Genomic DNA, 121,913 nt, shown 5'->3' with positions numbered 1-121,913 from the left:
GTCCCATGTTTCCTCTTATATTTAATCTGCTGTGGAACATTAAACAGTTGAGGGATGTTTGGGTAGAAAGGTGGCTAATACAACATTGTTGTATGCAGATGGTAGCATAGGTCCAGCTAATCATTATCCATGTTCTCTATCAGAATTTGTAAATACTATTGTTTCATGAACTATTTATAGGTTTACAAACGGTTGGAGAACTAGTATAGGCAAGTGGTGACGGTCATGGACCAGGAACAGAGAAACGAGTTCTAGTCCTGCCTAGCATGGAAGCTGGCAGGGTGACTTTGGGACAGTCCTGCTCTCTCAGCCCTACGAAGAAGACACCAAACCACTTCCAAAAATGTTGCCAAGAAAACAGGGATTCATTCATGTGGTCATCAAGAATCAAGGCTGACTCAAATAAGAGAGCAGTTTGGTATAGTGACCGGGAGACCATGAATTCTAGTCCTGGCCCAAGCACAAAGCCAGCTGGGTGACCTTGGGCCAGTCACTTTCTCTCAGCCCTGGGAAGGAGGCCATCGCAAACCACTTCTGAAAAACCTTGCCAAGAAAACTGCAGGGACTTATCCAGGCAGTCACCAAGAGTAAAAAAATTGACTTGAAGGTGCACCCCCCCCTTCAGTCATTGTCAATTATCTCTGTCAAAATAAGTGGATATTATAAAACAATTCAATAAACTATTTGATTATTCAGTTAGTTGGAATAAGGATAATATACTTCCAGTTGGATCTAAGGTATGTTTGGGTATCTGTAAATATTGGGTTTTTAATTTTCAATGTTTTTAGCTATCTTGGGATCAGTTAATATTTCAAACTCAGATTAATATCAATATAAAGCAAACAGTTCAAACACCTCTCTTTTCCGAGTTTAAGCATATTCATGTTGTTGGTTGAGAACCTGAATGATCTGCAGTGAACGCCAGATTGCATGATACAACGAGGAATATAAATCTGACAATTAATGGATCAAAGATCAAGATAGTTGCTTTTTTCATAGGGAAAATTGAGCAAATGATTGCAAATTATATACAAATGGCAAAACGCTGGAGCAAAAAGATGAATTTGTAGAACTTGGGAGAATTTTTACCAAAACTGGGAAAGCGGATGTAGAAATGTTAAGGTGCTCGTGGACAGCATGTGTGCGCGGTGGTGAACATTTCTCGAAAAAAGTAAAAATAGCTGTGTGTGTCCTGCCACTTAGTCTTGCAAAGGCTGCTGACGAAGTGCATGTGCCAAAACGAGGAGGTGCCCAAATGGGCGCTGAAGGAAGATGGATTGAATATATAAATGACTGACCAGTATGAAAGAAGTACATGGGTTTGGTTGTATAAAGAATGGCAGAGGACTAAACTGCAAAGCAAGCATGCAAAGAGAAAGTGAGGGGTAGGCAAAGAGGGCGTTGAGATGCTCAAAGAGAAAGGTGAGAACTTTCCAAGAAAAAGACTCTGTATTTCCTTTTCCTACCTCCTGCTTTTAATGTCTTACTCCTTTTGCACTCTGCATAAGAATGGGAATTAATGTACGCCACCCACAGCAGGTTTCCTGGCATCCTGCAGATAGATAGGGCTTCTCCTTCACATTGGCTAAGGCCGGGGAGAACATCTGCTCGAAACATCTGTAGGCCACCAGACTGTTTATAGCTATAGTACTAACATTCAGACCTTGGTTATTGCTAGCCGATAATGTTCAATGTCGACATTTACCAAATTTAAGGCATTACGGGTACCCCAAGGAGCCCTCCCCAAACTCTTCCTCCCCACCGTTTTGCAGTCAACAAGAGCTTGCAAGAGCAGGCAAAACATCCATACTCCGGCTGAGTGTGAATTAAGAAATTACAGTAGCTGTATCTTCGACTGCAGCAGCTTCTGTAATTGACAAACCTGAATTTATTATATAACTATTAAAAGCAATTAGGTCCCTAGAGATTGTGGTGTTCCTCCCCAGCTGCCAGTTCTGACCCATCATGAGAAACCCAAATTCCTACAGCCCAGGATTAAAATTCTGCAGTTCTGAGCTGGGGATTGGGGAGTTTACAAGAAACAGCTTTCCTACAGGCCAGTTTGAGAGATAAGCTACAGCTGATGCTCCCTTCCACCGAAAACTCTGTTTTCTCTGCCATTTTTATCTCCCCGCAAAAAACCTGTGCAGGCAAAGACTGAATAGCTGCACACTCCTTTTTATCCATCTGCCAGTTTTAAAACAATCTAGATCCCAATCATCTCAGTTTGTCAAAAATTGCTTTATTCTGAATCAACCGTCTGGAGAACCTGCACGTAATAAAGGAGATACGTGCACCAACATCAGTCCATCACATGTGCCACACCAGAGATCATGATCCTGCTTCGGGTACCACTAAAGGGCACCATCCACCCATGTTGCCTTTCTCCTCTTGGCTTAACTGAGAAGCCCAGAAATTGCTGGTGGTTTCTAAATTGTAGTTTGATGGCCATCCCCACTTGCAATGCTTGGCAGAAGTAATTCCAGATGTAATCAAAAGAATTTTAAGAACATCCTTATTTATGATCGTGATTAGAATCAGTGAAGGCACCCGTGGATTTCACTCCGGCCGATGGTTTTGTGGAGGGACGCAGCAGAAAAATCTTCACATCACCTTGTTGCAGATGGTTCCCAGCTCATCAATTTCACACTGTACTTCATCTCCTCTCTGTTGGGACAACAGGATTACAACAGCCTCCCCCTTGGTGGGCTGCAAGAACAGCTAGTGCGCTCCCAGGAAGCAGCAGATTTCAAACAGAAACTTCACCTGCCTCAACTCTCTCCCCAAATGTGCTAGACTTCAGAACGCAAACTTCAAAGGCCATCCAGTGTGTCCTAAACACACAGTCTAAGGCCCTGCTGAAGTTTGTCCTGAAAAACAACAGCCCGTTTGGGCTACGTTTCCTGGTTAAGAACAGCCAATACGGGGGCGCCTGTCTGCCCTCCCAAAACGAGGCTGTATCAATATAGACGTTACATGCAAGGGAGGGTAAAGCGATTGGAAAATCAAAGATATTTCAGCTGCATTCCTAAGCACGTTTTTCAGAATGGCCTGCAGCCTGCAGGACTTGGATTATGGAGCCTGGAAGGACAATTGATGTGCTGGCTTGGGCTGAGAAAAGAACAGTGGGCTACTGATGTTGCATACTAGAGAGGAAAAAAAATATACAATGAGCCCAGAAGTGACTACAGGTAGTCCTCGACTTACAACCATTCATTTAACAACAGTTCAAAGTTGCGACGGCCTTGGGGAAAGTGCTTTACGACCTGTACTTGCACTTACGACTGTCGTACCACCCCAGCAGTCATGTGATTGCAATTCAGGCGCTTGGCAACCAGCTCACATTTAGGACCAGTTGCAGCATCCTGCGGTCACGTGATTGCAATTTGCGACTGCTTGCCGGTTTCCGGCAATAAAACATCCACTGGGAAGCTGGATTCGCTTATGATCATGGTGATTCGCTTAACAACTGTCGTAAAAATGGTCATAAAATCGGGTCCAGTCACATGGTGACTCGACTTATGACCACCACGACTTACGACAGAAATTCCAGTCCCAACTGTGGTTGAAAGTTGAGAACTACCTGTGTACTCAAAATCATCCCAAGAAGGTCAGAAGACCAGAACCTGTGATGAACTAGGAACAGCAGTCACCTTGAGGAAAGTGGGGGGCTTCCGGAAAACTCCAACCCCTGGTGGTGTCCCAGTGAGGAAGACATCTCCTGGGTACAGTGTGACAAACCTGCAAAGAACATCAAGCGCAGCAAGACTTAGCAAGAATTAGCAGAACAAGGCAGCCTGATGGGGCGCTAGTGGTTCAGGTGTCACCACCGAAGAGAGATCCTGGTTCAAGAGCCCTCAGCTGTGGACGTTCACCTGCCGCTTTGGGGGCAGCTGCTCACTCTCAGCCCAGCCTTTCTCACAAGATTACTGCAAGGAGGATAGAATTATGGGCGGCTGCAGCTAGGTGGTGGCAGCACCTAGCTGGCCTTGAAACGCTGAACAGGTTTCTACCAGCAGATCGCACAGCTGTAAGCTAGACCAAGGTAAAAAAAAAAAGTCTCAAAGTAATGGCGACCCACTTCGGACTGTCAGCAATGAAATGGCCCAGATGCAGCCATAAAGCCACCAGGAGTCACACTGACCTCTAGGAGGGCTTACCTGTAACTCTTGGAAGCCACCACAACTGCCCTCTCAGGAAAAAGGTAGGCAGGTAGACATTCACTCAAAGCATACATACAACTGTGCCAAGAACGTTGAACCGCCACTTGAACTGTGAGGACAGTGGCTTAAACCACCACCAATCCATGCTGAGGCCAGTCTGCCCCAGCTTGATGCCCTCCAGAGGTGTTAGGACCACTCTTGGGGAGCTGTGGTTCTACCTATCGGGAGGCCTCAGACTGAAAGGGGAGCACCATGTTGGTGAGCAGTGGTGCTGGCAGGCACGTTCCCCAACCCTGCCCTCCTTTGCTGGGAAGGGAGGCGAATGGGTTGAGGGGCACGCGCCCATTCCATCTTCTCTGCCCCCTTGTATGTCATTCGAAAAACGCCAAATGACAGCCGGATGCCTTGGCTACAGAAGGAATGGTCAAGGAACCATCCAGGACTTGGTTTGTCCGTCCTAGAGAGAAGTGCCTTTATGTTACTTCCTCCTCTGGAGAATTTTTTGGCTTTGCTACTCCTGGGGAGGGTAAAGACATTTCCTTTTAGGAGTTCTTGGGATCTGAGTTGTCTGTATTCTGTATTTCCACAGAAAGGCAGCTCCCTCCCTCCCTCCCTCCCACCCAGCTATGCTGCTTGTGTGACAGCATCCAAGGCTTCCCATGCGCCACATCTAGGATAAACACTAGAAATGTACCAAATAAGCATGCCCATATGCCTATGCCTGGACTCCAGAGAGGTCTCTTCCAGAACCTGGCCGTGAAGGAGATCTGTGGATTCCAACTTCTGGCTAGTGACTTCTCACAGGTAGATGCCAAAGGAGAAAATGGCTAGTTGAGCCTGGCTGGGACCCCCTGCTGCTTCACCCTCTGACGATGGTGCTCTGGCACCTGCCAGTTATGTTGGACTGCAATACCCATCCTTCCCAGCCACAAAGCCAACAGGAGGAGTTGCCCCACACATTCAAAGACCATCGAGGCTAGGGAAGGATGCTCCATCAGAAGTAGTGGGACCGGCTAGGACACTCTTCTGAAGGTCAAAACTGCCACCTTAGCCTGGGCCAAGCCAGTGCTTGTCCTGGGCTTACTTTGGCCCCCATGGATGGTTTTCTTACAAAGTCACTGCAAAGAACAGGAGGACCCGGGGGGAAGGGGGGGCCACACTCACTTGGAAACCCATGCGACCAGAGCCTCTGTTTTGAAGATCATCTGGCTGGTGCTGCTGTTCTGGACGAGTTCGCCATTCACTCGGCAGCGGATGCCCAAATTGTGAGGATCTGGAGGGGAACAGGAGAGTGCAGAGCCATAAAATTAAAGGGAAGCTGTTTTCCTAAAACAAGGGAATGTTAAAACAGAACCAAGAGGAAATGCCCCTTCCAAAACAGGAGTTGGCACCATGATTCCAACTCTCACTTTCCTATCTTAGAAGGATCATTTTTATCTGGAGATGATCCTCAGTGTTTTGCCTACAGGATCACTTAGGTGTACAGCACGGCTGGCTGGCTGGCTGGCGGATAACTGAAAGCGGTGGCTCTCAAGAAATGTCCTCCTGCTCTGCTTCTCCCAGCCAAGCCAAGGGTCTCAGATGTCTACCTCACTGGCTAGATTCACTACAAAAACATCTCAGAGGACATTTTCGTGCAAAGCAGACACCCTCTACAATGTCTTTAACGCCAGAAATGTTTTACCAGAAATTAAGCCAAGGGACAGGTGTGGGGGGATGGGTGTGTGTGTGTGTGTGTGTGTGTGTGTGTGTGTTTGGAACACTTCATTTCTAGGAAATCGTGTACTGCCATGTTCCTTCAAAACGCATACAAAGGAGGAAGACTGAATTACTGGAACACTGTTCTACAGGACAAAGATCATCACTCACTGGAACTCCACATTCTTTCCGCGTGAACATGGGAAGAACAACAGAAATCAAGAACAGAGAGAAATAAAGTCAGGTCTGAGCTCTGGGAGCAAACTGAAACACGCATGAAATTCCTCAACCAGCTTCTCCCAACCCCGCCCCTTAGAGGGGTGCTGGACTGCAACACCCATGATCCACCCCTGCGGCTTGCAGCTTCCTAACCTGTCACAGAGTCCTTGGTGACGAGAGCTGGGCCCAGCGGGCAGAAGGTGTCAAAGGTTTTCCCTAACAGCCATTGCTTCCCGTTCCTGTTCATCTGCCAGTCTCGGGCACTCACATCGTGGGCCACCGTAAAACCAGCCACGTGGGCCATGGCGTCGGATTCCTGGGGAGGAAGAAAAGGAGGCCACAAGAGTATTCTACCTCAGGTTGGCACCTGTTGGGTGTCGGGGCACAGGGAGTTGGGAATCTGGTCAGAAGCCTCCTCCCTCCCCTTCCCCACGTTGCCTCTGAGGCCACTAGATGCTCAGCAGCTTCTGCCCCATCAGGCCAGGCTCAGGACATCTGGTGCTTCCTGCCTGTCACACGTACGTCACCTGCCTGGTTCTGTTCCTGCGGCCCCCTTGCCATTTCCTTGAAAAGCACGCACATGCTCAAGACCAAAACTGTTAATACGTAACTAACACTTGGATGTGCATTTCCAGCGGTTCTTTTTTCATGCTATACTTAACTTTGGGTGAAAAGTCAGGTAATGCTATGTTTGTCACGTGGACATCCTAAATTGCAATTAAGACTGATGGAATGTTTATTTTTCTCTTTTTTATTTTCAGTACTTTAAGCTTTCCAAATAACAGAATGTTCGTAATTTTTAATCATATTATATAAATATTTCTACACTGAAATCTACATGCTCAGTCTCTCCTTCCTTCTCCCTTTCCCCTTCCCCTCTGTAATTCTGGGAGTTGATACCAGTCTGGAGAAGGCTAATCTAAAATAAATTAAAGTAGCCAGTGACCAGAACTATGAACTCCTGCTGGAGATATTCTCTGGCATTTTTTTTCATCCCATTCGCACTCAGTTTGATAAAAGAGAAAATGCTTCTGATCTCTTCTTTCAGAAGAGAAGAGAAGTTGGGTAACATTCTCCTAGGTCCTGCAAGATATCCTTGAATTAATATACAGACGAAACAGCCAAGGGATATTTATAAGAGTCCCGTCTTTTATGGTATACTTCTCTCTCTAGCACCCTTTGAAGACCAGCCATTCATCCTCCCAGGGACTTTTTCAGCATTTTCACCACAAAGGCAAAGTCCTCCCATCAGAAAATTCTCCCTCCGCTGGAGAAATTCAGACAATGCCTTCATTTAGTCAGGAACGCTGAAAGGAGTTTTGCACCCAGCTCTACTTATAAACCATCAAGACAGAATCAAATTGGATAACAGAATATATAAGCAAAAGGCACCCTCCTTTCCTGCTTCTTTCAAAGGCCTCCTTAAGACCTGCAGGACGCAGCAGGTCGGACTTGAAGACCTGTTCGGTCCCTTCAGCTCTATGGTTCCATGACCAACGGCTTCAGTGGGACTAGAAATAAAGCATCAGAGCACAACCAAAATGTTCTTAAGCCTTGCCTCCAGTCTCCCCCCGCCACAACTTCCTGGTGAGGGGGGCTGAGGGTCTTTCTCCCATTCCCTCTTTCTTGCCAGCATAATGGGATCTAGCCTCTATCTTCTAACTAAGTCCCGATGTTGCCCTGGCCATCAACAAGATGGTGTGGCTTGGCCACTTTGCCATCTGACTCCAAGGGGCTGACCCTGTCAGGATTTTTCACGGCAAAGTCCTGAAGCGCGTGTGAGATGTCTGGCCTGACCAGTGGTCCAAGCTGAAGTGTTAGCGAGACTGAAGCCCTGTGTCTTAAGTCTTGGGGAGCAAGTGGAAGGTGCTCGAGAGCTAGAGAACCCCACGGGCCTTTTATTCCATCCAGAGCCAACTAGATGCTCACCAGAAGGAGCGCATGGGGGGAACAGCCCTCTCCCCCATGCATCCAAGCCCTGAGTGACTTTGCATGCATTCATTCTACCTCTTCTTGCCTCTCCTCTCTTCCCTTTGACTTGTCTTCTCATCATGACCAAACCTCTCCAAGGGCGTTCTACAGAGCTCCAAGGCCAGTAACAATGCTGGCAGAGGACAACACACCTTTGGATTTCTCCACATTCAGCTGCAATCCTATCTGCCCCATTAAAGAAGAAATAGCACCAAATTTTTACTTCTGTGCACACACATACAGGGTCATGCTATTGCTTTCCATGCCACCCGCCCAAGAGTGGTTAAACTGAATGGAGAGAAACATCATCGAGGCTCTTTTCTAAAGCCAGTCCTCAGCTGCCCTCTGCCAACTTTGGAGTTACCTGGATGTGCTTTCCTTTCTTGCCAATGACAAAGGCCAGCTCAACTTCCCAGTCAACTTCCTAGAAGAGGAAACACACAAGGATGAGCCTCTGATTGGCCACCCAAAGGGCCAGCGGACTCCAGACCCCAGCATTTCTGTCCCGCCGCTCGTTGCAGAAATGTGTGTCTGTGGCAAGGGGGTGTCCCAGGTGAGCTAAGGCAGAAACAGCCCAGGGAATAATACAAGCCAGGGGAGAAGCACCTCAATAGTGTGTGGGGGGGGTGGAATTCTGGGAGTTGAAGACCACACATCTTCAAATTGTCAAGGTTGAGAAACACGGCTCTAGAGGCTGGGAGATGGTCGTCCAGATGGATGGATTTCCAACTCTGATTGGAAAACTGTTTTCACAAGCAAGGGTGGCTAAGATTTTAGATATATGCTCCCAGGTTCTCTCCAGTGTCACATGAGCTCATAATGTACTTACTGGAAACATTTGTTTTGGGTTTTTTAACCCCTTCAAGTTAGCCTCGATTCCTGGCAACTGGAAAAGTCCCTGCAGTTTTCTTGGTAACATTTTTGGAAGTGGTTTGCCCTGGCCTCCTCCTTCCTGGGGTTGAGGGAGAGGGACTGGCCCAAAGTCACCCAGTTGGCTTTGCGCCCAAGGCTGGAAAAGAATTCAGTCTCCCTGCTCCTGGTCTAACCCCTTCACCACTAGATCAGATTGACTTTCACACTGACTTTGAGTTATACTTGACTCCTGGTGTCCCTGCAGTTTTCTAGGCAACATTTTTGGAAGTGACTTGCCCTGATCATCTTCTTCCTAGGGCTGAGAAGGAGAGACTGGCCTAAGATCATCCATTTGGCTTTGTGCCGAACGTGGGACTAGAACTCACCGTCTCCCTGTTCCTAGTCACCACTACACCGAAGTCCACTGCAAAGTCCCCTTTCTGCCTATTTACACCCCATTCGGTGTGTACACAAAAGACAGGTGGAAGGACCCATCCCAGCTTCTGCCTGCCACATTGCTACTCCCTATCTGCTGGAGGCTGTATCGGGTAGACCATTCCCACCACTTCTCTGAAAGGACCCAGCCTGCAAGCAGACTCACTTTGCTCTCCGTCGGGTGAATGATAGCATCATAGGGTCCCACAATGGAACTGGAGAACTTGCTGAAGATGATTGGCTCCTTGGGGATCTTGACGTTCTGCTCCAGGCAGTGGTCCGCGTAGTTCATGCCGACACAGATCACTTTATCTGGGTTGGTGATGGGAGCCAAGAGGGCCAGTTCAGACCGGGGCAGAGGAGGACAGCCAGACTGCTGCGCTCTGTGGAGGGAGCTCAAAAGCATCAATGCCTTCAAATGGGGGCTGCAGGACAACCACAGCTGGTAGAAGAGACGCTCTTCTGAATGTGCTAAATGGGGTTAGAAGGTTCTTGGGCTTCCCAAAATCTATCCAAGGTGCTTCACTGTAAGAAACAACATGACGAATGTGGCCCTTCTCCTGCATCGCTCCCCTGCAGTGGAATTCAAGAGATGCCTTTGATCGTCTCTGCCTTTAGGAGAGCAGCTAAGACCCATCTCTCCAGCCAAACCTTGGGAGCCCAACCATTTCATTCTTCCCAGCATGATTTCCATGTTACTATTTGGCCCATTCAGTTGTCTGTTTTGCATATTTGTTTTCTTCTGCAGCCTTTCTGCTTATTTTGAACAGAAAGGCAGCAGCGGCATAAAATTCAAATACATTGGACTTCCAATTTCGCTGTGTTAAGGAGAAAGGCAAGATCTGCACATACTGAAGGATAACGTGAAACCTCTCTCAAACCTACCTGCACTAATCCTGAGAAGGGTTCCCTCTCTTCAGCCTAGATCCAGAGTTACTTGCCCAAAACCCATCACAGTGGTGCATCATGGATGACGTGAATCAGAAGAGTCTGCATGGCGAGGTCCAAAAAGTCACGATGGCAGCCACAATGATGCAACTGAAGCTCTGCCTGGTTTTCATGTGCTCTGGTCACACTGTCATGGCTGCCATTTTGACTTCCTGAACCACAACCTGTAGACCAGGGGTCCTCAACCCCCGGGCCGCAGACCGGTACCAGTCCATGGCCTGTCAGGACCCAGGCCGCCCAGCAGGAGGTGAGCAGTGGGCGAGCGAGCGAATTTACAGCCTGAGTGTTTACAGCTGCTCCCCATCACTTGCATCACCGCCTGAGCTCCGCCTCCTGTCAGAGAAAGCAAGCCCATTGGCTGCTATCTCCAATCGGCGCAAAGAAAAAAGAACAAAAGGTCAGGAAAAAGACGAAGCGCTTGAATCATCCTGAAACCATCCCCCCCCCTCAACCCTGGGTCCATGGAAAACTTGTCTTCCATGAAATCGGTCCCCGGTGCCAAAAAGGTTGGGAACCGCTGCTGTAGACATGCCTGGCATAACTGAGGACTGTGATATTTATTTATTTATTTATATTATTTATTACATTTTAAATTTATTAAATTTTTATCACCACCCATCTCCCCCCAAGGAGGGACTCTGGTTGTAGATATTCCTACGAAGTAGCGCAGTTGAGGAACTTGCAGTACCCATTTCAAGGGTAGGAAGGGCAGGAATTTGTGCCACAAGCTTCATTTCAGCTGGGAGGCTACATTAGAGTCCTTTCTGAAAAGGTGGCTTTGGCAAAGGGTCCGCAGATGAAGCTGGGAATACCGGCAAGGCTTCCAAGGAGCCTCCCAGAGGAGCTTCTTCTCCCCACGCTTCCCTTCCCGTCTCTCCAGCCTCAGCCTCTGCTCACCGCCACCTTAAGAGTTCCAGCGGCCCTGCAAGCCAGACCTTTGTCCTCCACCCCCAGCTTCTCCTCTGGACCAGCCAGCAGCCCCATTCTCACATACCTCCTGGCAACCGCGAGCGCTGCCTCTCCTGCCTCCAGGAACGCTCGCATGGTCTTGGGCAAGGACGGGTCAAAAGTGCTCAGGTCAACCACGTTGCCGCCCTCTCGCTCCTCCAGCCCGATCCGGGGCTCGGCTGATGACCCCTTGGCATGGAACTGAACCAGCCTCATGGCCCCGCGCAGCTGGGAAAGGCCCCTGCGACCCACGTTCTTCCAAGCCCAGCTCAGCCTGAGGGCCAAAGGAAGAGCCCCTGGCAGTGGGCGCTGCATCCAAGCCTGAAGAGGAACCCAAAGGGAGGCTCAGAGGCCGTGGTCCTGGGTCTCCTGGCCCTCCAGCCACAGAGAACCGCCTCTCTTCTCCAGCGTGTATCTTCCCTCCGCTCCAGAGTCTCAAGGCAGCCCCCAGTTTTACCCCCACAACCACCACCCTCTTGGGTGGAGAGAAAGTGGTTGCCCAGAGTCGCCCAGGAGGTTCCGCAGCTGATGATGGGCTTGGGCCCAGTTCTAGGCCAACAGCGGACCTTTTCCCTCACTCTGGCTTTCCTTCAACGGCCATTCCTTTGCTAGGAGTCCCTTCTCCCAAGCTTGGTTGCCTAGCTGGGCCCTGGTGTGTTGGGCAAACGTAACCAGTAACCTGTGTGAACCGTGGTCTGCCAACTGCGGTTGGTCAAGGAACTTGGGCTCCGTGGGGCATGTCAACCCGATGCTGAACAGGGTAGGGGGCAAAGTTCCATCCGAGAGAGGGAGAGGTGAGAAAACTAAGCATGAGCCAGCATCGCAGTAAAAAAAGAAAAAGTTCAAAATCAGTAACTGCTAACTAACTACGGCAGTGTTTCTCAACCTTGGCCACTTGAAGATGGGTGGACTTCAACTCCCAGAATTCCCAGCCAGCTTTCCTGGCAGTCAACCCTTCCCCTTGCTCGGCTAATGCACACGGGCGTCTTGCTTGCCCGGGCTCCCGAAGGCATGTGAAAGTTGCTTGAAGCACCAGCCGCTTCCCAGGAGCATTTGCAATGGAGTGCATTTTTCCACCCCGCCCTTTCCTTAATGGGCAAAAGGCATGGAGGAAAAATGGGACCGAGGAAGGACGAGGCGAGGAAATCAAGGGGGGGGGGTGTTAAATCCTTATTCGACCCCCTCCCCAACTTTCTGAACAGAGCCCCATTTTGGCTCGCTTGCAACAGTCCCGGGTCCGCCCGTTTCTGCAGCTGAAGCTTCAGTTGCAATCTGGGGGGAGGGGGGGACACTGCACGGGCTCCAGCCCGGGAGGAAACCAGGATCCGCGCACCGCCCCTGCCCACCTACCTTCGAGCCGCCGGGAGGGGAAGCAGCAGCAGGGCGCCCAAGCTCTCTGCTGCATCAGCCTTAAAGAGCCAGGCGGACTACTTTTCCCAGGCAGCCCCGCGGCGCGTCCAGTTCAATCGGAGGCGTCCCGCGCGAGTGGACTCGGGAGATAGGAAAGGTAGAGGGGACCTGCTTCTTTGGCGGGGCTTTTTCAAGGTTTCCAGGGCGGCAGTGAGAAGCGCCCGCAGCAATCCGCCGAGGGCCGCCTCCAGTCTGACGGCTCTGTCCGACGGCTGCAGTCAGAGCCCGAACAAAGGTCTTTCCGTGGCAAGGTTGGCTATTGCGCTTGGCTAGGCTCACGCCGCGGGCAAAGCCATCGTGTCCCGAAGCAATTACAGGACACCGAGGCACAAATCGGGCAGTCTTGCCGGAACGCCGCCATGGGTTCTGAAGGTTTTCACAGTTTAGGACCCCCTGTGAACCCCTGTAGGGGTTGCAGCCAAGAGGCGGGTTTTCTCCTTATCCTTTACTCCAGGGTTCCTCAACCTTGGCAACTCTAAGCTGTGCAGACTTCAACTCCCAGAATTCCCCAGCCATCCGGCTGTATGGTTTTAATTAGAATTCTACCATTGAGGTCTATAATATATAGCCGTGCTTCCCGACCTCAGTAAGTTTAAGATGTGCGGGCTTCAACTCCCAGCTGGGGAATTCTGGGAATTGAAGTCCACACATCCTCAAGCGGCCAAGGCTGAGAAACACCGGGGCAAAGTAAAGGCTAGTGCTGCTCCTGGAGGTTTATTTTGCTTTTCCTTGCAAAAATACCCATGGATTTAGAACAGAAAAAAATCTGCAGTTCCGTTGTGTTGTTTGGACAGCAAGACTCCGACCGTGCCGGGAGACTTCAGGCCGTTCGACGGAGCTCACGGCTCCGCCTGCATGAGTCTTCCTGCCCGGCTCTGCTGGGGTCTCGCAGGAAGACCCCCGACGGGCAAGCGGAGGAGGGGGCCGGGGACCCAGCGGGGCCTTGCGCAGCTCCTCCTCCGGCTCCCTGGGCGCTCCCGCGGGAGGCGGCCGCGGTGCCCGGCGTCTCTCGGAGGGAGCCGCTGCGACTGCGGGCAGCGGGGGCCCGCCCGTCTTCAAGCGGCCAAGGCGGGGAAGGCCTGCCCGGAGGGCTCCCAGCCCGGACCCTTCTTTGGCCGAGGGGGCGGAGAGGGAAGCCCGCTCGGCACCGGCTCGGCGGGGGCCGGACGGGACGCGCCGTCGAGGCCGGCTGCGGGAAGGGAAACGGATAAAGCGCTCCGCGTCTCCTGGGCGCCCCCTGGTGGCCTCCTGGAGCGCGGAGGGAGCGGGTCGCGGGGCCGCCGAGGCAGCCGGGGGGGGAGCCGCTGGGGCCCCCAGCCCTGGAGGGGAGGGGCGCAGGGGAAGGGGCGTCGCCGCCCTGGATCTCCGCGGACGCGCCGCTGCGCCGGGGGGCGAGCCGTGCGGAGCCCCCAGCTGCGAGCGCGGCTGCCGGTGCGGAGGCGCGGCCGAGCGGCCGGCCGCTCGTTCCCCCGCCGCGGGCCCGGAAGCGGGGCGACCTGGCTGGCGCTCCTCGGGTGCCCGGCGGGCGGTGCAGCGCCACTGAGGCCGCGGCCGCCCGGAACTCGCTCGGCGGAGAGGCGACCGGCCGTCCTTCTTGGCAGCGCTCTTGATCCAACAACAGCCCTGCGAGGGAGGCCGGGCGGGAGAGCGACCCGCCTTTCCTGGGCCGGCGCGGGCGCGGGGCTGCGATCTGGCCTGGATTGCAACAAGCTGAGATAGGCGTCTCTGCTAGTCCTTGACGGTAACCTCGCTGGCCTTCTGCAGAAGTTCTAATGCCGCGTTTCTCAACCTTGGGCACTTCAAGAGGGGTGGGCTTCAACTCCCAGAATTCCCCAACCAGCCTGGCTGGGGAATTCTGGGAGCTGAAGCCCACCCCTCTTGAAGTGCCCAAGGTTGAGAAACGCTGTTCTAATGGTTCCCAATTTTCTTCCCTTTTAAACCGCAACATCCTTAACTTTTGCACTGGGTTTTAAGTCTCATCAGTGCTTCTCGACCTCAACAAGTTTAATGCGTCGACTTCAACTCCCAGAATTCTGCAGCTGGGAGTTGTAGTCCACACATCTCAAACTTGTTGGGGTTGAGAAGCGCTGCTCTGTATGATAGTTCTCTATGGTAGAATCCTGATTAATAGCATGAGGCTGGATTTCTCGACCTTGGCAACTTTTAAGATATGTGGACTGAGGAATTCTGGGAGTTGAAGTCCACACATCTTAAAAGTTCCCAAGGTCGAGAAACACCGCCATAAAGACCTGAGGATTCCCAACTGAGTACCTACAATTGCCCGAAGGTAAAGCAGGTGCCAGAAGGTAAACCATCCTTTTCCTATGTAAGTGGCTCATTATATACTTGTAACTCAGCTACTTTCAGATTTCTGTGACTCGGACGACTCTACACTTTTTCTATCTCTATGGCTACCAGGGCGAACGCCGCGATCATAACCACGCATGCGCAGTGCATTCTGTAGTTGCTCAGAGCAAGACAAGACTGCAATTCCCGGCATCCTCCTCTTTCTTCACCCACCGACGGCAAAGCCCCGTTGTTACAAAATGAGGATTAAAGAGTGGAAACTTCGTGTCTGTTGCTAAATGGGGGCTCTCGTAATTTCCCCGCCGTCTTCCATAACAACTCTAACTGCTCCTGAGAGAACGTCCGAATGCAGTTCATGGCAAGCAATTGCAAAGGGATGCGTGTTTGTGCAAAACATTGCAAACGTCGCTTGGGCTGCGTTCGTGCAACAACCAACTCAGGTTAACAAAAGACCGTGGCCGTGTTCAGACAAACATGCAATGATGTAATGGCCTGATTCACACAACAGGCTGAGCCACCAGCAATCCATCTTAGCCCATGCTCACGTGTGAACCCAGCCAAGGAGGTTTGTGGGGAGGACCATCTCTGCAGCTTTTCTGTTAGGTCATTCAGTTGCTTTCAACCGGTGGTGACATGATGGACCTAACTAATTTTGCCAGGATGGTCTGTCAGTAGCGGCTTCTTGGAGATCTTACAAGCTGCTGCTTGCGCCATCAGTGACAGGATGTAGCCACCTTGTCTTCTGTTGGCCTCCTTGGTGACTTTTCCAAGCCATCAGGGTCTTCTCCAAGGCTCTTACCTTCTCGTGGTGTGTCCAGAATATTTAAACTTTAGCTTTATCATCAGCCCTTCCAGTGATGTTCCTAAACTCCAGATGCCACTGTGTGAGCAGTCTTCATCCAGGGGGCTGGACTAGACGACCCTTGCGATCCCTTCCAACTCGACAATTTTATGATTCAATGCATAAACCCAAAGAAATCAAGAGCAGGAGGGCTTTGCACAGTATCCTGATTCACACTGCATATAATGTGGTTAATTTAGTTCAAGTTTAGTTGTTATGGCTTGTTCACCGTAATGTGTGGCTTACCGTGTATTCTAAGGCACTTGACTTTTCCTTCATGTTTTTTTGATGCAGACTGAATTCTCACCTTCTCATTTCCCGAAGTTTGACGCATCTGTTCTAGCAGTTATTTTCATGACTCCCAACTCCCGTACTGGGAAAGATTATTGCTGCATTTATCTGAAAGGTAACCCTTTTTAATGTTAAGCTTACGTTTGCAAGGAGCAGATAAACATTTTCTGTCTACTGCTGCATTTTGAAGATGGCCTGAAAGGCCCAATCGTCTTCCTTTTGTGCACACGTGGCAAGCCCCCAATAAACCAGCCGAGCTCAACCTGGTTCCCTGCAGACCCCCCGAGTGCCCACTGGCAAAGGTGGGAACTGGAGGCCTAGACCTGTGGGCGGGAGGAGAAAAAGAGGAGGGGGCGAAGCTTCTTGGGCATATTTTTACATTTATTGTATTAAAATATACAGTGACTGAATATCTCTCCATCACGGAGAACAAGAACCTAGGGCTGCCCCCCCCCCCGCCCCCCCGGAGTGTGCTGCAAAGGGAGGTTAAGGGGATGCTGGCTACCGGCCATGCAGCCGTTCCTTATGCTGGGCGCCCGGACTGCCTGGGGGTCAACCTCGCAACGTCCTGATGGGTTCAAGGATGGGCAGGAGAGGACAAAGCAACTTCACAGCCGGCTGGACATGGGAGACGCCGCCTGGCCCAAGGCAGCCGGAGCACAGAAGCGAGACGCAGCAAGAGGGAAAGAGGGGCCAGGGGCCACCATCAGCTCTACCTGGAACTTGAGGAAAGAGGAGTTTTGGAGTCTGGCCTGGCTTTTCCAAGGGAGAAAGAAGAAAGGGGCAGATCCCCTTTCCAGTGCCGAGGGCAGATGCCTCTGGAAAGAACAGCCCAGGGCCGTGATTTTTGTACAGGTAGTCCTTGAAGTATGACCACAGTTGGGACTGAAATATCCCCAATGACTCACAATGGCAATTGGCTAAAATGGAGCTCAAAATGAAAGCTAGTCAGAACCCCCCCCCCTCCCACTGGGGGCCGGGGGCCACCACTCAGTCACTGAATCTGCTTCTGAATAGGACAAGTGAGAAAATCATCCTGGGGCGGCCTTGCAATACATCCCTCTTCCCCGGCCACGTTAGGATGACACACTTAGCCTGGGTTAATTCCCTTAAACGTGGGTTCACATGGCATGCTGTCACTGTATGAGGGCTGAGCTTGCATACGACACTTAGCTAAAATGCAGTTGGCTAGTTGGGGATTCAGACGGTCCCTTTGAAATGGGCCAGCATCCTCTTGCTCGCTTCCGCTGAAAGGAAGGGCCAGACGGGGAAAGCCCGGTTGTAGCTCCCCGGGACCAGAAGTTCTCCCCGACGGGTCTTGCAAGAGATCCACCCTGAGCCCGGCATCCAGCCCTCCCCAAATTCTGGGGAAATCCACCAAAGCAAACAGAAGCTCCCGGAACTAAACCTTGTAGAGGAAAAATTTAATTGTTTTCTTCAAGTCATGAAAGGTTTGATGTTCGAGGATTACAGTTCAATAAATGAGGAGCAGGACAATCTTTCACTCTTTAAAAAAAACAGCCCTGCCGCACTGCTGGAAACCTCTCTCCCTGAGCCAGGAAGACAGGCCGGGATTCCCCGCAAACCCCTTTCTCTCTCTCCTCCCTCCTCTTCCTGGATGCTGCCGTCGTGAAAATCCAGGGAGTTGTGCTGTGTAAGCAAGCCACACCTCTTGCTCCCTCTTTTGTCTTCCCCCCCATTCCCCTTGTTAGATACAAAAAGAGTTTTTGGTTGGTTGGTGTTTCCCCAAAAGACGTGTGCTTCGCAAGAAAGACGGAGGGGGTCCGTCTACAGAAAGTGCAGGCCAAGGAGGCAGACGGGTCAGGAAAAAACAGGCAGGACCCGGAGCATCCTAGATGACGTTTTCAAACAGCTGCATGGAGCTCATGATGTTTTCATCCTACAGAAAAGAGAGGGCAACAGAGAAAGAAACACAAGAACAGAAGGGACGTTCAGAAGAAGAAGGATCCCTTGTCTCTGTGCCAGGCTTTAGTAGAGCAATTTCCTATGTATTAAGGAATAGGTAAAGGAAGGAGAGCCTAAAGCAGTGTTTCTCAACCTTGGCAACTTTAAGATGCGTGGACTTCAACTCCCAGAATTCCCCAGCCAGTCTTGGAATTCTGGGAGTTGAAGTCCACACATCCTAAAGTTGCCAAGGTTGAGAAACACTGGCCTAAAGCATTCATCTACCCCAAAGAGAGGACCCGCTCCACATCTGCTTATTCCCCCACTCTTGTGCCTTAATGTAGCCTTCCATTTGATCTTAACAACTACAGGAAGTCCTCAACTTACGGCCACAATTGGGACTGGAACTTCTGTCACTAAGCAAGGTGGTCATTAAGTGAGTCACCCCAATTTTACAAGCTTTTTTGCCACGGTTCTTAAGCAAATCAGGCTTCCCCCATTGCCTTTGCTTGTTGCAAGTCAGCTGGGAAGGTTGCAAACGGTGATCACATGACCCCAGGACACTGCAACTGCTGTAAATACATGCCGGTTGCCAAGTGCCTGAATTGTGACCACATGACCGCAGGGACGCTGCGACGGTCATAAGTGTGAGGACCAGTTGCAAGTCACTTTTCCCAGCACCATTGTAACTTCAAACAGTTGCTAAATGAATGGTCATAAGTTGAGGACTACCTGCAGAGGCCAAATTGCATTCAGTACATGGAGAGCTGTCCTCAGAGGAGGCTGCCCATTGGGTCTCTGCGTCAGCATCTTGATCATTTTCCAGCTAGGAGGTGAGCCCAGGGCCACGGCTCATGCAGAGGCATGACAGGCAGGCTCTTCTGGCAGCGAGTGATTCCGCCTTGCCAAGAAGGTTGAAATTGTGGCTGCCCAATATCAGTGCAGAAGGAATATGGCCCAGATACAGATGGACAAGTCTTGGGATAACCCAGGCTTATGGAAAATAACAAAAGCAATAAATGCAATTTGCACTGGTCGGATATAATCATGACCAGGAGACACAGAAGTCTCACTGTTACCCAGGGAAGAAAGGATCTCCCAAATTTCTGGAAGCTTGGCCAGCATCTTTCTTTTTGATTGGTGTGAGAGTGTGTGTCACAGGCTGTACCATCGCCACCTACAAAGCTCTAAACTTTAAAAAAAACCCAATGCTTGTGTGTTAAAATGGCACAGCTGCAGAATTCCGCCAGGAAGAACTCACCTTCTGACAAGTCTCTAAGAACTCCTCAATTGTGACGACGCCATCCTGATTCTTGTCCATTTTCTGCAAGACAAAATGTGCTCTGTGAGCGGAAGGTGCAGATCCAAGGGCGCACCAGTCTCAGTCCCCAGAATAACACACCATCCCCACTGAGACCCATCCGGAGATACCTCCCCTCCTCCATGACGCCTGGTTAGACTTCCTGCCTCGTGCATCCCCTTGGCTGTTACGTTCCTGCGCTGGGAGGATACCTTTCCAAGCCATGTGAAACCCAGATTCAATAATTGCCCCCTTATTGCCCCCCCAAAGAAAAATAGGGAATAGGCCAGTTTTATGGGTTTTGTAAGCACAACTCAGAGAGGCTCAAGCAACGTTGACGCAACCTCCACGAATTTGGGCGCCCTCCAGTTGTGTTGATTCCAGCTCCCAGAATCCTCTGCAATGGCTGGGCCTGGGAATTCTGGGAAATAAAGTGTCCAGATTGAGGAAAGCTGCCCCAACAAGCCACAAGAACACAATGGAGAACAGACCGCCCCCCCCCGACAAACAAGGTAACCGTTTTCTGGAGTAGCTGCGGGTGCCTTTATTTACACGCTAATACTTCCTTGTTGGTCCTACGTGCTCCCCTCAGCATCTGTGTGTTGGGTCATGCAGACGTCGCAGCCCATTGGCTGAAGACTGCAGGGCAGCAAGTGACATCATGGGCGCCATGAAGTCACCACACAAATGACGCCAATTCTATAAGCTGCACTATGATTGCATGATCCATGCCATTTGCCCAATGATGTGATCACGTGCATAACGGTGGCTTTTCCCTTGTCCTCATCCCCAGCTGCTTTTCCACTTGATGATAGACAGAGTCCATTTCTGCAGTTTACCTGGAAGAATTTTTCCACGTGCTCGATAGGAGCATCTTCCTGCAGCATCGGGTAGGTGTAGCGGCCCATCATGTCATAGATGGATTTCATTATTGCCAACATCTCCTGGCGGACAAGGAGAACAAAGCTTTGACAGCAGGCACGTCAACCTCCCGGGATACCATCAGGCTCACAGAGGATTTTCCACCAAGGCACGGCAGTTGGATCGGGGTGGGAGATAGCGTCAGAGTCTGCTCATCAGTGGATTATGTGTGGAAAGGAAGGGCTGGTACCCTGAGCGTGATCTGACCTCTCTCTTTCATAGTCCTGCTTTTCTCCTGCAGACTCATCAGCCACTGATCGATCATCAACCGTTCCATCTGCTGTCCTTAAATCTCCCTCTCTGCATCCCCAGGCCAACTTTTATCATCCAACTGGCCTCCAAAGCTGCTGGACTAAGACCCTCATGGGTCCCAGAGACCAACTGAACAGTCCCTGTGATTATTTATATCGGGAGGATTTCCTAACTTCCATCTAACTGTAGCATCAACATGCTCCATCAACCTGTTCTTCTGCCCTGTCTTGCATTGGATCCCCAGACCATGCTGGCCAGAGACCAACCAAAGGAACAGAAGCCGTTTTTAGCTATTCTGTTGTCAGAGTGATGTCCTCTTCCCTCAGCCTCACCATCTGATGCTCTTCCTCAACAATTCTGCCAGTGGTGTGGTCAGGTGCCCCTCAGAAATGAGATCCACCCTGTACCCGTTGGCCACGTCAGACTGCCCTCTTCCCTCCAGGCCCTGGGTCCATCCTCCAAGCCATTCTGCATTTGGCAGCGGGAGAGGCTGGTTCTGTAGCTTGGAGACCAGACACTGAAAGATGCGTCAGCCTGATGAGAGGTGCCAAGTTGGAGGAAGAGGGCAGAGAAACAGGAGACTTGGAGAGCTATGAACCCAGAGCCTCAGAAAACCTACTTCGCCAGCTCTCTCGTATTTGCTCACTTTGCCCGTGGCTTCCAGAACCGTTGGATAAATTGTCCCCAATTCCCAGCAGGCTGCCCGTCACCGTCTCAAACTTCCTCTGCACTAAAGCTTGACACAAGTTCCTAGGAGCTGCGCATTACGATCACGCAGTGATTCTAGAAAGCGCTATGGAGTGAACAGTGTCAGAGACGTCAGCTTTTATAAAAAGAAGGCAGATTTCTAGCCCCCCAAGACAGCCTTGAAAACGGATGGATCAGGCCAAAGGAATCATTCCCAAGATCTCCCTTCTCCCTGTGCCCAGCAGATACAGAATCATCCAAAATAGCAAAGGATGCAGGTTGATCACTTGAAGATAATGCATACGCTTAGCATAATTTATTCAGAAGGCAACTTCTGTGAGGACAGAATTTGGGAATATATCAAAATAGCTGTCTACTAAAAGAAGGGAATACACACGCCCAGCTACTACACTTAAGAGGAGGGATGGTGTTTATTGGGGGTGACCACAGGGTGTGGGCAAAAAAGTCAAGATGGCAGCTACAATGGTGTGGTTGAAGCACCACCTGTTTTTTTATGTGTAATGCATATGACCATGCCCTGCAGACACTGCGTGCGCTTATCCATGTGGCGGAGGCATTCAACAGAGAGCTTAAATAAAACCTGAAAAACATCAATACTCCACAATTCATACTAGGGAACAGGAGAGACGTTTGTTTAGTATATTGATTTTTTTTCTCATTTCACTATTTCACACCAACTCACAAGCCAAGACCTCGTTCTCCTTCAAAACTACAATTCTCTGAATGTTGAAGTCTGCAATCCCTTAGGGCAAACACAGAACAAAACTGCAATATTCATGGAAGTAATGCACAAATATGAATGGGCTGCAAAAAAAAAAATTCATTCTAGGCAAACTTGCAAACAAAAATGCACAGATTTGGAAAAATGTGTGCCCAAATACATACACATTTTAAAACAATCTTTTTTTTTTTTTAAGAATCAAATTTGAGAAACTAAACCTGACAAATCTCTCATCAAAAATGGTAAAACCCAATGTGACAGATTGCTGATCCCTAATTCATGCAGATAATGCATTAATAAAACAGCCCCTAAAGATTCTGGGGATCAACAGTGGGGCTGGTTTATCGGTGATGGGTCATAAGAGACAGAGAGGGTCTGCCTTTGCTCATAAGGACAAGCAGGGTTTCACAAACCATAGAAATGCGGCAGTGCCAGTGTGCTAGGCTTGCCATCGGCATGCACACCTGGCCTTTAGTAAGTATCAAACCAAACCTTTATTATGGTCGTAGACCAGGATACGGAGGGTGGAATACAATTATTAAAAAAGCATCATGAATACATCAAGAGCAAAAATAAAAATCTTTAAAAAATTATAAAACGCTAGAAGATACAAAAGATATACAGGTAGTCCTTGCTTAACAACCATTCGTTTAGTGATGGTTCAGACTTACGACGGTGCTGGAAAAACTGACTTATGACCAGTACCTACACTTACAACCGTCGCAGTGTCCCTGCAATCACATGATCGTGATTTGGGTGCTTGGCAACCAGTTTGCCTTTATGACCATCGCAGCATCCTGTGGTCACTCGATTGCCATTTTCAACCTTCCTGGCCGGCTTCTAGCAAGCAAAATCAATGGGGAAGCATATGGTTCGCTTAATGCCTGTGGTGATTCGCTTAACAACCCCTGCAAAAAAGGTCATAAATTCGGGTTGGATTCACTTAATGACCGCTTTGCTTAGCAACCAAAATTCCAGTCCCAATTGTGGTCATTAAGCGAGGACTACCTGTATAAATGAGAAAATAAATGTGTGTGTGTGTGTATGTATACATAGAAAGCGAGAATCTAAAAGAAGGGGTAGGCGCATTGGATGTAGTGGAGCGTAAAAGGCTAGGACGTGGAAGACTTTATCTATCAAGCTACAAAGCACCCAAATATGGTTTACGAGGTGCTCATGAAACCTCGTTTATGAAATTGAGCCCCAAGCCCAGGTGCCTCCGATGAATTTTGAGTGCTGCTACCCAGAGCCTGGCAACTTAGTACGCTGTAGCAGGGTGGCATGTAACTGTCCTGTGCGCCCTGGGTACCGATGTCGTATTTAGTCAGTACCTCCTTGGTGATATAGCCATCCTTGTTGATGTCATAGAGGTTGAAGGCCCAGCTGAGCTTCTCATGCACCGTGCCACGCAGCAAAATGGAAAGGCCGATGACAAAGTCCTGTTCAAAGCAACAACGCACACAGAGGTCAGCCGCAGCCCGAGGTGGCACTGCCCTTAGCTTGCACTGAAAGCAAGGTGCCTACTTAACTAGGTTAGGTATTTAACTAGGTTAAGTTATTCACCGGTTCCTGGTTCTAAGGACGCCTCCTAAGCGGAGCCACTGTGATCTTCAGGCCCCCCGGAAGGTTGCAAAGGGGCCATCAGAAAGCTCGTTGATGTAACATTGCGGAAACGGGATTAATTTGTTCTGGTCTTAAAGGTTAGACATCAGCAAGACACTGGAGATGTATGAATGCAGCGGTTAATATTTAACATACCTGATTAAGTGTGTTGGGCAAATAATACGTGTATTTTGTTTATTATATTCATACTTTCAGGAGCAAAAATGCAAACAAGGCCCTGGGTTCCTCATGCCTAAAATTTGTCAAGGACAAAACGTTTTTAAGTTGTTATTTGCTTTGTTGTTATCAAATTATGCAGCCCCGATGTTCAGTTTGTGCCTTTGTCTGCTGCAGCATTATTGAAGCAATAGGCTAACTATTGAAAGCTGTGCCACCACAGGCGTCTGTGTGGGGAGGGGGTCAAAAAAGTCAAGATGGCAGCTGGAACTATAGGATGGAAACCTGATCCTTTTAATGTGCACATAAAATGTTTGTTTATGAATGACAGAAACCCTAATCCTTTTTTACATGCAAATAAAAAAGGACTGGAATTGTAGCCACCATCATGCCTCTGTCATGTATCCAAATTTATGCCTCTACCACTCTGCCCAGAAATCAAATGCAACCCAATAATGCCTATTTTTAAATTAAAAAGGAAGGCAGGGAGGGAGGGAGGGAGGGAGGGAGGGAGGGAGGGAGGAAGGAAGGAAGGAAGGAAGGAAGGAAGGAAGGAAGGAAGGAAAACTCATAATAAATAACTAGAAAAAGAAAGAAAACAAAAAACAAAACTGGTGGATAAATGGAGTTTACAATTGTCATGAAATTTAACGTTCAGTATTTCATTAATTATTTGACTGATTGTGTAGAACTAAGTATAGTTTTTTGGGAAAAAAACCCTAGAAATCTCTATAAAACTCTGAACAAGCATTTTTTATCATTTTTCCCCCCCAAGGATAAATGCATGTAATCGTATAAAAAAGGGAAAAAAGGAAAAAACCAATAAAAACTTTATTATTTTTAAAGCTGTAAATTCAAATAATGTTCAACATTATTTAAATTAAATAATTTAAATTTATTTTATTTATTTATTTTATTTACATTTCAAATTTCTATCACTCCCATCTCTCCCGAGAAAAGGACTCTGGGCAGTTTCATATAAATAATAAAATAATTTTTAAAAACTGTTTACATTAAAATTTGAAAATAAATATCCAAATACGCTTCAAAAAGAAAAAAACAAAGCATAATAATCAGCCATCCCCACCATTTAGCAGTATCGGGGGTGCCACAAGTAAGACTCAGTCGTTTTCCCTACAGAGAAAAGGGAAAGATTCCACTAAATTGGGCTCAGCTCCTGCTGAGGACATGGATACACCCTTATAGGTTGTTGCTTTTTTTTTGGAAGCAATACAGAAGTGATCTGCCATCGTTTTCTTCCAAAAAAATTTTTGACTTCTCAGCTTAAGAGATCAAGTGGTCTTCCTGGTGGCCTCCCATCCAAGTACTGGCCTCATTAAAAATCCCTCCTCCAGCTCCACCCCCTTCATCTCAGGAGAGAAGTTGCTACTCCTTCCAATTTCCTCCCAATTTCAGGATATATATTTTAAACCAACTTTAAGATGCGTGGACTTCAAGTCCCAGAATTCTCCAGCCAGCAAGCTGGGGAATTCTGGGAACTGAAGTCCACACCTCTTAAAACTGCTGAGATTGAGAAACTCTGTCTTAAACGGCTGAGACTCTGAACTGCACACGATGCCTCACAGATCCCTTCCTTTCCTATTAATGTGACTTCTTTGCTTCTAATTTTGGATTCAGAATTTCACGTTCCTGTTTTCCAGATCCGGATTTAGTTGGACAAGCTTCTGTCCAAAAACGGCTACAATGAATCAGCGCACAAATATTATCTTTGAGTTTTCAATGAACATAATTGCTTTATTTATCCACTTCTCTCACAGCTTCAGGACAACAAGGAGGATTTAAAAGGGTGAAATATTTACATCTACATCTCCGTCTGAAACGGCTGCCTGAGAGGTGCCTTTTGCTTCTCCAAGCAGAAACTGCCATTTTCAGAAAGCACTGACATTTAGGTACTGTGCTCAATCTCTTAATTGTACTTTTCTGACACTGCCCACCCATCCCCCCTTTTCATCTTGCATACGCTAAAAAGGCATCGCAATTACAACCACTATATACTGGGGTATCAGCGGAAGGGCACGTGTCAAAAAATGCAAGACGGCTGGTGCAATCATGTGATCCAAGCCTTGCCCTCAGGCTAATAAGGGGTAGAGCTCTGAGGGTGCAGTCACGCCCGCCACCTTGACCTTTTCCATTCCCCCCGCCCCCCCCCCCATGGAAGAGCTGACTGTGTACACACACATCGGGCTATAGCCCTAAACACACTGGGCCATTTGCACAAATATCCATGCATCCACCTCTGAGTAGTTACATATAGCATTCCTCTGCATATTTTGTATTTCAATTTAAAAGAAAACAAGCTTTTAGGAGACCTGTTTGAATGAAACCCAGTTCTGATGCTCAACAGAAGCTGGAACAGAAGTTTCTGGGCTGGGGTGAAAATTATACCACCTAAAGGGCAGAAGGAATAACCTTGAGGAACAGCCTCAGCCAAGACAATGGTCAGATAAGAGAAATCTGGGTCTGGGGCAGAAGTGTAATTTGCGAAAGAGTCTCAGACTTGACCCTCCCTAGTTCTCGTGAAGATCTCTCAAAGATGAAAGGCGGGAGCAAGGAGCACAATCAGACTTGCAAGACTTTATTGCTATAACCTCATGATAAAATCAGTTCTAGTATTCATAACTTCGGTTTCCTACTCTGCTCTCCCTTGTCATACCGAAAGGAGGACAAACTGTTGGGCCAAGTGGAGACACAGCTCCAAAAAAGGAGAACCACAGACATCTGGCCCAAATCTGAAATGGTTGATGGGCCTGTGGAATCCTAAATTTTTCATTTATTGACCTAACTCATATTAGCTCATTCCCCTCACTATGAGTCTAAACTCCTGTTCTGTTCATGGGAAGACAGTCGGCTGCCTCCAAGTCCTCCCTTGAGGACACCGTGGTGCTTTTCTCACCCCGCCTGTCTTTCTCCGTCTAATCCTGGTTAGTGGCTCCTTTCGCCCTCATCTCCAGGTATTAGAAAACTGGTTCTGCAGCTTTAGTAGCATATCCAAATCTCTTTGATCTGCTGTATGGGGCAGGGAAGCATCTCAGCCCGCCTTCCGTTCCTTTAAGGGTAACTGCCTTGTTTCTGTCCAAATGGCCAACCGTCCAAGACACAGAAAATTCACCTTACTTCAAATCGGATGGCTCCATTCCGGTCCATGTCAAAGGCGTTGAACAGGAAGTGGGCATACATGGTGGCGTCTGCAAAGGAAATGGCAGAAGCAGATGAGATGCCAGCTTGAAGGGTCTCCCTTACTCCCTGTAGGATCCCGTTTCATCCCCGGGACTCCATATGAGATATTCCGTTTTTATAGTCGCAGAAAAGAGAATGAAGGAAAGTTATTTAGGCTGAGCTTAGGCTAAGCAAGAGTCTGATGCCATGCTTTTGGCCTCCAAAATGAGTGGACCCAGAAAATATTTTTGGACCCAGGTACGAGTTAGACTGGGAAATCAAATACAATCCCAGAAGAAACAGTGGACAGCCGCTTTGGTTTTCTTGTCGAGGAAACTATACAGACGGGTCCGTAAAGTCACAGAAAGCCAAGCTAGTCCCAAGGATGACTTTATTATAAGGGCCAACTCAGTTTTTTAAGCCTGATCCCCCCTGGATGAGTCCATCAGCCTCAGCCGACACACCCAATAGCCATGCAGGCTGGCACTCATGAAGAATTCAAGTCAGGCTTCAGCCCATCCGGGAAAGCCTCGTCTTAAATTTATTATTTTCAACTCTTCCCAGGGAGCCGTGGGAAATTTTAATATTATGCAAATGTAAATGCTCAGGCTTTGCGGCAGGATAAGAAAAAGGCAAGAATGATTGATTGATGGTTTCAGTACTTTTTTTATGCAGCTGAACAGTATTGTAGCTATTTCCATTTTATTTATTTTTATATTATTTTTTATTTTTTATTAAATTAAATTAGTTAATTTTTAATTTTATATTATATTATTTGTATATTATTATTTTTATTTGTACTTTTTATATATATATTTCAGTATTTCAAAGCATCCATCCCAATATTTCCTTTTCCCATCACATTTAATCATTTGGCAGGCAAGCATGTTACCCATTTCTTCCTTGGATGCAGTTAAAATCCTCCCAACATAAGAAGCCACAATGACACCACATGCTATGATGTCATGGCACAGATGATGTAATAATGGATGTGACATCACTTGCCCCGCTCACACTCCCTGTGCACACCTATGCTTCCTCGAAAGCTGGCATGTGCTTGCAGGTAAGGTCTATACTGTACTAGAGTTAAAGGGGATTTCCTTCAATGAAAGCTGACCACCTTGGAATTGCTGCTTCTGGGTGGAGGTGAAGTGCAGAATGGGTAAAAAGAGTTGCATTCTGAAAAATAACCTTGCTCCTCAAAAGCTGCATAAAGCCACATACATTTAGCTCAAGAATCCATTTCAAAATCCTCATAGGAATTTGCAATGCAATATCGACTTAAACGTACATTTCTCCATGTATATCCTTCCCAAATGCACATTTTAAAGCATATTTTAGTATCTTTTTGAGCTTGGAACTGGGTAGAAAGTCTCCTTCAGGTTGCACTCGACTCCTGATGATTGTGTGGGCATGTCCTGGTGGTTTCATGTGACCATGGGACGATGCAACCCCACGGGATTCACCTAACAATGGTAACTGGGACTGCCACAACTGCCACCGTAAGTTGATGCAGTCATGTGATGTCGCGCTTTATGACCGTGTCGTTTAGCGACAGAGCTGCGGGTCCCAATTACCATTGTTAAGTGAGGACTACCTGCAGTCATTGTGAAGTCCCACAGAACCTCCTCTACATATTTTAATGTTCCTGATAGGTTTTAGTTGGCCAAGACTATTCTGTTTTTAAAAGCAGTTGACCATTTCTGGCACCTCTGGCTTAATTCTTTCATAAATATCCTGGTATTCCCACTTATACCCTGAACTGACTGTGAATCCTATGTAATTCTTCAAGAAAACTCCATCAAAGGAACTTGTTCTTCTCTCTAATGTAACCCTTAGGCCCAGATTCTGGTCTGTTCAAGCTAAGGCTGATAATACGATGAATCAAACAAGTCATATAATACATTTACATCTGGGATGTATGGCAAAGGCCTGTCCCATCCTGCAGTGTTGTAGATACCTAGGAGGTGCCACTCAAGTCAGTTCCTACTGGAATGTGCAGATATCAAATTCTTGTGGTATTTGTTGGTATATTTAGAAAACGGACATGCTGCTCAATTCCTGACTAAGCTAAGGTGTCCACAAGAGAACGTAAGAAGCGTAGTTTGTAGGTTTCTCAAAGGTAATTGGAAGGACTAATGAGGGAATTACAGGCCAGGCAGGAAAACCCTTTATTTTGATTCAACTTGACACTCCCTTCTAATCTGGCGAGACCCAGCCATGCCAGGTGCGAATTCTGGGAATCGCCGTTCAGCACATTTTGAGGGTTCTGAACAAGGCTGCACCCAAGGGACCATTAGGGATTCCTGCTTCTGAATTAAATGCCATGCCAGGGAGAATCTGAGAAACCATAAAAGCTGCCAAGATGTGTAGCAGACTCACCTCCCTGGGGGAAGAACTGGGCATAGATGAGCTTGAAGGTCTCTTCATCCACCAGGCCACTGGGACATTCCTAAAGACAAACCACACATTAGTTACACCCGAAAGGAACAAACTCCCACAATGACTTGGCATCCAGCTCCGGTTGTTCTTCTGCTTCTCCCCTTCTTTCTTGACTGAAGACCACCGCCTCTCCTTCCCAAGGCTTCGCTTGCTCCGAAGAGTTGACCTACGGTGACTCCAGCCCTCTTTCTTGCACCCCAAAGGTCACCCAAGTCATGCCCTTAATATTCACTAACAAATCCAACCATAAGGTTGGGATGATTCTCCACGTTTCAGCTGGAAAGGTAATAAGAGAGGTGTGCTAAAGCTTAATACGCTTTAAGTGAAGTCACCTTTGAGCTGAGCTTGGTACTGGTGACCCCATGCACACACCCATGACATTGTCTCGGCAGCAGCCCAAGAATAATGGGCTGTGTTGCTTCTTCTGGCTGACCTTCCCAGTCTGATTCACAATCTGGGGCTTTCTGGTACTCTCCACACCAAGCCTAACCTTGCTCAGCTTCTCTGAAACCAGCCAAAGTCAGCTTGGCTTACTGTCTTTTGCCAAAACACACCAACAAAACCTTCCCCAAGGGAGAAAAAAATAAGCCCCCCAAACACCCTCCTGATCAGAATATGATAGCATTATCCTCGTTGAGCCTCAGCTATGAAAATGTAAGAATTTTACAGCTGAAGCCACAGACTTTAAGACATTGCCCATCCCTTGGGACCAGACATGCACAGAGCTCTGAATTTGCCCCCCCCCCACCTCACTTCAGTAAGCCTGGATTAACAATGCCGAACTCGTGACCTCAAGCCCATCTGCCCCACCACAAAGTCTCGGATGAGGCTTTTGAGCTCTTCCCCGTGGGGCCACCAAACGGGGACATCTGCAGGGGGAATCTGAAGAGCCATGATCATGCAATTGAAGCCCTACACCAGTGGTTCTCAACCTTAGCAACTTTAAGATGGGTGGACTTCAACTCCCAGAATTCCCCAGCTACCCGTCTTAAAGTTGCTAAGGTTGAGAAACACTTCCCTACACCCTTTTGTTTTTAAGAGTCTTTTGCCCCCATGCCCCCTATGGCCACCCTTGCTTGCCATGGGCTATCCAAGCCCTGAATGGAGTTGGAGGGCCACATCTGTTTTTTAGGTAGCCTAAGGCCGCCTTTGGACTGAGAAGCAGGGAACAGCTCTGCTGATAGAAGAGGTTTTCATCTGGGGGGGGGGGTCTCTGTAGCCACCTCTGGAGGAGGTGCAGCGCCAGGTTTTTGTGCTGAGCAATGCCAACACAGCCGGAGCCCAGAGGAGTATGTCGGAAAGCAAAGGCTGTGGATGTGCCAATCAGTTCTGGGATATCCTCCAAGGGAAGTCTGGCTGCGGCTGCAACGAGAAGTGAGTCAGAAACTACAGGCAGGGTAGCATTTATTTCTTTCAGCCGCCACCAAGAGCCAAATATTGCAGGAAAGTGATTAAAGATACATGGCGCAGAAGATGGGGGGTGGGGGAGTTCTTAGAAGGGAGGGAAGTTCTTACAAACTGGCCTGGCTTCTTGGACAGGGCTGGTCAACAGCCCAGCTCTGTGCCAGGGGGCCCTTCTGAGAGGCAGAGATGAGACTTGGGCTGTTTGAAGGTTTTTCTGGAACTGCCCGCTTCTGTTCGGGAAGGAAGTGCAGTGAATTGTTGGGAGAAGGGTTTGATTCAACGCTACGATGAGGCCACACCCACAGTGCTATGGCTGGACAGCTTTGGGGTGTCTGGGGGCCTGGGAAGGACTGGGTCAGAACTGCAGGATTTGTAGATCTTTCCTGGTGTGTAGAAGTGTGTGTACACAAACACACATGCACACACACAACATACTATTTTAGGTTTACACTGGAGCACGTTGGGCTCAATATGGCAGAAACAGCTCTGCCATGTTTTGACTACAAGATTTGGGGATTGCATTTTGTCTCTCCCTATACAAATCCATGCTTTGATTAACCACAGTTTATTGAATAAGCCACAACTGGCTAGTTTCATATGAACGATGAACATATGGCTTACAAACCCAGGGCTGCAACTGGGGGGGGGGCAAGCAGGGCATGTGCCCCGTGCGCCATGCTGGGGGGGGCCAAAATGGGCGCGGAATCCATGTTTGCCCCGGGTGACACAGACCCGAGTTGCGGCCCTGTACAAACCCCCAGTGGGTGGGTTCACAGAACACAGTAAAGCAAAGCCAAAAGACCACTTGATGTTTGGACAGGTTGAGTGGGGTCAGTCGCTATTAGAAACCTGTAACTGAAACAGGTGATTTCATGATTAGAATCATAGAGCTGGAAGGGATCTCAGAGATCATCTAGCTGAGCCATCTGCTCAGTGCAGGATCTGCTATAGCATTATTATTATTATTATTTTATTAATTTATTTTTTATCCTGCCTTTATTATTGGTCATTCAGCCTCTCTTTTGAAGACCTCTGGTGAAGGAGAATTCACCACTTCCTGGGGCAAGCTGTTCCGCTGGCTGACAGCCAGGAAGTTCCTCCTGAATCTTCTTCCTTGTAGGTTTATCCCTTGGTTCTGGTCCTGCCCTGTGAGGCAATACAGAATTGTCTTCTGTGGGACAGCCTCCAGATACTTCACGGCTATTATCACTTCCCCCCTAAGAAGACAGTGAAGAAACTTCTCAGAAGGCAAAAAAGTCTCCCAAACCTTCAAGTTGAACGGAGCCGACCAACAAACTGGGGTGGGTCCTCCATTATTGGCCATTTCCGTTAGAACTTGGGGCGGTGGGGCGAGGGACAGGTGGGGAGAAGAAAGCTGGTGGGGCCCAAATGCCTCACAGATACAGAAAAACTCCATCAGGAAAGTTGGAGGGGGGGCTGAGCACGGCATGCCATTAGAAGAAAGGTGGGGGCTCTTCCAGAACTGGGGTTTGCAATTCACTCCCCAAAGCAGCTGGAGGCCCACAGCTGATGTCACTGGAAGGGTGATGGTGTCACAGGAGAGGTGGGGCTGATTTTGGGTGGGCCTTTTCGGTGTCTTTATGGGCTTCAGGCAGGGAATGAGAGCTGGGAGTGACTAGGGAGGCAAAGTGTTTCCACCTTGAAAAACTGTCATCCCTCCCCCAGGAACCAAAACGATGCCATTGACATTAGGTAGCAAAAGTACAGAAGTTCAACAGCATGGTTTGGGGCTCTCTGGAATAGTTTGGGAGTGGGTTAAGGGTAGAAATGGGATTGGGCTGTCTCCCAGAGGCCTCCTGTGTCCATTTCCACCCTTATTTTTGGAGAAGAGAAACAAGAAAAAGAAAAACTCTGCTGCTGAATTTCAGCCACGAGGCACACAGTTTTAAACTAGAAGATGGAGGTCCTGAAACTTGGGATCTCCCTCCTCCTGATAGACCTCTAAGCAGAAATATTAGAAGCATGGAGTCAATCTCATGGAGAAACGACATTTAACACAAGGGGACCCGGTACTTCTTCAAGATGTATGGGAAAGGGCACCTAGAGGCCCTAAAAGCCAGTGCAGTGAGACAAGCCCCTCGCTATGTCCTGTGTGGAGCACCATGCTTTGCTAGGGATTCAGAAGAGTCAGAAGATGTGCAGAGAAGGGCATGGGGATGAGCAAGGGATGGAAAACTAGATCCTGTGAAGAGAGCTGGGCATCTGGCCTTGAGAAAAGATGACTGAGTGGGATAATATAGTACTTGAAGAAGGCTAGAGAGCAGAACATGGCAGGCAGGCAGGCAGGCAGGCAGGCAGGAAGGAGGGAGGGAAGGAGGGAGGGAAGGAGGGAAGGAAGGAAGGAAGGAGGGAAGGAAGGAAGGAAGGAAGGAAGGAAGGAAGGAAGGAAGGAAGGAAGGAAGGAAGGAAGGAAGGAAGGAAGGAAGGAAGGAAGGAAGGAAGGAAGGAAGGAAGGAGGGAAGGAAGGATCCAAATGAACATTAGAAGAAACCTTCTAACAGTAAAAAGGGTTTAATAGTGGAACCGGAGTGGTTCCTAGAGAGAAGGTGGTAGACCAAGAGACATGGTGGTCTCCCCATCACTGCGTGTATTGAAGGTTGAAGAGCTATCTGTCTCAGGTAGTATAATTTGGGTTCCCTGAACACTGGGAATGAAAGAGCCAGTGAAGTTGTTATTTGAATGTTGCACTGAGATTTAAAATTTTGTTTGCTTGGATCTTGTGTGTCCCACCCAGACTCTGCTAGAAATGGGGCAGGCTCTAAAGATGGCCAAATAAATAAATAAATAATAAACATCGTGGCTCCTGCAAATGGTCATGAGAGAGTACCCGTCTTCTAAACACATTGATTTAAAAAGTAAAAATAAAAAAAGGAGAGAAAAGGAGAAGCAGGTGGACAAGAAAAACTCACGTTCTTGAAACCTCTATAGAGGGACTGCAGCTCCTTTTTGGTGAATTTGGTTAGAAGTTGGAGCTGGTCTAGTCCTTCTGGTTGATGCCGGATGGCTGAAAGTTCCAACTCGCTGTCGCTGTTGTCTGCAAAAAGAAGGCAACGGGCCGCGTTTATGCCTCTCCTTCAAGGCTTGCTTTGAAAGGTCCCCCAGTAGAAATGCCCATTTGCTGTATATAATTGGCAAACTGGTTCGACTGCCTGGCCCACTGACAACCTATTAGGATGGCATTTGACCGCAGTTTAGTCCTTGTCAGATTTATTATTGGTGTACTCTCAGGCCACAACATTAAGGAACAAAAGGTAAGGAATAAAGAAACTAATCATCCCACACATTTCCCATGTAAATACAGAATATCCCTCCTGTTAAATGACTGGATCCTCTTGGCGTGGCCTTGAACAGATAGCCTGCACCTCTAGGCTTGCGCATACAGGAGAAGAATAAGGCATCACCCTACCCTTTCAACAGGGCAGGGTTTCTCAGCCTTGGCCACTTGAAGATGTGTGGACCTCAACTCCCAGAATTCCCCAGCCAGCCATGGGGAAAGTCAAGATGGTGGCTGGGGTATGGGGTTGAAGCCCCATGCACATAAAAAAGACGCACCACTTTGATTGTGAGCTTGTGGTCACCATCTTAACTTTTTTGACCCCTCCCGAGCCCCATAACGTATTCAGGAATCCTGCTCACACCGATGAACATAAAAGATGATAAAGCAAATAACAGGATAAATCTTTAGTCTCAGACTGGCCACTAATATATACAAGGTTTATACACCATGCTAAGCTCTAAACACAACTTGCCTGTCTTTCCTTGCAACACATCTCTGACCCTCACTTCACTTCTTTTTGGGCCTCCCTTTCTCTTCCTTTCCCCAGGGAGCTGCCCCCACCCAACCCCCTTGTCATCCGGTGGGAAGGTGTATCTAGGAAGGGTGGTACATGCATGTGAGAATGATGGGTGCACGTGGCCAGGCGATGGGTTAGCTGCTGCTTCTTACTATTATTATTAATTTTTTATTGAAGAATTTTTTTACAGAATAAAAACAATGCAAATTTAAAGAAGAAAAATAGAAGTAAAGAAAAGTGATAAGTAAATGGAAAGGAAAGGAAAGGAAAGGTATAAAGAAGAGGTTTCCAATCTTTTTTACAGCAGTTATAAATGCATTTATATTTTATTCTCTCTCTCTCAAGTTATATCATGGCTCCCTTCTTTCCATATTCTACTCTTTCTAATAGTCAAACCCATAAATCACAAAGCTGTTTATTTTCCATTTTCAGCAAAAAGTCCATAAAGGGTTTCCAGTCACAGACAGATGTAGTTACTGTCTTTTTCCTGATCGAGCAAAGCAGTTTTGCCATCTCTGCGACTTCTGCCCTCTTCACCAACCGTTCCTCCATTGTGGGTATTTCAGAGCCTTTCCATCTTTGTGCATATAATAATCTCGCTGCAGTTGCCATGTACAGAAACAATCGTTCGTAAGTCTTTCCTAGTTGCCTGTTCATTAGTGCCAGCGAGAAAAGTTCTGGTTTCAGCTGAATATTAATTTTTGAAATTCTTATATCACTGGGGGGCCAGGCAATGAGTCAGTTGATTAAGTGGAGTACTTTATTTACAGGCAATTAATTTTAATCAGTAGTTATTAATTCAGTTATTTATTTATGGTACTGATTGGACCTTTGTGATGTGTGGCTTTTGGCAGGTATGTTCATGGGTACACACACACACACACACACACACACAATATGTAACCATTCAGAGTCCCTCTTGGGGGGGAGATGAGCGGTAGTAAAAATTTGAGAAATAAATAAATAAAAATAGGTAACTCTCACTTAGTGACCACAATTGGGACTAGCAACTCAGGTGCTAAGCGACATGGTTGCTAAGTGGAAAATCACATGACCACGAGGGGCTTACAGCCTCATTGCCCCTTCGGTCATTAAGCAAAGTGACACAGTCACTAAGCGAAAAAATCACATGACCACAACTTATGATTTTACTTTTACCTTCTCCATTAACTCTGCTTGTTGCAAGATGGTTGGGGAGCAGGTGAAGGGTGATCACGTGACCGAGGGGCGCTGCAACCGTCGTAAATGTGAGAATAGGTCACAAAGTAATTTTTTTAGTGCTGTCGTAACTTCAAACAGTTGCTGCACAAGGCAGTCGGTAAGTGGGGACTACCTGTATTTACATACAGTATATAACGTTACTGTAATTTTTTTTCTTCTCATTTTTTTTTGTCTTTGTTTTGCGGGTACAGTTCTTTTTTGCTTTTTTAAAAAATTAATTAGTAATTGTTCAAGATATAATTAAAGCACATAATGCAGCATATAAGACCGACAGATACAAGTCTAAAAAAGAAACAGGAAAAGCTAAACCAGTGCAGGAATAAGCAAAAAAGACTATCAGACCAGTGGCTTCTGACCTTTTCAATCACAGGTATAAAAATACTTAAAAGTTAATCTCTTACTATTCATTAAACATTTAGTAAGATTGTATCTCTAAAATCAAACCATTCAATCATCAGAACATAAAATCAAGACTTCATTCTTTTGCATTACGAGCATAGTCCAGGAGCACTGTAATGGACTCAGTCAGCCCAATGTTGTCGGTCCATTCAACACACTGAACCATTAACACAACCACAGCGGCTGAGTTTGGATTGCACAATGAGCTATATTAAAACGCAGTTGACTAGCTGGTGATGCAACCTGTCCTGGAAACACAACCAGCAGAGTCCCTAAATCCATTTTAGTGATGCTAGATTAACCTAGGAACAGTAGATGAAGGCTCTCCGAGCATGTGCAGAGGGCATTTCTTTCATTATTGCATCACTACAGAATTCTACCAAGGTTTCCCAGCCAATGATGGGGATGATATTCCCCATCATTCCTGAGTGATGGGTTTTCTGGAAGGGAATTGCCAGAGGAAAGCCATGCAGCAAAACTGTTTTCCCTTCATTAGGTATTTAGGGAAGTCACTGCTTCAGCCTTCCCGTCAATAGAAACTTGCAGTGACTGAGTTGCACAACCCCTCCTTGCACCATTTGCAGCTTAAGCACATCTGCGCCTCCAAATCCCATTTCACTTTCCACAATTCCATAATTCCTGATAAGGGTAAGAGTACAGCCTGGCTAAAATTATAAGGCACAGCTACATAATTTCTATTGTTTCTGATCACTGCTAGTTTTTAAGTGCTTGAATGAAGTTCCTGGTCATTTGAACACCCAGGCAAAAGGTGTTTATTTATTTACTTATTTATTTACTTGGACTTTTCCCATAAGGACTTTTTAGATGTTTGTTTAGACTTTTCTCATAAGGTCTGTCTGTCTCTTTCTCTCTCTCGCTCTTTCTTTCTTTCGACTTTTCCCATAAGGACTTTTTACATGTCTGTTTATTTACTTATTTACTTGGACTTTTCCCATAAGGACTTTTTAGATGTTTCCTTATTTATTTATTTATTTATTTGGTCCTTTCCCACAAGGACGCCTCAAATGTTGCCTGCGTAGGACCCAAAGGACATAAATCAGACTTCTGCAATCTCCAGCCTTCCAGCTGCAGTCCAGCATCTGTCTTCCACACCTGCTGGCTGGAGACAGTGGGAGGCGTAAAACATTACTGTTTGTACTGACAAGTCAGGGCTTCTGGAAGCGCAGTGCAGCGACGGAGGTCACAGTCATTCTTCAGAGCGCCAGTTCACGGAACAGCTCCAAATCATACAGGCCACTTGTCAAAAGCCCGCTCTTCAAGGGCTTCTTCCTGCTTTCCTCTCTGCTCAAGAGGCAGCACCTAGACGGCCTTTGCTGATCTTGCAGAAAGCTAAGCAAGGCTGGGCCTGGTGGGTAGGGCTGTGCGCCTTTCCAGAAACGACAGAGAGCTTCAAACTGTGCACAAGCACAGCTCTTCTCTACCATTCCCAAAAGTAGCTGTCGTTTTTCAGACTTCCACACAAATCTGGGGAAAAAATACACCACTGCTTGAGTTGCCAAAATATATAGAGGTCGTCCATTCATTTAGTGACGGTTTGGACTTAGGATGGTGGTTTGGGTTTACAACAGTGCTGAAAAAACTGACTTATGACTGTTCCTCACACTTACAAACCGTTGCAGCATCCCCATGGTCACATGATCACAATTTGGGCACTTGGCAACTGGTTTGCATTTATGACCATCACAGCATCCCGTGGTCACGTGATCGCCATTTTTGACCTTCCTGGCCAACTTCTGGCAAGCAAAATCAATGGGGAACCACATGATTCACTTAACAACCACATGTTTCTCTTAGCGCCCATGGTGATTCACTTAATGACCGCTGCAAAAAGGTCATAAAATCAGGTCAGATTTGCTTAATGACCGCTTTCCTTAGCAACCAAAATTCCAGTCCCAATTGTGGTCAGTAAGTGAGGACTACTCGTACAGCCTTCAAAAGGCAGCAAAGAGATTCAGAAAATGTAAACTCTCTATTGCCATCTAGCAGTCATTTGAACATTTGCAGCCCAGTTCTGGTAGCCCTGTGCAACACACACACAGTGTGGCTGGAACAGGAGCAAGGAGCTCGGCTGCCATGCTTCCCTTGAAAGCAGGACGGAAGTAGGCATTCAAGAGCCACCCTGGAATTTTCTGACCCTCTGCAGATGCCCCGGAACGGACTTGTCCAGCTTCAGGCCTCAACCTGGTGAGAACTGGCTCTCACGTACATTTAAGCAGAACTTTACATATTAGAATGAGTAAATGGTGCGGGGTCGATATCCTATGGATTCCTAAAGTATAAGAAAACATGATGGTTGGGCTTACCCAACGTGCCAGATCAGACTAAGGAGGCGCTGGGTAGTTTGGGGTCCACGACGGTGGGGATAGCACCTAGAGCAGGTAACCCAGATTGATCCCCATGAAGCTAAACAGGGCTCAATTTGACGCATACTTCAATAGGAAGCCAAGGGTTAAAAGTTGAACCAGAAAGTTGAAAAGAATATCTGGAAGAAGACAGTGGCAAAACACCACTTCATAGAAAAGTCCGATGAATGCCTCTTAGGGGTCTTCTTGTGTTTTCCCACCCCAGTGATCACAAAGTCAGCAGAGTCGAGCCCCGCTTGTGGACTTCTTTACACTTATAGAGCAGATCTTCAAGGATGCTGATGTGTTTTCAAAAGCCCTCCAAACTCACTCCAGAACAACAGCCCTTTCCTGCCAAATCCCAGCCAAAATAAAGGGGGAAAAAACTGGTGGCGCATCGACTGCACTGTTCTGGCCACCATCTTGACTTTTTTGACCATGGCCCGAGGACCTCCTCTGAAAGCACCAGCAGCTTTTGGCTTGATTACCTGAGGAACTGTCTCTCTCACTGTCTCTCTCAGTGTTTCTCAACCTCAGCAGCTTTAAGATGTATGGACTTCAACTCCCAGAATTCCCCAACCAGCATGCTGAATGAGGAATTCTGGGAGTTGAAGTCCACATATCTTAAAGTCGCTGAAATTAAGAATCACTGCTGTATGCCATCTTCTTAGTTTTATGTTACTTTGCTTTATTTCTCTGTATGTATTTCTGCTGTTTTCATCTTATTTTCCATTTGTACTATGTTGTTAGTCTTCTTTATTATTACTCTTGCTGAGTTAAAAATCAAATCAATCAAATCTTGTAGGAAACCTGCAGAAACAGGGGTATCTATAGGGTGTGTCTTCAAAATGGCAGGTGCACAATTGTGATTCAAGCCCACTCCTTTTGCGTGTGCACCATCGATGCACGTACAAAAGGGTGGGGCTTGGATCGCAATGCGGTGCCCACTTTGCAAATTTTGACCCCTCTCTATGGACACCACTGGTGGGCTCCTAATGGGTGAAGATGATCTTCTGCAAAGGGGCTGGGCCTCGAAAATCCAGAAATGAGACATCTTTCCAAGTAGAACCATCCGTTGAACTTATAGCTACCTAATTTTTGGAACTCCCTGCCACAGAAGTTCCCAGCCCCACCCCCCAAAAAAGTCTTAAAAAGGAAGCCTAGACATGTGGAAGATGATTGATAGCTATTATGGGATAGAATGAGCTGGTCCAATGCATTTCTGTCTCTTTTGGCCTCAGTTTCAGTTGCTGAATGTAAGAAACTATCTTGTTCAGTTCTTGAAATGCTTACTATCTCTCATCCTCTAGACTTTGTTCCTAATTTCCAGCAGAGTTGGAAAAATCTGGAATTATTTCAAGGCAAGGTAATTAACAAGACAGCAGGAGATGACCCAGCTGCCTCTCTTAGCTAATTTCAGATCTTGCTTGTAACTAAAAACAATGTCAATAGTGGCGGATATTTTCCAGTAAACAAGGAGAATAAATGGGCTAAGAATAATAACAGGTAATTAATGATGTCCTAAATCTTTTGGATCTAATAATCATTCATCAGGAGGACAGAATGGAAGTATGCAAATCTTATAAACTGTATTCTACAAATTAATTTAAGCTGCACATTAATCTCTAACGTTGCAATGAAATGCAGAATGAGACTATTTTTAACAAACTCAACATTTCTAAAAGAATAATAATATTTTCTATTCTTAGAATGTATAAACCACAGCTTTACAATACACACAAGCACAAATTAAAAGATCAGAAATATCTCAGACAGGAGTTGTCATTCCCCCCAAACTTAAGAAAAATACTGCAACTATTCAGATATATATCAGCTGATCTCCACAGGAATTCTCCCACTATAAACCAAGTTTGGATCCTGCTTATGGGTTTCCTAGAAGTAGAAATAGGATGGGGTAGTTAATTGGTGCTGTTTGGACAAAACAACAAGGTTGGAATGTGAGTTATATCATGTGTGCCATGACCTCACCGTGCAAATGACATAAATCATGGAATTTACATCAGTGGTAAATTTATCTTATCAAAATATTTATAAGCGTGTGTACCTTGGACAGGTAGGCCAAGAGAAGATATTGTAACGGCCTGTAAGAGTAACCTTGAGGAACAGGAGGAAGAGCTGCAACCAAGACAACAGTCAGATAAAATAAATCTGACTCCAGGGCAGAAATGTAATTTCAGGAAGCGTCTGACTTGACCCTCCCTGGTTCACACGAAGATAAAGGCAGGGAGCTGGGAGACGCATTCAGACTTGCAAGATTCTGTTATTGTAACCTCATAATAGCAGCAGGATTAGCATGCGTGACTTTGGTTTCCCAATCTGGTCTGCCTCAGGGCTGACAGATGGTCAGGCCTCACCTGGAATACTGTGTCCGGTTTTGGGCACCAGAATACAAGAAGGATGCAGAAGACCTGGAAAGAGTGCAGAGAAGAGCAACGAAGATGGTGAGGGGCTTGGAGGCTAAATCCTATTGAGAATGCTCAAAAGAACTGGGTATTTTCTTAGCCTAAAGAAAAGAAGGCTGAGGGGAGACATGACAGCAGGCTTCTGATACTCAAAGGGCCGTCACAGGGAACAGGGGTGGAGTTGTTCTCCACAGTTTCCAAGGGTACAACAAGAACCAATGAATGGAAGCTTTGCAAGCAGAGATCCAAACTCTAAATAAGGAGGAATTTCCTGACTACCAAGCCATGGAACAGCTTGCCTGCCGGAGTGGTGGGTGCTCCATCACTGGAGGTTTCAAGAAAGGTTGGACAGCCATTTGTCCAGGATGGTCTGAGGATTCCTGCTCTGGGCAGGGCTTGGACTAGAAGTTCTCCAAGGTCCCGTCCAACCCTAGGATCCTATTTTTCCATGATCACTTGAAGGCAGGTTTTGTATGGGCCGAAGACAAAGGGAACAGCCTTCTGTCCTCAAGATGCAAGGGGGTGTTCAAATGGGCTGGCTGGGAATTCTGGGCCCAGTAGTCCCAAGCCATCTGGAAAGCCCCAGATGAAGGACAACTGCCATGACACAAGGTATTTCTTTAGATTTCTTTAAAGAGTCACAGGATATGAAAGCAGATAAATTCAGCAAATAAAGATCTCAATTGCTGCCACGCTGACTCAAAGGGTCTACCTCCAGGATTCATTTGCCTGGGCCAGCGTCCTGTAGTCTGAGGTACGTGAGGCTGGGAGAAGAGCCCCCTCCAATCAGCCCACCTTACCCCATCGACAGACGTGCAAGCCGGATGCCGGCCGAGGAGGACTTCCCATCCTGACTCAGCAGAACACCCTTTCTGCCATCAAAGCGAAGGGCCTCCTGCCCGATCTCATTCGGTCTCCCAAATTCACGGCTGTGCTTTTCCTCACTTTAAGACCATCTCTTTGGCAGATTTATGATGATTAGATTTTTTATTATTATTACTTTTCCCAAACAAGCCCTGAAAGGCAGGGCGAGATTGTCCGCTTCGGCAAGGGCAGAGCAAGGCATGATGCAGCAACGGTGAGCTCCTTTCAAAAACAGGGTGAGCAGCACCTGGAGCTGTCCCGGACCCTCCCTGCGCTGTGGTCCAGAAAGGCCAGCTCAGCCCCAGGCAGGCCGGTTGGGGGGCCTCCGGTGGTCCCTGGTGCTCCCCCCGTTTCCACATGAGGACATCTGGGGATACTGTACAAGCATTTGGGGGATTCCCTCCTCTTTGCTTTTCTCCTTTCTTCCTCCCTCTATCTCTCCTTCCCTCCCTCCCTCCTTCCCTCTTTCTATCTATCTATCTATCTATCTATCTATCTATCTATCTATCTATCTATCTATCTATCTATCCTTCCTTCCCTTCCTGCTTCTTTCTCCCTTCTTTCTTTCTTTCTTTCTTTCTTTCTTTCTTTCTTTCTTTCTTTCTTTCCTTCCTCCCTCCCTCCCTCTCTTTTTATCTCTCCTTCCTTCCCTCCCTCCCTGCCTCTCCATTCTTTCTTTCCTCCCTCCCTCCCTCCTTCCCCTCCCTCCCTCCCTTCCCCTCCCTCCCTCCTTCCCTCTCTGCCTCTTTCAATCTCCCCTTCCTTCCTTCCCTCCCTCCCTTTGCTCCCTCCTTCCCATCCTTTCTATCCTCCCTCCCTCCCTCCTTCCTGCTGGGCCTGGCAGGGCTTTTGCAGGGTGCAGACGGAGAGGGAAAGGGCGAGAGGCCGTCCTTGAGGCCTCCTTGGACGCATTTCAGGTTCTTGATTTAAGGCTCCCGCAAGCAAGTTTCCCTCCGCTCATCAACTGCTAAGCTCCCTTAACAGTCACTGATGCCCTGCCACTGCATTGTGCCGGACGGTTGAGGGTGATGTCATTTTATTTTTAAACCATTTATACGTCAGCCCATCCCACAACTCTGGGCAGCTCACGGCACATTAAAACTATACAGCAACAGAATTAAGTTCATAACCACGAGAGAACAAAGTGTAACCCAGCTGACACAGCTAACTCCCACCTCCAGTCGATGGATTGCTCAATGAAGCTCACCTAACCTCTTGGCCAAGTGCCCGAGAAGACAGCTGGGTCATTAAGGCTCCCCAGAAGGCAAACCAGGAGGGGACCAACCCAACTAACCCTCAGGGCGAATGCCATTCCAGAAGGCCGGCCTGACCACAGAGGAGGCTTGTCTCCTGGGTCTCGCCAAACGACACTGCGTCACGGAAGGGACCTGGAGCACGCCCACCCTGCTGGGTCTGGTGAGCCAAGCAGAAACACTGGGAGACAGGTGGCCCCACACATAACCGCACTCTCCATCATGCAGGGCTTTATATGGAGTAGCCAACACCTTGAATTGCACACGGAAGCCTACTGTGAGCCAGTGCAGCTCACAGTGCAACGGTGTTATCCGGAGTTCCCTGGAAGGGCCAAAATGCTTATGAGCTCCCATGGATGGGATAGAGAAACTGCATTTAGGAGAGGGAGACGCATCCTTTCTCAGCACCTGCAGGCAATGGGACAAGACCGGGAATTGGGACCTTGTTCCACTGCTACTTCTGCTGGAAACTCTTTAAGGCATCTTAGGCAATATAGCATTTGGCTGCCCCTCCCCATCTGTAAAATATTAGGAGGAGGATAATGATAATGACCTCAACGCCTGTCTCACAGGGCGGTTTTAAACAGGCCTGTTTCTTGCAATCGTCCTGGTTAGGCAACTGGGATTGTCAACGTCTGCTGCATCACCTATTGCTCCTGTGGGGTCTACCTGGCGCTCTCCTGGTAGTCAGAGCTCCCAGATGTCAGCTGGCTGGGAATTCCAGACGTTGCAATTATTCGGGAAAGTTCCCCAAGGTGGGGGAGGGCTGGCCTGCAGCCACTGGGCCCTGGGAATATGAGTCCAACCACAAAGTGCTTCCATCCTCCTGCTTATAACAGCAAAACACATGAAGAGAGAGGGAGGGAATCTAGTCTGAGAATCGATGGAAGAAAACATTTTGTTTTGCTAAGTGGTGAGGGATTTCTTAGTCCTGTGGACATAGGCCCTCCACCTGACTTGTTCAGAATGAGTTGCACTAATATCGTGCTCAGGAAAACTACAAGGAGAAATCGCCAAGGATCACACAAGATTTTGAGTTCCCTGCAATAGTTTTTTTCTGACTGGTTCTTGTTCATCAGTAGTTATGGAGACATGCATTTATCTGCCACCTACTGCATAGAGCATGTTTCTCCACCTTGGCAACTTCAAGATGGGTGGACTTCAATGCCCGGAATTCCCCAGCCAGCCTTGAAGCAGAAGAACAATGAAAGCAGGAGGGAGGCTGTTCTCTGTGGGAGGGGGCTGCAACCAAGAAGGCTGTTCTCTGGTCCTCTACCACCCCCTAAATATTCTTTCTTGGTTACCTGTGGATCGGCTAATTCCACTTGGAGGGGAAGGCCCCAAAGATAGCAAGGACCTGAGATGGCTTAAGAGGTAATTACTAGCACCTTAAATTGGGTCCAGAAGCCTGCTGGGAATCAGAGCAGGCCCTGCAACCTAGGCGTTCTTCTGCTAATCCAGCTCTCACCGGTCAGCATTCGAGAACCTGCGTCCTGCATAGCATAGCGTCCCAGTTATCCTTAAGGGCAGATCCATGTAAAGAACAGTGTAGTAATCTTATCCAGAGAGGATAAGGACCTGAGCCACTGTCTTCAATGCATCCTGGTCCAAGGAAGGTCACCATTGGCAGACCAACTAAAACTGGTCAAGAGCTCTCTTGACCATGGCCTCCACTTGCTGCTCTAGAGCAGGAGAACCTGGGTCCAGGCACACGCTCCCTCAAATGAAGAGGCCAAGAGAATCTTCCATGGCACCAGAAGGACCTTACACAAGCATTTGATTATGTCTTGACAGGATTCAATATGAGTTCCAGTCTCCCACAGCTTCCAGGCACTCTACCTGGGGGTAGATATCATAAGCAGACTGATAATGCCACTCTTCTACATTACATATTTTTATGAACAGTTTTAATTGATCTAAAATGGATATTTTAGCTATATTGTTGTTGACTGTCTGGCTTGATTGGGGTCGGGTGCAGACTGAATGAATAATACTTCACCTCAGACTCCCCCAGCAGCTTCATATACATGTTAGAGAATGAGGGAGGGAGGCCCTGCCCCCCCCTACACTGAAGGGTTTGACCTTTTCTCCCCCATTAGCGCTAGCTTGAGACAGCCTGCAAAGGGGTTTTGAGCTGATCTTGGGGAAGGCAGAAAAGAGACATTAAGGAAGGACTTGCATCAGCAATTTCAGAGTCCAGAGACAGAAGCAAACATGAGAAAGAAACTCAGAATAACCATCTTGATTGTGTTCAGTATAAGAAACTCAGACCGGCTTTCAAGAGTCCATAACACTAACTTACTACAACGAAGGACATTCCTGGAATCCTTGCTGTCCCTGTTTCTTGACTTGGCCTATCCCTAAGGAAAGACCGGAACCTCTGCAGAAGAGTGGGCCCAACCCTGAACCCTTCCGGGGGGTTCCCAAAGGTTTCATGGTTGATCCAACAGGACCAGGAGGGGTGCACCGTCACCACCCAGGTCCCACCACAGGCCATCCCGAAGAGAGACCAAGATGGTCTCCATCCTGCATCTGCTGGAAGAGATGCAGGTAATCCAGAGACTTTTGTATTCACTGTCCTACCACCATCTCTACAAGCTTCCCTACAAAAAGGGAATAATAATAATAATAATAATAATAATAATGAAAAAAATGGGAAATTAAGAATATATATGTCAACAATGTGCCCAAATATCTCCTCTTTCTTCCTATCCCATCTGCATAAGATTTCTAATGAATGGAGAGCTGTATACAATACTTTCTTCTTCTAATGACGATTCTACTTGAATATCCCTGTTTTTCTAGCTAGCTTTATTTTTTAAAAAAATAAATTCACAATTCTATCCATGTCTGTTGTCCCTCTATTGACAGTAATGTATATTTCTCAGGATTTCCCCTTGTAAATTCAGCATAGGTTTCCTCTATCTTAGGAGTTAAATCTTACATTGAAGGATGAGTAATGTAAATGCAGAGAAACAAAAAGGCATTGATCATATTGCAAAGTATCTACAGCAGCCCTCCAGATTCTTTGGGCTGCAACTTCAATTATCCTTTTGACTAGGCCTGAGCATATAAGTCCAGGACATCTGGAAACACAAGGCTGGGGGAAAGATAACTTAGAGCAAAACATATGGGCAAGACTCCTGAATTTGGCTGACCCTTAGATCTGGTATTGTGAATATCCTTTATTTTTTCATGTTAGCAACAGCAACAGAGAAAGAGAAATGTATCTTTCATCCCCTTTCCTCCATATAAATGCATGTAGCACCCCCAGAATTTAATGCATGGAATGATGAGTTGGACAGGACCACAAAAATCATCCATGCAACCCTCTGCAATGTGCAGGAAAACCAATTAAATCAAAATGCATTTTGCACAAGCTCAGAGTCACTTTCTTTACTATTATTTCACAAGAAAACAGATTCCACCTTGAATCGCCTATCTCTGATAAAGCTGCTTGATCAACAGCCAACTACTGCAGGATTTGCCATCCACTCTGCAGAATTCTGAATTTGGAAATGCAGGGAGTGAACCTACATTTGTCCCGGTTTGGGGTTATCAAGAAAACAGAGCTTTTCAGACAGGTACCACCACACCCTCAAGTTTCATCACGTTCTGCTTTATTTTCACATGAGCTGAGATACTGCATATTCCTGCATTCAATTCCACAATGTGCAAACTTTGCCAAGTTCTGAAACTTTTTATGACATCATGGCTTGACAGATAAACAACTGAACTCTTGGCCTTAACAATTGCATTTAAATGAAGGGATGCCCTGCCAGGAATAGAACTGGAGGTATTTAAAAGCTGAAAGTGATTGATATTGAGGTTTTAAAGGATTGATGCTCACCATACAATAAACTTGTTTGCAACTCTGCTAAATAAGATCAGAAAAAGTCTTTCTGGCTCTTCTTATTCAACTGCAAAGAATATGGATTCACAACATACTCTAGAAAGGGAAACCTCTTTTCAAACTACTGATTTTCTCTAAAGCTACTGCCTTCTTTAGTTACCAAAGTTTCTAAAACTTTTAAGAGATCAGGGGTAAAATATGTTTTAGCCCCTTCCCACCTCCCTTTGATTCTCTGCATCCTGTGCCAATTTAATTTCTTTCTGCATTGTTGGGGGGAGGGGGGTTGGTCCATTGAGGATACGGTGAACAAATTTCCACCCTGGAGTCCACATCCAGGAAAGACAATGTGTTGTCTGTGGAAATTTCCCCTGCCACATTCCCAACTCCTGACTCCGCCTGACTTTATTTCCTTATATGATCGGAATAATGAGGATATCTTAAATGGAAAACTGGCTGCTGTGAAACAGAATGACAACCTTCAGTGTCACTTTTTCCAAAAATGCTGCTGGGTCTCATAAGGGCCTCCTAAGCATTCTTTGAAAATTACAGTGGTGGCAAGTGGGCTTTCCTGGTCAGAAATAGCCAAGAAGATGGCAATAAGCAACCGTCTTCAGTGCTGTTGCCAAGAAAACAACATGGGAGTGCCCATGAGGTCATTAGAGTCTTCACTTTTAAGTTGGGTAGCAGATGGTAGACAGAATCCTTTGGAACGAGAGAAGGTGGCAGGGTACAACTGCCTGTTTGCCCTCCTGAGAAATGGAACCTACTTTTGTCCTAAAATACTTGGGATGCAAAAATCCAGGTGATCATTAGAGGGCTGCAAAGAGTTAGGGGTTGCTGCCCTCTAGGAGTGACCCAGATTTTTACAGCCCATATGTGGTAGTCCTAACGTATTTGGTTCATATCCTCTTTCACCGAGTTCAGAGCTGATGTGAACCATGCATTCTCTTCAGAGCCATCCGGGTCCCCACCTGCTTGACTTCATCCAAGTTTGCTGAACTATCAGGGCCTTGAAACCAGGCTGCCACTGCCTCCTTCCTAGCAGCTATCCTTCGGTTGCACACGGCGAAGTGCCCGTCTAGAGTGTGGTGGTGGTGGTCACCCATGGATGCCTCTGGGCCAGTCAAATCTCTCAGCCCAAGCTTAGCTGTGGGGAAGGGGAGGAGGAGGATGCTGTATGTGCCATGCTGAGCTTCTGGAGGAAAGGAGAGATGGGGGAAAGATGGATGGATGGATGGATGGATGGATGGGAGGGAGGGAAGGAGGGAGGGAGGGAGGGAGGAGTGATTGGGCAGCAAGATGTTCCACCATTGCCCTCCCAGTACTGAGAGAGCAGACAGGGCCAACCAACCTGCCGTTTCAAGACATTCCGTGTCCCTCCCCGCCTGGATTTTGGGTTCCAAGGAAGAGGTCTGTGAAATGCAAAAGCTTCCTGTCAGTCGCAGCTGAATCTTTGCAAACCTTTCTGCTTGTGTTTCTCTCAGGTAACTGGAGAAGACTCTCTGCTTCAGAAGACTCCTTAGGAACCCAGGAGAGAACAGCAGGGGCCCATGAAGGGAGAGGCCAGCCTAGGGTTTACTGCCAGTTCAGTCAGAGGAGTAAGTCAGAGAGGAAAAGGGGAGCCCCGCGGCATGGGAGGATAGCGCCTAAAGACTTGCGTTCCTGAGCAGGATCTTGGACGGGGAATCAAAGAAGTTTGGAGAGAGAGAGAAAGCGTTGCGGGGGGGGGGGGCGACAGCCGGGGCCACCGTGGTGGAGGAGCAGGGGAATCAGAGACAGTGGGGGACATTCCTGTGTTACCTTCCATGGACATGGGTTCCAGGATCCCGAACTGTTTGAGGACAGCGATGAAAAGGATGATGACCACGGCCACGGCGCAGAGCTCCATCCCCTGGATCGCCATGGCCAGCCGGTGTCCTGCGATGGGAGCAGGGCAGTTCTGGGGGCATGTGATTCGCACCCCTTTCCAGGGCCAGCGCAGCTCCCCTGGGAATGCGAGTGCCAAGGTGCCAGGGAGGCTGCTCCGTTGTCGTCGTCAGCAGCCGGCCACCTTGCCCCTGCAGGCTCGCATCTTCCAGTCCTCCTCCCCCGCGAAAGGCTACTGGGCAAAGCCCCCCCTCAGGTTTGGCCCCGGGGCCGTCGCGGGGCGGGCGCGGGCGCAGGAGAGGAGGAGAGAAGGCGGGGGCGGGCGGGGGCGGCGTGGCACCCGCGGCGGGCCTGTCCTTCTGGGCTCATGAAGGAAGAACGAAAGGCGGCAGCCAGCCTTCAAACTTTCAAAACTTGGAAGGAAAAACTTCTCCCAGCGGCAAAGCTGGCCGAGAGAGATCCCGGCGTCGCAGCTCCGGCTTCTGCCCAGGCTCCGGGGATGTCATGGCTCCAGAGTCTCCAGCGTCCAACAAGAGGTCGCCGCCCGCCCGCCTGCCTGGTCCGGCGCAGGAGCCTGCAGGGGTCAACCGGAGTTCCTCCGAAGCGCCCCCGACGCCCTGCAATGCACCGCGGATGTGGGAGAAGGGAGTCGCCTGATCTCTGCTGGCATCCCGGCTGCCTGCAATGCCATTGGCTACAAGGGCGGCTATAAAATATCGGCCCCCACCTGGAGGCAGGGAGGGAGGGGGGAGGAGGCGGCGGAGGCTGGGCGCTTCTCCTGGTCTTCTGGCAGAGCATCCGGGATGCAGGAGACCGGGGTCACCATGGTGACGACGCTGTGGTCCAGCCTCATCCCTAAGGTGGAAGGCGCCCAGTTTATTTCAAACTTGAGCTGGAAGAGCAGGACAAAGGTGAAACGTTCAGCCTTCGGTGGAAAATCAGGACAGTTACTTACAGTCCAGGAAAAAATACACGTCTCAGGGGTCATTATTTGGCTGCTTGGGGAGCAAAGGAACAGCCCCCCCCCCGCCAAGGATCGAGTTTCAGAACCAAACAACTTTTTTTTCTTTTCAATTGTTAAAAGGCAGTCCCTCTGAGCATGTGCAGAGCACTTTTCCTGAATGGAGACCCATTTCAGTTCCCATCTAGGGAAGAAAATTAAGAGAGGCTGGGGCAGCCGGTGGGGGGGCGGTGTTGAGACTTCCTTGCAAGGAAGGGCAGGGCAGGGCAGGGCAGCTTTTCTTCAGGTTCAGTGGCAAGTGGGGAACCCCCTTTATTTTATTTATTTGTTATTTGTTTATTTATCAAATTTATTCCTCACCCATCTTGCTCTTAAAATGCTCCGGCGCCTAAGACTGTTCCCTGCAAGACAATGCTCACAAATGTCCTCCTTTATAGGCAGCTTTTGAGTGGCAGCGAATTGCTTTGAAAATGTCACCAATATAAAAATAACCCTCTGCAATGCCATGTTCTGGGCCCTTTGAAAGAGCCTGCCCGCTTGGCCGTGGCCAGATTCTCCCATCTCATTTTGCGGCCTGTCTCCATCGCTTTCCTCAACCTGCTGCCCTCCGGGTGTGTCAAGATTTCAGCTCCCATAATTTGCAGCCACAGGACCACGAGCCTCCTGAGGTCCCACGCATCTTTTAAAGATTCAGCCTGTTTCAGCTGTGAGCTGCATGTGTATTAGGATGTCCTAAAAGACTTCTTAAAAATGTGGTGTTTTACACAACAGCATGTAACCCTGCTTATTTATTTATTTGTTTAATTTGTTTAAAAGATTTATATGGCTGCCCATCTTAAGCAACTCTGGGCGGCTCACAACAACAATAAAAACAATAACTATAAAACAAGGGTAAAAAACAATAGAACAAAAACCCTGTGCCTTAATCGTCCCCTCGGGATGTCGCCCAGCAAGCTTCAATCGCCCTCCTTCCCTGCTTTCTATCTATACAATCCTATTCCAATGCCTCGGTCAAAAGCCAGGTCTTGGCTCCCTTCCGAAAGGCTAAAATGGTGGGGGCCTGCCAAATTGCCGGGGGGAAGGTGTTCTACAAGGTGGGTGCAGCCACAGAAAAGGCATAGTTCCGAGGTCCCACGAGGTGGCAGGATTTCAGGGAAGGGACCTGGCGCATGCCCACTCTATCTGATCTTGTGGGATGGATGGATAGTCTTAGGGAGAGACGGTCCTGCAAATAACCAGGTCCCATGCCATGTAGGGCCTTAAAGCTGATAACCAGCACCTTGAATTGCTGGAAGGAAGTGGAGCCAGGGCAGCCCGTGCAATAAAGATGTAACATGGGTGAACCTATGAGCACCCAATACTGTGTGCACCGCTGCATTCTGGACCAGTTGTAACTTCCAAGTGGTCTTCATGGGCAGCCCCATGTAAAGCGCATTGCAGTAACCCAAATGGGAAGTGACTGAGGCATGGGCGACTGTGAGCAAGGCCTCCTGGTCCAGGAAAGGGTGCAATTGGCACACCAGACAAATCTGTGCTAAGCCACGGCTGCCACCTGCTCCTCAAGCAGGAGCCGTGAGTCCAGGAGGACCCCCAAACTGCACACCAGCTCAGCCCGGGGGAGTGCCACCCTGTCCAGAGTCAGACAAGTCACCAGACGGCCCTGGGGGGCCAAAAACCCAGAGCTGCCCCGTCTTGCCAGGGCTGAGCCGAAGTCGGTTCCTCCACATCCAGACCCTCACAGCCTCCAGGCACCTGAGCAGCACCTGCCTGGCCAGGGGTGGAGATGTATAGCAGGGCATCATCAGCGTATGGACGATATCGCACCTCCCCCAGCAGTTTCATGTAGAGGTTAAAGAAGAGAAGGGAGAGACCCGAGCCCTGAGGCCCCACACCGTAGGGGCCTGGGGCTCAACCTCTCCCCCCGCAACACCAACTGGAACCAGCTGCAGAGGAAAGAGGAGAACCACTGCAAAACGGTGCCTCCCACTCCCAACCCCTGAAGCAGTCCAGAAGGATACCACGGTCAATGGTATCAAAAGCCACTGGGTGGGCCGGGAGGGCCAAAATGGTTGCACCACCCCCATCTCGGGCCCTCCAAAGGTCATCAGGAAGCACAACCAATGCGGTCTCAGTGCTACACCCCGGCCTGAATCCAGCCTGAAAAGGGTCCAGATAATCCACTCCATCCAGGGCCTTTATAAAAGCAAAAAATGACAAACTGTACTCACTGTCATTTTTGCAGATGGATCACCGCAATTTAAGAATTTTGCCTTCATCAGGAAATGATTTTGAAAAGCTCAATAACTCATAGCAGAGAGCAAAGGGAACTTTGCTTCGTGTCCTGTGGCTTAGCAAGTTGATGCCCCTTATCTATTTCTATTATGCAGTGGTTTTTTAATTATTCATTTTAAGTGCTGAATGACTGAGAGACAAGCTTGTTCTTAACCTCACAAAAAGGGATGGAAGAAATCACATGTTAAAAGAGCAGCCACCATAAAGCCAATTCATTTAAAGGGGCGGGGGGACAATTTCCTTCCAAGAACACCGAAACCCGTCCTTAATGTGAAATCATGCAACAGGTAGTTCCACAGGATATCCAGTGTATACAGCGAACATACATAGAGTGTATGCAGTGAACAAAAAATGTACAGAGACCAATAAATCCTGGAGAGCACATGAGATGCATGCAAAAGGAATTGGGATGAGGGCCTGGAACCCCTAGCCAAAAGGCAGGGGGGTGTCCACAGAGTAGAGTGGAGGTCAAAAAAGCCTCTTTTTTTTCTTTTTTTCCCATTTTTCCCATTTTTCCTTTCTTCTTTTTTTACTTTTTGGTATTTTAATTGTTAATTTTGCTTTGCTTATCTACTCCTTCCTTTTAATAATATATATGTGTGTGTGTGTAGGAACAATACAATGGAAACTTTAACACTAAATCATCAGCTCAAGATCAACCTTCATCTAGAACAGATATTTTGAAACTACAGCAGTTTTCTCTTTCTAATATGCTCAGTTCTGGATGAAACAAGTCAAATAACCTTATGCTTGTGATACTGACATCCTAACTGGTAATGAATATTGATAGAATACTTCTTTTTCCTCCCTTTATTTCCAGCAGTCTGAGTCATCTAAACAATGGAGTGTCAATAGTCCTTAATCAGTACTGCATAAACACCCTTATATTAAACCGATATAATATATTAAGATTTACAAAAACATAACAATAATTTTTTTAAAAAGTCAAGACAAACATGGCACATGGGGATAAAAATGGAGCACACCTTGGATCATGCAGCTGTGACTTTGTCGACTCGGCCTGCAGACATGCTGCCCAAATGATCCCAGAGCAACTATAAGAAAAAGCGTTTGGTGTTTCCCTGCAGAAGAATACGGGGAATGTCTGGGTCCTTTAAAAACTACGTTTTCATTCAGCTCAACTGGTTTTAGAAAATGCCTGTTAGCCCTTCCAGGTAGCCCAGACAAGAGGCACAATGAGGACTAGTAGCTCTATCTTTATTATAATGTTCCATTAACACAATCTTGCAAATCTGAAAGTATTTCTCCCCTCCTCTTCTTTTACTCTCCAGAAAACTGGGAGGGTCCCTTCTGAAACGCTTCCCACACCACTTTACCTTCTGTGGGCTGAGATACCCTTTGTATGATGGCTGTCCAGTCTGCACCTCTCCCTCCCGTCTCCCAGGGTCACTCCCACATACCATTACATCACCCATAAGATAGTCATATTTTTAAAAAGTTGTGCATTTATTACTTTGCAATTTTTGCAGATGGCCTTCTTTACAACTCCTATCTTTTCTTATGCTGCTACCAACTGGGCTCCTCTCTCTGCTAAAAAGGGGGGTATCCTAGTTACTCCAGCTGTGGGGTGTGTCCCAGGATCCTTCACACAACCACCACACAATTCTGAGACTGGATGCCATTCAACGGAAGGAGGAGGCCATAACTTGCAAAAACGTGTCCTCCTTCCTACTTGACTCCTATTTGAAATCATGAAAAATACTTCTGTTCCCAACAGCTTGAGCTGGTGGCAATGAGTTTCTTCTTGCAGGAGCTGTTATCTGGGTGAAGGTCTGTCCAAAGTTGGCACTCTCTGTTTGAGCATCTCACCTCATCAAGCAATGACACTTATGAAGTTGACATGGAAGAGAAGTACCTAGCTTGTTGCACAAAGTTATTCCCTTGATCCCTACAACTCAATACATTTTGAGTATTTAGCTCTGTCTCTGGAGCTTTTAGCTAGGCCAGTGTTTCTCAACCTTGGCAAGTTTAAGATGGGTGGACTTCAACTCCCAGAATTCCCCAGCCAGCATGGTCGAGGTTGAGAAACACTGAGCTAGGGTAACTTCAATATAATATTTACGCCCTGTTTTTCCCCCCAGAGCTCAGTGTTATTTCCATGGTTCTCACCATTTCATGACTAATCTTCACATCAACCCTGTGAGGTAGCTAAGGCTAAGAAACAGTCACTTGCCCACATCATCCTGTGAACTTTGGAGATTGGAGCCTAGTTCCCCATACCTAGTAAAAAAAAACAAAAACGACTGCATCATACAGCATCTCTCACACCAGACCCGTTGGCCAATCAAGGTAACCATTGGAATACCTCTCTCTCTTACCCTCTGGCCCTCTGGGACAAATTTTAGGGAAAATGGGATATTCTTAGAATCCTTTGTGTTAGTAGCTGCATCTGGAGCAAATAAATCAGAAAAGACATCACTAAATAGATTCCCCAGCCCAGCTAAGAACGAAAAGCGTTGCTTCCTTAGTGCATATTTTCTGGATGGAGCATAGTTTGATGCTCAGAGCCACAAGATTAAACCAATAGTGCTATAAAATCAAGCAGAAGTGGAAGTCCTCCAATAAAGGCAAATAAAAGCACCAGAATTACAGCAACTTGTTACAAGCAAATTGAAATTGAGGCAAGAAGACCAAGAGCTGGAAGAAAGGAAAATAAATTGACTCAATCAGCCAAAGCAGTGGTTTACCTGAGAAGTGTGGAGGCAGCTGCTGCAAATCCCTTCTCTTGCTTTCATCCTGATGGGGCAGAAAGGAGCCCACCCCTCATGGAAGTTTTTTACTGGAAAGGTCCATAGGTGAGAAAATGGTTCATCTCTACCTAATTTGTTCAGACAATTTTTCAGAAACAGACGTGCTTCCGTATAATAATACAAGAAGGCTTAAGGGAGACACAATAGCCATGGCTGAAGTCCCAGGTGTGCGATGAAGCCCGTTTCTTGCTTATGCTGAAAGCTGATGGTTGTTTTTATAATTTTCCCAGCTGCTATATGTTTTTTGTATATGTTTTTGTCATTTTTAATATTGTTGGCTACCCAGAGTCATATATTTGAGATGGATGGCCATATAAATCAGGGAAGGGAAGGGAAGGGAAGGGAAGATGGTCTGGAACTATTTTCCATGGGCACAGAAACAAGGACCAGAAATAATAGGCATTTATTTATTTATTTTTACTTTTATCCTGCCTTAATTATTATTTTTTTATAAATAACTCAAGGCAGTGAACATACCTAATACTCCATCCTCCTCCTCTTTTCCCCACAACAACAGCCCTGTGAGGTGGGTTGGGCTGAGAGAGAGGGACTGGCCCAAAGTCACCCAGCAGGCTTCCATGCCCAAGGCGGGACTAGAACTCAGTCGCCTGGTTTCTAGCCCAGCACTTTCACCACTAGACTAAACTGGAATAAGTCACAACTACTTAGATTTTATATAGTGGGAAAAACTTGGGTAAAACCTGTACAGCAGAGGAACAGTCTTCCTACAGAGGTGGTGGGATCTCCATCTCTTGAGGCTTTTATGAAGAGGCTGGCACCTCTCTCCCAAGGATGGTTGAACTGGTTTTCCTCCATGTTGCAGAGGGTTGGGCTAGACCAGGGGTCTCCAAACTCATCAGCTCATCAACCCCTTCATGAAGTTTCAGATTGTTCATTGACTCCCAAACATTTATTATATCAAAATAATTTAATAAATACTACTTTAACTAATAAGGCATCTTGCTAGAAACCGGGAGACCCTGAGTTCCACTCCTGCCTTGGGCACGAAGCCAGCTGGGTGACCTTGGGCCAGCCACTCTCTCTCAGCCCTGGGAAGGAGGCAAAGACAAACCACTTCCAAAAAACCTTGCCAAGAAAACTGCAGGGACTTGTCCAGGCCGTCTCCGAGAATTGGATATGATTGAACAGATTAAAACAAAAAATACTTTAACTACTATTACTACAAATAATAATATCAACATTGACCCCTTGGATAGTCCCATTGACCCTCGGGGGTCAATACTGACCACTTTGGGGAACCCTGGGCTAGATGGCCTCATGATCTCTTCCAACTCCTTAATTCTATTATTTTCATATCTCAGGAATAAGTAGTGCTGGGCCCATATACACCCCAAGATATTGCTTTTGCTTCCATGAGACTCCCGACCTGCCTTCTTTTTTTTCAGAGTCTTTCAGTGAAAAAGTAAATAAGAAGCTGGCCTGCCAAGCAAAGTCCTAACCTGTGGCATCATGTTTATTTTCACCGAGGTGCTTGCAGAAAACCTCCTCAGGCCATCTGCCCTTTTTGTGAAGAAGCTAGTCTTGCGTGTCGGCCTCACGCACTCACAAGTCTCCAAAGGGCATCTCCAGCCAATAAAGCATCCACTCTTTGTGTGTGTGTGTGTTTGTGTGTGTAGTCAGGATGGCAGATGTGGCACACAATTTAAGCTCCATCCCCCTTTTGACACACACACTGCACTTCAGACAGCCAAGACCTCTGCCATATTTTTGCAACCTCAAAGCTATACATCCCACTCTTATTCTTCAGAGGAAATAACTAAATAACTTACTCTTATATTAGATCAACATATTATAATTCACCAAGAGCACTTGCTTCTGTTTTTAATACCCAGGCATCCCCCTCACTTTAGAAACTTACTTCTTTTGCCTCCTCTCCCTGCTCCCTTCCTCCTAAATCTTCTCCCTCATTTGGGAAAGGAGTGGGGGGAAAGGGTGGACGTTTCCTCCCTAAACATTCCCATCTAAATAAGGCATTGATCCCTATTTCTCTCTGTGTAAAATATTAAAGATGTTTAAATGGATAAAAGCTCCAAGCCTGCATTGTTTCAATCCAGGGTGCATTAGCAGAGATTGCCCAGTCAGTTTAATGGATGCCATCGGACAACCTGGAGGGTTCTCCGGCTTATTTTCTTGCCTGCTTGCTAGAACCGTCTCCCCAAAGATTTTGCTTGGGCTAGTGTCCAAAAAAGAAAAGAAAAGACTGCTGTGTTGGTAATAAAAATCTCTTCCAGAGAAATGTTATAAAGGGAACAAAGAATATATGGTTTGGTGATCCAGGAGGCATTTGTTAGAGGTGGTGTTATCCACGTGGGCAGAGAGAATGCGGCTGCATCTTCGCCAAGTGAGTTTTGTATTCACCTCTGATGGGACTGCAGAACCGGTGACCTGGGCCATAAGAGAGCTGCCCAGCTGGGTTGCTGTGGATCTGACAAGTCAAATCTGCCAAGACCCCCTATGGACAAGGTGTGGTGGAAAACACCCCCAAAGAACTTCGCAAGACAGCTGGGGAGGATCCCCATGATTCTTCTGCTGAATACAGTGAGTCACCCAACCCCATGCCTGGAGGCTGAGAGCCCCAAGGTAAGGTTACTATGAATATATCTAGGTTATACGCATCGCGTATAGATGACACGCCCAGTAACACCGTTAGGCAATGGCACAGGTTGTTGCTTGGTAACAAAGGTGAGAGCGCACATTTCCGACCAGCCCTAAGTCCCAAGGGTGAAGACACCACAAAGGGTGCTTTGGTCTGCATTGTTTTGTTAGGGAGGATGTGTGATGAGGATCTGCAGGTCAGTGAATTGTCCTTGAGGAGTCTGGACTCCTAGGACACAAGCCTTTCTCAGGGAACGAGGGCATGCCCAGCTAAGCTGGTGGGGGAATTCTGGGAGTTGAAGTCCACCTATCTTAAAGTTGCCAAGGTTGAGAAGCACTGAGCTAGAGTGTACATGTGCTGTATTATGATGTGTTCAAATGCATTTGACTATACTGAGCATACGGTATGTCTGCTGGGAAATCAAACACCACAAGTGGCAAATGGCATGCTGAAGCAATCCAAGATGCCAGGAAGGTGTCAGACCAGGAATAGCAGTGGGACATGCAATAAACCAAGCGTGCAGGAGGGAAAAATGAGATCAGCAACGGAGGCTGGGCCTCGGACCCAGGCGCCAGACGAGCAGAAGGCCTCATCAGCGGCCCCTCTTCCGAGCGAGAGAAGGACGCCACTGATGAGAAATGGGCTCGAGTGTGTGTGTTTTGCGTTCTTCCGCAGCTGCCTCCTGGACACTGCTCTCACTCACCACAATGCGCTGGCAAAAGGACAGGTTGCAGCCACAGGTCAGGCTGGCACGCAGCTCAGGCAGCCGCAGGGCAAGACGGCGGCCAAGAAACCACCAGGTGTTCCTGCTGCTCCTTCCTGCTGTGTTCCCAGGCAGGTTCTTTCACACCGTGGTGGGGCGGTGGTAGAAGGATCTGCCCAGGGAAGCTCAGTGGATTTGTGGACAGACACACAAATATTCACCACCACAGCAGGTTTCACACAGGAAGACGCCGTAGGGGTTCTCCCGGTGCAAAGACGTGCTCTTTCAGGTTGTAATTCAAGGACAGAAGATTCTGAAAGAGTCAACTTCTGGTAGAATCAGAAGGTCCACATACAGCGCTATTTAGCCAGAAAACCCAACCCAGTCGCTTTTCAGTTTTTACTTTGCAGAAAGATAGGCTGAATGTTTCAAGCCATGCTGCGATAGTAGAAGGTGTAAGTACAAAATATGGCAGTTTCTCTGACTCCAATATTGTTTCTTTTTGCAAAAGTTCATTTTGGCTCTGCTCCTCTCCAGCCCCTAGCCAAGATATTGTTGAATTGTGCATGTTCTATAGAAATTGTATCAGTCCTCATCCACGGAGACCTGAGGTTCAAATTCCCATCCAGTTATTTATCCCAGGGATGGTTTTGATGCAGAATGGGCGAAAATTGTAATACCTTATACAGCACGATGCCGTACTCTCGTCACTGCCTCCCACAACCAAATCTTGGAAATTAACTTGTCCTAGTAGAGTATTTCCACCACCCGTCTGTCAGTTTGTCGTACTATGGTGGCTTGCGTGTTGCTATGATGCTGGAAGCCACCGGTAGTTCTCCTACCAAAAGGCTACCCATGGTGGGCAGGTATCAGCAGAGTTTCCAGACAAAGAACAGACTAGGGAGCAAGGCCTGGCCATCTACTCCCGAAAACGTGCCAATGAAAACCCTACGGATTACAACAGAACGCTTTGCTATATCGTGCTGGAGGATGGGCCGCTCAGGTCGGAAGGCACCCAATATGCTCCTGGGGAAGAGCTGCCTTCTCACAGTAGAGCCAAGTGTTGTGACACAGATGGAGTAAAGCCTCCAGGACCTCCATCTGCTGATGTGCCACAACTCAAAATGAGAAGTAACAGATACAAACATCCATTAGTAATTGGAACATGGAATGTACAGAATATGAATCAGGGAAAACTGGAAGTTGTCAAAAATGAAATGGAACGCCTAAAGATCAACATCTTAGGCATTAGTGAGCTGTTGTGGACTGGCATTGGTCACTTTGAACTTGACAATCATATGGTATACTACACTGGGAATGAAAAATTGGAGAGGAACGGTGTGGCATTCATCATTAAGAAGAATATTTCAAGATCCATTCTAAAGTACAACGCCGCCAGCGATAGACTAATATCTATACGCCTACAAGGAAGACCAGTTAATACTACCATTATTCAAATCTATGCACCAACCACGAATGCTGAAGAAATTGAAAACTTTTACGAAATGCTGCAATCTGAAATTGATCAAACATGCAATCAAGATACTCTGTTAATTATTGGTGACTGGAACGCAAAAGTTGGAAACAAAAAAATGAAGCCAATTCAGCGGCCTGCCTAGAACCACTGAAATGGAGCAGAGCTTATAGCACAGCTGAGAAGCTGGCAAAGAAAAAGAAAATTATCTTAGATAGCTTCAATGAGCATGCCAGAGAAACACAGGTTATGGATCTTACACATTCAGCCCTCCCAAGCATAAAGAATCACATGCTTAGACAGATTAGGTTAAGAAGTAAAAAGAAGCTTACTGACTTTATTCTTTGTTGCTTCTGCTACATCCATCTTGGTGGAAAAGATAAAGTTCCTTTGTTCTTCTTTCCTTTCTAAATACTTAGTTTTGCCCTGAACTCTCAGCCCTACAGCTGCCAAGAGCTGTGTGGAAGAAAGGGGCTGAATTCTTCATCAAGGCCCGAGCACATGGCCCTGATGAAGGGAGCAGCATCCATGCTGCCTGCTTGATCGGTGGAAGAAGGGGAAAGAGAGAGAGAGAGGAAGTGGGAGCGACAACAAACAGCTTCCTCAGAGTTGCATTGTGGGGCAACTTAATTTACATGTTAAAGAGGCATGCTGGATTTGCCAAAACTTCAGCAAGAAGAAGGATCAGTAGTTGGAAAATATGGCCTTGGTGACAGACATGATGCTGGAGATTGCATGATAGAATTCCGTAAGACCAATGGTTTATTTATTTGCAATACTTTTTTCCAACAACACAATCGACGACTGTATACATGGACCTCACCAGATGGATTACACAGAAATCAAATTGATTACGTTTGTGGAAGGAGAAGATGGAGAAGCTCAATACTATCAGTTAAGACAAAGCCAGGAGCCGACTGCGGGACGGATCATCCATTGGTCATGTGCAAGTTCAAGCTGAAGCTGAAGAAAATGAAAGCAAGTTCAAGAGTGCCAAAGTATGATCTAGAAAACATCCCACCTGAATTTAGAGATCACCTCAAAAATAGATTCAATTCACAAAACACTGATGACTGAAGACCAGAAGAGTTGTGGGAAGACATTAAGAACATAATATGCAAAGGAAGTGAAAGATCATTAAAAAGGCAGGAAAGAAAGAAAAGATCCAAATGGATGTCAGATGAGACTCTGGAACTTGCTCTTAAATGCCGAGTAGCTAAAGCTAATGAAAGAAAGAATGAAGTAAGAGAGCTAAGTAGAAAATTTCAAAGGGCAGCTCGAAAAGATAAGGAAAAATATTATGATGAAATATGCAAAGACCTAGAGCTAGAAAATCAAAGAGGAAGAACATGATCAGCATTTCTCAAACTGAAAGAGCTGAGGAGAAAATTCAAGCCCCGAGTTGCTATCCTTAAAGATTCTATGGGCAATACATTAAATGACATGGGTAGTATTAACAGAAGATGGAAGGAACATACAGAATCACTGTATAAAAAAGAATTAGTCGATGTTCAGCTATTTCAGGAGGTAGAATATGATCAAAAACCATCGGTACTGAAGGAAGAAGTTCAAGCTGCACTGAAGGCATTGGCGAAAAACAAGACTCCAGGAACTGATGGATTACCAGTTGAAATATTTCAACAATCAGATGCAGCAGTGGAAGCCCTTGCTCTTCTGTGTCAATAAGTTTGGAAGACAACAACCTGGCCAGCTGACTGGAAGAGATCCGTATTCATACCCATTCCAAAGAAAGAAGATCAAACAGAATGTGGAAATTATCGAACAATTTCATTAATTTCACATGCTAGCAAAATTTTGCTGAAAATAATTCAACAACGTTTGCAGCCTTACATCGATAGAGAACTACCAGAAGTCCAGGCTGGATTTAGAAGAGGACGCGGTACGAGAGATATCACTGCTGATGTCAGATGGATCTTGGCTGAATGTAAAGAATATTGGAAAGATGTTTACCTCTGTTTCATTGATTATGCAAAGGCGTTTGACTGTGTGGACCATAACAAGTTATGGCTAATATTACAAAGAATGGGAATTCCAGAGCACTTAATTGTACTCACGCGGAACCTGTACACGGATCAAGAGGCAGTCGCTAGAAACAGAAAACGGTGATACCGAGTGGTACAAAATTGGAAAAGGTGTGCGGCAAGGTTGCATACTTTCACTCTACTTATTCAATGTGTACGCTGAACAAATAATTCAAGAAGCAGGAATGTACAAAGAGGAACGGGGTATCAAAATTGGTGGAAGACTCATTAACAACCTGCGATATGCAGATGATACAACTTTGCTTGCTGGAAGTGAAGACAACTTGAAGGACTTGCTGATGAAGATCAAAGACTGTAGTCAGCAATACGGACTACGCCTGAATGTGAAGAAGACGAAGATTCTCACAAATGGACCAATGAACAATGTCACAATAAATGGAGAAGAAATTGAAGTTGTCAATGATTTCATTCTACTCAGATCAACGATCAATGCCAAGGGAAGTAGTAATCAAGAAATCAAACGACGTATTGCACTGGGAAAATCTGCCATCAAAGACCTATCTAAAGTTTTCAGAAGTAAAGACATCAGTTGAAAAAAAAGGTGCATCTGATTCACGCCATGGTCTTCTCAATTGCCACATGTGCCTGTGAAAGTTGGACATTAGAAAAGGAAGATGGAAGAAGAATTGATGCATTTGAATTGTGGTGTTGGCGAAGATTATTGAAAATACCATGGACTGCCAGAAGAACAAACAAATCAGTTTTAGAAGAAATACAACCAGAATGTTCCCTAGAGGCAAAGACAGCTAGGCTTAGACTCTCATACTTTGGGCACATTGTCAGGAAAGACCGATCAATCGCTTGAAAGGACACCATGTTTGGTGAAGTCGAGGTCCAGTGGAAAAGAGGAAGGCCTTCAATGCGACAGATTGATACAATCACCGCAACAATGGATGCAAACGCTGGAACAGTCAGGTGTTTGGCGCAAGACCAAACAGCATTTTGTTCTGTTATACATAGAGTCGCCATGAATTGTAAACAACTCGACAGCAACTAACAACAACAACAAGTAAAGTATTTGATTTATATCCTGCCTTTTTATTCATGTGGATTTAGTTAAGGAAGTAAGTACTATCTGACTTATCTTCATCATCTCAGAGTGAGAGCCAATCAATAAAACAGATCAACATCAAAATATAAAACAACAAAGCCACAAAAAAAAAAATCCAGCAAGCCACCCATGAATGTTGGCTAGTTTGTAGCTCTGAGCTTTTTGGACATGCAAGCAAGTAGCTGAATTGAGACAGCCTGAGTTGCTCATCAGATATTAAGGCTGCTGGTCAAATGTGTTAATATGTTTTCTACTACAGATTAAGGTTACTATGGTAACTAATCATTTTGGCCAGGTGAAGAGGTTGAATTTAATTGTCCTCTTTTCGGATGTTAATTTTTGCACCTGGGGGGAAGAACTTGCCTGGACTTGTTTTAGTTTCAGTTTCCCTTCTGTGTAGGCATGTAGAGAGTTAAGCAGCTCTCACTGAGAGCCTGTAAATATGTTTGCTTTCTGTAAATAAAATTATTTTTATAGAAATGCCTGGTGTGTGACTTTTCTGATCTCTCCTGGGCCAAAGGCTTTCCTAGCAATCTGCTAACAAAATGCAACCACCAAACACCGGTGGTTGAATGAACAGGCAATCTGACACTGGTGCTGTTCTAAAGTTTGCTTGGACAGGGTGCTGCTGTGGTGGAATTCCATAATGATTCATTTTGGACAAGGAAGCAACTGTTTCAACTGATAGGGAAGCAGATAAGCAGCCACCATCACACCTGGGGCTCCCCAACAGTGCTGTGGTTTGATGATTTTGGGGTCTGATCCTTACAAGGCCTCCACAGAAGGTAATCAACTCAAGTCAAATCAAGGTCAGCCTCCTTACAGCATTTCCATAGCCCTCTTGAATGGTGCCACGGACTTCTGCTCAAAAGGGCCCATTTTATCTTCAAAAGGTGTAGCACTCTAGGTTTTTGCTGTTTAAAAAGATATAACCCCTCCTCAAGCAGGGAGAGGGCAAAAAGTTCCAGCCATAAGGAGGCTACCCACTCCCAACTTGAAAGAAATCCAACACAGTATTCAGTGTGAATCTTCAGCAAAGGATCGTTACCTTGTCATGGTGCTGGAGCTTGAGCACCTCAATGATGCCATGAGCTAAACCGTGAAGGGCCACCCAAGACGGGAAGGTCATGACAGAGAGGTCAGACTAAATGCGATCCCTGGGGAAGGTAATGGCAACCCATCCCAGTATTCTTGCCGTGAAAACTAAATGGATCAGTACAACCAGAGATATGTCGGTATACCATCGGAAGATGAGACCCCCAGGTTGGAAGATGGTCAAAATGCTACTGGGGAGGAACAGAGGATGAGCTCAACTAGCCCCAGACGTGATGACGCAGCTAGCTCAAAGCCGAAAGGACGGCTAGCGGCCGACGGTGCTGGTGGTGAACGGCGAATCCGATGTTCTAAGGATCAACACACCATCGGAACCTGGAATGTAAGATCTATGAGCCAGGGCAAATTGGATGTGGTTATTGGTGAGATGTCAAGATTAAAGATAGACATTTTGGGCGTGAGTGAACTGAAATGGACTGGAATGCGCTACTTCACATCAAATGACCACCAGATCTACTACTGTGGACAAGAGGACCACAGAAGAAATGGAGTAGCCTTCATAATTAATAGTAAAGTGGCTAAAGCAGTGCTTGGATACAATCCAAAAAACGATAGAATGATCTCAATTCGAATTCAGGGCAAGCCATCTAACATCACAGTGATCCAAATATACGCCCCAACCACAGATGCTGAAGAAGCTGAAGTAGAGCAGTTCTATGAGGATCTGCAGCACCTACTGGACAACACACCTAAAAGAGATGTTATTTTCATCACAGGAGACTGGAATGCTAAGGTGGGCAGTCAAATGACACCTGGAATCACAGGTAAGCATGGCCTGGGAGAACAAAACAAAGCAGGACATAGGCTGATAGAATTTTGCCAAGACAACTCACTCTGCATAACAAACACTCTCTTCCAACAACCTAAGAGACGGCTTTATACATGGACTTCACCAGATGGACAACACCGAAATCAGATTGACTACATCCTTTGCAGCCAAAGGTGACGGACATCTATATAGTCGGTAAAAACAAGTCCTGGAGCTGACTGTAGTTCCGATCACGAACTTCTTCTTGCACAATTTAGCATCAGACTAGAGAGATTAGGGAAGACCCACAGATCAGCTAGATATGAGCTCATTAATATTCCTAAGGAATATGCAGTGGAGGTGAAGAATAGATTTAAGGGACTGGACTTAGTAGATAGGGTCCCAGAAGAACTCTGGACAGAAGTTGGCAGCATTGTTCAGGAGGCGGCAACAAAATACATCCCAAAGAAAGAGAAAACCAAGAAGGCAAAATGGCTGTCTGCTGAGACACTAGAAGTAGCCCAAGAAAGAAGGAAAGCAAAAGGCAACAGTGATAGGGGGAGATATGCCCAATTAAATGCAAAATTCCAGAGGTTAGCCAGAAGAGATAAGGAATTATTTTTAAACAAGCAATGCGTGGAAGTGGAAGAAGAAAATAGAATAGGAAGGACAAGAGACCTCTTCCAGAAAATTAGAAACATCGGAGGTAAATTCCAGGCAAAAATGGGTATGATCAAAAACAAAGATGGCAAGGACCTAACAGAAGAAGAAGAGATCAAGAAAAGGTGGCAAGAATATACGGAAGACCTGTATAGGAAGGATAACAATATCGGGGATAGCTTTGATGGTGTGGTCAGTGAGCTAGAGCCAGACATCCTGAAGAGTGAGGTTGAATGGGCCTTAAGAAGCATTGCTAATAACAAGGCAGCAGGAGACGGTGGCATCCCAGCTGAACTGTTCAAAATCTCGCAAGATGATGCTGTCAAGGTAATGCATGCTATATGCCAGCAAATTTGGAAAACACAAGAATGGCCATCAGATTGGAAAAAATCAACTTATATCCCCATACCAAAAAAAGGAAACACTAAAGAATGTTCAAACTATCGAACAGTGGCACTCATTTCACATGCCAGTAAGGTAATGCTCAAGATCCTGCAAGGTAGGCTTCAGCAATTCATGGAGCGAGAATTGCCAGATGTACAAGCTGTGTTTAGAAAAGGCAGAGGAACTAGGGACCAAATTGCCAATATCCGCTGGATAATGGAAAAAGCCAGGGAGTTTCAGAAAAACATCTATTTCGGTTTTATCGACTCTTCTAAAGCCTTTGACTGTGTGGACCATAACAAATTGTGGCAAGTTCTTAGCGGTATGGGGATACCAAGTCATCTTGTCTGCCTCCTGAGGAATCTGTATAACGACCAAGCAGCAACAGTAAGAACAGACCACGGAACAACGGACTGGTTTAAGATTGGGAAAGGAGTACGGCAGGGCTCTATACTCCCACCCTACCTATTCAACTTGTACGCAGAACACATCATGTGACATGCTGGGCTTGAGGAATCCAAGGCTGGAGTTAAAATCACTGGAGGAAACATCAACAATCTCAGATATGCAGATGATACCACTTTGATGGCTGAAAGCGAAGAGGAACTGAGGAACCTTATGATGAAGGTGAAAGAAGAAAGTGCAAAAGCTGGCTTGCAACTAAACCTCAAAAAAACCAAGATGATGGCAACCAGCTTGATTGATAACTGGCAAATAGAGGGAGAAAATGTAGAAGCAGTGAAAGACTTTGTATTTCTGGGTGCGAAGATTACTGCAGATGCTGACTGCAGTCAGGAAATCAGAAGATGTTTAATCCTTGGGAGAAGAGCAATGACCAATCTCGATAAAATAGTTAAGAGCAGAGACCTCACACTGACAACAAAGGTCCGCCTAGTTAAAGCAATGGTGTTCCCCGTAGTAACATATGGCTGCGAGAACTGGACCATGAGGAAGGCTGAGAGAAGGAAGATCGATGCTTTGGAACTGTGGTGTTGGAGGAAAATTCTGAGAGTGCCTTGGACTGCCAGAAGATCCAACCAGTCCATCCTCCAGGAAATAAAGCCAGACTGCTCACTTGAGGGAATGATATTAAAGGCAAAACTGAAATACTTTGGCCACATCATGAGAAGACAGGACACCCTGGAGAAGATACTGATGCTAGGGAGAGTGGAGGGCAAGAGGAAGAGGGGCCGACCAAGGGCAAGGTGAACGGATGTTATTCTAGAGGTGACAGACTCATCCCTGGGGGAGCTGGGAGTGTTGACGACCGACAGGAAGCTCTGGTGCGGGCTGGTCCATGAAGTCACGAAGAGTCGGAAGCGACTAAACAAATAAACAACAAATTCAGTGTGAAAGATTGAAAGCCAAGTGCCTGGCACATTTTGGAAGCTAAACAGTGCTACGGTTTGAGACACAAAAGTGAAATATCTCTGTTGGGCCAACTGCCAAAAATACACATAATTTGCAGCAGTCATAAATCTTATCAAACAGATATCTGATAGTATAATAACTTATGTTGCTCCAAAGCCAAATGTTTTCCAGTTTTTCCTCTTTAATGCCGCATTTCCAGTGAAAATGGAATTGGAAGTCAGGTCCATTGGAGTTGGGTGGCTAATAAATTTAAATAAATACATTTCACCCATGTGGGGTCAAAAAAGTCAAGATGGCAGCCATGCCCATGCAAGCAAAGCCACCGCTTTGACATTTGGACCCCTACCCTGCTCCCCCATGGTCACCCCGGTTCTTGATGTTTATGCTGAGACCATGGGGGCAGATCCTTCTACCACCGCCCCACCACGGTGTGAAAGAACCCGCCTGGGAACGCAGCAGGAAGGAGCAGCAGGAACACCTGGTGGTTTCTTGGCCGCCGTCTTGCCCTGCGGCTGCCTGAGCTGCGTGCCAGCCTGACCTGTGGCTGCAACCTGTCCTTTTGCCAGCGCATTGTGGTGAGGGAGAGCAGTGTCCAGGAGGCAGCTGCGGAAGAACGCAAAACACACACACTTGAGCCCATTTCTCATCAGTGGCGTCCTTCTCTCGCTCGGAAGAGGGGCCGCTGATGAGGCCTTCTGCTCGTCTGGCGCCTGATTCGGAGGCCCAGCCTCCGTTGCTGATCTCATTTTCCTCTCCTGCAGGGTTCTTCAGCTTGTTTGCTTGCCTGCTCGCTAGAACCAACTCCCCAAAGTTTTTGTTTGGGCTAGTGACCGCCCCCCTGCCCCGCAAAAAGACCTTAAGGGGCAGAGCTTCCATCCTGACAGCATGACACTTGTCCCATTATTTATTTATTTATTTGTCCATTCATTCATTCATTTATGGGATTTGGAGGCTGCTTGACTCCAAAATGCTTCTGAGCAGCTTAATGCTAAATTAAGAACACTAAGACAAAATTCCATGCATCCAGGGAAACATACTCTCTCCAGCACAAAACCCCAGGCACGGGGCTCCCCAAACATCCTACCACAAGGCCTGGGAGTCATCTGTGGTTGCCTCTTCCTTGCTCTTCCCTTGACAGTCTCCCCAGTCACCAAGGGCCGACCCCTGTGGCTGGAGAGAAGTTTGATCACCAACAATCAGGCTTCTCTTGGCAAACTGGAAAGTAGGTTTATTGTGAGAGAAACAAGGAAAGTCCTTATGAAAGAATAGCAGGGACTGCTGTGTATCAAATCCAAGCTGTATTTATAATGCAGTCAAGATTCACATTCTTCTGCCTCTCTGTCCTGCCCCATGGCATGAGCTTGAAAGCTCTCTTTTGGGAATAGCAGAGACCCATCCTTTGTTATGGTAACAGCGTATTCTGAGTCCAGGAAGACATCAAACCATCTTTACCCAGACAGAGTTCTATCTTAGCCCAGAGGTGTTTGTGCCAAATTGTTCTTGCCCTTCATGGCCTTCAGAAACAAGCTGCTCAGGAAGGAAGACAGGAGTGTAATTTACTGGCCAGTGTATGGATCATTAAAAAAATGGAGGCAACTCAGCTGGGCTGCCCAGTGGTACAGTTGAGATAATTAGCTGAACCTCCTCCAAAAGGTTCTTCTGTTTTCCACCACAACTTGCCCTTCTCCTGTTTGCCTTTTCTCCTTTCCTTGGCAACCTTCTTCTCCCTTTCCTTGGAATCATGCCTCCCCTAAACAAAATGGAGAAGACTGAACCCCTCTGAAGTATTGCAAAGCAGAGTGAGCTATCCACACGCCCCAGGCTGCAGGTAACACCCCAGATGCCCACCTGAGAAGTCCCATGACCTCCATAAAAGGAATTGTCTGTGCTTGGAAGTTCGGCTTCTGAGTACTTGGATGGAGACCGTTAGAAAATCTCAGACATGTAGGTTACAGGTGTGGAAGGGCAGGGGGAAATCCCAGAAGTTATGGCCAACCATTTCTGTCTTGTGGCCAAGAAAACTACATGGACACATCTATGAAATCACAAGGAATGAAGCTCAACTTAACAGAGCTATTACCTTAAGCCCAGTTCAGTGGCAACACGAAGTCAACCGTGATTGGTCCTGAAAACAACCCAGCAAGGTTAGACCATATTAACATGTGGATGGGAGGCAGCTTGAAAAGCCTAGGTGTGAGGACTGGTTGTGGCAATCTCCTGCAGCATGCAGGGGGTTGGACTTGATCTCTTACGTCACTTCTGAACAACCTGAGACCAGACTAGACTTTTACAATGACAGGTGGCCCCAGCCCATCTCACTAGCAGGCAGGAGAAAGAGGCACAAGAAGGAAACTTTGCTTTTACTGTAAATAAGGCCTGCGTTTACTCCAGGCAGTTGCTGGAATTCTTCTTATTTGTCTCCTGCTTCCCACAATAGACATCTTTTTCCAGAGCCCCATCCTTAAATCACTGCCTGCCAAGTTTCTAGGTCCACTCTCAGCCGAGAAAGCCTCGACCTCAAGGCAACACACCGAGACTGGGAAATTGAAAAAACGTCTCGGACCATTTCTGAATCTCTGCCAAGGAAGTTACATAGACAGGTCAAATCATCCCTAGGAGCTCAACTCAAGGGCATCTTTATTTGTACTTTGCACCCCAAACTTGGCAATAAACTGGCAGGCTATCAGAGCCGAAATTTGGACCACTTTGGGGGGGGGTTCAGGGAGTTCTGGGGGGGGGCAATCAAAAGCAAGAGGGTGGCTGGGCATGCTTGATCAACGCCGCACGCTTTTTCATAGAAATGAAGCCTATTTGCATACAAGGACACAGAGTTGTGTGGTCTGCAGAGAAATTATGATAGCTTGCCGCTGTACCATGGGTGTCTGTGGCTGGGTCCAAAAAGCCAAAATGGCAGCCACAATGGCGCAATCGAAACCCTGCACCATTTTTACATATGTAGCCCTGTCAACGCTGCACAGTCATAACTTCACTTTCCAAAAAGCCCTGAAAATTATCCTTCATGGGGCCCCCATCTTACCACCCTTTAAAGGAGCATTAAAAAATAAGGCCTCAGATCTTGAGTAAGGGGTGGCTGGGGGACCGTTTGTCTGTTTTTATCTCTGTGGGCAGGGGAGAGAATTGGCAGCTGCTCCCCTTGGGACATGCTGCCTTTGGGGTTTTCATTTTGATTTTCTACTCTTTTGTGTATGTTAAGCTGCCCAGAATTGTTGAGGTTGGGCAGCCTAGAATTTTAAACGTAACTAAATAAATCGCGGCAGCAACCCCCACCATGAATCTTCTGCTCAAGAGGGGACCGGCTGCATGTTTGCATCTCGATTAAGTGCAGGATACTTAATTTGGACTGGGGGCAGAACTGCCTTGCATTAGCCTTTTAATAAATGAAGCCCAAAGAGATTTCATTTGGTCAGAGAGGATCATTTGAGCCGGATGGAGATGAATGTGTGGTAGGCACTGACTTTTAGCTGTTATCTGTACTGGAGACCTCATTCAGACTGGCAGTCAGAAATCTGCAAAGTACCTGTGGAGAGCAGGTCTGCATCTTTCATTGCTGGCTTGATGATGAATGCCAGGCAGCAAAACCAAACACAACCCAGCCTTCTCAAACCTGGCACCCACCAGCTGTGCTGGATTACACTTTCTGGCATCCCCAACCCGTTCAGCTGATGGGAAACAATGGAATAAAATGGGATGTTGAAGAGGACAGTAGGGCAGCCTACCAGCTGTGTCTTTATTTAATAAATTATTTACTTAAACATCTGTATTCCACTTTTTTTTCCAATAGAGTTTATGTAGGCCAACCTACTTAAAGAGGACGCGGTGGCGCTGCGGGTTAAGCCGCTGAGCTGCTGAGCTTGCCGATCGGAAGGTCGGCGGTTCAAATCCGCGTGACGGGGTGAGCTCCCGTTGCTAGTCCCAGCTCTTGCCAACCTAGTAGTTCGAAAACATGCAAATGTGAGTAGATTAATAGGCACCACTTCAGTGGGCAGGTAACGGCGTTCCGTTTAGTCATGACCACAGAGGAAGTGTCTATGGACAAACGCCGGCTCTTTGGCTGTGAAACAGAGATGAGCACCGCCCCCTAGAGTCGGACACGACTAGACTTAATGTCAAGGGAAACCTTTACCTTTACCTAGGCCAACCATATCTGGGCTGCAACATTTCAGATGGCCACTAGATGGCCGCAAAGAGACACCGAAAGAATGACCTCTTTGCCGCCCTCAAGTGGTCATACTTAGTTTTGCCAGCCAGATACTCTGGTGGTTTGCTTGCCTGTTAATGCATTCACTTTATATGACTGCCCACTTGCCAAGCAACTATTTCAGGACAAATGAGCCACAATAATTTATTCATCTCATAAAATATTAAAATATTCAATCAAACCATAACTTTAACCCCCTAGTGGAGCAACAATGAAAGTACACAGCAAATTATGTCCTCTGATGAATTAAAATGCCTGAGAAAATAACATTTTGACTTTAGGGTGCAAAGAATGAAATGTGCCAGACACCTGGGCTGCGTCTCAGCGGGATAAAGCACCTGGCCAGCCTTGTCTGAGCTGTGAAATTAAGCAGCTTTGGGCCTAGTTAGCATTTGGGTGGGAGATCTCTAGAGAATCTCAGCACTGTGGGCAAATCCCAACAGTTGAAAATACCCATTTCTGTATTCTGGTCAAGGAAACTACACAGGGATGTCTGTGAAGTCACAGGAGGTCCAGCTTGACTCAAAGGAAATTTTAGTTTTTCCAAGGTTGAGCGCTTTGCAAAGTGTCCAGAGTACCTCTCCAAAGCCACAGCCCAATTGTTCTGTCAAAAGCTCAGCTCAACCACTTTGAAGGCCTCCTCATGTCCACCGAGCACATGTAGTCGAAATGCTGTCTGTGCTGGCACATACATGCTCAGATGATACAGAAAACTCTTCAAGTTGCCACAATGAGTTTGCAACAAGATGAAGGTGGCCTCAAGCCTTCCCTTGGTTGGTCCTTTTGAAAGCTCTTCCCAATAGGTCCCACTTCCCTACCAAGTACCTCTATAGACATAGACATTTCCTTTAAGAGGAAGGGATTCCAAAAATACCTTGTCCCAAACGAAGCAACCCTCTTTTTTATTATTGTATGGCACCAAGGTATTTAAGAACAGCATTGGATCAATCCAAAATTGTCTGACCATGGTGCCAGACAGATGGCTCTGGAATGTTCACAAGGGTCCCCTTCTAATATATAGGTGTCCCCAGTATCTGACATCTGGCCCAGTGTCTGATACTGGCAGTAAGATGCCAGTAACAACAGTCATTTTTCTCATCCCTTTTAAACCCATCTGAGTTGAAGGCCACCATCATTTCTTCAAGTCAACCCACCCTCCCTCTTTCCCTCCCTCCCTCCCTCCCTCCCTCCCTCCCTCCCTCCCTCCCTCCCTCCCTCCTTCCTTCCTTCCTTCCTTCCTTCCTTCCTTCCTTCCTTCCTTCCTTCCTTCCTTCCTTCCTTCCTTCCTTCCTTCCTTCCTTCCTTCCTTCCTTCCTTCCTTCCTTCCTCTCTAACCCTTGGGGGCTTACCATAACATTACAAAGCCAGGGTTAAATCAAAAGTTATTGAAAATAAATACAAAGTCACCAACAGTTAAAAGCATGTTTTAAGTGGTAGGTTTTTAAAGCCATTGAAAACAGAGAGGCTGTTTCAGCTCGGCTTGGAGTGTGTTCCAATGAACTGGGGCAATTTTGGGAGGGTGGAACCGGAGTCGCCAGGAAACGCTACAGAAGAGTCTTTGGCATGCTGCAAGAAATTAACGGATGAAATAATGAATGGCATTTGCAATCCTCCTGACTATCCACCCACAGAGGAGGTGCCAGCTAGATGTCTGCATGAGCTCTCCCTTCACCTCTGCTCTGACAGTGTGGTCTGGGCTGGGTAGATCTGCTCTATCAAACATCTGAGCTTTCTTTCTTTAAGAGGCAATATGTGGTGGAGCCTGGCTCCTGCATGAGTCTGTCTGTGGCATGCTTTTATGTTTAACTTCGGAGGGGAGAGGTGTTTAGATGTTTAGTCATGCTACCCTAAAAGAGATGAACGTTCTATGGATTGGTTTATTATATTTATACAGTATATGGCCTTTCCTCCAGATGCTCAAGGAGGTTCTCTTTTCTCTTCCTGTTTTTTTTCCCCAAAACGGACAACCCTGGGAGGTAGGCTGGGCTGAGAGAGAGGGGCTGGCCCAAAGTCACCAGGGAGTTTTGATGGCTGAAGGCGGACCTGAATCTCCCAGTCCTGGTCCAAAGCCTTAACTGCAACGCAACCCTGGCTCTCAGGGTTAACTCTGAACCAGACCGATGGTTTGTTTTTGATTTAATCTCAGCTTCTCCAAATCCCAAGTCAGCAAAAAAATAATTTAAAAAAAAGCTTTCCAAAGGATGCTCAGAAACACACCATCCCCTCGGCTGAGCCCGACCGATGCTGGCTGAAGCCTCTTTGGCACATTTGTCAGCAAGGTGCAAGCTCAAGCGAAATCGGAGAGGGCTTCCTCGCAGGAGACGAGAGGGGCAAGCCCGGTGGCGCTGCAGATGGGCCGGGCAATGCCACAAAAGGAACGCGGGTGAGCTGGTGGGGTTCGTAGGGCCCAAAGAGGGGTGGGCGTCACCAGCAGGCATCTCAGCAGCAGCCACGATGCAGAGGAGGGCTGAGGAAGACAGGCCCCGCGCTGCAGAGAGGGAAGGAGGGAGGGTGACGGGGCTGGCCTATTAAAGTTTGCCTTTCTACACAATTAGAGCCATGAATTATTAAGAGCTGAGAAAGGAAAGAGGCTGTTTTTAATAAACTATGAGTAAGCAGGTATTGTTCCACTGTGGGGAGAGCAATCGAAGGCAATCAATCAGAGCCTCATCTCTGTGCACTTTAATGCTTCTGGTTATTTATTTGAGTTTACGGTTGTGTGTTTAGCTGTGTCCCTGGGAACAGGCCAAGCATGTACTTAACACAGGCATTCAATAAACAGCACAGGCCAAGATGGGGGGTCAGAACAGGGGGGCAGGTTGAAGACGGAAGGGTCAGGGGGGCTGGTTGACATCTCCATCTCCCCCCCTCAAGAAATTTAGCAGTTGTGAGCCAGCCTCCCCCCAAATCTGCCCCCTCCCAAATCTTTTGCCGACAAATAAACTAAAAACTTCTTTTCCCTTTCAAAACTGTAGCTGAAGGACAACTTTATTAAGACTGGTCAGATTGGCAGGGGACAGACCTGGGTTCACACAACACCCTAAACCTAACAATTTAAACAGTTTAAGCCAACAATCATGGTTGAGTTCATGTAACATGAACTCTGTTCAAACATAGAAGCAGTATGATGGCTTAACATGAGGGCCCAGTTCACACAGCTGGCTAAGGCAGTGTTTCTCAACCTTGGCAACTTTAAGATGCATGGACTGGTATTTATTTATTTATTTATTTATTGCTTTTTAATTAATAACAAAAAAAGAAAACACAATGATAATACTGATGGAGATACATACATTGTCACAGAGAGGGAAGAAAACAGAAGAAGTGCTTTACAAAAAGGTGGAAGCAGTGCAACAAAAAAAAAAAGGAAAAAAGAAAAAAAAAGTATAATATGTCATTATAGGAATAACCAGTTACAGTTCTATGTTTTTGTATTGTGGCAACCAAAACTGGACAAAGAATTCCAGAACCATCACCCTCGGTAATCTCAACATGATACCTCTACTGATGCAGCCCAAAACTGCATTGGCTGTCTTGGCAGCTGCAGCTCATCTTCATCTGCCACAGGCATTTTTCTTGTCTCAGCTGCAAAAATCCAATGCAGGAAACTCCTCCCGGCCCCTGCCTTGGACAAGCAACACGCAGCAAACTCATCTCTTAAGTGGGGATGCAAAGACCAAGCGTCAAGCCCCAGCTTGAACTGGCCAGAATGTCCACATCTTGCTCATCTTTTCCTTTCTGGCCATGAAAAGCTCCCTCTACTTCCCACCCCTCCCTTGCATTTCTTTTTAATTGGAAATTTGAGGGTGGCAAATCCCTCCTTCTGAAACGCTGTGAGCCACTTTGGAAAGCAAGAATGGCCCAGTTCAACCCCTGGTCCACGTGCTTTTCTGGCCAGCAGCGCAAAAATGGGCTGCCGCTACTTTTCAGGATCAGACAAGGCTCCATGATGACTTCATGTATACATCCAGGTGGTTTATGGGGAGCAACAAGAAGTCATTTCCCACTGTCTTGTTTTTCAACTGTCTGGCCGGCAGCCTTGGGACTGTCTGGTGGTCTCCCATCCAAATAACAACCAGGTCTCACGCTGTTTTGCTTTTTCAAGACCAGCCACAGTTGGCTTGGTGCTGCCATCTGCTGAAACAATGGTCTGAGAAGGAAGATTTAAAAAACAAAGAATGTGGATTGGAATACTAGTAAAAAGGGTTTGTTTTTTAGATTTTTAATCCACCATTATTATTTTTATAAATAAGGTGGCAAACATACCTAATACTCCTTCTTCCTCCTCCTTTCCCCACAACAACAACCCTGTGAGGTAGGTTGGGCTGAGAGGAAGGGACTGGCCCAAGGTCACCCAGCCGGCTTCCACGCCCAAGGTGGGACTAGAACTCACCGTCTCTCGGTTTCTAGCCCATTGCCTTAACCGCTAGATATCGGTTTTATTGCAAGGTAGGAGAAAGGAGACCACTTAGTGTGTGATGGCCCTGGAAGCCCCAACCAGCCCTGGATTATACTAATTTTAGAGGATCTCTGAAGAAAAAAAAGACATCCTCCATTGGCCCTACCTCCAAGGAGACTGTAGGTAATTTGGAGCAGAGCACCTGCCTCAGGCACAGAGGAAAAGGAAGAAGCAGAAAATGTTCTCCCTTTCTGTCCTGCAGGGTAGGCCACCCACGGGCCACAGGCAGTCCCTGTCCATCCTTCTGCATTTCCCTGAGCATCCCACACTCTCCAAGTACCTTCCGAGGGGGAGGTACCAAAAGGCTGACAGTTTGGGAAGGCGGTTTAAAGGGCAGCCGAAAGGCCCCAGTGAACAACTCATCTTCCCCCCACTCCTTCTGCAAAGTCAGCTTCTGTATGTAAAGAATCCATTTAAACTGTTAAAACCACAAAAGGCCAGAAATTTGGCCTCTGGTGACATCGTTGGTCCCAGCCCCTGCAACCCAGAGGGGATTTTTCCTTTCTCATGCTCAGCCTTTCGGCCATCCAGAAGTTGCCCATCCCTGTCTTATTGAAACCCCCGGGATTTCTGGAGGCACCGGGCATCCAGAAGTGGAAGGGAGCAAAGTTAGGAAGATCAAATGTCCCTTGAATGGCAACTTGGAGCTACTGTGGTGTATTTCTCCTGCTCAGCTTTCAGGGGTTGTACAAGGATTTTCCGGAAGCTGGGACTTGTAGAAAAGTTACACTTGGTCCTGGCGCACGAAGGAGATGGGGATAAATAAAAAAATAAAGAAATGTGCTGAGTTTGTTGGTTCTGAAAGTGGATTGATTTTACTTTGGGGGCCAGCTACTGGGAAATGAATGAGGAGGGAGGGAGGAAAGATCCAGTCAAGTCAAGGCTAGATTGATATATTAAATACAGTGTGCATTGTTTTCCTTTGCTGCTCTGCACATCTGCAAAGAATCAGAAGCGTTCCGCCTCTCCCTGCCCCGAAGCTGGTGCCAGCTGGGTTTGGCCCTAAGGCTGGACAGGAAGGTATACCCCACTGCCGGTGATCAAAGGCTCAGTAAGTTCTTATTCTTGTTTTCAATGGCAGGGGTCTGCAGGAGAGTTTCTGATCCAAGGCTTTCCAGTTCCAAATGTAAGCTTGTTAAAACATACTTTAAAAAAAAAAGAATTTACAACAGAATTCCACAACTGCATTTTAATGTTAATGCAGTTTAATGGAATTGGGCAAGGTTAAAAGAGTTGAGATGGGGCTTCAGTTGTGTAGTTGCGGATGACATCTTGACTTTTTGGACCACCTTCCCTATGGATGTCCCTGAGCTATAAATACAGTGACCAGACAGTCCTTTATTTCAGAAAACTGTCCTTTAGGTTTATTTATTTTTCAAAAACTCACTTTTATCGTTTCTTCTAGTCATTTCACTTTTACTGTACAAAAGGTACCTCTTAACGCATGTTCCTTCCCATTCATGTGAAAAATATGGGAATCGAATGGCCTTTTAAAAATAAATTTACATATACTCTTTGATTTGAGATATTTTTCTTAGAATATGCTTTTTTGGTAAAGTGTTTCCTGATTTTGCTCTTGAACTTTCCTTTAAAAGGTGAAGTTATAAACATAAACAATTAATTTTTTTTATCCTCTTTCAGATTTGCCCCTTTTTCAGGTTTGTTCTTTATTTTTTCCAGAAAAATATGGCCACTGTACCTATAAAAGGACTCTAACGCATCCAGTTTTGCACACCTCCCCAGACTACCTTTGGGTTATAGGACTATGGTTGTGCGTGTGCGTGTGTGTTTTAAATTTATTTACCAGTGCATCTGCCTTTGCAGTTTTGATCAAGTAGAATTTTTAGCTGACAGCTTTCTCTGATGCCCTTATTACAGCAACAGCAACTCTCTCCTCCTAGCTGTTCGCCCGAGATGCATTAATGACTTTTATGGCTTTTATTGTTGTGGGCAGAAATACCCATCACACATAAATGGCCAGTACGCTTTGTGCTACGCTTTGTTACCATTCAAGAGTGACTGCACAGCGCTGAGTGTAGACACCGGGTGTCTGCAGGAAGAGCAAGAGGGAAGGAACATCTGATGCACTGAGACCTCAGTGTATTCTATCGGTCTTACATTCTGCGTTATGTGTCTTAATTATATCTTGAAGAATTAATAATGAATTTAAAAAAGAGATGCCAATGCATACATTGTGCAAATTGCACATTTAGCATTGTCTCTGCAGTGGTGCCATGACATCCTTGGGGCTTCTTGCAGGTCCCCAGGATGCAGTCCAGATTGCCACAGTTTTGATCCCTCTCTTTTTCATTTGATGCTAATTTTTATTATTTCTATTTTATTTCCTTTCTTGCATGGATTGAACGGGTACACACTGGACAGTGCTTGTTTTCTGATTACCAGAGAACGCAATGGTTTTCGGCAGGGCAGCTTCATTGATTTTAAAACAAAGTATGGCTTAAAATGGGCATGTTAGGCTATGCAAAGTTTCTGCAAATATGAACTTTGTTTTTCAGATCGACAATTGAAGTTACTGAAATTAAATAGTTCAGGGTTTTATAGGGATTTCTAGTTCTTTTTTAAAATGGCCCAAGGAATTTCGTTCTCTAGGCTTAATTAATTTCAAATTTTATAATTGTAAACTCATTTATTTACTGACCTTTTATTCTTTATCTGTTATGACTCTTTTTATCTTCTTTTCTTCTTTTTTTGTAGCTATTGATTCTGATCAATGCTTTAAGAAATATAATTTAAACACACACACACACACACACACACACAGAATAGTTCTCCACCATTCTGCAGTCCCAACATAGCTACTTCTCAAAAAAGGAGACCACCAGGAGATCCCAGGGCTGTTAAGTAGCAGTGTCTACAGAGGGTGGCGAGTGGAGGCCGAACGTTGAAAGCTATAATTGTAGCACCATAACGCAAACTTCGTCCCTTTTGTATGTGTGTCATGACGTTGCACCCACATACAACAAGGACAAAGCTCACAACACAATGCTGGTTTTGTCAGAATGGGGAAAGGAGCAAACTCCTGCAGATGCTTGGGGCTATAGGGTAGCCAGGGAAGTTGGAGAAAGTCTTAAAAGAGACCGTGGCCCACCACTTTCAGAGTGGTGCCAGGGAAACTACATGGCTATGCCCATGAAGACATGCCCAGGGCCATGCTTATGAGATTTTATCATTATCTTTGCACTAATGGAACTGGGCATTATTGTTCGGACAAGAGATTTCACTGCCTTAAAGAAAAGAAATAGATCACACCTTCTAAAGCAGTTTTCCCCAACTTGGCACCCTCCAAATGGGCTGGCACCATAAATGACAGCAGTCGATGCCCATGAGGTTGGGGCAGCTGCCCTAAAGTCCAAGGAATCATTTGCTTTCAGCAGAGGCTGGAATCCTGCAGGGATTCACATCTCAAGGCTACGAAGGCAATGGGGAACAGGCCGGGGAACTGGGGGGTGTCAGGTCCTGGTCAGGGGATCCCCCAGCAGGTTCAACTCCATCTTCAGCCACGGAAGCTCCGGGGGCACTCCAGGCCAGGGACCCTTTTGTCCACATCACAGGATTGTTGCAGTGGAGTTCAGCAGGAGGAAGGAAGCAGTAAATACTCAACACTCTGCTCCTAATGTAAAGGTAGGATCTGAATCTCACAATTAAAATGGTGTAGTGGTGGCACTTTGGATGCTGCCCCCAGAGAAGAGGGGCCATGTGAATTCAACTCGGATACTTAACATCTTCTAGACCAGTGTTTCCCCAACTTGGCAACTTTAAGATGGGTGGACTTCAACTCCCAGAATTCCCCAGCCAGCAAAGGCTGGCTGGGGAATTCTGGGAGCTGAAGTCCACCCATCTTAAAGCTGCCAAGTTGGGGAAACACTGGTCTAGTCTGTGGGGTTTCAAGCTTTTTCAGGCCACCGAACCTGTTAGTTTAAAAATAAATAAATAAATGATAAATAATAGTAAGATAAAACAGAAACAAAACCAATAAAAGTTGCCAGCGCTCCCGAGGCGAGGTTCCACGGATAGAAAATGCCAGCTCTGTCTCTTTTGCATGTGCATTGTGGCATCGCCCAAACCCATGCACAACAGCGCAATCCTGCTTGGGTCATTTTGCCTCTGTGTGATGCCAGCAAGTATGGGACACCCTGGGAAGCATAGATTTAAAGTTTCATTATTAAACCTCCATTATTTATTTAAAGATTTAAAGCTGAATTTATCTAAAGATTTAAAGTTTAATTATTAAAAGTAAGTGGCGTATTTATTCCTTGCCCAGCCTTTACCCCAATGAACTCATTAGTTCTATTCACACAAACCCATGCATTATTTCCGTGCATCATGGTGACCCTATGTTGGAAACAAACCCAGCTAATTTCCTCCAGTCAGCTGTCTTGTCTAGCTGCCAGCACACAGACAGAATCCTAGTTCACCTCCCTATCCTAGGATGTTCATCTCCCGTTGGATTTCCGATGGCTGCAACACGGGCAGGGCCGCAACTGGGGTGGGGGCAAGCGGGGCATGTGCCCCGGGCACCGCACTGGGGGGGGCGCCAAAATAGGCCCGGGGGAGCGCCAAAATGGGTGCGGAATCCATGTTTGCCCCGGGTGACACAGACCCGAGTTGCGGGCCTGAGCATGGGGGACAGAACAGAAAAAGACTGGAGTAGGCAGGCTCCCTGATTCCATCTGGTACAATGTGGATTGATCACTGAAGGAATTTTTTGGCGGGCGGTGGTGGTAATTTTTCCACCCAACTGCTGCAAAACTAAACGCACAGCAGGAACGACAGCACCTCAGTCCCCTTTCCCCAAAGATGGCAACTCCTTACTTGGCGGGGGCATCCGTGATCATGTGGTGCTGGTAAACAGGATGAGTGTCTCGCTAGGAAGAAGGTGACTTTCTCAGCTGCATTGGGCAGAAAGTCAGCTTTGCAGTAGCTGCTGCAAAAATAGCCTGGAAGGAATGGTACGTGTGCCCTGCAGAAAACAGCTGTATCAGAAGCCTGCAGGAGATGCTTTTGCACTAGGTCTGCTATTGAAACCTTCTATTTCCTCTGGGTAAAAGCCTTGGGTAAAAGGAAAACTATATGGTCTACAGCCTTTCTTGTTCAGTCAGGATCTTATTGCAGCTCTTCCCCTGGACTCCAAACACTGGGTTGCCTCTTGACCTGCTCTTTGGGTTTCTGATGTTGTCTCAGCTGTTTTGGTCCCTGGACTAGAGATGCTTAACCTCTTTTTTCCTCCGCAAAAATTGCCCATTGGATCCGTGACCTTGGTCTTTGCTTGTCCTCTACTTCCATAAGACTAAGGTTCACAAGCATGGAGGGCTGCTGATGGGCTTCAAGCTGTGTTTCTCAGCCCTGGCAGCTTGGAGATGTATGGACTTCAACTCCCAGAATTCCCCAGCCAGCATGCTGGGAGTTGAAGTCCACACATCTTCAAGTTGCCAAAGTTGAGAAACACTGCTCTAGTTGATTGAACTATCAATTTAGGAGATTCATATATTTACAAATATGAGTGTGTGTGTGTTTTATAAACATCTGAGGTCACTAGTTTCTATCTCCTTTGGCCTATTATCCAGTTGTGGCTAGAGGTTCTAAAAGGTAGAACCTCTACTTTTGCTTTGTGTTTATACCTGCTGGCTGGGGAATTCTGGGAGTTGAAGTCCACACATCTTCAAGCTGCCAGGCTTGAGAAACACTGCCTTCAAGGATAAAGTCTAAAGGTTAGGAAGTCTTTCCCCGTTAGATGAAGAAAACAAAGCTGCTGCATGCTGTAAATCTCTTGCACTCTCAGGATGTGGGTGAGCCCAGTGATGAGAAGCAGCCTTTCAGAAAAGACCCCCCAAGTGTTTTTCAACTGGACTTGGCTCTTAGAAGAAATGACATGATGCCGGAAAATGGTGCTGCGTGCTTTTTACTTCACCAGATCTCATTCAGTTTGACCAAAGCGCCTTGGAGGGCTTTTGGGGAATTGCTGCTCAAAGCCTTGCCCACAACCTTATGCTTTTTCACCCGCTTCCAAGGACCCATGGCCTCGGTTGCTGTTTCCGAGGAACACTGCCTGTGCATTTTGCTTCATGCCTCAGTGATGGGCTCGGTGGGGTGAGGTTTGGATGGACCTCAGAACTTCACCCTCTAAACAGAATCATTCCGAATGTTCAAAGTCCGGTTGGTCTGCTTGCCCCAAACCAATATCACCACCTTCATATTGAAGGCAGCAAAACCTCTCAAATCTCTGCATGCATAACTGCATACCCTGCTGTTCTCTCCCCCCAGACAGAAGCCATGCATTCTCAGGAAAATAAAAAGAAGAAGTACAGTCTCAACTCTAACTACCTCACAGGCTTGTTACCTGTGGGGGAGAGGAAAATGCCCTCTTCCTTGAACTCTCAGCAATGAAGTGAAATTCATGGAACAGCAACACCACAAAACTGGAGAAGTTTATCGGTGCAGCTCACTGTCTCATTCCCTCTTCCTTCTTTGCCAGAGGGCCCCTCCATTGTCTCTGCTTTCTGTCCTTCTCTGTGCAGGCTTGAAGTTTCCTTCCTCGCTTTTAGCTACTCTCCTAGATCTGGACTGCAGCTCTATCGGAAGCCAAAAAACGTAAAATCTGATGCATGGAAGTCAGAGGTGCGCCACTGTAAAGAACTGGCCCCTCGAAATCTAACAGCGGCCCTCCTGAGTTGGGAGATGCATCACATGGGTGTGGGCAGCCTTTCTGATCTTTCCCAGGACTTTCCAATGACCACTGCGTGCCCACAAACGCTGGCCTTGCTGGATTAGTTGGACTGACCCACCATGTATCTTTGCATGTCTCGTTAAGCCCTGATGGCGTTTCATCCTTGTTCACCGTTTGTCTCCTGGCCCTGCTAAATCCACTCACTGACTCATTGGAGAGGTGCTGGAAGAAAAGTCACAGCGCAGAGGATGCTCGCCGCAAGATAAATTTGCTTAAAGGCTGGAGCAAAACTTCTGAATGGCGCTGCCGTTGAGGCGAATGGCTTTCTTCTGCCTTTAAATGAATTAAAGAGTGTCAAGTAGGATTGTGACTCCTTGTTAGTTAGCCATGGAATTTCTATGGAGATGGGCTTGGCTTCATTTTAGGACATAATAAACAAGGGAGAAGCATACTCTGTCCCTCTGCTTCTTACTTATTGGAGGAGCTGACTCTGGAAGGAAAGCAAGAAACACCAGGTCACTGGGAGGGAAGGGGTGCCTTTCTGCTTCCCTTGCACTTTTCCATTTCACTGAGGCTGCCTGAGTCTCGCTCTGGGTCACCTCCTTCCTCCTCTAAGGAGGGATTTCAAGGATTTCCAGGCCCACAAGCAAAGTGATCCCGCTTTTGGGGCAGCAGAGAAAAACAGAACTGCTGAAGTAGCCCCTAGATCAGCGTTTCTCAAACTTGGCAACTTTAAGAGGTGTGGACTTGGACGCCCAGAATTCCCCAGCCAGCATGCTTGAAGAGCTGTGGACTTTGACTCCCAGAATTCCCCAGAGGTGATGTCCGCACCTCTTAATGTTGCCCAGTTTGAAAAACGCTGCCCTAGATGGCATGGGGTCCAAGGCCAAGAGCATCCGAGGTTGAGGTGGCATTCCCTCTGCTTCTGAACACTTCAGGGTGTTTGATGCTTGTAGCCTCTGCCATGCCTTGGAGGCACAATTTGCATACCCAGATTATCCCTGGCAATAATTCATTTGCCCAATCGATTTTTCCATCTAGATCAATTCACTCCACATTAACAGTGTTCGTCACTCTGTCTCGGCTGAATAGATGGCCATGAACTCAGCAGTTTTCACTGCTGGTGCCCCACAACTGTGGAGCTTGCAAGCCCCTAAATCCAGCCCTACTTTGGGGGGTACCTTATGAAACACATAGGGGTTCCTTTGCGGGCACCCTGAATTAGGTGGGCACGACAAGGAAGAACCTGGCATCGAACCCTGGTTGGGTTCACATATAAATGGAGTTATTGAGCATAACCTTCAGTAGTCCCCAGTTTAAGAACAAGTTCCATTCCCAAGGTCTGTCCTTAAGTCGAATTTGTACGTAAGCCGGAACAGTGTTATGGTATAATGCTGTATAAGTGGTATTGTGTAATTAACTTGAACCATTGCACATTTAACTCGAATGGTTAGTTAAAGCAACTGGCTATGTTTAGCCTGCAGAAGACGCAACTGGGGGGACGTGTAATAGCAGTCCTGAAATATCTGAAGGGGGAGTGGACTTTTTCTCAGTTGCTCCAGAAGCAGGACCAGAACCAACAGGTTAAACGAGAAGGAAGCAGCTTCTGCTAAACATCAGGAGACACTTACTGATTACAGGAGCTGTCAGCCAGTGGAACAGGCTGCCACATGAAGTACTGAGTCCCTTTCCCTCCCATCAAGGGGCTTTTTCACATTGGAAAGTGGGGGCTGTCAGGGGGCTTCTGTGAGGAAAAGGTGTCCCACTGTCTCCCCCGGTTGCTTCCTCTATCAACTTTAAGCGAGAAATTCAAGCTCGCCAAGAGAAAAGTGAAAGAAATTGTCAAATACTCTAAGGATAAGTTAGGGGGGGAAAGCTTCTTTCATAGACATTCTTTTGAGGAATTACAGGAAGGTCTTAGCTTAGCATTGTCCTGCCCGGTACTCCCTGCCCCTCTACAACCGATGGGACACCACTGTCCTTCAGCTCTCAGCTGTGGCAAGATGCTCTCCTCCAGAGGAATGCTTCATCCTTGGCATTCAGGTCCCTGGATGATTTTCAAGGATTTCCCACAGCCAAAGAGATCATCAATACATGAAAAAAGGAAAACTTTGCTGTGTAGTTTGTAAGTGAAAGTCCGGTTGGAAATGACAGCCAAATAAAGCTTCGGTTGAGTGAGAAATCAGCGTGTCCCATTATCATACCAGCCAGAGCTTAGTCTCTGCACCCCAAATTTCTGTCAAGATGTTGGCATGCTCTGGGCTAAGAATGGGCTTTCTTAGGGATGTTAAGACATTTCAGAAGTTGAGAGTTGAAAGGTGACCTCCAGATGTCTGGCAAAATTATTCTAGGAAGAGAATCAGAAGGCCAAATTAGATGCACCAGGAAAGGCACAGCTCAGTAAACATGGCAACTACATGCACAGATCATAAGATCTCCTCATAAGATCAGGGAGCAATTAACTCATGTTGTGGTATCATGCCGTGCTCAGTTTCTTCACCCCATCTGCCACTGGTGGGCCTTGGGAACCCCAGAACGTTGCAATGTTACAACAGGAAGGAGGTTCTTCTAAGCTCTGGAGAGCTTAGAAGAACATCAAGAACCAGAACACGGTTGCCACTTGCAGCATCAGGATCGATCAGTCTCCTGCCTCCAACGAGCTGGATTGAGTCCAGAACTTTCTAAAAGGGAGACCATTTGGGGCCGTTTGGTTTTTATTCGTTTTGCAAGGGAAACTCAAGACATTGAGCAATAATGGAACCCTGGTTTGAGAAACCCTGATTTAGTGTAATGCTGACCAGAATTTTTAAGATGGAACTCTAAGTCCAATAATAATTCTAACTTTACAGCAAATAATAATTAAGATGTAATCTGAATTCAAGGGTTTGTATTTGCACCATTCATGCAAGCACCTGGCTCACTGCTATGGTGGAGCAATCAAGAGGACCCCCCAGTTGGTCCCACACTCTTAGGTCACCGATGAGGACTTGGTAGATGTCTTCCACAGATACATACACCGGACATCCACAACCAACTCAGCTTTCTCTGCGGCACCTGATGGAGCTGAAGCCAGGCCTTGTACAGTATTTTTGGACAGTCTAAAACTACATTTTCCCAGGTTTTTTAATGCCACTGTTTCAGCTCTGATATTTTATATCAGCCATGTTTCTACTGTACCCAAAAAGCCACCCTGAGCTGGGAAAGGAGTTTCTAAATATAAAAAAATTCACTGCAATAAAAATGTGAAAAGGCAGAGAGAAGGCACAGCTGGTGGCTAAAGGATATGCCCATCTCAACTGCAACTACTTTGCCACTGGGCAGAATTGCCAACTGCTATAGAGCTGGTACCCAGCATGTAGGTCCAATGTTCACCTTTGCCTCAAACTGCAAGTCAATGGATCCAGAACAGCTTCTGTTTAGAGCATCACAGCAGCATCAGTCACTTGGTGTACAGCCCATGACTCAGGCAAAGTATCTGTCCTTATTTTGCTCCCAGGCTGGCCCTGCAGCACTCCAACATGCAGCTGGGAGGGATCCACATGTGCTCTGCTGTGAAGGACCCTATCTATGGATCCCAAAGCAGCAGCTCAAGTTTGCTGTGAGCTGAACCAACCAGGGTGACTAAGATCTGCATCTCCACAGCTGCAGGAGCTGCACCAAAATGTTTCAGTGAGATTGAAAGCCTTTGCCTTAGTTACAATCAGCACAGGGCAGAGTTCCTCAACCAGGGTTCCATGGCATCCTCGCCACTAGGGGCTCCCTGGGAGATCACGATTTAAAAAATTATTTCAAATGTGGGCAGCTTCACATTAAAGAGGTAAGTTTCATTCTTTATTGCCAGTTTAAGAACACTGTTCATGCATATATACAGGCTTACCCATGAAACAAATATAATAATTTCGTAACTTCTGGCCTATATTGGAGCCTGAATGTGCAGGGTTCCCCGAGGCCTGAAAAATATTTCAAGGGTTCCTCCAGGGCCAAAAGGTTGAGAAAGGCTGGCATAGGGTGACTGACCCTGAAATTCCCACCCCAGGTCTTTCCGTGGATCAACACTGGCCCTTTGTAATTAGTGGGCTCCAGATGCAAGGCCGGCTTGGTTAGGTTCATCCCCAGCACAGCAGCTGTGGTATCAGATCCAAAGGAGAAATCTAATTAAATAAATAACAGGAAACTTGGAAACTACCCAACTGTTTCAAGATCGGCTATTTCTCACTGCTGAAGATGTTTGAGCTTAGAAAACAGCCCTGTGCTTCTGGGGTGGTGAAGGTCCTGGAATGACTCCTTCCAGCCATGGGGGATTCAAAGGGCAAAATGAAAAGATGTTAACCAAAGCAGTCCTGTGAACATCCAGACAGCCTTTTCAAGGCCCACAACTATGCGGGAGGACCCCAGCCCCTCCTCAGCCCCCTCCTCCCTCTCCACTTGCTTGTTAACAGGAGCTATGAGAACCTCATTAGCTTCCTTATTAAAGACCCTTCCATATCGTTCCTCTGCCACCATCACCACCCTTGGCTGACCAAGAGATTAGAGTAGTGTTTCTCAACCTTGGCAAGTTTAAGAGGGGTGGACTTCAACTCCCAGAATTCCCAGGGAATTCTGGGAGTTGAAGCCCACCCCTCTTAAACTTGCCAAGGTTGAGAAACACTGGATTAGTGGCATCCGTGGTTTGGGTGTGCTCACGTGGGTGTGAAAAGAGTCAAGATGGCAGCCCCACCTCTTCTTGCACAGGCAACCCATAGATAAAAGGGTGGGGCTTCAGTCACATGGGGACAGCCGTCCTTTTGACTTTTTTGACCTCTCCCTACAGGCCTTCCCTGCAAGACTGAGACCTTCCTGCTCCATCTGAGCCCTCCCGGACTTCCAATCTTCACCTGAGCATCAGCGTGGACGTGATCTTGCATTTCTGCTTTGCTCTCACTTCTGAATTTCTGGGTCGGCCCGTGCATGACTTAACAGGGATAAATGCCAAAAAACACTGAGCTCAGTATACCGCGGTGGACCCAGCCTTCAGGTGACTTCCCTTTGGCCTTCAGCATGAATAACCCCCTGCCGCATCTTCTCTCCTTCCCCCTTCTCTGTTGCAGCATTTGGGCTTCTGTTCTGTCCCATCGCTTGTTCTCCGTTTGTTCACGGAAAGAATGCTCTCCATCGTTCCGTATCATTGCGGGTGGCGGCTCTTGTCAGGATTTCAGTAGAGTCAGAGGCAAGATACCTGCCTTGCTGCCCATTTTTTATGCAGGTGGGAAACCTGCCCGTTAATTCAGAACCCTCTGCTTAAAAGAGGGGGGGGAGCCATTATTTTTGTCCTTGGATCCAAATGCTGCCAGCTTGCTTTGTTAGCGGGCTTCGTATAAGGTCTGTGAGCCTCTAATTTCATTCTACCAACTGCATCTAAAACAGTTGTTGCATGACTCAGTCGGGCTATCAGTGAAAGGACAGATTACTGAAGAGGGGGATAAACCACAGGACGGTGGCAGGATTTGCTCTTTGGTGAAAACAAGCCGCAAGAATTGCTCGGGGGAACTTCAGGAGTAACTCCATCCAGCCCCTTCTCCCCTTCTGGGGCAGCTGAGGGAAGCTGGAAGCATCAGCATCTGCTTTCAAACTAAAGCACTGAACGAGGAACTCTGCCAAGTTCAAATGATAGCTTGTTGAAACAAGCCAGGATCATAAACCACCATCCACATGTAGCATATTTATTTTTTAAACAAGCTACCTTTGTCCCTGCTGGAAGCAAAAACAAACTACAGTTCGTTTTAAGACTTCAAAACCCTTCCTTGCAGCCGCATCGGAGGAAAGAAAGCTTGTCTTAGCACTAAATTATGATTTTTAAACAAAAAATTAAGATTAAAAAAAATCTTAATTTAGTGCTAAGACAAGCTTTCTTTCCTCCGATGCAGCTGCAAGGAAGGGTTTTGAAGTCTAACTGTAATTTGTTAGTTCGGTTCTCAACGACTGCCTGCTGAAATTTGCAAAATAGACCTTGCTAATGTATTTTTTAATCTAAGAACCTCAAGAACTTTCAGTCAGAATCAAAGGCAAAAAAGTGTCCTCCAAAAAGTGGAACAGCAAACGTTAATATTTAAATTAAAATTAGAGCATCCCTTTGTGCGATCAAGCCGGCGCTTCCCTACCCAGCCTAAAATTTGGGTCCATTTCAGAGTGACAGAAAAGGTTGGAAAGCAGATTTTAAAAAAGAAATTAAAGCTGTTATCAGCCAAGAACTCCAGGAAACTACTGGGGAGAAGTTGGAAGTGGCAGTTACTCATTTTTTGTTTGGGCTACCAGAGCTGGGCTGCAAAATGCAGATGACCATTAGATGGCAGAGTTTTCTGCAGCCCAGCTGAGGACTCTACTTTTGGTCCAGTTCTAAATTTTCGGTATAAACACAAAGCAAAAGGAAGCAAGGATCCTCTGCCTTTAGAACCTCTAAGCCAGGGTTTCTCAACCAGGGTTCCATGGCACCCCAGGGTTCTGTGAAAGGTCACTAGGGGTTCCCTGGGAGGTCACAATTCATTTAAAACATTATTTCAAATTCGGGCAACTTCACCTTAAAGAGGCCAGTTTCTTCCTTTATGTTCTGTTTAAGAACATGGTTAATGCACATACTGTATACAGGCCTACCCATGAAATGAATATGATTTTGTAACTCCTGGCCTACATTGGAGCCTGAATGGGCAGGGGTTCCCCCAGGCCTGGAAAATATTTCAAGGGTTCCTCCAGGGTCAAAAGGTTGAGAAAGGCTGCTCTATAGCCACAACCTGAAAATAGGACAAAGCAGGTAGAAACTGGAGACCTCAAGGGGTTTATGAAAAAAAAGCCACAAGGATATATTTCGAAGTACGCAGATCACCGATCAGCTAGAGCAGTGTTTAAGATGTGTGGACACATGCTGGCTGGGGAATTCTGCCTACCCATCTTACAGTTGCCGAGGTTGAGAAACACTGAAGTAGAGCGTTACTTGGGTTAATCTGCGCAATCCTATTCTTATTGCTAAAGGAGAGAGCAAAAAGCATGCATATTTATTTTCAGGTGAAAGGTAGAACAGGAATCAGTTCAAAGAAGCACCCACTGGTCACCCATCCAACTGCACAGAAGCCAGGCAGGGAATTACAGGAATGTGCACTGGAGTATAATTCCCAGCACTGCAAAATGACATACATTTCCGGGGTTACTTTAGAACTTGTCATCCCAGCAACATTGCTTTCATTTGATATCCAACGATGTCTGCAGGGCAGCCAGCCAAGAAATATCGCATTCAATATTGGTTGCTACCCAAACAGCGCCTTCCATTTCTCTCTCCAGCTGAGAACATTACCAGTTTTTTAAACTCTCAGCTGCAGGCATGGGCATCCCTCACTACTTCTGCTTCTCCTGGAGAAGACCCACGCTGGAATAGCAATGTCCAGTTCCCTAAGATTCAAGGTGGCGCTCAAGTCTTACAGACGGGGAAAGATGGATACCACGTGCAAGGGCCAGTTAAGAAAGAGAGAAATGAAGGACAACAAAGAGGGACACAGGAGCATCTCCGGCATTAGAGAAAAATTGTGGCACGCTGCCTGGAGAATTCTGGGAGTTGAAGTCATCTTGAAGTTGCCAAGGTTGAGGAATGCGGGCATAGAGGTAATTTCTGGAGAACCCCGTGCAATTCCTGAGAACATCCACCGGGACAGGCTTTCTATGATTCTGTCCTTTAGGAGGGGGGTTCCCCTGGAATGAAAACTGCAGGAATGACACAGTCCCTCCGAACACTGCAGCGGGCTGCACTTTGTGTCCTGTGTCCAGTGAGCTCTGGATTTCAAAGGCCCGCCTCTATTCCCCCCAAGGTAGCAGAAACAAAACCAGGTTAAGCCTGTGTCCTTTGCAGCATGCAAATCAGTCCTGAAGCCCCATACTCTCTTTCTAGAGAGAAGATCCCACTTTGGTTTTTAGAAATGGCCTCCAATCTCCAGGGTGCACCACTATCTGCCGAACACCTCACTGCAGCGTTGTTGCAGCACCAGCAGCAAGCGGCTGTAGAAATAACCAAATTACAGAAGGCCATGATGTCAGCCCTTTGAGGTAGTCCAGACAGGAAACCAAAACTGTGGGTACTAATACTACCTTTATTGTAAGGTTACAGTACAGGTGGTCCTTATTTAGCAACCACAGTTGGGACCGGCAACTTGGTCGTTAAACAAAGCAGTCACTAAGTGAAACCACAACAGTGCTTATGGTCTTACTTCAGCTTTCCTTTGCTTTGCGGACCTGCAAAGGTCGTAAATGCAAGGATTGGTTGTAAAGTTACTTTTTCATCACTGCCATAACTGCAAATGGTTGCTAAATGAGGCAGTCGCTACACAAGGATGACCTGTAACAGAATCTTGCAAGTCGGAAAGCAATTCCCCCCTCCCCTGCCTTTACTTTCCAGAGAACTAGGTAGGGTCCCTTCTGAGACACTTTTTCCACCCCTATCCCACCTCTGGACTCAGATTTCTCTTATCGGACCATGTCTAGGCTGCAGCTCTTCTTCGTTCAGCCCTTCAAGGTACACAGACAAGAAGCACCAACTATGGGTACTAACACTACCTTTATTCTAAGGTTACAACAGCAGAATCTTGCAAATCTGAATGTTTTACTCTCCTGAAAACTAAGGAGGGTCCCTTCTGAGACACTGCCTCCATGCCCACGACTCAGTTTTCATTTATCAGACCACTGTCTCAGCTGCAGCTCTTCCTCCTGCCTCCCAAGGTCATTCTCACCATCCATTACAGCCCCCTTCATGGATAGAATAAAATACGATGGCCAATGCCAGCCCTTGAGAAGCACAACTGAGCTTGCAAGGTATGGTCTACCCATTTGTTTAACAGAGCCTGGTCCCAGCCGGGTGCAAATCCATCTTGAGCCCTGAGTGCAGAAGGCTGAGCACTGCCCACCGCAGCTCTGGAATGGGGGCCCCCTCAGGTGGGCAGTGATCCCCACCAGAGCTGAATGGTCACCTTTCAGCACTTGTCTCTCAAGGCCATAAATCACACGTTTTGCAAGGTGATGTCCTGGCACATGTTCCTTTGCCACGTTGCAGGAGCAAGTGACTGTCTTGTTCTCCTTCAACCCTACTGTACCACCAACTTGCTGCAAGGGTATGAAACTAATCATGGTTGGGAGTTGGCTTGTCCATCTAACAGGTAATGGCCCCATTGGGGAAGGCCAAATATTTGTATCGTATGCAGAGATGGACCACCAAGTTGAGACCCACCGTTTTCTCTTTCAGCTGCTGAACCAGATGAAATGATGGAGCAGCCTCTCCTACTGATCTCTTTCCTGCCCCCTGCCACCCACCTCTCTTGGGGCATTTTCAAGAGATTTGAATCTTCTTTAAATGTGGGTTTGGGTTTGTTTGCAGACAACCCTAAAGGGAATTCATCAGGGCTCCCAAATCTGAGCTGCAAAATACAAGATGATCCCTAGATGGGGATACCTAGTTTGTGATGAAAGTGAACCTCTTCTCTGCCCTTCCTATAAAATGATGGAGCTGCTCCTGTGCATCGAAGACCCAAGGTTTTTAGCCGAGAAAGGCTTATCCAACAGGGAGGAGAGCTGCTGGGGAAAGCTGCTAAATTTAGCTGTGTTAAATGCAGCAGTAAAAATGTGGCAGCCCCCTCCCCCTCCCACATAAGATGGGCAGGCTTTGCATTCCTGGATTGAATGCGTTAGCTTCCTGAACCAATAAAATGCACTTAACCTTTTGCTAAGAAATGAACGGCACTGTACGGGAGTTCTTTAGGCTGCAAATTAGGGTCAGACATTTGCCACTAGAGGGAGCCAGTTTTCCAACAATAATTTTCAGGGTCTTTTTTTTTTTTTTTCTTCCTCCCCATCTAAAGGCACAAATTAAAATTGCTTTCCTGGGTATCCAGCCCAGCAAGTGAACTCCTGAGTTTCCTTTCTCCTTCCACACCCAGAACCTCCTTGGTTGTATAAACACAGTTTAACCAAGGTATCATTTTGAGACATCGACAAAATCTGAATGGATGGATAGATGAATGGATGGGTGGAAACGTAGCTACAGTGGTTATATAGGTAGTCCTCGCTTAATGACCATTTGTTTAGTGACTGGACTTAAAATGGTGCTGGGAAAACCGACTTACGACCAGTTCTCACACTTATGACTGTCGCAGTGTCCCTGTGGTTACATGATCATGATTTGGGCACTTGGCAGCCAGTTTGCATTTATGACCATTGCAATGTCCCATGGTCACGTGATCACCATTTTCAACCTTCCCTGCTGGCTTCTGGCAAGCAAAATCAATGGGGAACTGTTTAATGACCATGTGGTTCGCTTAACGTTCACAATGATTTGCTTAACGACCACCACAAAAAAGGTCGTAAAATCTGGTCGGATTCGCTTAATGACCTCTTCACTTAGCAACCAAAATTCCTGTCCCAATTGTGGTCGTTAAGTGAGGACTACCTGTATTCAATACTGAGCACTAGGAGGCACTAATAAAATTAACATCTCTAGCTCTGAGAGGGCAAATGAGTAAGGAAGATGCACCATTCATAGCATCTATAGACTTCCTTTCCTACAAGCTGCTGACACCACAGACAAAGACAGCTCTAAAACAGTGTTTCTCAAACTTGGCAACTTTAAGAGGTGTGGACTTCAACTCCCAGAATTCCCCAGCCAGTTGAAGTCCACACCTCTTAAAGTTGCCAAGTTTGAGAAACACTGCTCTAAAAGCTAAATGCCAGTACTATTGTCATCAAAGTGTGAGGCGTGTGAATTCAAACGTCCGCAAAAGATTGACTACACAACATATCCTCTGCCTGATGAGGTCCAGCAAGAAATGAAAGTGGTTGGATGGTGCCTCCTCGTGGTCAGTAGTGACCATAAACCCTGGAATACAAAGTTGTAGGACCCCCTTCTAGCAGGAGGCCCAGCACAAACGAACAAGAAAGGAAGGTACACAACTCGGAGCACGCAAAAAGACCTCGAGACAGTCAAAAATACGGGCTTGGATGTCCCGTTCAGATGGCAAGGCCGAGGATCAGCGCAGCCCTCCTTTCCTAACACAGAGGAAGAACCTCTTTTTCTCTGTCTTGTCCAGCCAGTAAAAACACAGCCGTGAGCCAGGAAAACGGGGGGAAACTTCTCTATATCACTCTAGAGTTTGTCACCTACAGAACTCCCTGCCCCATGACGGCCTCAGCCTGCAGAACTCTCCGCCCCATGAAGCCTCACTACTCACCCGAGCCCTGCGGAGCTGCGCTGGAGAGGATCCACTTTACCAAGCAACATTTCATCAGCGCTTTGCGCGTGAGCCGCGGCTTCTGCCATTTCACGTTCTCCTTCTTCCCGGGCAGGGTTTGCCCTGGGTCACCCAAGAGGCTGCCATCGGTTTCCTTATTCTCATCCTAAAAGGGAACAGAGAGGGGATCAGTGGCCTCCTGCCCCGTTTTGTTTGCTTCACATGACTGGACTGGGCTACGTATGGTGCATTAGTTCATTTAGTGATGGTTCAGACTTACAACAGTGCTGAAAAAAAGACTTATGACCAGTCCTCGCACTTATGACTGTTGCAGCGTCCCCGTAGTCACATGATCACGAATTGGGCACTTGGCAACCGGTTTGCATTTATGACCGTCACAGCGTCCTGTGGTCATGTGATCTCCATTTTCGACTTTCCTGGCTGGCTTCTGGCAAGCAAATCAATGGGGAACTGCATGATTCACTTAACAACCACATGGTTCACTTAACGACCATGGTATTTGCTTAATGACTGCTACAAAAAAAGGTTGGTCAGATTTTTTAATGACCGCTTTGCTTAGCGACCAAAATTTTGGGCTTAATTGTGGTTGTTAAGCGATGACTGCCTGTATGCTGCAGGAAGACATATATAGATCTTATGAGAATGGTATATACGGGGATGAAGTTCGGTGACATACTACAGCATCTGTATCTCTCTACTCCGACAGTTTAAGGCAGTGTTTCTCAACCTCAGAAGCTTGCTGGCTGGGGAATTCTGGGAGTTGAAGTCCACACCTCTTCAAGCTGCTGAGGTTGAGAAACACTGGTTTAAGGGAAGATTGATTGTATATACCAGTGTGGAGCACCACTGGCAAACTTTGATGAATTGGTTATTTTAATTTCCATATATTTATTCTATATTATTTATATTTACTGTGGATGTTTTGACAGTTGAAGTCCACACCTCTTAAAGTTGCCAGGTTTGAAAAACACTGGGCTAGATGGCAGCAAAGCCCAGAGTTATCCGTTTGCCTTGGCTGCCATCTAGTGGCGACTCTGACTGTTGCAGCCTGGATAAGGCAGCCCTGTGCCCACCAAAGCTGTTCATTAAGATTCAGGATTTAGTACAAAGGGCTGTTCATTCTGACAGGGCAGCTTGGCCCTTGCCCAGCTGAATTCAACCTGCCACGATGTTCTTGCAGGAATCTCTGTGCCGATTTAGCTCCCCAGCTCATGTGAACCTTACATCCTTTGCCAATAACATTGCTTAGGAAATGCCATTAAAATGGGAACCAAAGCTCACTCAAGAATACTGTAGGAGTAAATAATTTCCAGGATGAACCACAGTTACTATTTTGCATCAAGGGATTACACAGAAGGCTAAATATTTGGAACTAATTATACCTGTGGCTGAGTGTCATACTGAGTTCTATGCCCAAGATAAGCAGTCAGGGACCTCGGAGGGGAAGGGGTCAAAAAAATTAAGATGGCAGCTTTGATACATATTGCAGCTGCCATCTTGACTTTTTTGACACACACACACATGCAGTGATGCCTCTGAGTATGAGGATGAAGCTGGAAGAGAACTGTCCTTCTCTGCTTCCTGATGTTTTATCAGCCTTCCCAGGTAGACCAGACAGAAAACACAACCAGATGAGCTAATTCTACTTAATTGTAAAGCTACATTAATAGAATCTTGCAAGTCTGAAAGTACAATTCTCCCACCGTCTCCTTTATAGCCCAAGAACCTAGGGAGGGTCCCTTCTGAGCTTCTTGCCCCGTCCATTATACAGCTGCTGGCTCAGTTCCTTCTTATCTGACCATTCTCTAGGCAGCATCTCTTGGCCTTGACCCCAAGGTCATTCCCACATACCATTAAATGTTTTGAGGAACATTTTGTTGTTCAAAGGAGCAGCTGACGTGTGACCAGGGCGCACAGAGAGATAAATAAGGGCACCCCAATTTGGGGGCACTCCAGGACAAGGACTCAAGAAGCAGGAAAGGCACCAGCAACGAAGGCAGCCAATTTCATGCCAGTAGAGTGTGCTGGCTCCAGGATGGGAGCAGTTGAATTCCACCCTGGGAAAGGCCTTGGGAGGGTCTCCTTGGGATGTTCACCCGTGGAGACCCCACCAGGACTCTGTGGCTGTCTGGAAGTTGGGGAAGGACAGGGAGCTGGTCCTCCTTTGGGCATGGAAGCTGGCTGGGTCTCTGGGCCAGGCCCTCCTCCTCAGCCCAAGAGCCAGGCCTGGGGGTCCAGTGGTGAAGGAGCTGGACTAGGAGTGGAGGGACCCAGAATCTCATCCCCCTTCAGCCATGGAAATGCCCTGAAGGAGTTTGAGCCAGTTCCTCCCTCTCAGCCCTGCAGGTAGGGTGGGGTAGTGGTGAGGGTCCTGGACCAGGCGCAAGGAAAGCCAGGGTCTAGTCTTTCCTTGGGCGCAGAAGCCATCTCGGTGACTTTGGACCAGTCCCTCCCTCTCAGCCCTGGAGGCAGGATGGTCCAGCGATGAAGTTGCTGGATAGGGATTCTAGTCTAGAGACCTGGGTTCTAGTCCCCCATTAGCCACAGCAGCTCCCTCAGCCCCCCAGCCTTTCAAGGTGGCTGCCGTGGGGTACAAGGAAGGAAGGACGGCTCTCTAAAGCCCATGGAACGCCTTCAGAAAAGTGGGGATAGAAAGGGGCAAAATTAATCATGGCTCTCCTTCCTTTTTCGCCCACCAGTGGGTTTAGCGCCCCAATCGATCCCACCCACTTATTTATTTATGTATTTATTAAAGAGATTTATATGGCCACCCCACTTGCTCATGGTGACTCTGGGCAGCTTACAAAAATAAAACCCCCAGTACAAAACCCACCACACCCCAAGCTCTCCTGCCCTTTCTCCATGCCAATGGATTAGGGCCGGGGCTATTGATCGACAGCTGCAAACTGTCCACCCCACAAGGATATCGCACCGATCAATTATGTCAATTATGTCAAACTTTTCAGGCCTGAAAGTTGAACCCTCGTGAAGGGCAAGAGAGGAACAAGCACCTCCACAATTTGCTCAAGGATTGTCAACATCCTCATTTGGTTTCTAGGACACCCACCTTGTGCCCAGTTTATCCCCCACCCTGGCCAAGTGCCAAGCAGCCCCATCTTTCCTGCTGCCCACTTGTGTGCCCCACTTAAAAGTAGGTCACCGCGTGGCAGGCAGATGCTGGAGGAGCCCCGCCTGGCTGGCTGCATTGCAGGAGGGGGGAGGATTCAACCCCCCTCAGGAGTCTTGCGTTCCCTCCAGCAAGCCAAATTTAAGGCAGGCTTTGCCTTCAGCAGCTGGGAGGGGGAAGGGGAAAGCGGCACGTCATTGGGGGTGTTTTAACAAGTTTATGCCATTTTATTTTGGGCCGATGCAGTTATCTGCTTTACATTCCATCTCAACCCCCGGCTGCTGCAAGCTCCTATTTCCCCCTGGATCATCATGCGCCCAGGAGAAGCAATATTCTCCCCTGGATGATTGCTGTATCTTCCCAGAGGATGGGGTGTCTGTGTCTGCAATCATTTAGCAACCTTCCCGAGTGAAGTTCGGTGAAAGAGGGTTCCTGGTGGCCCTTAAAGGCAAGCCAGGGAACTCTGAATGGCCAAAGAGCTAACACCCTTTAAAATATTTACTTTATTTTGGAGGGTAGACCTGGAGTTAAAATCGCTGGAAGAAACGTTAACTATCTCAGAGATGCAGATGATACCACTTTGATGGCTGAAAGCGAAGAGGAACTGAGGAACCTTATGATGAAGGTGAAAGAAGAAAGTGCAAAAGCTGGTTTGCAGCTAAACCTCAAAAAAACCAAGATTATGGCAACCAGCTTGATTGATAACTGGCAAATAGAGGGAGAAAATGTAGAAGCAGTGAAAGACTTTGTATTTCTGGGTGCGAAGATTACTGCAGATGCTGACTGCAGTCAGGAAATCAGAAGACGCTTAATCCTTGGAAGAAGAGCAATGACAAATCTCGATAAAATAGTTAAGAGCAGAGACCTCACACTGACAACAAAGGCCCGCATAGTTAAAGCAATGGTGTTCCCCGTAGTAACATATGGCTGCGAGAACTGGACCATGAGGAAGGCTGAGAGAAGGAAGATCGATGCTTTGGAACTGTGGTGTTGGAGGAAAATTCTCAGAGTGCCTTGGACTGCAAGAAGATCAAACCAGTCCATCCTCCAGGAAATAAAGCCAGACTGCTCACTTGAGGGAACGATATTAAAGCAAAACTGAAATACTTTGGCCACATAACGAGAAGACAGGACACCCTGGAGAAGATGCTGATGCTAGGGAGAGTGGAAGGCAAAAGGAAGAGGGGCCGGCCAAGGGCAAGGTGGATGGATGATATTCTGGAGGTGACGGACTCGTCCCTGGGGGAGCTGGAGGTGTTGACGACCGACAGGAAGCTCTGGCCTGGGCTGGTCCATGGAGTCACGAAGAGTCGGAAGCGACTAAACGAATAAACAACAACAAGACCTTGACACCTCCCGCAACATTCCCCACAAACTTAGCTTTCCTGCTTTTTTTCAGCCAAGAAACTAAACAGTTCAACGGTTTTAGCCGAATCAGGAGAAAGGAAACTATAGATCATTTCATGCTACTTCTTAAAATAGAAGAGGTGGGCCATGAGTGGTTTCAGTAACAATTAGAAATCCGTGTATGGCGTTAATGTTTTCTGTTCTCTTTTCCCTTTTCACCAATACCAAAACACAGCCTTTTCATCCATCACCCACCCCAATTTGCAGGCAATTGTTAAGCAAGTCTCAATTTATCACAGGGGCTGAGTTCTTATAACACACAGGATGGCTGGGATATTGGATGGTTTGTGGTGCAACATCTTTTGGGAACTCACCCATTATCCTAACAAGTTGTGTGAAATGGGCCACTTTAAGCCAGAACAGTGTTTCTCAACATTGGCAACGTTAAGAGGCATGGATTTCAACTCCCAGAATTCCCCAGCCAGCATGCTTTGTTGAAGAGTTCTGGGAGTTGAAGTCCATGCCTCTTAACGTTGCCAAGGTTGAGAAACACTGAGCCAGAATATTGCTCATTTGTTTGGGCAATGTGTGCCATGTGAATACAGCAATCATGGTTTATTAACCCAAGTTTAATAATGTTATGTTAACCGTGTTTAAATCATGTTACGAATCACGTTACAAAATGATGAGATGCATGATCTGGTTGTGTTGTGTGAACCTAGCCAGCTCATGCACCTCATCATTCTGTAGCATGATGTTCTCCTTATTCTCCTGCAATTTCTTGCCATTTCTGCCCAAAAGCAAAAACAGGAGCAGGATTCCTCCTCACCATTTGCTAATACTGAGTAAATAACCAAACTTCAAACACAGTTATATGCTCAGATGAATACGTAACCAGTCGGTAAATAGCAATAACTGCATTCAGCTGCTTTGCTTTCCACTTCTGGAGATAACACACAGAATCCAGGAAAGGATGTAAATTAGAAAGTGGCTACAGAATAGAAAGTACTGCTAATGAATCCCCTAGGATTCATGATGCTTTTGATTTCTTTGCAATATAAAGACTTGCATCACTTTGAGGTCTAATGCATGCTTATGAGTGATGCAAAAATATGCTCAGTACAAGACATTGCCACAGCCCTGCATGAAGCCCAAATAGTTTGTTTTTTCTTTCTTTCTTTCTTTCTTTCTTTCTTTCTTTTTCTTTCTTTCTTTCTTTCTTTCTTTTTTAACACACAGCATTTGCCTTTCCAAGGAATAAACATGGCATACAGTAAATCTGACCATCTACCCTGATGCTCAGTCTGCAGAGGGATTTATGACAGAGAAGGGAAGAGGGGCTGGGAAGCTGCAGTATGCAGGGAATGTGTGAAGCCCCAAGTATGAGATGGGGAAGTGATGTTCTTCTGGTGCTTGTGCACTGGAACCGAGTGTGTCAAAAATAACTTGTTAGCCTGCCAGTGGTTACAAGCAGTGCATTAAGAGCAGTTTAAGAGAAGCAGCATTAAGGCAAGGAACATCTGTCTGGTACCCAGAGCAAACCAGCAAAGGAAATTTCCTTTTCTATTTTTTCCTAACGTCAGCGAGTTAACATGTTTAATTGTGCACAATAAAGAATTTGAGTGTGTATGTGGGATATTAACAAAATCCATCAGACCTCCCCATCGTGATTCTATTCCCCATCCTGTTCAAAGGTCAAAATTTTTAAAAATAATCCTGCTAACAGTTTCATTTGAAAATATGCTAACTCTGTATCTGCAGAAGCACCATACTTGCCCTTGAGTTTTGCACTCTTTTCTTTTCTTATACATGATTTTTATTGAAACTTTTAAAAAGAAGATAAAAACTAATGCAAACTAATATAAAGTAAGGAAGAAAAAAGAAAAAGAATGAAATCATAGAGAAAGAAAAAAGTGCAAGAAAAGAAAAAAAAGTTGAAGAAAAATAGAAAAGAAAGAAAAAAGATACAAAGAAGTGGCTTCTGATATTCTTCACAGCAGTTATAAGTACAATTATATTTTAACCTCTCTCTAAAGTTTATTTATTTTTATTTATTTTATAAATTTATTTGCCGCCCATCTCCCCCTCACGGGGGTACTCTGGGCGGCTTACAATAAAACAGGATTACATCATAATACTCTTCTTTTTATAATTTATCCCATCTAATCATCAAAACCATAAATCACACGTTCTTTTTTCCCCCATTTTTATGCAAAAAGTCCATAAGAGGAGTTTTGACTGATTCTGTTTTTCTTTTTAAGCTCATCAGTTACTACTTCCAATTAGCAACATGCCATTCTGCCAGGATTCACAACTGAGGTCTACGAAGCTGGTGCGTTTCCACAAGAAATATACTGGGCAAGCATCGAGAGTAAAGAAGATGACCTTGCAGAGATATGCAGGAACTGTTATTTAGGCAAAAGGGGTTGAAACACTTTTTAAGCCCCGGGAAATGAGATAATATTCAGAAGTGGCTCAGACACACACCTCCCTAATTCACATGGGTATAAGAAGGGGAGGATGCCCAGCACAATCAAACTTGCAAGATTCTGTTCTTACAGCCAATCTCAATAAAAATAGTTTTAGCCTTCCTGTGGAGTTGATTTCTTGGTTTGGTCTACCTGGTGGGGCTGGCAGCAAGTTTCTGACATGTGTCAAATGAAAAGCTGAAGCTGTTATATCTCTTAGTAAGGAAGCAAGACAACGAGCAGGGCAAGGAAGTGCGAGAACTGGCATTCTCTTGGCTTCACAAGCTATCTGGAAATTAGAAGCAACAACTTCTGCATGCAGTTTGGCAGAAAACTCCTTCTGCAAAGAATATGAAACAAATTAAAGGGGTGTTTTGATACCAGTTAAAAGGCAACAGTGACTGGAGGGGACAAAATCTGCAGGATGGGAGGTGTGGGCATCACTCTCTATGCCTTTGGGCTTGGAGGGCGACACCACACCTGCCATCTTGCAGGTTGCCCTGCCCTTTGTAGACACCGAGGCAGAATGGGTACCTAACAAGCCTTGGTTTAACTTCATTGAAATATGTACAGAACCATGGCAGCCAAAAGTGAAGAGTTTCTCAAGGACCAGAGTGTACAACACGCCCAACACTTGGAGAAAGCTTTGTTGCGACTGCTACTGACGGGCTGGCTATTCTGCTTGTCAAGTTTAGCCACGGGACAAGTCCACACTAAGTAAAAAGATTGCTCATTTAACAGTATATCAGTAAATTTATTGAGGAAGGCCAAATGAAGGAAGATTTACTATTCTGGAGAGAAATGATGGGGACCAGAAAGTGAAGGACTTTTTCAATCTTACTGAGAAATACCTGGGCACGTGTGTGGGAGTATGCGCTGATGAAGCACCCTCTCCAGACGGCTGGCAGGGAGAGACGCAAGGTTTAATTCGAGACAGGGCTTCTCGGGCTGTGTGGACCCACCACGATTCACAAAGCAGCCCTCGCTTTGACACATTTAAGTCCTAAACTGCACCAACGTTCTAAAAACAGCCGGCCGGGCTGTGGGTTGCTTCAAGAGAAGAGGTTTAAAGGCAAGGATGTTTGCCAAATTTGGTGAGGTTGGTTCCCAGATTCAGAAGATGGTTATGCAAACATCCAGCTGCCAGCCTCTCCCTTTTCAGTTGAAAGACCTGATGCCTCACTGGATCACAGGAAGGTTGTTAGAAAATTTTTTTTAAAATCCCCTCCCAATGTACACAGGAATATATTGGTTCTACCTGGAAATGGTTCAGGTGCCAGAATTCTGGCAGCTCAATTCCTTTCTCCTCAATAAAAACTTGCTAAAGGGATGCTCTGAGAATTGGGCTTGGAAAAAATCCCTTGTGGTTTGAGGCAGATGCCGAGGGAAGGAAATAGAACGACTTCTTTACTGTTTCCATCCAACAAGATGGCTGTCTTGGCAGAATATCTTAACATGAATGTTCGACCCAAGGAGCGGACTTCATTCATTCATTCATTCATTCATTCATTCATTCATTCAATTTGTATACCGCCAAATTAATACAGGCTCGTGGCAGTGTTACAAAACAGTTGACAAAAATTGTCAGTTAACGATTGTAACAATCAAAACATCCACAGTAACTGTAAATAATGCAGCATAAATATCAATGAATTAAAATAACCAATTAATCAAAGTTGACCAGTATCTAGCCAAGGAAAATCGTCAAAGTACTGACACGGTGCTCCACCAAGATTTAATCGTAATGTTAGCATGCTGAAATGACATATTTGAGAAGCTGAACATCTTAAATACCGCACTGCAAGATGTGGACACAATATTCTTCAGCTCAGTGACAAACTGAACCCCTTTATTTGAAAAGCGAACAGCAGCAGAGGAAAATGGCAAGTGAGTGTTTGGAAATGTTTCCTATTTTAAAGCAATGTATTGAGAGGAGTGACACACAAACAGGTAATGATGTGAAAAGATGAATCTTGAATCACCTTTCTTCGCCAAAATGGGGAAGTAGAAGTGGAAATTCTCCTGATTTAGAAATGCGAAATGATGACTAGATTAGGGAACTCTGAAGTGAATTGAAAGGAGATATTCTCACTACTACTGAAGCAAAGCAGTTAATTCACTGATCTCTCTCTCTCTCTCTCTCTCTTTGACATTCCTAAAATTATTTCTCCCTGAATTCTGGAGTAGCTTTCAAGCAGTTTTCAAGCTGATTATAAAGAAGTATGCACAAATGCAATAAATTACTAATTCCCTTTAAAGCACAGTAATGTATGAATCAGGATTTTCAACAGCTGCTGCTTAAAAAGCAAATACTTAGATAGATAGATAGATAGATAGATAGATAGATAGATAGATAGATAGATAGATAGATAGATAGATAGATAGATAGATTTGCAACCTCAGAATGGACGGTTTGAGAAACTGGGCATTGCAAAATGAGTCTATATTCTCATTCATACTTGCCAGTTTAACCAATTCCATTTACAACAGTGCTTCCCAAACCTGGGCAAATTACCCCAAATTGGGTAAAAGTGGTTTTTCTTTGGGTAATGACACATGAAGCCATTACTCAATCACAACAGGAACATTTAAGTTGACTTAAAGTGTTTTGCCTATATTGGATAAAAAGGACTTTCTGATAAGCGGTTTTGGGTAATGAAGGAAAAAGTTTGGGAAGCACTGATTTACAACATTAAATTAACACCCCACACAGCACTTCTGGGCTGGGTTTCTGTCCCGTCCTGCAAAACTTAAAAGGTATATAAAATTATTTCTGACAGTAATGATCACATTTCACAGCGTTCATTCAGTAGCTGTTGGAGAATGAGAAATGCCAGGGTTAGGCCTTATTAGAAACATGGGAATGTGTCACAGGCTAATGCACTTGGCATTTTGCAGTGCTTTAATTACCAGCAATAAAATTACAATCCAGTTAGGATAGATTTCATGGATGCGCATAATGGAGCAGCACAGTTACCTAGGTTTTTTGTGGCAAAAACTCATTCTGTAGCTCCTAGAAGTGCTATGTTCTTGCATTCCTTACTAAGAAACTAAGACAAAGGAGGAAATGTGTGAACTGAGAACATCTCCCAGTGACCTAACTCGGAATTCTGTGCTTCTGTCAATTTTGAAACTGTGGTTCAGCTGGAAGGAGGTTCCATCAATATGATGTATGCAGATTTCTTGCCAAGACACAACTGGTTGCATGCTATACTGGCAAACGACTCGCTGTTCTGCACACCGGCCTAAAAGCTGCAGTCCAAAATGCAGAGAAGGCTACGCTCTCCTCACCAGTGCCAACCTCTAGGTAGATCTCTGCTGTTATCCTAATTAATATGTCTGTCATTTATGAATCATGGCATCCTGGAGTTGAGTCAGACAGCTAGAAGAAGCCTATGGCTATTACTGTGCCAAAATCAAAAATGCCATTTCTCAGGTGTTTTCTTCTTTCTTCTTTTCCATTTTCCTTTTTTTTTTTTTTTAGTTTTCTGCCTTAGTCTCAAGGTGCTTGAGAATTCTTTTCAAATTTCTCCCAGTGGTGCTTTTGGGCTTCCTTGCTGGTTGCGGGGTAGCAAAAGGCGTTTTTGGTTTCTGTGACATATCTTTCCATCTTTCTGTGGCCTCTCTGGCTGCCCAAATTTCCCCATCTGAAAAGTCCCCCTGGAAATAGAAGTGTGGGAAGCAAAGGAGGCTGCGGAACAGTGGAGAACTGGTTATATTATGGAAGACGGGATAGTTCCCTTGGCCGTTTTGTACCTAAGCAAACACAAGAAGAGCAGATTCTACCCAGGAGAACTTCACTGAAAGGATCTTTTCTAGAAGAGAACTTCTGAAAGCACCTTGAAGACTCTTGTTATCCTGCACAGGAATGGTTGAAGAAAATGCAGAACGCTGCCACTTGAGCCACTGGGAGTCCCTCTCTGCTTTTTGGTGCAGCTTCATCTATCTCTTGTTGGTTCGTTTGTTCAAATGTCTTCTCCTTCCAAAAAGCTGAAGACCTTGAGCTTCCGCTACTATTGTTTTGACTCATGGTTGACTATCAGATAGAAAGATGTAACCCTGATCTCTTCTGCATTTTATGGCATTGACCAAACCAGGTTGGTTCTTCCCTCTTCGGGCTGTGTGTGGGGAGGAGGCTCACCCTCAGGGCAAGACAGTGTCCCAGAGACTCATCCACACACTTTTGCTTCTTCCATCAAGTTGTCTCTTGGTCTTCACAGAGATCCATTGGCATCCATAATAGCAGAGCCACTGAGGAAGGTCCTGGGGAGCATGGTGGGGACACAGATTTAATTTGCTTCCCTGTCTGTCTCTGCTTGGTATCAATAATTCAGTACCCTCCCCTTTTGTTTTCAGCCTGAATCGCTGCTTATTACTAATTAATGTTGGGCTTGAGGCCACTGACATTGACGTCTCTTTCAGAACGCTACCACAAAGACTGCAGACTGCCTTACTAAGGTGGGCCTACTTGCACATTACCAAGCCTGTCTGTACTTCCCTGTGTCCTTTTCTCTTCCTAGAAATACACATACACACATCAACACACACACTGCGAGAGGGAAAACGGAATCACTGCACGTTGGTCCTTGAAACAGGAGGCGCTTGATTTGGAAGCCCAGTAACAGAGAAAGCTGCAGGTGGCCAGAAGCAGGGAAGGTCAGCAGCTGGTGGGGATGTCTCTGTCACCCTGGCTCAAATTTAGAAGACAGCTGTGGCAGCATTTTGTGCAACCTGCTTGTTACAGATGCCTACAACCCATCAGTTCGGGAACAAAGATTCAAATTAACGCTTATCTTGGGATCAACAAGGGAGGTCAGTGATCTTGCACGGAACAGTCACTCTCTGTCGATTCCCCGCAAGTACAGATGTAAATCAGCAGGCAAGGTTATTAGTCCAGATGACTTATAGCGTAAATGAACTGCAGATCCTGGTTTATCAAGACCAGCATGAGGCTCAAGCAAAGTACAGTGATTATTCTTACACTCTGTATTTTGCAAACAATTTCTAAGTATATGTTTGTATCAATGAAAGAAGAATTTAACTAGTCCAGAGATCACAGTATAGATACTTGCATAGACAGGTTTTCAGGTATTTGCAAGGGCTTCCAGGTCTGGGCGGCAAACGTTCAGATGACCACTAGACGGTAGCAAAGAGATATACTGTAGAAGATTCTCCCTCTTTGCTGCCATCAAGTGATAGTCTGGATCTTTGCACCTAAATCTGGTAGCCGGATACCTGCTCCAAGACTTTTATTCCCTCACTTTTTCAGTGCATCTCTCCAATACAGTGGTTGTGTTCACATAACGTGCACATCCAGGTCAATTCAAGATAAAGAAGATGCATCTATATTACATACTAAACTCGCTTAAAAACCTTTTGTGGTTTTGCATATGATACAAATCCTGCTTCTTTGGACAGTTGATGGTTCAATGTTTTGTGCAATCCCAGGAAATGTTTTAACACAGTACTGGCAACCAGGATAAGCAGGCTATCTGCATGCTGCCATGTGCTGTTAGCTCATGTTCTCTGTGGGCTGTTCCCATTTCTTTTTGGAGCTCTGAAAATTTGGAATATGTTTTTCTTTTCAAAGGAGAGAGCAATAGTCTAGTTCCTCTTGGTGAAAATGATATTTCTGTGCATGCAGAAAAACACTGGCAACATTTCTACAAGCACAAGGCACTGACCAAATGGCCTAGGTTCACACGATACATTAAACCGGGGGGGGGGGGGACTATACAAAGTTAACACTACCCAGGTTAGCAAGTCATGTGAATGTGCCATCTGACCTTTAACTGAGGCCACTGAATTAATCCTGCCATTTTGCCAGACCCCACCATGATCCATATCATATACCATGCTAGGGTATAATTGGCTCCTGAGAAGATTTAACTTCCCAGTTACACCAGCCCTCCCTTGAGCTGGGAGAAAGAGATCTCATCTCCTTGTTTCCTACCCAGCTGGTGTGCCTACCTCTATCACCCTGCACAAATCCTAACACAGAATTGATTCATGCAAAAGCATTCACTCCCCAGTTGTTCTTGGGTGTTGTCGTTGTTAGAGAATCTAGTGAAGTGTGAAAGCTGAAATAATAGCTCTACCAAGCTCCCAATTGTACTTGATCAATTCATGAGAGATTTCCACAACATTCCTGCCACATTTTTATCCAGATCTTTGTCCAGGTTAACGGAGGCAGCAGATCACTTTTTGCCACCGTTAAACATGGTTTTCGTTCTGAAAAAAGTCCGCATGGAGGCTGATAATTCACCTGCCAGCAAAACAGAGAGACTTTCTTAGCTGGGAAGACCAGCATCTGTAGGAAGAAGAAAACAGAGGCTGATTTGAAAGGAATAACCAGATACCCAGATCTTGCTATCAAGTTTGGAGGCAGATCTACCATAAGGAGGATATTCTTATCAATATTCCACAAGCATCCTGCAGTTTGCTGCTTTTACCGTTCACCATGAACAGGCACTTCTCCATTTAATGTCAGGATCGTTTTTTAAATTCTAAATGCACCCTGGATTTGCGCAGTTTATTTAATTTTTCTCAATATTTGTACAGTGTTTACTCAAGTGACTCTAGGCAGCTGACCATCAACATGAAAACATCAATAAAAAGACATCAATAAATTAGATAAAAATGTATAACTCATGGCCCTCAGAGTAAAGCCTTCTTAAACAACCCCCCTCTGAAATTTTAAAAATAATGTTCTAATCTGCTGATAGAACTCTGGTGGTTGGGCAGAATAACAACAACAACAAGCAGAAGAAAAAACTCTTGATTTGGGTGGCCTGAATCTCCCCCCTCCCACACCAAATTATTCACATTGTACCTGGATCCTGCCAAGCCATCTTCTTGTTGCAAAAAAAGAAAGGAAAAGAAAAGAACAAAAGAACACAACAGCAACAACTCAGGGGTGCCCTAAAGACCATGAACAGGCTCACTGATGTCTTCCAGATGTTTCAGACTTCAATTCCCATCATCCCTGGCTTGCACGGCCAATGGCAAGGGATTAGGGGAGTTGCAATTCTATGCATTTGGAAAACACCCGACAGCTGGCTAGCCTTGTTTTTGCAACGTAAGAGAAAAAAATGCAGCATACGGAGGAAACTAAATGGGGCTTCATTAGCCCCTGCGGTGGGATGAAGCAAACGCCCGGGCTGTGCCTGCGGTTGGTCCTGTCGCCTCGCAGTGGGACCCAGCTGGGAGCTCCCACGGACTGCAATCTACTTACCATCTTCTACAGCCTGAAACAAGGAAATGGATTTCCCCCCCTGTTGCAGGTGTTAATTAGCTGACCAGGATGTTTGTGTTAATCAGCAACAAGACTGTAATTACATATTACCTCTATTTAAGCTTTAATGTAACGATCACAGTCTGTGGTCTTTTGCATATTGCTTGCTTCTGAGTGTGCTGCTTATTTTTTTCTTCCACTTGGACCTACTGGCATCAGGGAAGCATGTCCCTCCCTTAGGGCCAGGCCACGCGGGCACAAATTATCTTCCGCCACCATTTCACACAGAGAGCAGGAAGATGGCACCAACCCGAGTGGGCCATAAGCGAGGGTCTTCACCCAGTCCCAGCTTCCTGATTGGTAAACTGGGATGAAATGCGCAAATGATGTATCACGTTCCCACGCAAATGATGTATCACGTTCCCAACCCAGGGCTAGACAAGCTGGTTGTCATCTGAATGTTGTGCACTACCATTCCCACAACGCCTCACCCTTGGCTATGCCAGCTGGGACCAACAGAACCCGCTCTCCAGAAATCCTTTGTCTCTCTCTTTCTGCTTTTAATGGTGCATCTAACAAGACCAAAGGGTGCCGATTCCCTTCCCTCTCGCTGTCTCCATGGGGTGCATCCCTGTGGGAAAGAGAGCTGTCCTTCCAGGCAGAAAAACCTGAAGAGTGACGCGCCCAGCAGCTGCTCCCGCTGCAGCTGGTCTTTGAGATAGGAATCACCCCCTTCCCTGCCGCTTTTCTGGGCAGCACTGAATTTCCACATCAAGAATGACAGAGTAGGAATGGGGTGGGGAAGTGTTAGACTCCATCACCCATCAGCAGCAGCCAGCTTGGCAAGTGTCCATGTGGGTCCCAATCAGTAGCCCAACAGGAAGGCCACCAGTTCCCTGCTAATGCTCTCTCACCTTTCCAAGCACATTTCAGAGGAATCTTCACCCAAAATGACCATTTCTGGCTTCCCTTTGAGCAATTTCCAACTGGTATAATAATGTGGGAAGCGTTGTGTTGGGCACTGATGCACCCACTTATGAGCCCTGCAGAAGATCTGCAAGAAACACCAAATTCCTGAGAGGTCCACTTATGGAGAACTCCCCAAAAATCCTGGATCGAAATACTCAAATACAACAGTGGGGGGGAAATGTTACATTAAAGCCTACCTTAGGGATCCAGCTCCCTGCGTGTGAAAAAGCACCATCTTATCTATGCTGCGCCAATGAAGTGAGTGTCTAAAAATCCCATGTGCACACCAATACCTTTACCCAAATGAATACAGGGTAATATAAATATAACAACAACAACCACCGCTCCGGAGCTGAAATCTTTGCATTAGAACTAGTTCTGGGAGCCACCCAGGCTTTTTTTCTTTTCTTTTACCTTTCAGCCAGTCTCAACTCCTGGCAACTGCCTGGATAATCCCGGCAGTTTTCTTGGCAAGATTTCCGAAGTGGTTTGGCCCTGCCTTCTTCTTAGGGCTGAAGGAGAGGGACCGGCCCGGTCTCCCCCAGCGCGCCTGGTGCTTAAGGCAGCACTAGAACTCAGGGTTCTCACCAGAGCGATTAGCTGACCCCTGACACAGCTTCAGTCGCTCTCTCTCAGCCCTGGGAAGCAGGCAATGGCAAACCACTTCGGAAATCTTGCCAAGAAAACTGCAGGAAGTAGTCCAGGCAGTCGCCGAGGATCGGAGACGATTGAACGGCAAACACACACACACGCAGCTTCAAAAGCCGCAAGTGGAGAATGGATGGGTCGTGGAAATAGGAAGAATAAATGATGGATGGATGGGGAAATCAAGTCCCTGCAGCTGGGCAAGATCAAAGAAGCAAGAACTACACCAGTGTTTCTCAAACTTGGCAACTTTACGAGGTGTGGACTTCAACTCCCAGAATCCCCTAGCTGCGCGCCCCCAAGTCTCCGCAGCCGGACCCCGAGCACAGGCTCTCCGGGTGCTCCTGGCCGAGGATGGGGCTCAGCCCGCCCCAGCCCCAGCCGCTCCGCGCGGGCTCCGCTGAGATCCCGGGGCGCAGAGCAGCGGCTCTGGAGAGCGAGGCCGGGGGCTGGCTCTGGCCCACCCTGCAGGACTGTTGTAAGGAGACGCGCACAGAGACTTCCTCCGCACCTGACTGAAGCGCCTCGCTCCCGACGGCCGGCGTCCGGGAAGGAGCGCGGAACCCCCGCCGCGCCCTGCCTCCGCCCCCGGCCCCGGCCCCCGTCGGCCGCAGCAGGCGCCCGCCGCCCGGCTCCCCTCCTCCCGCGGCCGCCCGCCTCGGCAGCCCGAAAGGCGCCCGAGCTGCCCCTGGCTTGCGCGGGAGCCCAGGCGGCTGGGACTACAACGCTCCTCATCCCTGGCCAAAGCTTCTGCCGTCTGGGGAGGCGGGCTCGCAGGGCGACACTGGGCTGGCAAGCCGAAAATAGGGCTGCAGGCGGGCCCTTGGCACCCCCCCGCCCAGGCCGATGCCCTGCCCCGAGTGGTGAAGGCACAGCCTGGTGGCGGGTTCATCACGGTCAAATCAGTAGAGGAAAATAGTCCCTAAAAAGAAAAGAAAATGTCCAGCCCTGTGTCCGGATGATGCAAAAGGCACCCACTCTGACTCCCTGGTTCATTTCTGCACCCACTGTGGTCCTCGGGGCCCAAAAACTTTCCGTGCCAACCTGCTGCTAGACCAGAGGATAAAAGGAGAAGGGCAGAAATGAAAACGATGAGAAAGTAAAAGACTTCGGGTCTTCTTTACAGCAGTTACAAGCTTATCGCCTCTCCCCCTAAAATTTGGGTTTCTCTCTGTATAAACTCAGGTCGACTCGGCCTTCCATCCTTCCGAGGTCGTAAAATGAGCACCGGGCTTGCTGGGGGAAAGGCAATTACGACTGGGGAAGGCATAGTCTGCCAAGAAAACGTGGTGAAAGCCTTTTACGTCAAAGGTGTTAGCAGTCATTTCATCTTGTAGCAAATCCTATACTTTATGCTTTGGAGGAAAGAAGGTCTTCTTTTGCATGTCCCAAATCTCCAACCACAAAACATTCTTGAAAAATCATCATTTCTCCACTTTGGGGGTGGGGATGATGGGAGTTGTGTTCTATCTGGGGGACACCACGTTGGCCTCGTGGTGGTGCCTCACGTCTCTGGGATCTCTTTTCACCACAACTCCATCTGTTCTAAGCCTCCTGTGCTTAGGAACTCATGTTCTTCCAATGGGGGAAAACCCTCAGCATGCAGAATTCAGCATTTTCTAACAGTTGAACTCCCAATCGGGGCTAAGCAAAAGTGTGTGTCCACTAGCTAAGGAGGGAGGCTGCATCCTACATCAAGTTGCTGGGGGGATAAATCACAGATTATGGGGGATAAATCACAGATAAACTCAAGCTCTTTGCTATTTCTGTGCAATTTGAGTATTTTCTATAGTATAAACATGGTGAGTGCTCTAAAACAGGGGATTTTGAGCTTTTTCAGACTGCAGAATTCGTTAGTTAAAATAAAAAATTGTTCAGGAACCCTTATCATAGGCTGACCATATGTCCCATTTTGAACAGGGCAGTCCCATTTTTTTAACATTTCCAGACCATCTCATCGTTTTAACATAAATGTCCATTTTGTCCCGTTTTCTTAAAAGCCTTACATAAAAATTTGAAAGTTCCCGCGAACCTGTCAGAATGCAGTATGACTTTGAGTGGAAGGAGGGGGAGCTCAGCAGAAATGGTGGGAAAAAAGCCTCAGAGCTCAACCCGGCGGGAAACCTAAAAAGGAAAAAACAGGATCAGCTGATAGGTGGTGAGCAAAGAGTGAGCCCACTGGCTCCTGCCTTGAAAGGGCGGGAAGAAAAGAACGTCAAAGCACAGCCAGAGGAGGAACGGCTTGTCAGGGACAACCGTTCACTAGACTCTCCAGCCCAGCCTTGCCTCTCGCAAATGAAGGAATCCGAAGATTCCCAGCCCGAGAAAACCGGAGAAGTTCCTGCCAGCCGATCTAGCTCGTCGCCCAGCCCTGCCCCGTTTTGCCATCCAATGTCCCATTTTTAACCTAATTCCGTTTTGCCATCCCAACGTCCTGTTTTTGTCTCAAGGAAATATGGACAGCCTACCCTATCAAGAGGCAAAGCTCTTGGGATAGAACATTCGGCTTCCTTCAAGTGAATTCTTTGTTTCAAATTCTGTTTGCCCTTAGTCTCTCATAAACCCATCAAGTTCTCGTGGTACCCTACAATTCTGTGGCACACAGGTTGACAAACTCTAAAAAGTACCCAGAACTGGGTTGGAGTCAACAAATGCAAAGAAGGACAACAACATCTTGAGGAGCATCAAGCAATCATAGAGTCCCCATCATGGGAAGTCATTCTCCTGCTCCACTTTGCCTTGGGTGGGGTATTGTGTTCAATCCTGCACACCCCAGTTTAAAAAGGACATTGATCAACTGGAGCAAGTCCAGAGAAGGGTCACCAAGTTGGCGGAAGGACTGGAAACCAAGTCCTATGAGGAACAGTTGAAGACCTAAGTATGTTCAGCTTGCAAAGGGAAGGTTGAGAGGGGACACGACAACCGTCTTCAAATATCTGAAGGGTTGTCACATTGTAGAGGGTCTGTTCTCACTTGCTCCAGAGGTTAAGACTCATGTGAAGAAGCTTCAAGGATGGGGATACAGACCAGGAAGAACGTCTTGACAGTAATAGCTGTCAATTCGTGGAACAGGTTTCCACATGGAGAGGTTTCTTCTACTTTTCTGGAGGTTTTCAAACAGAGGCTGGATATTCATCTAATAGGGATGGTGCAGTGCAGTGTTTCTCAACCTTGGCAGTTTTCAGATGGGTGGACTCCAACTCCCAGAATTCCCCAGCCAGCCTGGCTGGCTGGGGAATTCTGGGAGTTGGAGTCCACCCATCTGAAAACTGCCAAGGTTGAGAAACACTGGTGTAGTGAATTCTGCAGTGTGCAGGGGGTTGGACTTGATGACCTCTTCAGTCCCTTCTACGATTCTATGACTCTAAATGTATCAATAATTAGATTTCAATCCAAACAACCTTCCTTCTATAATGCCTTGGGGGCGGGAAAGTCCTTTTTGCTCTGAAAGGGCAATCCTCAGAGGCAGATGCATTCTGACACAACTTCATGTCAGATTAATCCCCTTCTTTATGCATTTTTAAGCCGCCATAACAGACAATTAATCCTATTTCATGTGGTTCCCCATTTGGCCAGCAAATATTTCTACCCATACATACCATTGTATGCATGGAGCAAAACAGCCCATAAAAGACTTGATCTTTCCTTTCCTTTAATCAAATGATTATTTCTGCCTAAGCCCAGAGAAAAACCATCCTTAGCAATGGGAATTGGTGGGATTGCATGATCTGTTTTGAGCCTGCTCCACTTGTTTCCTTGCCAATTCCTCTTGAATAACTATTTCAGGCAGAGGAATGAGGTCCATCCAAGAAGCCTAATTGTCAAACTGTATCGCCTTAAAAAGCACCACCACAGTCACTTGGATCCAAATATGGATCTCTCTTCGTTTCTCTCTCTCATTTGCTTCATCTTGGCTTTCACAGTTCTAAGTTTAGTTGCTATTACAATTTTCATATCCACCAGCATTTGACAGAAGAGAAGAAAAAAGGTACAGTTATTTTAAGGGATGCAAACAAAAGAATCCTAAATTTGATCTTTGATGTAGGAAGCTAAGATGAAGCGACAAGGAGAACACTGTGCCACTGTTATTAACTTCATTTCCCTACTGGCTGCAGAAAACATAGATATTATTCACATTTGGATGTTGAATGTTAACTTGCATTGCCAGGTCTCCTGAAATGTACAGACCAATTGAGATTGGTTAAGAGGAGACTTTGCTAGCTGAGATTATTTGAGAACTATCCAGCAAAACCATCTTCATTTTCGAACAGTGGTGTCAAGAAGAAAAAAACTTAAGAGAATTTGGCCCTGGGAAGAAACCTGAGAAATGTCAGTCCAGAAATTTGGCAGACTGTGTAGGTGGAATCTAGTGAAATTCAGTAGACGTGAAGTCTCTTGGTGGCTGGGAAGATGCTACAGTACTCATTGGATCAGGCAGGCTATACTTGAGCTGCAGACTAGCACTCAAGAAAGCCTCAGAAAAGATATTGAAATGCTGTGATGTGTCTGTACCTTCAAAGATCAAAACTGCGCAATGGTACCACGGTATTCCCTGTGACACTCTATGGAAGCAAAAATTGGAAGAAGCAAGAGAGGAAGGCGCATTGAAGCTTTTGAACTCTGGTGTTGGAGAAGACTCCTGAGAATATCATCGACAGCCAAGATGAATCGATGGATCATCGAACAAATCAACCCAGAGATCTCACTCAGTACAAATGACCAGGCTCAAATGATCCTACTTTGGACACATTGTGCAATGACCCAGCTCTCTGGGAAAGGCTCTAATGCTGGGAAAGGTGGAAGGAGGGAGAAAGAAGAATATGACCAGCAGCAAGGGGGATGGACTCGGTTCTAGCAAGACCTGAAGGGACTTATCGTTCTGGAGAAAGTCTGTCTATGTGGCCTCCAAGAATCACCACCAACTTGATAGCATTCAGTATAATCAGTCAATCAATCTGAATACCTAGCTCTGTTGAGAAGTCTATAGTGCTGGGAAAGGTGGAAAGAAAGAGCAGAAGAGGACGATCAGCAGCAAGAGGGATGGACTCAGCTACAGGGGCGATGGGGGCACCGCTGGAAGAACTCAAAGACAGGTTACAGACAGATCATCACGGAGAAGGTCTGTCTGTGTGGACATTAGGAGTCAAAAATGACTTGATGGCACGTACTGTAATCAGCCAGTACTTTAGCTTGCTTGAGTCAAGCTGGCTGCTGCAATGGTGTGTAAAGCCTTGCCCCTTCATTGCAGGTGCTGTCTTTGTGCAATCAGTAGCCGCCATCTTGCCTTTTTGGACTCCCCCTGTCGACATCCTTGATGATGGCCAACTTCTATTGCCAAAGAATTGGAAGATGATTTAAGGCAACTTCTCTTTCCTCCATGCTTCAACACCACACCCATCGTGCCCCCCTGAAGACAATTTTTTTTTCATGGTGAAATTCCCCCGATGTGCAATTATAATGACGGGAAATCACAGGGAGTGGTGATGAATGGGACTTTCATATCTAGAAGCCTTGTTGCCCTGATCTAACAGCTAGGATCTACTTGCAAGCACAGCTCAGCTTGCTTGGCTTTTATCCTATTGCAGCTAGCTCTGATGCTGAGCCAATTACAGAGAGGACCTTTTTTGCAAGGAATGACATCTTCTGAAGGTCTCAGCACTAACTTCCACTTGAGTGTCAAAGAAACAGAAAGAATTAAGATTGAGGGTTTCTCGATCTCAGCAACTGAAGATGTGTGGACATCAACTCCCAGAATTCTGGGAGCTGACGTCCACACATCTCAAAGAAAGCTGGCTGGGGAATTCTGGGAGTTGAATTCCACACATCTTAAAAAGCATGCTGGCTGGGGAATTCTGGGAGATGAAGTCCACACAACTTAAAGTTGCCAAGTTTGAGAAACCCGGCTCTAACATGTATATCTGTAGCATCCGCTGTTACTGTCCTTACTCCTGGCTGGACCTGCCTTCTTGCAATTGGAGGGCTTGGGATTGACCATGGAAGTACCGTGAACAGAACTCCTGCAACCTGCAGCACCCATAGAAAATGCAACTGGGGGCAGTGTTGTCTGAATCAGCAAGCACAGTGGGCCTCGTGAAACCCCCAGTCTGCCCATAAACCCAGACATTGAGGCTCCCCATCAAAAAGCTGACTACCACAAGAACCATAACTCATCAGCTCTGGTTTGGGGGGGGGGGGTGGAGGAGCACTTTTAAGGCATTCAGGCATATCTTGGGGTGGGAGCAATGGAGCAAGGACCCTGGACCCACCCTGGGGAGGGGCCTATCCACAGTATGCCCCACTCCTGAAATAAATAGATAGCTTGATACTGTTCCTTCAAGATGGTGACGCTCGCAGTCAACAGGCCATTCCCAGAGGTATTGCCACATTGGGGGTTCCCCACACTGCCTCATGTCCCATGAGCCATTGCAAAAAATGGATTTGGTGTAGCATGTGGCAAGAAGGAAACAGGGAATGGGACCGAAATGAATATCCTGCCACTCTGCCAGGCCCCCCAAGTTCTTGGAGTTTTAGAAAGGTCCCGAGGGCACAATGTTTTAAGTTATGGTAAGCTTAACCCCATGCCTCCCATCATCCCCTGCCAGCCCAGCCCACTGATTATGGTTACTGAGTTTAAAAGGGGGGGCAGAACGCTTCCTGCATGTCACCTCAAGATGAAAGTCTCAATCAGCCTTGACAGCCTGACATAAAAAACAGGTAGAACTTCCATCTCACTGTCACAGCCACCATCTTGACCTTTTTGACCACGCTCTGCTGCCACCCGTATGACAGGTGCACCATTTTCAGCCAAACTATTATGGTCCCTCTTCTCCAGCCCGTTTTTTGATACCGGACTTGTTCTCCTGCCAATCTCTTGTTATATTTATTTGGCCTGACAGCTTTCGAACTGCTTTAGCTTGTCCACAGTGGTCATCATTCAACCTTCCTGGCAGCTGCAATTTCTGACTACCCAACAGGATCCATTGGAGGCTACTTTCTGGAAGCTAGGCTGCAGAAAAACCCAGCAGCCCTTCACTCAAGCCCTTTGCAAACAGAGAGCAAAACTGCCCGGGTGGTGCGATTCCAAATGCCCTGGCCAATTTCTAGGCGGGCTCAGACCAATGGGAGCTGTAATCCAACACATCTGGAGGGCACTTGGTTGGAGGGAAGCTGTGTGGCCAACATTGCACAAATGAATTTAGAATTTAGAAGCATATGTGCAAAACCTTTATTCTTATACCGAAAATTACAGATCATTGAAAATTCTGTTCGGTCAGCTATATGTTGTGGGTTCCTTTATTCTGCTTTGCTTTTCTGCAGAGCAAAAGTGGTGTTTCTCCTTTCCGCAGGTAGCCACTATTTGAGCCCAAGACCATACTATCAATGTTAAGAAGAGAAGTCATTGTATTTAGAGCAGGGTTTCTCAACCAGGGCCACTTTAAGATGTGTGGACTGCAACTCCCAGAATTCCCCAGCCAGTGCTGGCTGGGGAATTCTGGGAGTTGCAGTCCACACATCTTAAAGTGGCCCTGCAATTCTGGGAGTTGCAATCCACACATCTTAAAGTTAACCCTGTTTTAGAGCATGAAATGGCACTGTGTGCTGCTTTCCTAATATTGTTTGGGCATGCACTTAGATAAGGGAGGTGCTTCAAATTCAGCTGAATCCCAAAGCTGGGCCAACCTGGGCTGCTTCGGAGAGATTTGGTCCCTCTTGAGGACAATGTGGATTTCCTGTGGGATAAAGAGAGCTGAATCCAGACCTTCTTGAATATCCCTAAGTGATCTGGCCTTTCAGAAGCTGGAGAAGGGCAGCCAATGTGCTTGGGGTGGGAAATGCTATGTTGCTTCAGCTTTTGCAATATGGAAAATGTAGGAGAGGAGAGGAGAGGAGAGGAGAGGAGAGGAGAGGAGAGGAGAGGAGAGGAGAGGAGAGGAGAGGAGAGGAGGGATGGAGTGATGGTCCAGGGCTGTCTAGTCAACTTCTGCCAAGATTGTTTGATGCCACCAAAGCTTTTAAGGGGTCTTTCTCAACTATGGAACACTAGCTAGAAGGGCTCTTCGAGAGCTTCAGTGGTGCTGATGTGATCTTGCTAGAAATTTGTTATAGGGTATTTATTTATACATTTACAGGTAGTTCTCACTTAACGACCATTCGTTTAGTGATGGGTCAGTCATACAAGAGTGCTGAAAAAACCGACTTACAACTGGGGCTCACACTTATGACTGTTGCAGTGTCCCTGTGGTGACGTGATCATGATTTAGGCGCTTGGCAACTGGTTTGCATTTATGACCATCGCAGCATCCTGTGGGAATGTGATCACCATTTTTGACTTTCCTGGCTGGCTTCTGGCAAGCAAAATCAATGGGGAACCATGTGATTCACTTAATGACCATGAGGTTTGCTTAATGACCACAGTGATTCGCTTAATGAATGCCGCAAAAAAGGCTGTAAAATCAGGTTGGATTTGCTTAATGACCTCTTTGCTTAGCAACCGAAATTCCAGTCTCAATTGTGGTCATTAAGTGAGGACTACCTGTATTCAATTTATATCCTGCCTTTGTTCTAGGAGCTCAAAGTGGCATACCTACCACTCCTCCTCTTTTTCCCAACAACAACACTTTAAAGTCGGTTGGGTAAGTGGGAACGACTGGCCCAAAGCCACTCAGGGTGCTTCCGCGGCTGAGGCTAGGCTCCTAGTCCAGCATCTTTACTGTTACACCAGAGTAAAGCAATAGTATGACCTGCCTCCCCTCCTGCTATATTAACTTAATTCGCCTAGTTTTTATTTGAAACGAAGTCCTTTGAGCAGCGTGAGGTTTCACTACTTTTTAATATGCTTTAAAATTGAATTGAGTTTTAAACTGAATTGAATTTTTGATCAGGAATTATTGCAATAGCCCTCACAGCTACCTCTCAACATCCTATTCCCGCAAGGTCCTTAAGAAGATCAGAGAATCTGTAGGTGCACAACATGCCAGGGTGGTTGTGATAACCTTGGCTAGCTTTCTGATGGTTAGCTTAACTTGTTGCACAAACCCAGACTGCTTGGCCAGTGCACATAACCCCTGTCTTTTTCTGGGGAATTCCTCAGTGCCTTTATCAGGCATATTGTGCTGGCTTGTCCAAGTCATTTTACATCGCTCTCCGCTGTGACCGATGCACAAGCACTCTTCCTGTTAAGGCACCTGCTTTATTACTGCAATAAAAAAAAAGCACCTGGTGATGATGGAAAACCCCACGGCAGCCCTAGAGGGAAAGGAGAGAGGAGGAAGCCATACTGACCCCCCCCAGCTGAACATCGCCCCCCAAACCAAAGGCAGAGTGTCTGCAAACAGGGGCAATACTGTGGAGCTAACCCAGGGACGCTGCAGCCACCATCTTGACTTTTTTGACCCCCGAACTTGGATCCCAGCTCTGAGATTTCAGCAGGGCAAGGGTGCAAAGTGTGGCCCACAATCCATACACAGCCCTGAGGCCCCTTTGGGGCACCAAACGACAGGCATGAAACCTCCAATAGGCTTAAGACGTTTATCTGAGGGACATGCACATCCTCAGCCCCCAAGTCTTCCCCCTTGGCTGCTGCCACCCGGGGCCACCCTCGAAAGCGGACTTCGACAGAGGAAAAGTGTCCGGGTTGCCCGCCCCTGCTCTTTGGGGCCAGCCGCTCGGGCTCCAGAAATTCTTTGCCTGGATTTACCCCACGGATTAAAGCCTCGAGCCAGATGAGCTGCAACCAGATTCCCCGCACATTCGGCTTGATCGCGGCGGCCCGGTTTGTCCGCCCGGCCAAGACCTCCCCGCCACCCGTTAGCCTCGCAGGACCCGGCCCCGCTTCCCCCTGGCACAGTGTTTGGGAGAACAGGCATCCGCGGGTGGTGCCAAGCAAACGTTTTTTCCTTCCCCAAGCAAAACCTGCCCGTCTGAAGACTACCAAACCTATGGGGCAGTGCTGCAGCCCAAGCAACGCACCGGAGCAGGAGCTTCCTGCAGACGCGCAAAGAGGCAAGTGGCTTTTTTTCTCTGCCTGGCCGCGGGTGTGCAGTTGCGCCTGCAAGCATCGGGCGTGAGGAGCTCTTACTCACCAGATCTTCGAACATCTGCTGGTGGGGACCCAACAGACAAGTTACTGGCCGCAGAAAAAATGGAAAGGATCCTTCCTTCCTTCCTTCCTTCTCCGGTCAGCCCCGCAAAATCCAAGCCTCCTCGCCGCCGCTTGTGCCCGCCCGCTCTTCTCTTCCCTGGGGGCTGCTCCGGGGGGTGGGGTGGGGGTGGGGGTCCCGCCTGGGCTGCGTGGAGGGGAGCCGCAGAAGTGGAGCTACGGAGGTGCTGCCGACGGCTTCTGTCCTCGGAAAAGCATCCTCGACAAAAGAAAATGTCCCCGTGCCAAGTTTACCTTTGAACTGTTATTCCTTTGCTTTGGCAGGCAGCATGCCAGCCTACGGGTGCTGGTTTCCCTGGCAACCATACCCACCGTTCCCCCCTTCCTCTCCCTCGCTCCTACTTTCCTGTGTCTTGTTCCAAAGGCGGCGCAACCCCACCGCTCAGCCCCCCCGTTCCTGCCCCCCAGGCCAAGCCTCCTGGTCCTCTGCGGGGACAGGCTGGGCTGGGGCAACCCGCTTCAAGCAGGTGAGCTTCTCACGAGGCGAGAAGCGACCATCAGACAAGGCCAGGTGAAACAGACCGAGTTGGCTTGGCAGGTCTTGCAGCTGCTCTACGGTGGCTGGGCACGCTTCAGCCTGTGGGGCACCCGGGAGGGCATCGCTGCTGTGCCTCTTGTGTCTGGCCACCTGGACACAAAAGTCTTTCTCTGCATCTGGGGGAGAGACATTTGCACACCTGAGGAAAAGAAAGAGGAGAAGAGAAAGGTGTTAATATGTGTGTGACTTTTCTGATCTCTCCTGGGCCAAATGCTTTCCTAGCATTCTGCCAGCAAAAGGTCCCTGCAAGTTCCTCTGGGTGCAAACCACACAGGCTGGATTCAGACAACAGATAAAACTCAAACTTGTGAACCCAGCTGCTGGATTGTCAGGATCTGTTCTGTCCAAATGGCATAAGGAGTTCATGTAATATTAATTCCACTGGGAGGAAATCTGAGACTCGGGGCATCCTAGAGATGAAGGAACCTTAGTAAAGGTAAAGGTAAAGGTTTCCCTTGACGTAAAGTCCAGTCGTGTCCGACTCTAGGGGGCGGTGCTCATCTCCGTTTCTAAGCCTTGGAGCCGGCGTTGTCATAGACACTTCCGGGTCATGTGGCCAGCATGACTCACGGAACGCCGTTACCTTCCCGCCGAAGCGGTACCAATTAATCTACTCACATTTGCATGTTTTCGAACTGCTTGGTGTGCAGGAGCTGGGACGAGCAACGGGAGTTCACCCCGCCGCGCGGTTTCGAACCGCCGACCTTCCGATCGACAGCTCAGCGGTTTAACCCGCAGCGCCTTAGAGGGCATTTAATCCAACCTCCTGCTCAGCACAGGATCCAGTGCAGCACCTCTGACCGATGTCCACCCAGCCTCTGTCCATCAGTCTTCAAGAAGTTGAACAAACTGCGTGCCCCTGCTAAGGGCAGGTCTTTGTGCAGGCATGGACAACACCCTGACTCTTTGACTGCCCCCTGCAGAGAGTGCTGCGTAGCAGCCCCTGGTTTGTCTTCCCCCTGGTTTATCTCGACTTACGGTCACAAGTCCAGCCGAGTCCAGGGGAGTCACAAAAATCAAGACGGCAATCACAGCAGCACGATCCAGGCCCCGCAAAATGCAAGCCTTCCTCGGGTGTGTGCAATTTATTTTAAGACTGACTGACCAAGGCTGGATGGACATCTATAGAGATGCAGCAATGGATCCTGCACAGAGCCAGGGGTTGGATTAGATGACCACTAAAATCCCTTTCAACTTTAGGATGCCATGAGTCTGTAATATCCTCCTGATTTAGTTATTAGGTCTGATTTGTTTCAGTTTGAATCTGGGCACCAATTCCTTTGCAGGCCTCAAGCCCCAGGAGTCCATTTAAGAGTCTAAACAGGATCATATATGCTCAGTAAGGGGCAGAGCAGGAAGGGGGGTGGTGCTGTCTTCCCCATTTTGCAGAATTGGATCAAAAGTTGGTCAAGAGTATCGATCAATCAATTAAAATTTATTTATGGTCCAAGGCCAAACCCAAGAAATAAGACGGGCAATACAGTACGATTACTATAAAAAGGAGTTTTGAAAAATTACAAGAAAATCCTAAAACAGCAGCTAACAGTTAATAACACAAGGGAGGAATCAGACGGTTTCTAACAGCAGTAGCTATTTTTTTAAAAATCTGCAACCTTCTTAGAGGTTTCTGAAGACCAGGAGATAACAGCCTCCTGGTCACAATAGCAGTTAGAATTATCGACAGTTGGGCGTATTAAGCTTGATCGCCATGGGGTGTACATTTTAACAGCACACGTTGAGACAGATTCTGCCTCCAAGTCTCAACCAAAGCAAGTTCAGCTTTCATATGGGAGGCTTATAGATCTACCGCCTATTGCCCTAACAGGGAGCACCCAATTCGGGCCAAAGCATGTA

The 121,913-nt window shown here is 46.8% G+C and overlaps 2 protein-coding genes across 3 annotated transcripts; both read right to left on the bottom strand.

Annotated features, from left to right (window-relative positions):
• Positions 1-2,498: 2,498 nt before the first annotated feature.
• On the bottom strand, positions 2,499-11,555 carry LOC134502731 (fumarylacetoacetate hydrolase domain-containing protein 2-like). The gene is made up of 7 exons (XM_063311202.1): positions 11,281-11,555; positions 9,505-9,721; positions 8,416-8,475; positions 6,234-6,396; positions 5,328-5,436; positions 3,654-3,741; positions 2,499-2,667 (listed from the first exon to the last, which is right to left on the bottom strand). The coding sequence occupies exons 1-7, from the start codon at positions 11,547-11,549 to the stop codon at positions 2,605-2,607; spliced, it is 969 nt and encodes a 322-aa protein (XP_063167272.1). The 5' UTR covers positions 11,550-11,555; the 3' UTR covers positions 2,499-2,604.
• A 6,212-nt stretch (positions 11,556-17,767) lies between these two features.
• KCNIP3 (potassium voltage-gated channel interacting protein 3) lies at positions 17,768-119,495 on the bottom strand. Of its 2 annotated transcripts, XM_063311173.1 has the most exons (9): positions 119,445-119,495; positions 93,552-93,717; positions 33,623-33,747; positions 29,229-29,298; positions 26,805-26,875; positions 23,222-23,329; positions 20,128-20,232; positions 19,250-19,312; positions 17,768-17,983 (listed from the first exon to the last, which is right to left on the bottom strand). In XM_063311173.1, exons 1-9 carry the CDS (start codon positions 119,457-119,459, stop codon positions 17,936-17,938), a joined length of 771 nt encoding a protein of 256 aa, XP_063167243.1. In that variant the 5' UTR covers positions 119,460-119,495; the 3' UTR covers positions 17,768-17,935. The 2 variants fall into 2 exon arrangements, with proteins under 2 accessions (XP_063167243.1, XP_063167244.1); XM_063311174.1 differs by lacking the exons at positions 93,552-93,717; positions 119,445-119,495 and adding an exon at positions 48,684-49,452.
• Positions 119,496-121,913: the final 2,418 nt, after the last annotated feature.

This window comes from Candoia aspera, chromosome 9 (genome assembly GCF_035149785.1).
Source record: "Candoia aspera isolate rCanAsp1 chromosome 9, rCanAsp1.hap2, whole genome shotgun sequence".
NCBI lineage: Eukaryota > Metazoa > Chordata > Lepidosauria > Squamata > Boidae > Candoia > Candoia aspera.
The sequence above is the reverse complement of the archived record's forward strand: the minus strand, read 5'-3'. Positions and strand labels throughout refer to the sequence as shown.

Bases quoted from the DNA above. Each gene is read 5' to 3' on its own strand.
- LOC134502731 (XM_063311202.1), bottom strand. From the start codon at position 11,549: ATGCAGCGCCCACTGCCAGGGGCTCTTCCTTTGGCCCTCAGGCTGAGC. The intron at 8,476-9,504 runs GTGAGTCTGCTT...TTCCTCTTCTAG, and splicing joins TTCACCCGACGGAGAGCAAA to GAAGTTGACTGGGAAGTTGA. The intron at 3,742-5,327 runs GTGAGTGTGGCC...TGTTCTTTGCAG, and splicing joins CTGGTCGCATGGGTTTCCAA to GTTTGTCACACTGTACCCAG.
- KCNIP3 (XM_063311173.1), bottom strand. The intron at 26,876-29,228 runs GTGAGTCTGCTA...TTTCCTTTGCAG, and splicing joins CCAGTTCTTCCCCCAGGGAG to ACGCCACCATGTATGCCCAC. The intron at 19,313-20,127 runs GTAAACTGCAGA...TTTGTCTTGCAG, and splicing joins ACGTGGAAAAATTCTTCCAG to AAAATGGACAAGAATCAGGA.